Source organism: Corvus hawaiiensis, chromosome 13, assembly GCF_020740725.1.
Source record: "Corvus hawaiiensis isolate bCorHaw1 chromosome 13, bCorHaw1.pri.cur, whole genome shotgun sequence".
Lineage (NCBI taxonomy): Eukaryota > Metazoa > Chordata > Aves > Passeriformes > Corvidae > Corvus > Corvus hawaiiensis.
The window spans coordinates 14329355-14453091 of NC_063225.1; the positions used below are offsets into that span (position 1 = coordinate 14329355).

General features: G+C 40.6%; 3 protein-coding genes across 3 annotated transcripts; 2 read left to right on the forward strand and 1 right to left on the reverse strand.

Moving 5' to 3' along the window:
- The first annotated feature begins 543 nt into the window (after positions 1-543).
- CCNB2 (cyclin B2) lies at positions 544-5377 on the forward strand. Its single transcript, XM_048317678.1, has 9 exons — positions 544-672; positions 1510-1638; positions 1719-1844; positions 2255-2425; positions 2494-2652; positions 2933-3169; positions 3982-4122; positions 4684-4794; positions 5113-5377. Exons 1-9 carry the CDS (start codon positions 643-645, stop codon positions 5212-5214), a joined length of 1206 nt encoding a protein of 401 aa, XP_048173635.1. The 5' UTR covers positions 544-642; the 3' UTR covers positions 5215-5377.
- A 1415-nt stretch (positions 5378-6792) lies between these two features.
- MYO1E (myosin IE) lies at positions 6793-84664 on the reverse strand. The gene is given in 29 exon segments (XM_048317670.1): positions 6793-7883; positions 8401-8570; positions 11102-11306; positions 13592-13684; positions 14124-14281; positions 15770-15916; positions 16394-16539; positions 16679-16848; positions 17540-17654; positions 20916-21060; positions 24780-24878; positions 28594-28700; positions 29478-29559; positions 30166-30251; positions 30990-31157; positions 32228-32314; positions 33585-33671; positions 34048-34128; positions 35052-35248; positions 38653-38785; positions 39927-40061; positions 41334-41465; positions 42267-42356; positions 44010-44097; positions 50581-50675; positions 51554-51643; positions 53513-53656; positions 84337-84403; positions 84405-84664. Coding segments are annotated over 29 exon segments (3654 nt in total). The 3' UTR covers positions 6793-7806.
- Positions 84665-90937: 6273 nt separating this feature from the next.
- Positions 90938-107911, forward strand: FAM81A (family with sequence similarity 81 member A). Its single transcript, XM_048317679.1, has 10 exons — positions 90938-91026; positions 93018-93385; positions 94710-94777; positions 96050-96323; positions 97096-97214; positions 102290-102419; positions 103552-103658; positions 104753-104888; positions 105272-105467; positions 105882-107911. The coding sequence occupies exons 3-10, from the start codon at positions 94731-94733 to the stop codon at positions 106019-106021; spliced, it is 1149 nt and encodes a 382-aa protein (XP_048173636.1). The 5' UTR covers positions 90938-91026; positions 93018-93385; positions 94710-94730; the 3' UTR covers positions 106022-107911.
- The last annotated feature ends 15826 nt before the right edge of the window (positions 107912-123737 follow it).

The window sequence follows — 123737 nt, forward strand, 5'->3', positions numbered from 1 at the left end:
ATCTTGATCTGTAAACATTTTTGTTTACATGTATTAATTACTACAGGTACTGCCTAAGAAAACACTATCTTAGTGAACAATCAGCATTTAGCTGAAGTTAATTATCCTGCTGAACAGAATCGTCTGGAACCTTGGAATTCAGGGCCAATTTTGAGAGACTGGAGAATTGTAAGTAGACTTTTCTGTCAGTTAGGCAACTACGGTAGCGTTGAAGTTCCTGAATCTCGGGGCTCGTTATTAATACTCCTCCGCCCTCATCGCCTGCCTCCCCACAGCTGGGAGCGCCCTTAACTCGCCACCTGTCGTGGCGGGGCGTTCCCGCGGCAGCGGGCGCGGTGCCGGCGGATTTTGGGGTTACACTCCGCGGTCCGTGAGCTCGGGCTCGGCCCCGCCCTCAGGGAGGCGCTGCGCCCCCCGCGCCGGCCGCGGCCACCGGAAGCGGCTCGAGCCGTTTCCTGCTGGGGCGGGGCCTGTGGAGACGGGCCAATCGGACGCGTGCATTGTACGAAGTTGTCCAATAGTAGAGCAGGACAGGGTTTAAAGGGAGCCGCGGCAGCGTGAGGGAGCGGCCGCCGGTTTGGTTCGCGAACGGAGCAGTTGTGTGCGGAGCGGCGGGCAGCAGCTCTCCTCGCATCCGTGCCCATGGCGCTGCCGGTGACGCGCCGCGCCCCTGTGAGTACCGCCACGGGCGGCGGGCGGGCCGGGGGTGGGGGCGAGAGAGGGGGCGCCGAGGGGCCCCGCCGCTCTTCGCCCTCAGGCGGCACGGGGTGGTGGGGGGGGGGGGCGGCTCTCAGACCGGACGGGACCTCCCCGTACTTGGGCGGGTGAGGCGGCGGCCGGGCCGAGCTGTGGCCCAGCGGTGGGAGGGGGCCCCGTTAAGGGCAGCGCGTGCGCTGCTCCCGCCTCGGCCTGGCCTTGGCCGCCGCGCCTCCCCCACTGAACGCGGGGGGGATGTGGGAGTGGGAAAACTAAAGCTGCTTTAGGGGTAGGTGTAGGAAGGGACTCCGGGAGCCTCTCTTCTGTGGTGATTGTCTAGTGGTTTAAGCTGAACTCCACGAAAAACCTGAAGCCTGGTGGTTTCATTGCTGAGCATAACAAAGAATATTAATTTTTGCGTGTGTAGTATAGCTTTTTGATTTTATGTGGCATATATGTAACAAGGAATTTGCTTTATGCAGCCTCTAGGGGGCGCTGCTACAGTTACAAAGTGTGTGAGTATAATAGTTAAATAGCAGGTGAGCACTCTGACCTTAAAAAGTTACAAAGTATGAGATAGGATGCATTGCTTAATTTTACAACACCCTTCAGAGAGTACAGTGCTCTGAATCTAGAGGAGACCTCTTCATCTGAACATATGTGACCGGCTAGGAAAGAAAAGCTGGTTGAGTAATGCGTAGCAGGCACAGAGGTACACAGGTACAGTGGAGTGGTGGTAAGCGTATAATGGAGTCAGGCATTGGAAAGTTGTTGGTCTCTGACTCTTCAGCTTTTGCAATTTTATCATTTTAGATCACTAGAGGGATGGAGAATGCTGTGTCTGACCTTAAAAGTAAAGCGAAACCTCATGTGACTGGCAAAAGGGCTGCTTTAGAAGAAATAGGAAATAAAGTTGCAACAAGAGGAACGCACATATCTAAGGTAAAGGAACATTTGAAATCTATATAGAGGGAGAAGTTAGATTGCTAGCTCTCTACTAATAATAATTGTTTTTACTACAGAAAACAGAATGCCCCAAAGCATCCATAAAGCCTGTGAAAGTACCTAGTAAGATGACAAATGGAATTGCACTGCCTAAAGCTCCACCTGCTGTGAATCAAGCAAACAAAGAAACTGATGTTCCAAAGGTAGAAAGCGATGATACTGTTCTGATTTTTAATTTGCTTTGCAGCTTAGAGCTCTACCTTCACAAGAGTTTATCTGTGGCTGTATCTCATTCCTCTGCTGAAAAAGCAAAGCCTCTGTACTGAGGTTTTGGTTTAATGCAGGTTGTACTTAAAGGCTGACATTCAAGTGACAGAACAAACTGTTGAAGTGCTGGATGAAGTTTCTGCTTTAGCTGGCAATTACTAGAAGATGTTGGGATTCTATGTTTGCAGTATCTCAATGAAAACTTGCTGCACTGGAGCCCAAGCTTGGTTTCAACTTCCGTCTAAAGAAGTTGTATTAGTGACTGGTGAAACATGGAAACAAAGGAACATTGAAATGTAAACAGTAGATACATAAGATGCGTTAACAGATATGATCTATTCCTTAGGTTCTGTCTCCTGTCCCTATGGATGTATCAATGCAAGAGGAGGATTTGTGCCAAGCCTTCTCTGATGTGTTGCTCAACAACGTAGAAGACATTGATGCTGAGGACTGGGAGAACCCCCAGCTGTGCAGTGACTATGTCAAAGACATCTACCTGTACCTGAGGGAGCTCGAGGTAGGATGCCCCACGGCCGCCCCCGTGTCTCTGGGGTTACCTGGTTGCTCACACCGCTCTCCCCACAGCTGCAGCAATCGGTCCGGCCACACTACCTGGACGGGAGGACGATCAATGGGCGCATGCGTGCAATTCTGGTGGACTGGCTTGTCCAGGTGCACTCGAGATTCCACCTCCTGCAGGAAACACTGTACATGTGTGTGGCGATCATGGATCGCTTCTTACAGGTGAGGGATTCTTCAAGTCATGCTCAGTAATTATTCGATTACTATGTTTGTAAAGGAGTTCAGGATTTAACTTTTCTTTAGAAATCTAACAATCTACAAAATCTGCTCTGTGTATAAGAGCTGTTACAGTACAGCATCTTAACTGAGGTTGTTCCCTTCTTTGAGCACCTTTGACTAGAGTGAAAAACATCATTTATAAGAATGAGCACTGTCATGCTGGTATCGTAAACTGATAATCTGTTTACCTAGAGTTAGGCATTTTAAATTTCCTGTGTTGCAGAGTCATCCAGTACCTCGCAAGAAGCTTCAGCTGGTGGGCGTAACAGCGCTGCTTGTAGCTTCAAAATATGAAGAGATATTGTCTCCTGATGTAGCAGACTTCGTTTACATTACCGACAATGCCTACACCAGTAATGAAATTAGAGAAATGGAGATGATTATTCTTAAAGAATTAAATTTTGATCTGGGACGACCTCTTCCAATTCACTTCTTAAGAAGAGCATCAAAAGCTGGGGAGGTGGGTACTTGTCCTCATTATCTAGCACTTTCCTTTATTGGTAAAGTCTATGGGGATTGCTTCTGGCATTTTTATCATGTGATCTTACCCTCCTCCTGCTTAAATGCTGGATGAAGAAATGCTCAGCTCTGAAACTCCACCGTGTGGAGTAACATGACAATGTCACTGTGGTAGCCAGTAGTATTTCACATTTGTATCTACTGCGGCCTATGTTCAGCCTTAGAGGCAGTAATTTTACTGTTCAGCTAAGAACCCTTGCTTTTAATCTTTTTAATCCTGGTGATCAGGGTACTTATTAGTAAAACATTAGCCGTGTTGCAGTTCTTTGTAATTTCTGCTTGCAAATACTGTGATATTTAAGAATCAAAAGATAAGCTTTCTCTTTGACACGACCCTTTCTTTCTCCACCTCAGTAGTTACATTCAAGTGAACTGTCCACTCTTTGAGGTGGGCTTCGATTGCCTCAGCAGACCACTAACTCAAATAAGTAATTTTACATCTCTCCTTCCTTTAGTTTGCATTACAGAAGGAGCACTTGTATCCCCAGTTGGGCACAGCAGTACCTGATACTGCAGTTTTCTGTTAAAAATCCCTCACTTGACTTTGTGTCCAAATTCCAAAGGGCTGCTAGTCTAGACTGATGTGGTCACTGGTCTTGATTTTGAGAGGAATGTCTGTTAGAAAGGATGGTCCCTAAACTGTAGTAAAGATTTTGCTATTTTTGTTTTGTTCTTGAACACAATAAGCAATTCTGAGTGATTGTGCTGAAGTGAAGTGAAATTTTGTGGATTAACAAGCTCTCAACCTGCTAGGCCGATGCTAAGCAACACACTCTAGCAAAATACCTGATGGAGCTGACACTGATAGACTATGACATGGTTCACCATCGTCCTTCAGAGATTGCAGCTGCTGCATTGTGCCTGTCTCAGAAGATTCTGGGACATAACAAATGGGTGAGTATTTTAATCAAACTTGTTGTTAGGAGTTTTTTCTTCGGTCAGTGGAATTGAACCAATAAAAAAGCACTTAAGAAAATTGTGTTTAGGTTAGTAACAATGCTGGTGCTGGAATGACAGTTGGACAGCCTGATGCATAAGGGCAGGTAGAAAAAGGAATGTGCCAGTAAAAACTCACAATCCTTTTCTGTGTGAATAGTGTGGTACAAAAGGATTTTTCTGTTGGAATTGAGTTACAGAAGGCTACACTGTAAGTAAAAATAGATTTTCATAATTCTTGAAGTACACGTAGCATAATGAAGTTGTGGACCATGAGTAGTGAGTTGTAGTTCAGCTGGTTGTTTTTTTATTCTCTGTTCAGTCCAGAATCATGGTCCCTGATGTGTCCAGACTTCTGCACATCAGGTTACTCTGGATCTGTCATTTGAACTGACAGCTACAGCTTCCAGCACTTGAGTCTTAGCCATGAAGCTTAGGGTGTTTGCTGCCTGACGTGATTGTGCCTTCAGCAGCAATTCCCCCATCATAAATCTCAAGTTTGTTACTGTTCTGCTGCAGGGTACAAAGCAGCAGTACTACACTGGCTATGCAGAGGACAGTCTTGTGATGACCATGAAACATATGGCCAAGAATGTGGTCAAAGTAAATGAGAAGTTAACAAAATACATTGTAAGTATAACTACTTAAATCCTCTCTATAATGTTTTAAAAATAGCTTGCTGCATATTGTGGCTCCTTAGGTAAAGACTCCATATGTTATCTCAAAGCCTATGCTCTTCTGACAAGCCTATGAGAGGCTGTTGCATTAATGTTAACATCAAAACCTTTTTAACAAGTTGTGCTCTTGTTACTTTGCAAACTGGTTCACTGCCAGCCTTGTTTGTTTGCTTGTTTTCCAAGCAGGCAAGCTAACTGACCAAAAAATCATCCGCCTGAGCATAAATACTGTATGTGTAAAACTTCTGTATCTCTGTTCTCTATTCTGCAGGCTATCAAGAATAAGTATGCAAGCAGCAAACTACTGACCATCAGCACCATCCCTCAGCTGAACAGCGAGATCATTAGGGATCTGGCTGCATCACTCTTGTGAAGCCCTGGGCAGCAGGGCCTGATGGGGTGTGCACTTTGTCTACTGCTTTTGTACATAGCATTCCAGCCTCCCGCAGACAGTTCCGACTCACGCAGAAGGTGACATTTTAAATTTGCTTTGTAACACAGCTTTCTATCTAAAAATAAAACTCCTTTCTTTTAAATATTGTGAGTGTGACTCTTTAAGGTACAACCTATGTATTTGCAATCTAATGTCCAAGCAGAACATTTAAATAGGTGATTGTTACAACTTGCAGTTAAATGGGCTTGATTATTCTCTGTGGTTGCTTCCAAAGAGAATCTCCAAGCTTTATATATTGCATTGTATTTATTATTTTCACTCTTAACATAAAGAACAGGCAGACAGTGCATCTTTTCTGTTGTACCTTAAAGAACACTAAATATGTACTTTATTTCAGTGCCTTATTCCAAGAAAGTGTACTGGAATTTTTTTTTTTTGGTAGGTTGTTGCCTTCAAGCTTGGGGAAAGTAGGCTAGCTTTAATGGGTATTAACCTTGTAAATCTGTGTGTTTCTCTGTGTGCTTAAAGGGAGCTAAGGTAGAAAAACTAGAAGTCTCCTGTAATGCTAACACCTAGGCAGGGAATACAGGTGTGGAACTGTGGGGAGGAGACCTTCTGAAAGCAGCTCAGCTCTTGAAACCTTCACTTCCTGAAAAGGACCCCCTTAGTTTTTTCATTACCTGTTCACTTGCCCACATCTTCTCTCCCCCCCCCCCTTCTCCAATAAACCTCTGTACCTGGGATTACAGAGTCAAACCCCCCATAAGGCAGTTCTTCTTTGCCCCTTCCTTGACATTTTGCTTGCTTTTGTCTTTGTTTCTGCTCTGTCAGTATCTGTATGCTCAGGGAATACAAGCCTGTAATTAATGCAACTTTTCTACCTCAATACCTCATGTAGGTCTTTTTGTTAAATTAATCCTGTATCAGTAATGTTTAATTACAGACCTTTTGGGTAGTCTCCAGGTTATACTGAACTCATTACCTCCCTTCCACGCTGAGCTATTCTATGACTGTTCCAGCATCTCTTCTTAACAAGCATGCTGGCTCTGATGTAAAAGGCAAGAACCTCATGCTACAGAACTGACCTAGACCCCAGTGCTCCTGTGTGGGAAGGATGTTGAACTTACTGGGTTTTATCTCCTCAAGCAGATTTTTCTCTCCCCTGTGCTAAGTAAACCTAGCACTTGCTGCAAATGATCTTCTGAAAAATGTGCTTCATTCCTTGTGTGGATGTAATTCCTCCCTTGGAGCGAGGTCCTCATTCCTGTCTCCCAGAAACAGTTTCTACAGCAGATGGTTTGTGTACCTAAGTTAGACTTAGGCAACGGTTTAGGAGGGATTCAAGATTTTTAGCTGTATCTTAAAGCTTATGCAACTTTTTAATACCAACATATCCAGGGCTTTTTAACTGTTCTTAACAGGAGAGAACAGCACTTCAGCTGGGCATAGGGAAAAATAATTGGGAGTGAAGAAAAGGGTTTTTTCTTTAGAAGTCAGTGCAGTAAAATCCTGAAGACATTGTATATGTGAGAACAAACTGCACAGAGAACAAATAAGACGTGTTGATCTTCCTGTGTTTTATTTTACGGAGGTTCAAAAGGCAAAGCAGGAATTCTCAGAACAGCAGGGCAAGCACCAGCCACTCTGCTGGGGGAGGCAATCAGACTTGGGCAGTAACACCCGTGCTTTTGCTATTTAAAAGGAGAAGGAGTAGTGCATATCTGTAAGTACCTGGCATAAAAATTCTAGCAGTACTACTTCATAAGAACAGTGGACTACTACATTATACATTTTTACATGTTTCTATCATAACCAGTTTTTATATACAGTATATAACTATTTCTGTAAATGTACAGCTCTGCATAAAGACACTTCCTATAACAGGTAGAGTATTAAACATAAATCCAACATGGGCCAGCCATATTATAATATAAATCTTGAAGAAGGCAACATTGTTTAGCATACAGTACAATGTGGTTCTCTGTTTTAAATTCTTACAGTGCCTGTTGGGAGTCCCTAAACACACCTGCAAACACAAACCAGTTCCATTACATCTCTGTACAGAATTACTTAAATAGACCATCACAGTAGTTTTTTAGATGGTAATATCCCAAATGAGCCTCTATCTTTTTGACATGTAGCAGCATACTTATTAACATGTTCCCCAGAGTGATCTGCATTAGATGAAATGTGCATTTAACATTATCTTCAGTAGATAATTTAAAAGATTACTGATACTCAGCTGAAGGCACTTATTAAATACACCCCTTTCGAAGTTCCTGGTCCCAGACTGTAAAGCACCTGTTTCAGGAAGATGGTAGGTTTGAGCATTCTTCACTTACCAGGTGTTTAAACCAGGTTTTAAATATAATAAATAATTGGTCAGTTCATTGCTGTATGGTGCTGAGACAAAGATCAAAGTCTGTACTGTGGGTAACTTCCTGCTCATACACAATTTACTGGTGAAAATACTGCTGAGAACAGCAGATCTTGGAAGAACAATGTCCTGAAGGCAAGGGAAAACATCATCAACCACTGGTACCTCTACGTCAATTATTCTCTGACAGTCTTTTAAATCTTGGTGACGTAATTGTTGGGAAACAGACCTTGTTTCCCTCGTAGTCTTCCCGTCCACCAGCCAGAAGGATCTGCAACAAGGATAGCAAGGATAAGGAGTGAGCTCTGGGAAACGTTTCTGCGTACTTGGTGCAACCTGTGGCAAAGCTGTACCACTCAGTGAGAGCCTTCTTGGGAAGGAATGAGGGGATAGGATGTGGAGTGTTCATCTTTTGGCCACATCATTTTGCCTTGGGGAGGGTGCTTTGGAGACCCAGAGTTGGAATTGGTTAACTACTTTTTGCTTCTTGTGCTACAGCTGTGGTTTAGGGCTAATTTTCCTCTAGAGGCAGTGACCGAATTACTGTCTCACTAAATGTACAGCTCTGCAGTACCCAGTGACACAGGTCTGTGGTCTGTCTCTGACATGCTCTTGAGTGAAGAGGTTGGACTGGGGTGGAGGCTTCTGTGCCCCCTGAGCCATCATGGAAATTTGCAAGCCTAACAAGAGAAGAGGAACTGGGGTGGCTTGGGAAGTCCTGTCCTAACTCCTTGTGACAATGTACCTTCAAGACCAGCACTGAAATTCCAGCCCCTGTGTGTCCATACCTTCCTTGATGATGTCAATGATATCGTTGGCGTTGAAGCTGAGCTCGTCGGTGTCCTGCGCGTCGTAGGCGTAGAGCGCCCGGCACTGCGGCACCTGCGGCTTGGGCTTGGGCTGCGGCTTGGGCCTTCCTCCGGCCGGCGGTGGGCGGCTCGACGTCTGCCTGCGGACACTGACCGACAGCAAGGGCGCGTGGGCTTTGGGGCTTGTGACTCAAACCTGAGCTTTAGCAAACCCCTCTGTCTTAATGAATTCATTTTGAAGAACATCACAGAACAAGGGAAAAAAGATTTTCTTGAATGTCACAACACTTAAAAATAGCAGTGTGAGACTTCCCTGGGAAAGGGACAGAGTTGCCATTTCTTTCCTATGGAAATGGATGAGTAAGGACTTCCCAGCAGTTCAAATGAAGATATTTAGTGCCCAGGCTGAAATGGAAGCAAATGTGCACATGCGGTTCATGCATATCTTGGTATCTGCACAGCTTAGGCTGTGTCTCTCCCCTTTCCCCAATGTCAACAGGGATTTAGTTTTTAGTATCAAAAACAAATTTCCAGCTCACAGGCTTGCTACTTTACCATTCTTGTGACTAAGCTGCAACAGAGACTTGCATATCTTTTAAGTTGCCTCAGATTCCAGGGCCATCTATGGACTTGTTCTGTTATAGCCAACTCTGAAGCAGCAGGGGAGATGCTGCACAAACTGTTACAGCTGTGACCACTCCAAAGATTAGGAAGGGGAAAGAGGGAAGAAATGCATTTTGCCAGCTCATCAGCTAATAAAGGCTGGAAGAGAGAACAGGTATTAGACTCAGTATGTCAGTTTAAAATTAATAATCTATGTGCTGAATGACAAAAACTGTAATGATGTGGAGGAGAATGAATTGTGATCATGTAATGTAATGCCACGGTAACATTACACAGCTTTTGCAGAACAGGGTTACAGTTACTTACACAAAGTCCTAGGCTTAATTTTGTCAATAAACCTGTCTAATTCTAACTTTGTAGTGAACTGCACCAGAAAATAAGATTTGAAGTATGGTGTTCAGTTCTCAATGTATCTATGAGGGGAGAGATTTTCTCCCATTCTTCAGCATCTACTGCCTTTGCTCAGGGTAGGAGATGTTGTGAAACCTAGACCTACATATGGAAACTAAAGAATTCAGCACAAGTCTTGGAAAATAGCTCAGCTTTTGTGCAGCCATGGTAGAACTAGGGTATCTTAAATGAGATGTTTTGCTGTTGCAAGGGAGCCTGGTGATTTTCATCTTGGTCTTGTACTGGATTGTTAGTACCAGTGTATCCTTCTTGGCAGCTTTGCTAAAAATGAACCTAATTCTAATCCTTAAAAATTATATCTACTTATATATGGCTATTAACACCTCTTCTAGCGTGCAGCTTCCTTTTGAAAAGGAACAGGCAGAGAAATGCTCATCTGAAATCCACGGCTGAATACAGTTATGTTGTTTGTTTTCAGTGCATTAATAAAGGAGCTCGTAATGCTCAGGAAGACAGCCATGGGAATGTCACTTTTGTTAAGAGTACTTCCTTTGGTTACTGCTGCAGAACAGCTGAGATGTTTGGGTTTGGCTTTATCCTATGGCTTATGTGTTTTTGTTGTTGTATGAACTGTAGTCTCAAGACAAAATCTAATATTAGTAAAAGAGTTTAACAGAAGAAGCTGACACGTGACAAGAACATCTCACCACCTAAAGACTCTATGTCTTATTGTTACTACAAGATGGAACGTGCCTGAAAGTGTTAGGATGTGCCGATGGGTTTGAAAGTGGTAAAATAAGTAGCAGCGACCACTTCTTTGTGATTTTTCTTATTTGAAGATTAATCTTAAACAGGAAAATGCTCTAAATATGCCTGAAATACCTTACGGGTGACACTGGGCACAGTGGGGTAAAATGACTGCCATTAGTACAACTGAAAAGACCTCTGTACCTGCCTAACCTTGCTTGAGGGCTCTGTGTTCAGGAACTAGAAAGCCCCTCCTAAGGAACCCTGTGCACTTTCATTTCTCAAAATCTATCAATTGTGCACATTTATGGTATTACTTGATTTCTGTGAGGTGTCTAATGCTCACTAACATTGTAACTAATATATCAAATCAGCAAAAGAATGCTTAGGCCAACAGGGTAATTCAGTGCAGAACACTTGCTAAGGAGCTTGTCTGCTGACTGACAGCTGAGACAGGGCTGTTTGTACAAAAAGGTGCTCTTGATACGGTTAAAAATAAATATACTTTTTCTGCCTCCAAGAATCCCCATTCATGCAGATCATGGGAGTTATCAGCAAACTGCTGCTTCTTTCTTTTTTTTTCATAGCACTGCTGAGTAGGAAGCAGTCTTTGACAATTAAGTGACACTCAAGATTCCCACTATAGTGAAGCTCCACTAATGTTCTACAAGAGTGGAATAAGGGAAACTTCTGGGTCACTGAAAAACCTTAAAATTTTTTAAGGCCATCAACATTCAAATTTAAGATACTGAACTAGTACTGCTTCACCTTTATTCCTACAGCTCTAGGATAGCATATGTGTTTTGGAATCTGATGGAATTGATGATACCTTAGAGTACAGCTCAATAGCACAACCTGGTGATTGACATACAGAGTATATCAGTTATGAACAGTTTGAGTGTGTGAAACAATTGGCAAAAATGGGCATCTTTTTCTCAGATTCAATGTAAAATCTTACCCAGCTGCTCCTTGGTCAGGTACTTTCAAGAAATCCAAGCTTTCTGGTTGCTGTGAAATCTTGCCTGATCCTCCCGACATTTGCCGTGGTAAAGCTGGTCGTGTCATACTTGTGTACAGGTTCTTCTGATTGGCCCATTGATTTCCTGGGAACTGGGGATGGGCTGCAGACTGGGGGGAATTTATTACTCCATTTTGGTGCTGACCTAGAAGTAAATAAAGCGTGAATGCATGCATTCCAAACTCCAGGCTCAGTAAAGGTAACCTTTTCCTTGTGCTGATTGAAGGCTTAACTGTCAGACACAGCTGTCAGAGAGCCCCACCTATCAAGGAACCTGAAAACCAAATCATGTTGAAATGTTGATTTATACTCGGTTTCCGGTCTGCTGACAATCTGTTTTGGGTTCACAACTGCATGGACTTGTGCTCAGGTTTAAGATGTGTGCCCTGAGTGTTCCAAGTGAGCACAAGGATTAGCTCTCTGCCGAGTTCCAGTTTAGCTAACATGGTACCACCACACCTCTAAAACATTGCCAAATATTTTATCCAGATAAGGGTTAATCCAAAGCTAGCCAGAATTGTTTCTTTTTCTTTTGAAGTTCAAACTCAGTCTACCACATATTCAAGGAATTAGACTGTTTCTATTAAGTCGCTATAAATACTGGTCTGTTTTAACAAGCATGGGGTGGGGGGGAGTGTTTGGGCTTTTTTATTGTTCTGTTAAAAAAAATATACCTTGATGCTATTTTGATAGGTGAAAAGGAGTCTGAATTTTCTAGAAGTGACATGGGTTTATGCCTTTAAATAAATAATTATGCCTCTAACTTGAATTTAAAGCAAACCCACCCATGTCTGAGCTACTTGAGGTATCAGGGCCTGAAGAGCACAAGTCAGCATGCTTTACATTCCTAAAACCCCTACGGAGCAAAGCAGGAGCTATGCTTCCATTAAAATTCCATTTCCTTAATGACAGGGGTAACCCTCTCCTTTGCCATTGTGATTATGCCTGCTAAACATTAGCAGAGAACAGCTGTGCAAAGAGGAGAATTCGTAATCATGGCACCTGGGAAAACCCTACTGAATTCAACAGCTGTTCTGTGCTTCTGATATTCTCTGGATACTGTGGCAGAACTTCAGGGTCATAAACGCCTACATAAACCCCACTTCGCAATCCAAGCCAGCATGGCACATACTTTAAGATGATATAAATAAAGGTTTGGGTTATTCTGAACATGTACAGAACACTCTGTTCAGCTGCTGCACCACTGATTTCAAACCAAGATGTGAAAATACCAGAACCCAGATAGTTGTTTGGGACTTTCAAGGAGGAATGTGCCCAAATCATGACAAGGCTTCAAACTCCTTGAAAGTCTGGACAGTGTAACTGGAACTCTTTTGTAACACGTCTGCAATTTTATTTTTCCAGCTACATGTGGCTACTTTACTTAACATACAAAAAACAACCAAATAAACCAAAATCCATGTTACTAGAACCTACAGAGGTCTGTAAGAAAACCTTCTAGTCACCTTTAAAATGTACCCCAATGCCTGAGGGTCAACACAGCACTTAACTTCAGCAATGACACTTCTCCTAGCTATAAAATTGCTGAAACAGTTTTTGAAAGTATAAACCAGACTCTGTCCTTGCTTTAACTGATGTACAAATACTCACTATATGTCTGCCAACAGGTCAGTTCCTTACAGTAATTTCCCACTTCACAACCAGTTCTGGCACATCACACAGTCCTTAGTTTGACTCAATACAGCTGTGAGGATTTGGAATTGTCTATTTAATTTGGTGACCAAGACTGTCACACCCCCAACTTCCACCATTAGCACTGTGCTTCTCAATAAACAGCAGCTGACTGAAAGAGGACTCTTTGTTAAAAAGAAACTACTCTGGGAGTGTAAGTAAAAAAAAACCTCTTGGGAAATGCCGGGTCAATGGAATATTGTTCTCCCCTCTGAGTTCACAAGCAAAATTAATCATATCTGCCCAGGGCAGAAGTGGAACACCCTAATTACATCAGTCCCCCGCAGAAAGGGCTGTTCACTGGCACAGTTGCTGTGTCCCAGCACTCAGGCACACAGGAGTTGTAACATGTCTGACAGGGCAGGACAATGAGACACAAATTGCATTCTGTGCTGTGGCTGGCACTGAAAGCAGTTCCACTGCAAAGCATTGTCTATGGCTTGATAAGCACAGAGCTTGTACTCTTCACAATGGAGACAGCTACAGGCTCAGGTTTACATTCAGTGACTTTTACCAAGTGTCTGAACAAGTCACCATCCACAACAAGCTGGACATCTCTGCGGGAATATCCAGCAAGACACTTCATAAAATGCCTACAAACATGCTTTCCAGGCAGGATTTTGTAAGAGAAATTTAAACTGTCACCATGATTTTTTTACTGGCTAAAAATTACCAGATGACAAGAGAAAAACAAAAGTTGCCATTTGGAACTCTTTTTCCCAGGCTAAGAGGACTTACCCGGAGGAGGTGGTGCAGCTCTCATAGGATAAGCCTGATTTTGAGACCTGCTGGAATACCCTCTGCCTTGGGTAAGGTTCCGTCTAGTAGGACCTAGAAGAAACCAGCAACATTCTGTTACCCCTTCAAAATTACATTAATTAGGTAAATCCTGCTGGCTGCCAGACCCCCTGTTCTGTCATCAGAAAGAGCTGATCTTCAGGAATAAGGAATCTGACTGCTGCAGGGTTGGCCAGGCTGTTACAAAGCATTAGGTGCAAAAAGGATGACTTTGGGATATTCTCCCTTTTGTGATCCAGTTCAACCTGAGGATATAAAGCAAAGCCTTCTTGCCACTACAATAAACAAGGCCCAGAACACTGACAGCTGTAGAGCAGCAAGGAATTCTGCTGTATCCTTAGGATCTTTGTGTAAGTGTTACAGAGAAATTAATAAAGAACACAGTGAGGCTAGAGCCAGGACGGATAGAAAAGTCCACCATTCTCTGAATTTATAAACCTTTCCCTAATTTCTAGAGGAAATTCATACTTACGGGAATTCTTTGGTAGCCCTGGTCCAATGCTGATCTGCAGCACTTTATTACTTGGTTTGAGAATGGCTACATCTCCTTGGCCTTGCATAAACTGCACTTGTCGAGAACCAGCACTGCTCCAGGGCCCCCAGCTCTCCTTCTTCAGCTTCACTTCAAGTCTGACAGAAGCATGTGAACACATGAATGAAAAAAACCCAGAATTCCTACATCAAATCAAGACAGTACTACTTGGCAGCAGATAACTTAGAAATACAAAATTAAAAGCTTACACTGAGAATCTGCATTCCATGAGTGACTCAGCTGACATAACCACCTAATTAAATCTTTTTTCCATGCTTTTTTTTTTTTTTTAATGTTCTTCTTAATTGACACTTTAACTTTCCTGGTACAGCTTCTCAAAGGAAGTTTTAAGATGCCCTGGAGAGGACAGTGAGCTTTGAAGAAAGATGTGTGAGCCCTCAGCCACCAGTGCCTCTGGCACTGCCTCTGCTGGTGCTGCTCGAGGCTGTGTTTGGGGACATTGCCCTGTACACACTGTCAGAGGTGCACGCACACTGGAGGTGTGGGTGGCTGTACACTGCCCTGCGTGGGCTTTGGGGCAGGCCCTATGCTGTGCTGCAGGTGAACAGTTCTGCATACAAACACCTCACCCTTTCATTTTACAGTCCTTCCCATGCAGACACACATACACACGCACATTCTTTCCCAGCACTGCCACACTATCCATCTGCTCTGAACTGTACCCAGATACGGTTTTGGGCAAGACCCCAGAAGCGTAATATATGACATTTACTCCTGGTACTGGCTTTGCATTCCCAGTGCACAGGAGTGTATGCTACAATAATGTTCCATACTTCCACACTCAATGCTCCTTCTACACCCTTTACAAACAAAAATAGTGATCTACTGCTGCCTTTCATAATTCCTCCACCTTTTTGAAGGCAATAAAATAAACATACAAATCCAAGGCCTGCTGTTGCTGATCTCCTTAATGGGTGGAAGTATTAACAAAAGCACGTTTGCTGGGATTGTTTCCAGGATGTCCTCACAGCCAAAATGCTCATCAGACATGCTCTAGGTTTTCAGGCTTGTTTCTAAAAAATGTTCCCAATATCATTTACTTAAGTGAGGCCTCTTTAGAATTATTCTTTTACCCTGCAGTCCCCTGCACCCACAAACTTCAGCATTTCAGACTGTTATATTACGTGCCAAGAATTCTTTCAAACTCTTCATTGAGATGTCTGCACTCCTAGGTGAAGGTGAAGAAGCAGGAAGGGGATGCTCCCTGCTCCTGTCAGGAGCCAAGCAGCAGCTGTGCAGTGGCTGTGCAGGGCCCTGCCCTGGGCTCTGCTGGCACAGCTGCTCCGTGGCAGAGCTTCAGAGGCCTGGGCCCAGTGCCACAGGCAGGAGAAAGAAGGCAGCTCTCCATGCACACACAGTGGGAAGGGACAACTGGCCCTGGTAAATCCTAACCTGTTACTCCAACAAGGCAAGCACAAAGTCTGGTCTCCTTGCACATACGGGGTTTTACACTGTGCTACCTCCTGTTACTGTAAATAAAGTACAGCTTGCACTCACTCATTTGCCCTGACAGCAAGAACAAAACATTTATCCCTAAAAGCCCATTGAAAAAGGCCATAACTCACGTATTGCTAAATTTCAGAGGTAGTTTTCTTTGTGTTTTCTCTTCGTATCGTTTAGATAAGAGGCTTAAAAACTCCGTTTTGAAGACTGATTCAAGCAAACTATCGTATTCCTGTTCATGTAGAATGAAAATGTCATCCTGCATGGTGCTGCAAGGAAATCAGAGCATATACCATCCAGTTTAAAATGTCATCAGCAAATACAGCCAGCATTATAATGATATTTGCAGAGTACTCATGGTTAATTTTTAAAAACATACGAAGTCCAAGCAGCATTAATTACAGAACCTTGCTTTCTGAGAACAGGTTTGTTTTTTTTCAGGAGTTGGTAATGGAATATCTGAAATAATCCCTTTTGAGAGACAGGAATACTACTTAGTCATTTTATAGTAATTACTGTTAGCAAAAAATCATGTGCTAATAAAGTTACAATTATAATTCTTCTCTTCAATAACGGCAGATTTTGTGATTAGAGATAAATTGGAAATTTGAAGGTTACTGAAGCAAGTCGGAAACCCAAAGCAAGCAAATTCAGAAAGAAAGCTTTCAATTCCCACTTCATCAACTTATTTTTCCCATCCTACGCAAATTGCTCTGTCAGTGGAAAAATATATTCCAGGTACTGACCTTAAAGAAACAGAAAGAATTCTCTCCACTTCCATCCTTCGCTTCAAGACTTCCTTTACCTGGCCTTTCTCTGGGCCCTGCTTTATCTTTTCACGCCCAATCAGGTAAATGCACTTGGGAGTCAGGATGAGATCTCGCTTCACGCTCTGAAACACAACATTAAAAATACACAGCTGTGTCCTGCATGGTGTGACCCTGACCTGGGCAGTTTCTGTGACAGGATGGTGAAGACAACTCTGACTCCCAGCAAAACTCATCTTTAGGGGATGTTGCTGTTCCACCCACCTTAAACCGTCTGTCGTATTTAATTACAGTGTCTGCAAAATCGATCTTCTCCCGTTTGCCCACAAACTGCCGTAGCTCAGGATGGTCCTCCAAGCCTATGTAATCTCCCACAAAATTCCTGTTAATGCTGTTCCGTCTTCTCTCTTTCTTGTTCAGCAAGAGATCTGATGCTTAAACGCCAAAGATAAACACTGATTAATAGCATCTACTAAATTTCCTAAACTCATGCTCTCAAAGAGCCAACTGTTTCACACGGAATTTCTTGGGAAGTGATAACCAAATTGTTTCTAATATGGAAAAAAGTGAAGTACTGCTACTGATCCTTTAGATAAGGATGTATGTGATCATTAAATCAATTCCTAATGAAATACACTGATGGCAAGCTCAGTAGTTCTGGTTAATTGGGAGCACTTCTGGAACTCGGAAATTTCTCACTCACTGCTGGAAATTAAAGATTAACCCTTCTAAACCGAGTGTGTTCATTCACACAGCTCAGGTCACACACAACTAAGTCCCAGTAGAGTCCCTGGATTGATTTTATCACCTACAGATTATTCAGATTTTGCGTAACTGTGGGAAGTTTTCTTTTCTGCCTCCCCTGCAGCATCTTTTGCTGTCTGTCCTACTCAGTCTGGTTTTGATTTGAGAGCAAAACACTGGGCAGTCCAAGAGGTCTGTGCATGCAGAGCAGTCAACCTCATTAGTGGTACCTTAGTGGTCCAACAAGGTCATCATTCCGAGACAGTCACCTGTAATGCAACTTTTGCCTAGAGAGGGAGAGATTTCCTTCCTTTTCGTGTCCCTCCTGCTCTTCCTGGAACCGTGTGTGTGAAGTGCCTGCCAGCAGAAGTTACGACCTACCTTCTTCTCTCATCTGCACATATTTTTTTCTGGCTGTGTACTTCCTCCAGGCCTTCTGAATGGCCCTGGCATACCCATCATACTTCCTCTCTCTCATCTCTTCTAACAGGAACAGCTGTACAAAGAGACAATGCAGTGGGTCAAACATTTTACATGCAAAGTTCAAGAAAAAGCTGCATTTTACTTTCAACAACTCTCCAGTACATTTCACTCTAGATCCAAGCTGGTGCCTCTTCCACAACTGTGGGATGTGAGATTGGAATGTTAAGGTAACCTTTTCTGGAAGAAATCTCCGATGCTTGAGTGGCTGTGGCTCTTACCAGTCTACCCATTAAGTTCCATACCCCACGATGAAGGAAGAGGAACATGGATTCTCCCTGAGATATGCTACTGGTGCAACTCAAGGTTCTCCACTGGCCATTTCTTCAGCCTCCATCCACACATTCTCCAAAATTCCTACTTCTCTAGTCAGAATGTTACCATGTCTGTGGGGATCTGTGCAATGTGTAACATAACGCACTGCTCACAAGCAACTTTCTTCCCTGGCTGAATTTCATACCCTTGTGTCCCCTGGCTCCATTCTCTCTCACCCCCAAAGGTTGTCAGCTGGATGCAGGACTTGCAACTATGACCTTATAATTCAGAAGTATGTCATAGTAAGATTTTTGGGTCTAAAATGTCATAAATCAAGAGAAAATACTGTTTTATTAAAACAGGAATGGAAGGTGCATCCCCTTTTTTGAGAATTTCCCAGGTCCTACTAAATATATGTAAATTTAATGCATTAGAACAACTTTTTTTTTTTTTGCAGGATGCAGCATATTCACTATAGCCTTTTACATACTTTAGTTAAATGGGGTTTTTGTCTTATCAGGAGCATAAGCATTTGGCTAAATTGCAGCACTCAATCAATTCACTGACATGACTGTTGCTTATTATTTCCCTCCATTGTGTGTAAGTTTTCTCCTAGCTTTCAAGAGATAAAATTAATAAAAACAGGTATATGGAGAAGCAAACCTGGGCTTTAGGATTTTTTTTTTTTTTTTACTTTGCTGCTAACCCATGCAAATCTAGAAAAATATTGTTGTTCATATTGATCTTAAAAAGGAAACTCGATCTGGTGCAAACCATTTCCACAGAACCTCACTTGCTCCCATACAGAGTTATTTATTCAGGTGTGTGATAGAAATGTAAATAACGAAGCCTTCTTTCTGCCACCCATAAAACCTTATTTCACAGTTGGCAATTCTCCATCTACAGCAAACTTATTTTAAAAAATATTTAAAATCTCTTCCCGAACACAAGGACTCGCTGGGGTTTCAGCACAGGCACGAGAGCTCCTGGTGCAAAAACATCCTCAGCTGCAGCAGGGATATGACCAACCCCTCCTGCAATTCAGGTTACAGTGACAATATTGATGCTGTCCTCTCCTGAGCACTCCCCATTTACTTCTCTAACAATAATGCTAATTGCAAAATAATCTATCATCTGCAGCTGAAGGTCACCGTTAAGGAAGTTCAACTAAATCACTGAGCTAAAATACAGTTCTTAACCTATAGAAATAAAGATACTGCACAAGCCCTTTCCTAAAATATGTATTGTAAAGCCTCCCCTTACACTCGCAAGCAAATAAAATATTTTTATCTGATTAACCACAACAGGTGCTCTTTTTGGTGGAAGAAAGAAAAAATTTCATTTACCATCTAAAAGATTATTTTTCTCAAAAGCAATACAACCCTAGCCAGTACCTTAGTAATATAAGATGAAAGATGATTATCTTTCTTAATAAAATCTATAAATCAAGCTTTAAAATATTCAGTTCACAAAATCATTTTCTACTTAAAATAAAAAAAGCCAAACTCTTTTTGGTACTTATTTAAAAATAGATTTCACGGCATTAAAAAAATTAAAGAAAACACATACAGTAATTGAAAGCATTATTTTAAATTAAAATCAAAACACAACCCTCCAAAAATTTCCAGTCAACTTCATGTTGTCCTAAGCTGCAGAACTGCCCTTCAGTAAAACTCACAGATACACCATTAAATGGCATATCCATGCAAGCAGGACTTAGCATCACAAAAATGCATCAGGATGGGAAGATGCTTTCACTGGACTACGTCTTCCTCTGAAAAGAACTTGTAGCACATGATGTTGGGGTATAGATTATTAATTGACTGAAGGGGAACTGGATCCATCAACCCCATGGCAGCACTTGCCACTTGGCTACTAAACAGAAGACAGACACCAGGAAATTGCACTGACTTCATAAGACAAAACTCCCAATTACCTCCAGAAAGAAATCACAACTGTGCTCCAGAGGAAGCAGGTAAGGCTCAAATCACAGCTGTGCTCCAGAGAAGCAGGTAAAGCTCAAACTCCCTCAGAATTAGCTGGGTGTTGTTGTAATGACCAAGTAGGATCAATCCCACATTAGTTTCCTGCTCTGCCAATATGCACCTGAAGTATTGTAATAACCAACATCTTGAGCACTCTATGCTGTAGTGTATAAACATGTCTCTCAGATGTGGGCAGGAATGTAAATCCCATTATTCCTGAACAGTATCTTACCCTATTTATGCTAAAAACAACAAAATTTCTGTTGTGACTTGGAGAAGCATTCTTTTGTCCTTTAACAAATATCTTCCTATGTGATTGGACACAGCAGTGTCATTGCCTGAGTTACTACCGTTCTACAGAGAAAAATGTTCTTGGAACAGCAAATGGTAGCCATGCAAGTGTTCAGCTTTTGTTCTAGCATGTAACTTCAGATTAAGCACCAAGAAATCAATGCTCAACTGCACGACGTGCTACACAAACTAAGCCCCATTGTTTCTGATGTATCAGGAATACGTGAGGGTGAGGAGAGCACAGATTTTCCTTAACAACTTTCCTGAATAGCAAAGTAAGAAAACTTCTTTCCAACAGATTTTGCATGGTTTAGTAGCTACAGGATAAAACCAGCCTTGTGATGCCTCCTTAATATTCTCTTTGCAATTTCAAGTTGCAGTCATTCTGGAATGTTGATTTACTCCATGCTGTGTAACATATCCCTACCATCCCTGGGGACTATTCTACCTTCATCAGTAGCATTTGTTATGAGAAGAGGACCAATGTTCTTGATACCAAAGCATCTTCATAACCCATTTTTCCTCTTCTTGATGCATTTAATTCTCTTTGTATTAAGTGCCAAAACCCTGCAGTGGCCTTATATAGTGTGCCTTTTACACAGCCTCTATGACAGATGTGCCCAGCCTGTCTTAGATTTTTACACTTCCCCCACCTTAGCAGGTGTCATGCTCAGCTTCTGAGTGGGCAGGACATTCATTTCAGCAAACAGTTGCATATTTAAAGAATTGTGTTCTGGCACACTTACAGACTCTGGAGCTTTGATGAAGACTTTGGACTTCCCAAGCTGGTACTGGTCAGGATCCATGTTGACTGACTGAAGCAGGTGGAGGACTCCTTGTTTCTCTTCTCCTTTCCAGGAGGGCCAGGTTGCTTTGGTCAGAATGGCATACCTTAACCACCAAGGAGAAGAGATTAAAACCTGGGGTCAAACAGCAGCAGCAGAACACCACTGACTCTTGGCCAGCATTACCCTGGCAGAGGTTGGCAATGGCAGCAGGACTCAGAGCTTGGTGTGTGTGAAGATGCACGGTATTAGGATGTTTCCTGTTTAGTGAGACCAAACAACTGAGAAGGACAACAGTGCCCCCAAGTCTCCCATTTCCAGATGCTAAGTTACTACCTGGTAAGCAGCAGTTAATTGCAGAAAGTTCTGCTGGAATCTGCTGAAGTCCAGGGGGAGGTTATTCACCAGCAATGACCTGTGGTCCAGATTTGAGTACCTAAATCCTTGGTATTCTAAACTGATTCCCAAGCACACATCCAATTTCTCACTCAAGCCTTCTCAGTCTGTCTTATTCTTACAAACATCTTTTCTGTTTCTGAGCAAGTGACAGTTTGTGCTCAAACCCACCTGTTCAACAGCTGGGCTGCATTTAGCAAGAAGCCAATTCCTGGCTCTATCCCAGGAAGCCTCTGGCTTGGCCTCTGGTGCAAGAAGGAAGCAACAGTGATGTTGGTGCTACCTTGAGGGCACGCTGGGAACTGACCCCACAAAGGGCCCGGAAGGAGCAGGGAAGTGGCTCTAACAGCATGTCTTTGACAGAAAGAAACACCTCGCCTTCTCTCTCATGGTGTCCTCTGTAAGCATTGAGAATTAAGTGGATGCCAGGGTTGCAGCCCCTTTTAAACTGTCCACTGTTCCAGGCCTCACTTAGGCTCTTGGAACTGCCAGGCTGGAGTTACAAAGATGCCTTGTTCAACTGCCCACCAAAGGAGCACTGCTGGGCTTTAGCTGCCCCAGCATATCTATGGGTAAGCAACTTCTCTGGCAGCAGCTGTTTAGGCTTCTTTGACAAGACTAGAGAACAGCTAAATACGTTGAGACAAATTTCTCCCCAAAATCTTATGTTCTTTACTCTTGACAATTTCCTTTTAATGCCTTAGGCATACTTAAGTTATGTAAACTATATCACACTTATTAGTAAAAGTATTCAACACATGAAAAAAGTGATCAAGTATGAAGGTCAGTTTGTGGTAATTCCCAAGTTGTTAAGATGATTTAGGCAACTCCTAATAAAATGTTCTCAAAAATCACACAAGGAATTGGTGGAAAATACATTAAAGGAATGTTGATTACCCATTATCATAATATCTAAAATGTTATCCAGCCAAGAAGCAGAAACAGTGTCATGCAATTTAACAATGCCACACAAACAGAAATAGCAAACACTTAAAAAGAAATATATCACAAAACCCAAACACCTTTGAATAGAAGGTGCATCGAGAGAAAGTAACTTCTGAATAATTCAGTAGGATTCAAACCACTGATGTTCTCATGTTCAAATCTCTCAGTTAACAAATGCTCAGGTACTCTGCTGTATGGTGTAATGAAGTAGCTCTTACACCACCTTAAATATAGCAGCATATTATACACAATCTATGTTTAGACAGAATGTGTACACTTACATATTTATGTGATGTATCAGTATTATGGGATAAACAGATGCAACGCAGTAAGGAGTTGTAAGTTAAAGTAACTCCCAGCTCATTTATTTACCAGCCTCTTTTGCAGGCTCATCATGTACTGCCAACAGTGCAGCTGTACAGGTAGGTCTAACCAAGTCTGAAGGTAAAGGAGCCGAGGTGAATAAAGGTGTTTGAAACTGCTGCCTTCCACACAAGAGACTGTGACATGACATTTCAGCATGCTACAAATTCTCTCCTACATCTCCCGAGCTGTAAAGGAAGGCACAGGGAAAAACGTGATTCAAGCCCTTTTAATACAAGTAAATCTCTTGGGTACAAAGTAAGAATAGATTTGAAATTCTCCTTTTTCATCAAATTAACTTCATACATTTTACTGGTGTGACAAGTCTACAGGGCAGAAAAAACATTATTCTATGGCATGCACTATTTAAGCATTTCAGTTTGATAACGTGATAACTCCTACTGTTCACTGCTGTTTAGCAATGGCACTTCAGTGTCCTCGTGCATGCTTCCATGAAACCAGCCATGTCACTATCCATGAATCCAGGTTTGTCAAGCTTGTGTAATTTGATCTTGCAGATTATTTCAGCACAAGTACTAAATGTGTTCTTAACATGCTTCTGAAACAATTTCAAATCATGACTGCCCCCAGTTATGTATTACAATAAGTAAGCAGTTAGGTCTGATGGCTAAATAGGGAGTGGGAGCTCAGCTTTCAGATTGGTTATGCTTGGGAACACACAGGCCTTTTCAGTGGCTGTGGCTTTTTGCATGCAAATGTAAATTTTGTACATAAAAGTCTATTCAGCCCAGCAATCTCCAATTGCATGGAGCTGCCAAGGAACGCCCAATGAAAACAAGTGTACAAGCATGCATTTCCTGTCCATCCCATGCCTCAGCCCGCTTTTACTCACACTGACTCAGGGGGTCAGAACAGAGCTTGTTCTGGATGCTAGGAACTGTGAATGGAAAGGGTGCAGGAAGAGTTTTACTCATAACAAAATGTTAAATTTAACAAAGCTAATTAATCTGAAACAAAAGGATGAATTCCCTAAAGAAGAGTTTCAGTTGCCTGTGGATCCAGAAGTATCACGTAACTTTCCTTTGGGCAGAGCTCTCACAGTCTGTGCTCAGGCTACATTTAACACACAGTATAAATCTGTTATTTGTCTAAGCAACAGTCTGTGTTAAGTAACATAGCTTGTAGCATGTTCATGTTTATATGTCTGGGCTTGAAGATCATGAAGAAAAAGGAATTTTAAATTGTTTTATAATGAAAATTAAGTCCATACTTTCAGAGATTTTAGGTCTGACAGTTACTACATTATCAGAATATTCTTGGTATTATCATGAAGTATTACTAATGGCTTTGTTCTGTGCTGTCTGATTAATTATACTCCACTCCTTTCAAAAACTGATTGGGTTTTTATTTTATACTCTCAAATTCAATGCAACGACTTCCAACAAAAGCTGATTTATGACATAAAGCCTTTTTTGGGCACTTATTAGCTGTATGTCTCCAGCTTCTGAAAAACAGAAGCTGAATGTTGTATAAATCTTGAAACTGCTCTTATTTAAGAGGATTTCATTAGCTAGTGGAGGTAGTTAATCATGTTAACAGCTGGTCCTAAGACACTGAGAACAGGACTGACCTTACAGAGCTCTGACTTGCTTTCATTCATTCAGTGAGCAGCTGCAGAGGTTTGAGCTGCACCCATTCCCAGCTGGTGGAACCCTGGTGGAAGGATAACGAGCACTGTACGCTAAGGTTACTCTTTACACTGCAATGGCTGAATGGCAGGCATGGATTTCTTTACGTGTCTTCTGTCTGCCGTGGAGCAGTAACATTTTAGACAAGGGCTTGCAGCTGGACACTCAGATTTCAGCACTGCAGTGGTTCCTTTAACTCTTTGTAACTTTGAGGAAGCCTCTCATAGCACTACAAATACTGAGGCCTTAGGCAAGTTTACAGAAAAAATGAAGTACTTTCAACAACACAAAGCCAGGCTTTAAAGCACTTCAAAATCTCTGTGTAATCTGGATCACTGTGCAAGGCACATGTGGAGAAAAGGGTAGGGGGCAATGAGAAGGTTTCAAAACTTGCAGCCTCTTAGTTCCCTCCTCATCATGTAAACAAATGTGCTGTTGTTTACAGCAATGCTTCTGAACGAGTGTTACCTACCTCTGCAGAAACTTCTTGAAAACCCGTCTGTAGGCGTAGCCAGCTCTTCTTACTCGAATATTTTCTTTCAGACCCAAGTATTCCACTTGATGTTTTACCCTGGGGACAAAAACAATGCAGGGCTTAAAATCCATTTTATTTCAGCATACTTGTGGATTGAGGTATTCTTAAACATATGAATCATGTTTAACTACTGATTGCTAAAATTCATGCACAGGTAAATGAATCTATTTTTGCACATGACACTGCCCACTGCATGGTAGGAAAGACATTCCAGGTAGACTGGAGCACAGAAATATAAGTAACAAGTTTACCTTAGCATTTTTTCCTAGTTTAACTTCCCATCTCCAAAGTAATTTATGTATAAATTTCTTAGGTAATAATAAAACCCATAAAAGGCCAAGTAAATATTACCAATACTGTTACACAGCTGGTATCCAAGGGGCTGGGAAATTGTTTTGTGTTCTCTTACTGTACGTTTTTCCTATGCTTTACATAGCTCAAACAGCAACACAGTAACATTTTCTTTTTCTTGTTGTTATGGAGAAAAGACCAAATCTGATGGCTGGAAAAAGCCCCAGATGCCAAACTTTCACTACACAAAGAATCAGAAAGAAGAAAGCCAGGTCAGCATACTGATGAAAAGCTAGAATTCCTCCTAATTTTACCATGCTGCAAAAGAAGGATTCAAGCATAAGCACAAGACTGGCTGAAGCCAGTAATGGATGACTCATCCATAGCACGTTTTAAATGACAAACAAAAGCTGAGCTGGTACCAGTCCCACAGAAAGTGTTAATGGCTGTGGAGGAACTCTGCTGCACATGGGAACTGAAGCAGCATCATCCCAACACCATCAGAGTTGCCTCACACCAAACACTTCCAATTAGGTTCTAACCAGGGAACAAGTATGTGCCCATGAAATGCAAAGCAGAAAACCAGCAAAACAAAAAAGCTTTTGCACTTTTCCCTCCTTCTAAACCCGTGGCACATTTATGGTTTTATGCTTCTTCTTACATATCCTGCTAGTCTACTACTTAATGCTTGGTAATTTGATTTGAAGAATTTCAGTTACTGACGTCCTTTGCCTTTCCTTAATTTTCTAATCTAAGTCATGTGCTGAAAGAAGCAATGTCAGTTTTTCACTCTGTTGCTGTTCTGTTGGGGCAAAGTATAAAAGCTTTAGCTTTCAGTCTGAAATGTAAGAGTTGTTAAGATTTTAGTCCTGCAAGTTTAACAAACAGTATATAAAAGAGCATCTATTTACATATAATTTTTTAAAAGTGAGCATGTAAGAAGCCATTTAAATTTTTTTTGCTTACTATTTCTCTGATTTTACAAAAGATTTTTCAAATCCTGAAACACTCTCAGTTAATTCTCTAGCTATTTTGAAAAGTCAAATTCGAATATAAAATGTACTGCCCATTGATTTTTTTGTCCAGACTTTTTTTTCAATGACTCATAGTATGAAGGGAAAAATCTTTTGAAATCTCTTGCTACAAATGACAAAATCTCTTCAGTTATTTTTCTTTTTAAAGACCACTTTTGAGAGGTGTTTTACTAAATGATGAGTGATACTGCTCTTTTAGCTTACAATAAAGAATACTACAGATTCTAATCTTGCTGTGTTCAAGGAATAAAGTATATTTTGTACCCACTCCAAGAATTCTGGTACAGTACAAAGTTGGTGGACAAAAATACATTTTCCTGTTTATAGCTTTCTCTCCTGTTCACATCTGGAATAATGCACTGGAGCAACAGTACTACTCCCATTTTCTTACTGTCCTGCCAGTATCACTGTCCAGCACCAGAGAATTTGAGACATTTTTCTGTTTTTTTCCTTTCCTTTCTGAGAAAAGGCACACTGAAAATCTCCCTCCAGGCAGCAACCTCAAGCAGGTCAGGGTCTGGGAATTCAGCTAATGCAGCAGTTTTGAATACAAGTCGCAGTGGCTGTGCCAGGACCTGAACAAAAACACATTTCAAGAACACCCCAATTTCTGGAATAACTAAGGTATTATACAAGGTTTAGATATTACACAAGGCCTATGTTTCACTGCTAAATATTCTGGAGTTATTCAACAGCAGCAGAAAGGTGGAGTTCCTTGAGCATGAAGTAAGACAGGCTTTGTGAAAGAGTTTTTTCCTTTTTCAGTTACATTTTCACGGTCTAGTAACCTGCTACTAATAAGCAAATTGCTACTCCCATCACACTAAGGCAGCCTATGTATGATGCAGCATTATGTTGACCACACAAGAAAACAATGCAAGACAAAAAAATTTAAAAATCAACCAATCAGCAAAATATTACATAAACTCAATTATGTTTTTTATTTCCCTCAAATCTTTTTCACAGTAAAACTGAGAAACAACAATATTAAGCTTAACTTTGAATTGTCACATGCATATAAATTTCTTTTCCCTACACCTGTCACTAAGTGCCACAATGAAGTCCTAGATGGGCAATCACAGATTGAAATGGGAGAATGGTGGGATTTTTAAACAGGGATGAAGGATTACCATTATAAACAGCACTTCCATTTCTGTCTGAGGTTGATAGTATACAATCCTTTGTATTTCACTTGGCAAATAGAGCAGCTACTGATAACACAACATCCTCATTACAGGAAAACAAGAAAAAATCTTGCCTGTTTTTGCTCCTAAAGGTCCTGAAAGCTGTCCTTTTCTCAGGACTAGGATTGTATTTATTTCACTGGTTTCCTAGCAACACCTTCCACAATAACAGGCCTGTTTCCCAATATGCAAATGATAGATTTTAAAAGCCCCTCAATTTTTAACTAAGTTTTATAAATACTTTTCCCAGGACCACTTAGTTTCCTCTTTTGGTCCCCAGTGTCAGTGGAAAATTAAGTGCTGCACAGTAGGATTTTCAGGGTGGAAAAGCTAAAGAGGGTCTGCATTTACTGCCAAACCCTCACTGAGACTTTGAAGTGCAATCCCAATGGCTTCTGTAATTGCTCTCCATCTGCATATGACTGTGCTGATCTGCTAGAAAGGCAGGAAGGGAATTCTGCTGGGGTTGTCCAAGAATGCTTTTTATCAGACTTTGCAAGTTGTTTCATCGTGATAAAAATAACCACTTGCTTTATCAGCAATTTTACCTGGTATATAGTAATAAATGCTACCTACATTAGGCCGCCACATAGTTTACACACCCTACTGAGCATGTACCCCAGTGCAAAAAGAGCAGCACCTTTTCCAGAGAAGAGGAAGATGCTATAAGCACCATGTAGTTAAAGATGCCTTAAAACAGATGTGATAAGCCAAACTGATCATTTAGACATCTATTTAATGTCTATATAATCACCTGATGTGACAGTCCAGTCAATTCTTTTTAAGGAGTTGGCCAATTAAACTCAAGAAGTAAAACAGGAACCTTCTCCATCGTTGGTGGAGTTTTTGGCAAGTTTGATACATAAAAACAGATACCTTACTGGTTTTTTAGCTTCTTAATAGAAGTTGTTTTCAAAGCATAAAGTTAGAAGTGATCACAATACATTTGGTGTGCAAATTCTACATGGAAAACTGCGTATGTACTGGTTGTGTTACTCATGCAAATGTTGATTATCATAACTGGCAGAAGGAAAGCCAAGAGCTGCATACACTAAGTGCTGATTTAGACCAAGTGACCACCACTTATCTTCAAAGTTTAGGAGACGTCATGCCAGGTTTCATTTCTGATGGTTTAAGAGAATGTAGTTCTCTTTGTAGGCTGTACAATTACAAATTACGACTTTTTGTGGCTTCTTTTGACCATTAGCACTGTTTCTCCTCACACGCTCTGCTTATCCATACCTGCTCTCCTCCCAGTCTCGAGACTTCTTTGTTTCATTGGGTTTGATGCAGCGGATGTAGTGGGGTGTACACTTCATCAGAGTGCCAACAAGGTCATTGGCTTGTTTCTGTAAAACAAAGGAAAACCATTGCATCTGAGCTGAACAGCGTAAATCCTGAGGGAATTCTACAGTTATCAACCTTCTGCTGATGATTCCATTGGCTAGATCCAGTTGCGTTTGGTCTTTCTCCAACAATCAACGTGCCTTGGGATAATATGCACCTCATTAAAAACTTATCAGTAAATAGAAGGTGCCAGCTACATAATACATTTGAGCTTCTATATGAAAATATGGAGCGAATGCATCAAGTGAACCTGTCAGGGTGAAATGTGAGAAAAGAGGTTGGTAAAATACTGATTTGCAAAATCATGTGTAATCTAAGTGTGTATTCTGCTATCGGTCTCCAAACAGACCCTGGCCTTGTGGCACCTGCTGCCTTAGGCAAGGCACTCTGTGGTCAGTAGAGAGACTTCTGTTGACTGGGTGGGTGTTGGATCAGGCATTTCTGCACTGTAGAGAGACCAGTTACTTGCAGTTAACTAGGACATCAAGAGGCTGAGTGAGGTGGCTCATTCATTATGCACATGAAAGTACTATCAATTGCTGGTTTGGAAAATTCACTGCTATAGGATGCAGCTGAATACAACATTTAATGAACACTGATGCTGGGCAGAACAATTCTAACAATGCTGAAACAATGCATCGCTCTGCCATGAAGATACTCCTACTATCTTTTAAAAAGTCTAGACAGCAAAAAAAAGTAAATACTTTTATTTATTTAGCTATTCATACACAAACACACAACCACATATACACACACCAACACCGCAAAATGAGACATACTTTGATTTTGCTGCCTGCAGTAGTAGGACGGCCCTTCTTGTCCACTTGAAGATTTTCAGGAAACAGAGCCTTTATAAAAGGCCTAGGAAAAAATTCATAAAATAGGGTTGGCACAGAAAGACAATTCAATGCAGGCATGTCAAGGAATATGCTGTAGAAGTTGATAGTTGAGCAGAATATAAATAGCCATTTCTATTAATCTTGAGTTATATCAAATCTATTTTAAGATTAGTACTTTCCATGAGCCTCATTCCTCACAGAGACCCCTTGCTATTCTAGTGAGCATTGAAAGACATGACACCAGACTTCTAGAAGACTTGAAGAAATGCACTTAAAATATCTTCTAAAATATGCATCAATTAATTAAAATACATCAGAAAAAAATGTTACTTTGTTTGTCAAAACAGTGCCTTTTCTGAGAAGATGCCAGAGCACTGATGGCCTTGCTTGAGGCCAAAACAAAGGCTGCCATTACAGTATTTGATTCTGACACTGCAGTGCCTCCCTTAGTCCAATTTGTAGAAAATGAAGGTCAGGATAATTAAGTGATGCTGCTCTACTGCAGCCATGGGTTATTTGCACTGTTACACAAAGGAGGTCACCAGGTGCAAAGCAGAGAAGTCGGGCCCTCTGCATCCCTCCGAACCACCACGGCATTCCTAGCTTGAAGCAAGTTTTGCTTACGTACAAATCACTGCTCTGCATGAGTTCAATCAAGTCCATGAAAAGAACATCCCGATTTCTCTCGCAGAATCCATCCATATCATAAGATACCTGGGCCAAGGTGGAAATTGATTGTTTGTGGTAAGTTGAGAACCCAATAATTAAAGAAAATTTAAATTCTGTCTTCATCAGTTGCTGTTCTGTACTTTTTGGTTAGTCTGGTAAAACTTAGATACTACAATGAGCACTAAATCCTGGCATGTATTATTAAACTTCTTCACAGCAAACAAAGGAGTGTCATCCTTATGTATAAATTCAGTTTAAATTCAAATTTTAAAAAGTATGGAATTAGTGAATGGAATATGACAAGTGAATTTAATACCAAATTTTACTAAGAAAAATTTTTGCATAGTAAGGATTTACTGTTATTAACTGCAGAAGACCATGAATACTGAGAAATAAACCCAAACAAGATAGAACTGTACATTATATTCCCAGTTTTATTGGTGTATCATCACCTAAACAATTTTTATATCTGAATTCTTTAAATTTACTGCTACTGTAATAAACAAATGAGATCACAATTAATAAAAGTCATGGGGCACTCATTCATTACACTTAATTTGTGGCTCTGAGAGCAGCAAGGCCCAGACTCGTCTCTCCAGCAAGGGCCATTTGTTATGGCATTTTTGTCCTAAGCTCCCTGCACTAAGGGACACTGTCTCCTGAGATAATCTGGCTGTGTAAAACTAAGCCAGCCCTCTGGCAGGGCTTCCCCCTTCCTCTCATTACTATTCTCTTTCTTCATAAATACATTACAGAGAATTCAGTGAAGACTTCCCATGTTACCTTTCCAGCATAATGATGGATGATAAACCCCTGGTTCCAGCTGTTGAAATGTTCATGAGTCCCAATCTGCATCTGGAGTTTCTGAAGCAGTGTCTGGTCAGCTCCTTCTCCCACTGCGTGCATTGTGGCACACACATCATCTAAAATGCTCATAATCCCTGGGGGATTCTAACATGTTGGGGAACAAGAACAGCAGCACAAGTGAGGAAGAAAAGAATTATGATGCCAGTTTTTTCCCCCCAAACAGAAAATCGTCTTTGCTACAAAAACGCTAGAGCACAGTCAGGAAGGATTTCCCTCCAATCAACTGAGATTAACTTTTACAGCAATATGCAAATAGTTTAAGGAGAGATGACATTTCATGGGATGATAGTGACAGTGGGGGAAACCGTGATTACTGCTGGAAAAAAAAAAACAAAAACATTAACAAAACCACCAAAATACTCAACATTTGTTTAAAGTTTCTTTCCTCATTACCAAAAAGTAAACCCATGTCTGAGGAAAGTATTTAAATGCACATGCTGCAGTTTGACGAACTTAGAGCTAAATATCTGAGATTGGGAGGGAAATCTTATTCTCTTCCTAGTTATCCTCATATAGACAGGAAATGGGCAAAATGTGATGTGCATTTAAGCACAAGTCACTACCATCTTTGAACTACTGTTCTGGCCTACATGAAGAACTATCTGAAAAACACCCTACTTCTGACCTAAAGGACAACTCGACGTTGTTGTCACCCCAAAACAGAACATAAAGACTTGAAAATGCAGAACAGTCTGTGGAGCAAAACCACAAAATTTTTTTTATCGACAATACCGTCTCTTCACTTGTTTCTGCTTAATTTGCAACAGCACCTCAAAGGAAAGGTGGTGCTGCTGTAGCTTCCCCAAACTGAATTACATCTCCAGGGACACAAAGAACATTATCAGATGTACAGTATGTCAGTAAGGTCATCATAAATTTAGGCAGATACAATTTTTTTTCCATTATTGTTTTCTTCAGTCACATGGCAATCATGCTATGGTATAGCTCTCTTTTTGGATGGTATCTCACATGACATATCTTAGAGCTCCTATAAGACATCTTATGTAAGATCTATATATAGACTTAGTATGACTCAGTAACTGAACAACAGTATTTGCATTTTCCTATGAACCTTCTTTACAGAAAAAGCAGTTGCCCAAATATTTAAGAGAAAAAAATCTTGTTTCCTCCACCTGTTTGTTCTAAACACTTACCACTTTGTTCTCTATAAGGTCGCATACTATTTTGTTGTTAAAGTATTCTATTGGTGTCCATCTAATTCCTTCTTGCACATATTCCTCCTGTTAAGTAAAAAGATGCAAACATTTCTTGCACTGTAGATGTAGCACTAGATTTACAACACGCTCCACAGACACAAACTCTGCACTACTCATGTTCAGGAAGACTTGCCAAATGTATGACTGGGTGGAGGTGGGAGAAATGACCCTACTGATAGTTAAATCCAGCTCTCTGCTGCCTAAAAGATGAATTGGAATCCTACTCTGTCTCCCCACACATTCCTTTGTCATTCACAGCCCTTCCGTGGCTACTGACAACAGCAGGAAGATTTCAACAGTGTATTTATTGTCAAAGCGCTTTACAAATAGTAACAAAATCACTTTTACAGTATCTTGACAGTGCACCTAAGCATCCATACCCTGATCTATTTTAAAAATTAAGATTGTAACATGCACATTGAGGATCAGATCCCCAAGATAACACATATGGAAATGCACATGAAATGAAGGCACAGCTTTTTATTTCTGTATGCAATTATTGTATCCATAAAGACACCTAGAGAATGACTGGGGAAAAATCCATATTAAAATTTTATTAAATTGACCCAGTCAGTTGCACATATAAGGGCTCAGTAGACACTTTGCAGGTCACTTGTGCACTCAGTGCCATGACTGGTTACTTTCCCACAAAGGCAATTGTGTCTGGGAATTCCTGAAAACACTGTCCCAAAGCTGGTGCCAGCCCTGAGCTCACGCTGCACACAGGGCTCCTGTCTCAGCTGCATCCTGTCTGCCCTCCCATGCAGAAATAAAAAGAAGTGAGATTTGGCAGTAAGACTGTGAGCAGAGAACTGCAAATACTTTCACAAGTATTTTTGCATTTCTCTGGTTGATTTCATTTTTACATATACACACATACACATATATAAATATATATATTTAAAAAACAAAAAAGGTGTGGTGGAAATTAAGGAAAGTATCCCCAGTGAAATGTGTGTCATGCTCAAGGGAAGCCCAGGGATGGAGCCAGGCTGCAGCTTTCCATCCCTGCCCATGAGTCAGACTCTGCAGCAAGCCTGGGCACAGTCATAGGACTGCATTAGCACACCGTGGGGTGGACTGGCTTCTGCACCACTCCATCAGAGAACAAATGCCTGCAGCTGATGTCATTTATAGTTTTAGGGTCAGCCAACAACAAAGGTTGTTTTTTTTCACTCTGTCTTACTTAACAAAGTAGATTTTACTGTTAACAGATGATGAAACCTCAATTTTTCCACCAGCTGAAAAAGGAACAGCTCATTTGTGAGCTCCAAAGTAATAAATGTCTGGTTACCTGCTCTGCCTTCAGTGTCAGTTCAATAAAAATCTGCTGCAGCTTTTCATTTACAAAGTTGATGCAGAACTGTTCAAAACCATTTTTCTGTAAAAAAAGGAAACAATTTAAAAATTAGTCTCCTGCCTTACATACAATAATTTTTAGTTCTTATGCTGGCAATAAGCTTCAAAGAAACACTGTCAGTGATAGATGAGTTGCTGACTTTATAGACATTTTGTGGAATGTCAGATCTTTCTTTTAAGATCAATGATTTTGTTTGAAGTTTCTTCAATACCTCATGTTTATTAAGTGAGACATTACCAGTCAGATCACAATGTCCAGGAAGCTGGGCTGGGATTTTTTTGCTTTTATTCTGGCTACAGGATCTGTGATTTTTCTTCTGGTTTAATTTTTTTCTAAATTACAAAAAAACTCTCCTAGGTCAGATCTGCTCAAACCCCGAGTATTTGCATTGCCGTACCTGAAATATTTCAAAGCCGTAAATATCAAGGACTCCAATGTTATATTCTTCATGGTCCTTCTCCATAGCCTTATTAATAGACTAACAAAACAGAAACAAAACATAAAACGACGTGTAGTTTATACATTTAAAATATATCAATATTCTTAAATATTTATATTTAAATTATTTAAAAAATATATATTTGAATTGAATACAAATATCCATAATAGGTTATTTTGCTTTCACTTTTTAATAAAGTTTTACTAACAGTTAGGAAATGAGCAGTACGTTATCCTGTTTTCCAGGTCAGTGAGCCTTTGGCTCTACTGTCTATAAAAATCTTTCCCCTTCAATGTAATTGGCTCAGTTAAATAAAAGGAGCCAACAGAAAAAGAACAGCTTTAAGTCTGACATTCGATGAATTTTGCAGAGGGTGCACTGAATCTTTTCACCTCACTCTGCATTCCCCTCCTCTGCAGCGTCAGTGCTGGTACACGCACAGGGTGGGATGACAGGGCTGGCCTGAGGAGGGAAGCTCTGGGTCACTGCAGTGCCCCCCCCCGGAGGAGATCCCTGCTGCATCAGGAGCATCTGGGGCTCCCAGCCCAGTCCAGGGTCTCATCCTGAACAAGAGAGCACTTTGGCATGGAAAATGGAATTTGGCCACTGGCTCCACCACCAAATCCAGGTGCTGAAGGGGCTCTTTGCAGGGAAGTGGGATCAGAGAGCAGGGGACCATAACCAAGTAATTCTGCTCAGCTACAAAGGAGGAAGTCAGAGAAGTATGGCTGCTGCCAGGAAGGAGAAAATCAGGATCCCATACAGGACAGTTATGGCAGGAGCCTGAAAGCACAGCTCATGTCAGAGTCAGTGCCCTGTGTTTGGTATCCGTGGTCACACTCCCACTGCACTGTGCAGGCTTGGGCAAAGCACCTACAGGCAAGAAAAGGCCTGCAAGGAACATTCCTAGTGCACTTGAACTTGTTTTGATACTTCAGTAGAATCAAGCAAATCCAACTTACATCCACCAAGTAATCAAAAACACGGGAATGAAGGGCCTTGGCCAGTGCATCCCTGGTGTAGCAGGCTTGTTCCACATTTAGTGTGACGTTAATGGACTCAGATTTGCCTCCCCACTTGCTGTCCATCTGTCTGCTGGTCAGTTTTTCCTTTAGGCGGTCCTGGTTAATTCCCAGGAGAAAAGCAGGGAAAGCTAAAACTGCAAGAAAGATCAGGCTTGTTGGATTATGACTTACAGCTAATTTTTATTTTGTTCTGCATTTAGTCTGTATCTCAAATAACAATAAAACTCATGGGGTGTGCAGCTTAAAAAGGAAAAGAGGAACAATTTATGTCTTCAAAATTTCCCTATGCTCCTCAAGGACATTTTCAACTCTTTACTTACATGGATTTCAATTAAGATAAACCATCGTGAAGTAAAATAGTCAGCTATTTCTGTACCTTCAGTCCTTCAAACATGTAAGCTGCCACAGGACATAGTTTTGAACTGTGGTTCAAACAAATCACTCTTGGATGAGACTGAAAATATAGAGCTCACACACAAAATAAAATTGACACAATTGAAAATTCTTTGTAAAAAACATTAAATGTTTAAAATATAATAAAAAATAGGCTATCTGCTTCCTAATATCCTTTCCCTTCCTTCTTATAAGTTAGGACATGGCAAAAAGTTTTCAATTACCTTGCCTTTTATTTTTTAATCCCTTAATCTATAAGTACTTTGCCAATTCTGTTTCCCCTCATTTAAAACAAAAGCACAAAAATACATCTGTGCAATAAGCAGCCCCAGGTTTTGTATTCTCTGAACTCTCACCACACGTGCAGATGTTACTGCAGGTGTCGCACACCTTAAAGAGTGGAAAAACAGAAGTGTCTTGAAAGCAGATGGAAACAGCTCCCGAGAAAAACTCTTGGAGTTGGTACTGCACCTCCATTAAACCACATAATCCTCTAACAGTGTTTCCTCCATGTTCCATTGGTTTCAGATCTACTTTACTGGTGTGAGGAGGATGTAAAATAATCATTAAGGCAGCAGCCACTTGCACTTTACACATGTGTAATGTCACAGCATGACTTCACTGAACTGTTTAGTCCATTATTCCTAAAGTATTTTTAAAATTGAAAATAACCACCAGCTTTCTGAAATATGATTTACTGCCATCAGCAAACTGATTAAATTTACTCTGGGGTACCAGGAATCACACCATCAAAGTTAAGTCACTGGCAACATCTCTGGTAATTCAGAGAACTCAGATTGAAGAGCACATGAAAAAGTCCATCATTATATGCTTCAAAATGGGAAAGAATGTAGGCAATTACAGATCAAATATGCTCACATATACTGTAAGATACCAGGAAAAATGCTTAACCAATACTACCGGTAAGAATTTATGAAGACAGTTTAATGGCAAGAACCACCACGCAGAGCTCAGAAACTCTCCCTTCCCAGTGCTAATGATTTACTGTAAGGGAAGAGTAGCTGGCCAGCACTTGATACAACTTCACATTCTTAAGATGCCTGACTGTTTTCCCTAGTTAGCAACCATAAAGCTACAGTCTGGAAATTATTATAAAGCAGGATATGCATGTAATTGAAAAAAATTATCCTCAAAGAGTCATCAGTAGCATTCAGTGGAATAGTTTTAAATACACTCTGAAGGAAAGCTGAAAAGACTGGGCTCACTTCATGGGCTTCCAGGAAGTGAAAAACAACCCTTTCAATACAATGCAAGTGTAAAAAGGGATGATTTAAATTCTTTTCTACTTCCAAGAGAGAAGTACTAGTATTTGCCATGATTTGTAACATGGAAGATGTCCACTAAATAAGAATTTTTTTCATCTATTAATATAATCAAAACTAGAGCAGATAGCAATCACTGGCAGTTTTAAAGATATATTTGTCTAAAGGTCTCTCAAGAATGGTCTGTGTAGATTTGATTCTGACTCAGAGCAAGAGAGTAGAGTTTTTGGTGTCCCAAAGAATGGCCTTTGCATGTTTTTCTGCAATTGGCTGTATAACAACAAGAACACTATTAACCAAATTCTTAAACTTTTTATTATTTCAGGCTTATGCAACACAGGACTGACCACTGGTCATTCCTTGTGCTTTATCTTTCGTGGCTATGCAGGCTATAAATGCTTTACTATTCAGTTGGCTAGGACAAACAGTAAACTGGGGGGAGGACTAATGCAAAAAACAAATGAGCCCAACTTTCACCTTCATGATGCAGAAACTGTACTAGACATGGCTATTTCTTCTCTGGCTTCTTTAAAATCAGCGTATTTATGTGTAATTTTGATATTCATTCTATCTTCTAATTTCTTTCCATGTATTATTCATACACAATTTCTATATTTGTATCCCACTGAGCAGGAGAAACAGTGGACATGGCTCATCATAGAAACACATTCACTTTTAATGATTTGTTTTCAATTCATGCCTTTACCATTTGTTATTTTGATGCAACTCACTCTGTATCCATCTTGTATGGCTTTTAAATGCCTTGATTTCATTGAAAGATTTAGCACTGTGATTTAAATCGAAGCACAGTAACTCATTTGGAATCAAAAGGCATATAAATACAATGCCACAAAATGTTTTTCTTTGGGCTTACTTAATTTCTTGATTTGAGAGACTAGTAAGGTTAAAAATTCATATTTTCTATTTCCCAACTTCTTAAAACAAAAAGCAGGACGGTACTAATACAGCTGAGTGTGAAGTTGGCTGCATAAGATAGGTTAGTTATGAATAAAGTATCTAAAGCTAAACAAATGCAATTTTCCTAAACATAAGACCCATTCTGAACTAAGAGTTAAGAGAACACATGGGTATGTATAAGGTCCTACTATATATGTTCTGCTTATCCATTCTGTCTTTAAACTATCAAAGTAGCACCTTGCATTAGATGCAAGGTATAAATCACAACAAAAACATTTAAAACTCAAGGTCCATTAACATTCCAACACCTTGCTGCTGTGGGCCTAGCTGCTACAGAACAGCAGCACGGGCTGAGGGATGCAAGGAAGGGGCACTGTGGAAAACAGAATTGTGAAGAAATAGTTACTCAGTAGCAGTACCTAACAGTGAGGTATCAGTTGAGCAATTTGAGACAGGAAACATTAACTGTAGAATGTAAATTCTGCCTTTCAGTTCAGCTCTGGACCTCTGTTCACAAGGCACACGTACACACCTGTATGGATGCCTGGGCATCAGCTATGTCCTGAGCCCAGGGACACCCACAGTTGGGAGCTGCTTTCACAGGACAGTGAGGCCACACAAACCACATAACAAACAGGGGTTTCTATGAATATGTGCTGATACACTGAAAGAAGTAGAGTCCTTCTTACAGTGTCTATTATTTCACATTCAAAGGTTGGAACAGGATTTCTAAATTCAAAATCACACTCCTGTTAAGTCAGTGGCCTCTTACAAGACAAAAGAGGGGCCTCAGCACCTGGTTTTGGCAGAGACTCTCAACTGGCAGCCTCACACTCTATGAAACGATGCTCTGTTTGGGTAAGCAGCTCTAAACTGCAGTTCACCTTCTGCCATCTGGGCTGCAGCCCACTGCTGCTCCTGTAACACTTTCCAGAGGTACTTACACTCCTCACTCTCCACTCCTGCATAGTTGCCAACTTCTTTGAAGCTGATGTTTCCCAAATGCAATATTCCTGCCACTATCTGCAGTACCAATGCCTGCTCCTCTGCAAAGATCCCAATCACACTCATTGCATGCTGGGAAGAAAAACAAACAAACAAACTTGCATCAGTCAATAACTCTTGTCTTAGAAGTCCTTTTAAAATTCTGATGTCAAAAAGTAGAGTTATTCAAAGCAGTTCAGATTCCTAAGGAAACCAAATCATTAGAGCTGCAATGAAGTTCAAAGGGTACCAGATGTCCTACTAAAGCATTTCTGTATTTTTTTTAATTAAATACAGAAGCATATACACTATTTAGTAGATGTATTAACAAAATGAATTCTGAAAAAAATAAACTTACTGAAAAACAAACACCTGCTTTTAAGTGCCACACTAAAAATAAATAGTTTCATTGCAAACTGAGAAATAATGAACCTAAGAAACAATGATTTCATTCCTTCTACACAGACAGTTTATCCACCAAGACCAAGAATTTTGAAGCTGTATTGAATAACACTAAAAAGCAGCCCAGTGTCTGGCTTAGGCTGTGAATTTCATCCACTTACTACAAAATAATCCACAGCACCCCTGGGTTTTGGAGTTCAGAGTACATGATAACGTACAGAATGTCTTCTCAACTGTCTTTCTAAAATACCAAATAAACTCCAATACAAATGTAACAATTATTTTGTTAGGCCTTTAAATGTGCTACATACGTAAATGTGTTAATACACCTACTTTAAATAGTAAATTACTAAGAACAGGACACCAGCAGTTGGCAGGTCACAAAATGAACTGGCAACAGAACTGGATAAAGATCCCTGATCTGTGCTCACTCCCTTTCTCCAGCTTTTCAGCTGTACTGTTTCAAATAAGCATGGAATGTCAGCCAACACTGGGAATTCAGCTAAAGCAGAGCACTCTTTTATATTTTCTTCTAATGCAAGTTCCTCACTGTGTTCGCATTTTCACACTTTTCATACTACAGATCATCTGCACAAATTAAATTTCATTAAATTTGCACTCTTCTGAAAAAGAACAAACTGAAAAACAAAACACCTTTCTACAAAAACCATCTTCAGGATAACATACCTCCTCCTCAGGGCAAAATACAACTAGAAGTCATATCTACAATAATTATTCATTCCCACATTAACAGACCAGTGTCTTTGCTACAAATGAACGGTGAAATGAACGTACATCCACCACTATGCAAATCATACAGTCAAGAACTCACCAGTGTTTCTTGGAAATCTGATTTGTCATTGATGTCATCGACTTTGTAGGACCCAGAGAGACTCAGATAGTAATAGTAGTCCATGCTGGTAATGCCAAGACTGCTTTTTTGTTCTGAAGAGGCCCCTTCAATTAGCTGCAGAACAAAAACCTCCAAATTAGGTATCATTCAACAATCTTCAGCAGAGTTGAGGCAGGTCAAAAACAGGTGACTGAGCCTGAAATTACTGAGAGAAAGACGGCTGGTGCTGTGCCAAGGATGTATCCTTCCTATCTTCTGGTAACTGCTTAATCCAAAAGACCAGTTTCTCAATCCCATTCCCATGAATGGTTTAGTTCTAACTTCACAACCAATAAATAGCTAAAAATGTGACTGATTTGAATGCCTTCCATTATCTTTACCTCATAAAGAAAAGGCAAAGTGGGTTTTTCAATCCGCAACGTATTCCCTGAATCCTCAGGAGCAACGTTTTCCACACCCAGTGCAAGGCAGGCAGAGCTGAAAGCACATTCAGAAAGCATCATCTGTGACTCTCACTGTGAGGACAAGCACCCTTCATGCTCCTCAAACCTATGCAACGGCCACGCAGTCATGCACAGACATGGCTGCAACAGGGAGGAACAAACTAACCTCAAAATAGAGTTGTCAAAATCCCAATGTCTCTTAACTCTCGCGTCAAAAACCCTCTAAAGGCCACAGAAAAATCAGCAGGACAGAGCAAATCGTACATATTCCTCAGAAGAGGAGAATACACCTCCTGGAGCAAGTCCAGCTCCAACTCAGCTTTCCATCCTGGCAATGGCACCTCAACTTTATGTGAAGCTGGCTACAGACACTTGCAGTGCCCTGTCTTGTCCCTAGCTCTGTAGAGCTTGGTCAGCAGCACTCCAGCAAGTGAGGACCATGCACATCAAGGACCAGTGAAGGCCAGCAAAGTCTTTCCAAACACAAAAAACAGGGATACTTCAATGATTCAACAAAGAGTATTATCATAAATGTCCCAGAAAAGTTAACTATGAATCAATTCTCTCTTTCACAGGAAATATATACATATATGTGTGTGTGTATATATATATAAACTGGCCTCTCTCTCTTTATATATAGGCCAGTTCAGAAAGAAGTCTGCTGAAAAGTTCTCATTTCCTATTGTATTCTCCTGGACTTTTTCATATGGGAGTTCACAACGAATTTCCAAGCAAGGCTTTGAAATACTGCAGTATTTTGTTCTGGAGCTGAAAGACAGCCAGGTAGGTCTATGGCAGATGGTGTCTCACCATGCTGTCGAGCTCCCCAGCAGAGGCCAGGTTACCTTTGCAGTGTGCACTCAAATCTCACTGCTTTGAGAATGACTTTTCAATCAAAAGCAAAAACAGTACATAACTCAAAAAGGACTTAGACGCTTCTGACCTGGTAAAAAATGTGAAAACTCCTCTCTCCAGGATTCCTCATTACAACTCGAGATTTTTCCAGTAAGAAGTTGGAGATTTTCCCTCCATCTGGTTCTCCACCTGGGCTAAACTGTATTTCAAAGTATTTCCCCTGCAATAAATAATTCAAGCTGTTAAATGATTAGTAAATGCAAATTCAAAATCATGCACTTGTACTGTATTCCAAGCAAGGCTATGAGGATATTTCATCTTTATGGATGCAGAGAACAAAGCTGCCTCAAGGTACAACCTAAACTCTTGAAGCATCACACGTCGTTTTTTCTGCATTTATACAGCTCGACATTAACACATCACATGTTAATGCAAACGTAGAGAGACCAGTGGCTTCTCTTCACTGCTGAGACTCTTGCTTAGTATAAAGGAAACCACGAGGTTCACCTACACAGCAAGTCAGTTCAACAGATTTACAACCAACAGCAAACCATTCTGCTTGGAAGCAAAGCAAAGCCATGACTTCTTGCTTTCAGGGAGACACTATTTGCATTAACCCTCATGTTACTAAGGAACACATCTCAAATTTTAAACCACATGTGTAACTTTTTAAAATAACTTTTTTAAACTGCAGTGAGCAGTCATTTCAGGAGATTATCTTGACCCTTCTGGAATGACAGACTGAAGGCAATTCCTGCCTACTGCCTGTATATATTAGTAAAGGCTGCAGAGCCCTGATACTTCAAAAACTGTAACCAGTACATATAGAGAAAGAAATGCACAATCCATACGGCATGAAACAGAAGCCTCTGACATATACCATGTTGGTTTTAAAACACACTTTGTATCTTATTCAGATTTACCTCACCTGCAGTAAATTTATATTATACCCCTAAATACTGTCTCTGTAACAGCACAGAAGTTGGAAGAGTAAAGTCAGCTCTAAGGTAGAGGGACTTACAAATCTGCTGGAGTTGTTGTTCCGTACAGTTTTTGCATTCCCAAAGGCCTCCAGTAAAGGGTTGGACTGTAGAATAATATCTTTAACATGCTAAAATTTTAGGAAACAAAAGAAATACAAATTTAGAAACAGGCATTTTTAAAGTTCTTACAGATTTTCTAAAAAAAACCCCACGACATATAAATCATATAGTAAAAAAGCATGAAATCTTGCATCTGTAAAAAATTCTCTTGATCAGATAAGGAATAGAATCCAACCTTTTTTTTTTTTTGAGGGCTTTTAGTTCCTATTCTTCGAGGAAAATCCTACAGAATTAAACAAAATGCCTGAGGCTAAAACCTGGTTCTTCTGTTCATTGTTCTGCCAAGCAACACAGCCGATAAACTGATCTGGTTTTTCCATCATCTTCAATTTAAACCACGCTTACACATGAGCACTTAAATCTTTTGGGGGGGTCTGGAACCACAAATAATGAAGTCAGAGCAGCATGAAATTTAGGAATCTGCAAGTGCTTGAGCAATCTGTTTTGGGATCGTGGATAATGCTATCCACTTATCTTAGAAAGCAATGTAACATATTACTGTTGTCTCTTTATCTGATCCTGGGAGCTGGAAACAGGAAGAAGACATCAGCTTTGGGAAAAACCCAGTGCATGCTGGGTTGTGAAAAGAAGATGGAATTTTATTCCAAAATAAATGCTCAAGGCAACTTACTAACCTCATCAACTCCAACTCTATAAGTACTAAGAGTAATTTTTAATTTTGTACAAAAAGCTGAAATCTTTTAAACAAAACAAAATATTTACTTATAAAGTACGGTTACATTTATTGCAAAAATAACACAATGCCTTCTCTCTGGTTATGAATCATTCTCTTGGTTACTGAGTTATTCCCTGCAACGTTGCCGGTATCACTGCTGTGCAAAACTATGCAGAAAGAACACACTCAATATCAGAGACTGCAATAAAGCAAAAATTACAGTAAGCACTCAAGAGGAGTGGACTGGTAAAAGCAGCCACTACCTACCACTGCCTCTCAGTGGAGGAATGACACTGTAATGTCATTAAGGGAATTTTTATGGCTATTTAACTCAATTACCTTCAGTTCATAGGTAGAGCAGACATCAACAATATAATTATTAATAAAAGCAACTATTTGTTCTTTCAGGCAGATTTCACACACCCTAATTTTGCCTAGATAAGGTCATAAAACAAAATTATGTTCTTGCAGTGCCTCTTTGATGTATACACACAAATTAGAAATTTAAAGGAAGCAACAGAAACCCAAAATGCCAGTTCAGTTTTCAATAAAATGCCAACACAGGAGGAAAAAAATCACACACCCACTAAATTGATTGTTGTTCTTAATCTGGTTTAGAACAATTAAAGTACCTCTTACCACTTAACTGAAAAAAAAAAAAACCAACAAAACCCCAAACCAAAAAACCCCCTAGCTTGTAGATGCAATTCAGCGTAAGGGCTATAGCACCTGGAGCAGAGCTGATTCCGGCCCTGCAGCTGTCCCTGCCATGGCTCCCATCCAGCATCCTGCAGGTGAGGAAAGCTGCCCAGCCCAGAGCTCTCTGCTTTGGGGCCCACACGTTTCTGGCTGCTCACCCATAAGTTAGCCAGGTCAAAAGTGCCTCTCACCTGCCAGTGTCTGCCACAACAGCCTTTGCCATTCCACCTCTGAAGTGAATCTTTAGTCTAAGCTTATGCTTCAGTGTTACTCTATATCAACTCACCTGTACTTTAGGGCCACCTCCTGAAATTTTGGAGATATAACTCATGATATATTTAGCAGCTACAGTCTTTCCAGCACCACTTTCCCCACTATAAAAAAGAAACACAAAAATGTACATGTTAGTTTTTAAGTAACTCTACAATGGGGTAATTTGAAGCTCATCTCATCCAACCAAGGCGAGGTACCTTAATTATATACACCACATTCACACTGGGGTAACCAGGTAATACAGACTGACATGGTGTGGTAGCATTGTGCTTGGATGTGTTTGTGAATACAGAACTCTGAATACACCATCTTGCATGGACACCAGAACCTCTGCAAGACTCAAAGGTCAAAAAAGTACATACATTGAGAAACCTCTACTTAAACCAAGATGCTTGAAACAGAATATGTGTGTTAAAAACTCAATTCCCATCTAAATTTAGGGGGATTTCAGGTCTTGACACAAAAACTAATTTGAAAATCTGAGCTGTGCATGCCATGCCAGATACCTACTTAATTTTAGTAGTTTTTTGTTTTAGGTGTTCCTGAATAAAATAATGAGGCATTATTAATCACATCCTGAATGACGGAAGAACTACCTTCCTGTTCCTATGCCTCTTGACACAGGGTACAAGGAGTCTTAATATCCCATACTAGCTCTCACAATTCCTTCCTTCCTTTATATTTCACTTCAACGGTGAATGGTGTTTACAACATCAGCAGCTTTGCCTTCTTGCAATCAGTAAGTTTCTCAAGAAGGAAAGAAGACCGGCATGCCAGACAAACCAATCTCCCTTCACTTCATCCCTTAAAGCTAACTTCATTTCAACAGAATTCCTCCAGACTTAGTAAACTTTGGTGCAAGTCAGCTCTGACCTTAATGCATGTCCCATGACCTGGACAACTACACCAAAGCAAGAAGACCAACGCACAGATGTTGGTTCAATGTCACAAAAAAGAGCTAAATTAGTCTTCTCTTTTGTGAAAATCTGTGCTATCTTTAAACTTCTGAATAATTTCAGTGAATGTTGTTGACTCTTCTATCCTGTGCCCACTTGTTCCTGGATATGGATCAAATGCACATCTTTTCCTGCACAAATTTTAGCTACCTCTGCCAAAGAAACATCAGCATGTCCTGCACAGGAAGGGACTCACTGAGAATGAACAACTCAGAGCTCCCTATCAGCATGACTAATAGAGACATTTTTAAAGGTTTCATTCTGAAAAAACTCCCCAAACTGCCAAGCTGCAAATGTAATTTTACATCTTTAAAGCTTCCAAACACTACAGAAATACTGAAAGGCTTTTATAAATTATTTTCTGAGAAATGTTTTTGTGCTTTTGTCTTCTCCTGACTACAGTTTTACAGATCAAACTGAAAACTTGAAAAGGTGAAAAAGTACTTATTGAGCATCCATTTGTGGAGCACAGACCACTTTTATTATTATTCTTCTGAATCACCTTTTCCAAACAACCAAGAAAGCCTGTATTATGGATATCTACCACATTTACAGGGACAGACTTTGATGAATGGCAAACTGCTTTTAGAAGTTCAAACCATGAATAGTTCAATAATTAAAATAACATTTCTTCAAAATCTGCTGGCAGTAAATTTGTTCTTCCTGTTGTACAACCAGACAAATTGAAACTGAATCATACTCTGAGCTTACAAATTGCAATTTTCAAATGAGTACAGGGGAGGATCCAGGGCCAAACACAACACCTGAATTTGATCAGGTATTATTTAGCACACAGTAAAAATATAACACATTTCTGTTAAGATTTTCTTCAATGCATCCATTATCCTTCTCCTCCTTGCTCAAATTAAGTGTGGCTTGTATTTCTTACTCCATAGTGTCTGCCACAGAACTGACCTGGAGCAATAAGGCTCCGTTTTATTGTTAGTCACTGTTTCAATGTAAGTGGTCCTTCCTAGTAAATTAATTTGGCTGAAAGATTGCCTTCCAGAGTTTACTTTAAATTTATGCATGCATACACTGGTTTTCAGTTTTATGTTTTTATTGATCAAAGACCAGCAAATTGCTCCAATTAAGCTAGAATTAAACAAGAAGATGCATTATTTATGAACCAAAGCAGCTTTATCTGATGGGATGGTATCCTGCCCCCAGTAAAGCTCAGGTATTCAAATGGAACAGGGAAATTGTGGCATTCCTGCCAAATGATATTCATACAGCTTCTTTGTATAAATCTGACTGCTCTGCTGTTATTAAAACTATTTTAAGAAGATGTAAGAATCATCTAACTTGGTAGTTTGAAGTATGTTGGAAGTATGGAGGTTTTGAAAGCTTGAAAAAAATTCTTAAAATGGCTTAAAGTGGATTGTGGTATTGACAATTTTCTCAGAGACTTTTCTTGCTAAAAGTAAAACCATCACATAGTCTCAAACACTAACAAAATTTACAATGTTTTGAAAGATGTATTGTTTCTTCTAGCACTATCTGCCACTTCAGAAAAATGACATTTTCTTCCACCAAGTCAATTAATGCTTAGCTGAAATCAGAATAAGACTACAAATGCAGAAGGAAATTGTTTTGCTCCTTGCTTCCTTCCCAGAGGAAGGAATCAGTGATTACAGAAGCAAGATCTGATACACAGTGTCATCCTTCTCTCTAAAATGAATTTTCTGAGTGACATTTGATATGGTATCCATGGCTGTAGAACAATACAAGTGATGCTTATCTACATTGCCAGGACAATGTAGAAATTTTAATACCAAGTATTTATAAAGAACTCTTCAATCTGCCAGTAAAGAACACTGTATATGTAAAATACTCTGATGTGTTTGGATAAGCTTTATAGCTTGTTTACACAGAAAATTTACCTTCTGCAATTATGTTCAGAGAAATGTCAGTAGCACTACTTCAGTGAAATATTTTTCCCTTCTGAATCAGAGAACCTAACTTTTCTTACTGTGTTAGATTTTTGTTTCTACCACTTCCTCATTAAAATTCAACCATACTTCCAGTCAGGTTCTCTACAGACATTTTAGAATGATCAGTCATCTGAGTCTTCTGGAAAGCTGAGATACAGAAGCTGACTAGAAATCTCTTATTAAATTTTCAACTTAATAGATTTAAGATAGACATGAGCTGTTCACTAAAAGCTGTTGGGGTAAATGATCTTTTCATTAACACATATTTATAGTATATTAGATGCACTGACTTTTTAGATATCATACACTGCTTTCCTGGACTCAAATGTCACCACACAAATGCCAAATGTAAACTGAAACTACAAACAAGAAAAACTGCTTTAAAGCAACAGCAACATCTCCTGACAGGGATCACAGAATCAAAGTGAAATTAAAGTCCTCAGCTTTATAGAAAGGTAAAACCTTAACAACACTCTGAAGAAATGCATTTATTGCTACATAATAGAAAAATATTAATCATAACCTCCACTCTCTTAATTAAAGGACAGCGATAGCTCAAAAGGAATTAAAAGACACGAGACAATCCTTCATAATTAAAATCTTGACTGCACAACTTGTTCATAGTCCGGAAGGGCTGCCATGTCACATGGGGGAGAAATGCCAACAGTCTGTTTTAACTGCCACCGATGAGCTTAGCTCAAGAAAGTTCTAAATTAAATATCATGCCTCAGTAAAACATAAGCTTAATAAGAAATAAAGTCCAGCTTAGCTGTGTTAAGTCTGTGAGTGAACTTCTGCCCATGCACGCGGCCAGGGAAGACCTGGGGGCACTACTCCCTCTTCCCACCTAAGCACACCCTGCTCCTGGATTCAGCCCAGCTCGGAGGCAGCCCATGAATAACCTCATTGTTTATTTACTCTGCAGCAGCCATGCAAAGCAGCTCAGCTATGATTAGACATGTGCACATGTAATTTTCTTAACACGTATGCAAATATGCTGAAATTACTCAGCTAATGAAAATGCCTTCCCTGGCCTTGGAAAGGTTGTTTGGTAACAATTTTTCTTTTAAAATTAGTATTATCATATGAAAAGAGATTATTTTTGGTTGCCACCTATCCAGCCTTTCCAAGAATTGCATTTTCTTTTGGATCTGCTTTCCCAGTTCATTCACTAACTTTTGAAGAAGATGAGTTTTTCTAACAGTGTCTAAATACATTTGGAATTAATGTCCAGGCAAAAGGTGCTCTGCCCACATTAGGGACCCTGCTTCACCTGCCTGGAAACACACATCTAGTCTGTGGGAATGAATTTTTCCTCCCAGGTTTGGAGGCAGATGCCACAGGTGCCCAAAGCATACAGAGGGAGGACACAGCAGGTGTGCATCAGCCCCTTCCCCACCATCCTTGTGTCTCCATTCCAGAGGCTCCATATGCAACAGAAGCCAGACTTAGCCTTTGTGATCTGTGAATAGGTCCAGTCTATACCTTATTTCTTACCTTCTCTCTTTGCAAACCTTTCTTTAGTGGGCAATCTGCCATCTTGAAGAGGAAAAAGAAGGAAAAACCTGGGTATTAGCTGGTTCTGCTCCACCAGGGATTTTCAGTGGAGTCACTCCAAATTTAGACTAGTTACGAAGAAGAGAAGCAAGCAGCACCTCACTATAACATACTGTTATCATCGCTCATCTTCCGCAGGACAGATTTTTACAACAAAAGTGATGTTTCACTGAACACAAAGGTTCATTTGGAGCTGTTTATGCTCAGCAGCTTCTGTGGTACTGACAACAGACAGAGCTGTGTCTCAATTTTTTGAGAATCACCAGTTTAGGGGCAGAAACAGTAAAGCCCTTGGCAGCTATCAAGTGAAACTGATGGAGTGGTAGCAGACACTAAGTTAGGCAGAACATTCATTTCACTCAAGAGCAGCATCCTGGGAGCTGCCAGTCTGCAGCAATTTCAGTGCCTTCTGGTCCCCACAATAAAACATAAAGCAAGCAAACTCCAAGAAATTTCTTTCTAAAGCCAGCCCTGGTTGTTGGAAATAGTGATGACATTAAATCAGAAAATATAAGATGTATCTAAACAGCTTAAATCAAATGTGGTCCAAAGGATTAAAATATCAACCAAACAATATATATTTAATGAGCAGCTGAGTTGATTTATTATTTATAAATGTAATTTCTAGGTGTCCTAAAAAACCAAAAACCGTGAGGAAAACTACTTTTAAGTCTACTCTGCAGTTTCTACAGTGTCTGTAACAAGAATATCAAAGGAAAAATAAATGTGTATAAAGGAAAAAAGTCTCTGAAATGTCCCTTGTAAATATGATCCTTCTTGTTTCAGTTTTGCAGTAGATTTCAATTAACTCCTGCAGTCTATGACTAGGCCCTGCACACACTGAGGGAAGTTTCACTTTGCACATACAAAATGCACATTCCAAAGAGCATTCAAGTACATCATCCAGCATTCAAGTACAAGAATTGTCACGTAAAATTAAAACTCTAAGTCTGTATCTCAGATCTGTTATCTCTGCTCTCTCACAATGTGACACTCTGCATGCACTGCACTGTGGGGCACAGCACAGGATCAAAAAGTAGGGTTTTTAATCACAATCCACAACAGCTCAAAGATTTTCACTGTAAATTCAGCTTCATGTGAAACATCCCACTCTCTGGGATGTTACTTTGTGACAAAAGCAAAATAAATCCCAATTTTACCTGTTCCTAACAGGTCTCAATTTGACTACATGTGCCTAGTAAACTTCAGCACAGCAACAGGCATCAGTTTTCCAAAGAGAAAGACTGAGCTCAGGGAACAATTCAGCCATCCCAGTGACAGGCAGGAGAGCTCTGAGCTTTTTGTTTCCTATGGCACCAGGCTGTCCCAGGGACCCAGGAACAGAGAGGCCCTCCTTGGACACAGCAAACTGTTACCACCTGTTTTGGTCTTCCCACGTGTAAAATCCCTGCACAGCCCCTGGGAGGCCCCACCCTGCTCTGGATAAAGGGCAGCTCCATGCGTTCTGCACTCAACCTCCCCAGCAGCCCTGCAAGAAGGGAACTCAGAAGGGGCAGAGGGTACCAGCTGCAGGATCCTGCAGTTCTTGCTCTCCACACGTTTTCTTTTATCATACACCACCTATAAAACCCTCGATGAGAACAAAGCATAAAGTCTACTCCCAAAATTCACTCTGTCACTTAAATAATGCCTGTCATTAAAAAAGTTGAGTAATAATTCTACAGTGAATTTCATCACTTAATAATTAAAATAGACTAACAGTGAAGATGAAATTAATTTCCCAGTATCCCTCTCCTCCTTTTGTCTCTGAGTGAATGCAAGTAAAACTCCAAAAGGAACAAAAGACCATGATAAATGCAGTCCATGTGGGATTGCTGAATTTAACAGTATCTGTGGTTGTACAGCTGTAAATCCAGCCCCCTCATGCAGTCATTCGAGCTGTTATAATTTTGGTTTTGGACAAGAAGCTGGCTGTGTAAGAGAGTTCTCTTGGTTAAGCTATCATCAGGATTTTACTGGAAAACAAAAAGGAGGGTCAGAAAATACTTAGCTATCCTAGAAAATCCCAAAATGTGAACATGGATAGAAGATTTTTAATGATATAATAAACTTTTTTGCTTCTTCAAGTTAAAACACCGTAAGAAAACAAATTGTTTTTTACAGATCTTTTTCTTACCTAATAATGACACACTGATTTTCTCTGTCAATAATCATGTTTCTGTACATGCTGTCTGCAAGAGCATAAATATGTGGTGGATTTTCATACTGTGCCTAGGAGGGGAAATAAAGATTAATTTTTCAAGACAACATTAAAAAATGCAGAAAGAGCAAAATAAATACGTATCTAAATTGGAAGGGTTATTTTCCTGGGAAGAAAAAATTCTGAATAGCACTTTATAGTTAATTTTCCCCAAGAATTTTTTGGTACATTTAATAAAAACAAACCAAAGTCTCTGGACTTTGTTAGTGGTCTTTCTCTCATCCACAATTTTCTCCTAAACTATTGCAAACACCCTGTTCTAAAAATGGCCTCTGCATGAAATGTATTACTTGTCCAAAGGAAACTCACATAATTTAAGCCTATCTCACCAGTGATCAATGTGCTAACAAGCCAGCACTCAGAGCCTGGTGCCTCGGGTCCCATTCTCATCCAGTGGGCCATTCAAACCCAAGTTTCCCTGAGTGGACACACCCAACTTGAGCAGGAAATTGAATTTTAAGTCCCTAATGTTCTTGTGCTGACTCGCTCTTCAAGCTGTATTTTCAAAAGTGGCATCTAATTTTGGCACCTCCATTTTTTTTACTGTTCTTGTCCAGTTAGAGAGTTCTGAAATCACAGTCTCCAAATCCACTAATGGCCATTTTGTGCATATGACAGCTTAAAAACCGCCTTTGCAGGAGCAGGGACACGTCAAGGAGAGAAACCTGATATGGATTAGAGCTAATCAGTACAAGTATTTTCTTGAAATACTGATCTTATATTCCAAGGAGGTCAATTTGAAGACTAGGTCTATGGTAATGGCTATCTGCCAAGTTCTCCCAGGCAAACACAATGCTAGCAGAAACAAATGGTTCCAAGTGTTAAACTGTGTAGAATAATATTTCCAAGCCCCTGAATACTGCACTATATTTTAGACTGCTTTACTTACTGCTCCTTGGTACATTTCAATTTCCTTTTCCCCAAAATATGGCATTTGCTTGAAAGGATTCACAGAGATTAATACGGAGCCAATGTACGTCTGCATTCAGAAGAAGTTAAGGTAACTACAGTTTCATAAAGTATTATCTTACTACTAGTGACAACTTTTCCACCTACTACATAATACTTCAAATAACAGTAAAACATCCAACAGCTTACAACAATTGTTAATAAAAATTAAATTAGCAGGCTTACAAGAATATAAACATATCATTCAATTGGAATATTTTCATATTATCTTATTTTAAGGCAAGCTAAGTACAGAAACGTATTAAAGGCCAAATCATGACACATCTTGAATAAAAATACAGAAAAGAAATGGCATATTTGAACTGGTTTTAGTCCTTCGTAACTGAGGAGACTGTATTGTCAGTATTAGAAAATATTGGTTTGACCTTTGCAGAATACAATGCAGTGACACATTCTGATCTCACAGGACAGTGCTGAGCAAGCAGAGCCGGATGGAAATGGCCACTGCCAAGCTAAATTAGACAATTACTCAGTTGCATGCACTGGGGGGGGGTACTGGGGGAATTGGGTAATTCAGGCTGTGGTGTTATTTTATGAGTGAAACTATTAACAGTCCCTCAGAGTCCTCTCCTGCAGGCTGCCCTGTACCAAGACACTCAATTTCAACCATTATTAGAATTTTTGCAAGATTTTTAATATAATATTTCCCTATTCTGCATTCAGCTGCACATGACCTGCATTTCAAATACTTCATAAACCTTTGGAACTACAGCTGCAGTGTACACATAGGAAGCACCTGATAGTAATTCACAGGCATCAGTATCACTTTTCATTGAGCTGGGAGTTAGCAATAAGCCCACACCTGTGGGTCCAAAATGTTGTACTGCAGTTTCATTAACAACCTGGAATTGTTCACAGGCAAGCTTGCTAGCTAAGCTTTCTGTACAAAGTAGGAAAATTAACCTATTCAGCTGGATTGTCCTATGTAGGAATCTACTACTGTGGTGCCATGGCACAAAAGGTAATGTATTAGAGAAGAACTGCAACTCAATGAACATAACTTCTGTAATATTAATTTGAAATGCTTTCTTAATAAATTTTTAATTTAATTCAAGAAGAGTGACAACATCTGGGTCTTGAATATAATAAATCAATTACTCATTGTGTCAGTATAAACACTTGAAGCATCAGTTTTCTGTTGGTAAACAATACCAGCATTTTCTGGGATGATTCCGTCATCTCTGTACAATGTAGCATTGAGAAATGTTCATTCATGGGTGGACACACAAACAATTCAAATATTCAAGAGGTGATCTTCATCTTTGAATGAAAAGCCTTCACAGAACTGCAAAAGGAGTCCTCCCTACATGAGGGAAGACTGATCCCTCAATGCGACCCTTGGAAAACACCCTTATGCCTGCTTCAGCAGAAAGATCACGTTAACTTCGCTATTTTTACAAGAAAGAAAAACCATCATCCCATGATTCACAGTATTAGCAGTTCCAGAATAAGTTGTAAATGGGGTTATGTCACAGAAGAAATGCTATTTTGAAAGCATTCGAATTTTGGAGGTATAGAAGAACACATCAATAAATGTACACACATCTAAAACCTATTAATTCTTGCTCTCAGAAGTAGCATTACTTCAGGAGGCTTCAGGGGCCACGTGAATGTATAACTATATGGAGGTACAATCTTCAACACTGGCAAGAACAATTCCAAATATTAAAAAGAGTATCTTAAAATAATTTTTGCTATCTTAATTTCAACCCTCATAATTAGCTGAGTTTTCAAAGCATTTTGTGTTCTCTCAGGAGAAGTGTCACACGAAATGTTCAGCATCTTTGAGTAATCTGCCTAAAGAGAATACATACATATGTAATTAGTGTCACGTTGGCTCAGCAAGGCCACAGGGCCCCACAAAACCAACAAAGGATACAAAAATATAGTCATCCATGTATCGTTTCTTTAGGTTCTCCACTATGGAATCCTCAGTGATTTTGGAAAGCAGGACCATATCATCCACTCCACTGTGCTTGACATTGTGGCTCTGCCAGTGGTATCTGTAGTGTCCTTTGCTGCCCTGCAGGAAAGCACAATGAACATCACAAAGGTTACTGCATTTCTCATCAGCATTAAGTAACTGAAAACCATTATTCAAATTCCAGCTTCCCAAATATTTTTTTCCATTGAATTCTATTCCTTGATCCAGGCATTCTATAAAGGTATACATAAATGGTGTCAGCTGACTTGCCTCCGCACTGTTAAAGAATTGCACTGCCCCCCAAAACTAGAAGGTAATTCAATAGGGTTTTGTGACCACCTACACACAGAATGGATTTCAGATGGCAGACATTTTTAAATCTAATAGAAAAAAAACCCCAATTATTCCAACTGAGATGCAGCTATTGGAAGCTAAGGATGCAAAAATTACACTCCTACAGTGCAACTATTACCAGTGAGGATAATTACCATCACCACAGTGAATTCTTCATCCTTTACAGTCTTTTAAGTCAAAGCTGCACATATGCTGTTACTGGGAGGGAAGCTGTGAGCCTGCTGCAGTTAAGTATTCAGGGATGTTCTGCAAATTATGTACCCCAGCTTGTCGGCTGCGTGTCTTCACAGTCCCTTTTGATCTGTTAGTCACCATGCTTAACTGACATCTAAATAGATAGTCTCTCCCCACACACAGAGACTACTATTTCAGAATGCTACTAAAACACGTGACATTTCATGCTGTACCACTTGAAATCAAAATCTGTTTTTCTTCCAGCTGATTTGAACTGTAGTTTGGTTCCATGGATACACCCACAAACAGATTTAAATCCAGTCAACATCAAGGCTATTAATTCAGCTATAAATCTGCTCTCCAAACCCAAACCTATTTTCTGTAGACTGGCAGACAATGCTGATGGAGTTCTGATCTCTTGCCTTTTTCTACCTAATTTTTGCTTACACAATACTGAAATTAGTGATGCTGGAATTAGCACATTTAACACTGAGAAGTGATCAAGTATGCTGTCAAGGAAGATGTGGCCAACAAAATGCCAATTCTGCAAATTCCCCTCATTCTTTAATACTACAGTTTGTAACAACGTGATTTAACTACACTGCTCTGGTGTACATCATACAGGATCAAGTCACATTCACCAGAATACAAGCAATTTATTATAAAGTATGTGCATTATTTTATTCTGCAAAAATTTTACAGGCTAACTAAAAAAATTTAGGTACTCTGAACACTTCAGCTGCATTGGTATTTTGAAATGGGACATCAGCAACTTACAGAGGGGCAACTTTTGTGTGTACACAGTTCTGCAGGAGCAAATGACCCACACGACTGTACTAACACCAAGTGCTACAGCAGGCCTACAGCCTGGCTTCGTCTCGCCTTGACTGACACAAAAACCAAAGACCAACCAGATTTTTACTACAAGTTAAATTAACTTGCACTAAACCCTGCTACTGAAGACAGCACAGAAGCTGTAGGCTTTATGTGTCTTTTCTCTTACGTCTCCAGCCATTGCTAGCCTGATGCAGATCCACCACTGCCAACACCAATGGAGAACAGTTGCAAACTTAAATCAAAAAAATGCTTTCAAATATAGTACAGCAGAGGTAAATAAGTCTGAAAACAATCTCAGCAATTTGCTTGAATATCCACAAGTGTACATGAGCTTCAATAAAATAGTAACTTCAAACTAGTTTAGTTTGTGCGAACCTTGTCACTTTTCTATCTGTACAATGAAAGCAGTGATCTGGAAGCACTGAAAAAACAAAGTTGGGGGTTTTTTTGGTTTTTTTTTTTTTTTTTTTAATTGTCATAAAACTTGTGACTGAATATTATTTGAAGCTTGGGGTATTGGAGAAAACAGAAGTCCAATGGAGAAGCATAATTTCCTTCTGTGCACTCATCAGCTATTTGTGGTATTACACTTGGAAAAGGGAACTGCCAGGATGGACAAAAAGGTACAAGTATCAAAATAAATACAGATAATTAGATTGTTCACAAAGCTATACAGAATGTAGTTTAGTATCATATAACAGAGTAAGCTACAGAAAACGTATAAGAAATGAGACTGGGAAAACAATCAAATGTCCCTTTGGAAGCCATGGCATCAGACCCAGTGAGCTCAATGAGCACAAAGCTTGCAAAGCCACGGGATACATGGAAAATGTGCACACTGCCTGCAAAACAGCAGCTTTATGCAAGTCAGTGACTGTTGCTGACTGTGATTAAGCCACACACAGGACCAAGCCAAAGGGTTCTTCCCCAAAAGCACTGGGAGCCAGCAGGGAAGAAAGGGGGGCTGTGCCAGGGTGGCCCAACTCCCCTGAGAGCAGCTCTGCCCTGAGCTCCCGCCCACCTCTAATCACAGCAGCAATCAAATCTGAGAGCCTCAGGACCACAGACACACTGCAAACCGTGCAGAGGTCTAAGAAAAAGGCAGCAACCTAAATACCCAATAAAGCAATGGCATAGAAGACAGCTGAGAGTCATGGCACTAAGTAGTTCCCAATAATATTGTAACTCAATTTAAATGGCAGTTTCATAGTAGTTTGGAATTATCCTTTTCCCTTCAAAACATGGCCTTAAATGCAAATGTGCAGAGAACCAGCAAAGCACCATCAGATTATTGTCAGACTTTTCCCTGGGATCTAGAAATAAGCCCAAGCTTTAGTAGTGCCTGAACAGCCATGGTTAAGTTTTGCTCTCACTCTTCCTTCTCCAGGAAGGTAACACCAGTGGGATGGCCAGGCACAGTGGCTACCACATCCTTGTCTGGGCAACAAAATAGGAAGTGTTTTGTCTAGAGTACACCACCCACTACCACGTTCTTGCCCTTCCAAGCATGAGCAATGACTATAGAGTCTAACCTGACTTTAGCAACTTCAGTCACTTCCAACTGGTACCACAACCACATCCAGCTAACAACTAACTGGTTTTTATAGAGTTTTGAAATGAAAACCAAAAATTCATAAAATCTTCCTATCATCAATCATCTGAAAAAACTCCACATCATAGCAATTATAAAAGCAACTTTTCATCTTTCTCCAGGCTCCATATTTTCCTATAGTCAAGGCTATATGCTTAAAAATCACACTAATGATTTGTTCTTATTGCATATTTCTTGAGAATTTAAGCTTTTTTTTTAAAGAGAGCTTTCCATCCTCCAGATAAAAATGCAGCAGTCTAATATGGAGACAATTGACACCTGAGCTAGCGACCTGGTGTCCACTTGAACCTGCTTTGCAGAGTGTACTACAGCTAATTCACTCAGCTGCTAATTGCCCTCTGCTGTCCAGCACACAACACACTTCTCCCTCTACCCCTCTCCAGAGGGATCCTCCAGACACAGGCCAGGTCTCCTGGCCTGCTTGTGTCCTTCTTTCCCAGAAGGTTCTTCAGAGCCAGCAGCACAAGGCTGGCAGAGCTGCCCCACACCCAATGTCACAGCCAGGACCTGTTAACTCCGACAGAGCTCCCCTGGGGCACGGTCAGACATGGCCAACACAGCCCGAAGTCCAGCCCTGGGCCAAGCCATGCAGGTCAGATGTCAGCAAGCAGCTACTTGGCTTCTCTTAGGTTTTCTCAGTGAAAGATGTGATCTAACTGTACAGTAAGTAAGCAAATAAAAGTCTTTGTGTCAGCACTAACAATGCTGAGCAGCTGGAAAAAGATGAGCTTGGCAGATTAGGAAAAATACAAAACACCAACCCCAAAACAAAAACACATCTCAACAGGCTGCTAAAAGCCACAGAAGTGGAAACACCAGTGTAGAACAACCTGGCTGCCAGGCCTCCCCCAGGCTCTTCCCGAGCTTCCAACCCCAGCACCTGACGTTGCGCAGGGAGTGGAGGCTGGACTGGCAAGGCTGCTGTTAAAGGCGTGTACCACACTGCTGTCAGCTGTTATTATTCATTTGGTTGCTGTTTTAGGCTCAAAATCAGATCTGCTCTGCACTGACAAGAATAATATTTACGAGTCACAAGATGACCCCGTGAGCTCAGGGCCTGCTGCTCCCAAGCCACAGCCTGAGGAGCACGGGCACAGCTCCCCCCGGACTGCAGGGCCCCCTCAGCAACTCTGGGATCTCCAGCATCCGAACAGCCAGCACCCAGGAACCTGCAAAATTCATTCTGCTCTCACTCTGTGCATGTCCCTTAACACCCACTCATTAGAGATTAACACAACTGCTACATTAATACCAAGGAGGGGGATGCAAAATATATTCTATGTACTAAATACTGTCTGTGCTTTCTGTGCTACTTCTGGTACTGGCAGTACAATATGGTTAAAGCAGATCATTGTTTTGTTTGGAACTAATAATGAGTATGGATAAGGCATTTATTTACAGAATTTCTTTTTGCTGCCCTCCACCTTGTGTTACAGTAGCAACTGCTGGTTTCTTATTTTTACCTTTATTATTTTTTGTATATTTTTACATTATCCTAAGCAACATGTATTTGATGTATCTATAAAAAGATTGAGTCATGCTATGTCACATGGGTTTTCTTTTAACTGGAAAAAAAGCAAATATTTTTGTATTTCAAGCTGTTTAAAAATAGTACATCTAAAAATAAAGCACTAAAAACAAGGGATCTGAAGAGATTGTATATTCTGCCCCTTGTTGCTCTTTGTCCATCAGAACTCTAGCTAAACTACAACCACCTACATGCCATCAAATAAACATTCTTCATTCCCACAAAGGGAAAAATTGCCATGCTGAATCTCTGACAGCTTTTTTCAGTAACCAACATCAATGTCCCATCACAATGCAGTACGAGTGTCAACTGATCACAAGCATGACCTTTTCTTCCCCTTTTCAACTAACACAGTACTACTGCACAAATTCCTTGTAGTTATGGAACATGTGCCTACCTCCTCAGCTCAGTTTTATGAGCACAATAGAAAATGACATACACACACACACATTAGCCAAAGATGTCCTAAAACTGACAAAGCTGCACACCATTAACTTTAGACCTGACATCAATGCTTCTACAAATGGAGGCCTATCACCAGTCCCATACATACATAATTTGTATCAGTTTTTCCAGCTAACAGGAAAATAAACCCACGGCTTTCTGCAATGACATAATCTGTCAAAATTAGCAAACTTTTATAATCCACTTAAAGGAATCTTTCATGTATTTCTAAAAACTGAAAGGGTCTGCTGTTCTCAGAGAATATTGCAAAAATACTTAATGTGAATTTTGGTCCTTTACTGGGATAATCAAAACAGAGAAGCTATAGTGAACAAATGTGCTCCAAAATAGCTCTTGTATATCTTATGTTAGAAAAAATACGTATCAGCTGCAATGATGTGACCATATTTCAGAAAGGAAATTAAAGAAAGACAGCAGAAGTAGCAAGATGGACAAAGATAAAGGGCCACTTATTTAAATTTAACATGAGGGAAATATTAAGGGAGACGAAAAGCAATGCTTAAAGATTTGAGGAAATAGCAAAGCAAAAATACTGAGCATCTAAGCAGCAGAACAGACATCCCATACAGAGAACTAAAAATACCAAAACTTTATTAAGGAATGGAAACTACTAGCAGGTTAATATCCAAAAAAACCAAAACCACAGCTAGGGAAATAAAATACTGAGGAAAAAAAATCCTGGGGGGAAAAGTCATCAGTTCTCATTGTTTGCTCTCAGACAGGGGTGGATTCAGCCCAACATGACCTGAAGGACTGACTCCAGAGCTGGTTACAGGCTGCAGGAGATTCCAGTGGTCAAACACCTGCTCCCATCAGCTCCTGTGCAGGTGCTGCTGCCTCAGCAGGACCTGGCCCCAGGGCAGCTCCTCACCACCACCTCCTACTCTGGGCTCTGGAGCCAGGGCCAGGATGAGGAGAAGAGACAGCAACCAGAGCCTGCTCACCCAGACAGCAAATGTATGCTCTAACAGAAGATGAGTTATGAGAACATGAGAGTCTACAGGATTTACACATCATGCTCATTTTCACAAGTCAGAAATGACACTGGCATTCTTCTAAGATAAGCAACAGGACATTACCAAAATAGAAGCTACTTCAGTATTTGACCACAAGGCTCATCTGTTGCATCAGTATCACAAAAAGGACCACTAAAAGTTTTGAAAGATTATTTTTAAAAAGGCACAGACACACGACAGACCGAAATAAGGACAGGAATGAGCTCAAGAGCAGATCATGCAAACGTGCCTAAGATTTTGAAATAAGTTACAGAGACCCTGGGCAGATACTGGAAAGCAGTTAATGAACTGTAAACTCCTACTTGCTTATCCCACAGCTTGTTGGGTGGCTTTGTCCTGATGTTCCAGGAAATAATCTTCCTAAGGAAACGCGATAGTGTTAAGGTTGACTTGCTCTTAGACATTTGCTGTCTTACTTTACTTATTGAACAGTCTCCAGAGCTGTTCTAAGTCTGACTTGTTCCTTGTGGCACAAGCGGCAAGATTTCCTGGGACTGGTGGATCAGTATAGGCCTGGCTGCCTTGCAACAGCAACTTTTAGCCAATGTATGCGTGTGTATATACACCACCATCCCCCCCGTATGGCAATCACTGCACTGAGCAGCATTCATGCACACTAACTCTTCGTCTGTGAATTGTATATGCAGTTTACATCTGTATATACCTACCATGCAATTTAAGAGATGTAAGAGGAAAAATTAGAACAAACATTTTCATCTTGGCTGTGTCAATCCTGAAAGTGTAATAAAGACTTCATGTGTGTCACTCTTCTCCATTAAAAGCAGGTTTCAAAATTAAAAGAGGTTTCTCCATTAAAAGGGGTTTAAGCAATCATACACCTTACACATAGTAGTATTATGGTCTTTAATCGAAAAAAATAGTTTGAAAACTCCCTAAGTAGATTCAGACAACATGCCACTGCCTTTGCTATAGCAGAGGACTGAGAATATTTTTCCTTGATCATCCTGAAAGTAAATAATAAACTGAAGTCCACTGGGAGCTTACCATGTGCTCTCCTGAGGGAAGAATCTCAGAGCAGTGTGACTCAAAGGCTGCACATGTGGGACCAGCACCTCAGCACGCGCTGGAGCAGGGAGAATGTGGATGCTGGGGTTCCTGCCACTGTGCTGGTGCCAGTGGAAAATTTCAGAGAAGGTAAAACCCCTGCCACATTACAAAAATACCATCCCAGCCATGTCCTGTTCTAGCTGATGTCAACACTCACTGCCCTGCCCCATCTCCCAGCTTTTGGAATCTCAGGCTTTAGCACCAAGCTGTAGACCATCAGGCCACAATCATCGCAGTGAATTCCTTTCTGCTCCGTCACTGCCCTCTTTGTATGGCTGCAGCTGTTCCTTTTCCCCTTCTCCTGACCCTTTCGTTCACGGTAAATGAAGACATTTGTTTCCTTATCAGACTGATACTTCGAGACATTACCCTGAGAGTTTAAGGTGAAAGTCTGCCCCCGGCAGTATCTCCAGCTGACAATCCTGTGACTGAGGGTTTTACTGGGAAACGCCTGGTTACTCCTGGAGCCTCCAGTGACAATTCTGGGACGGCTGTTCCCATCAGCAGGCTAAACGCCGTCGATTCTGCAGTTCCCCGAGGTATCTGGCAACAGCAGTTTAGTGGCTGCTCAGCCCAGACTCCCCACGCATCCCTTCCCTGTACCACAATGCTCTGTTTCCACAAAATAGAGTGGGGCAATACAATATCAAGGAAAGAAAAATAATTATTTTAGCCTTATTCTTTAGCTGCAGGTTTTGCTTTTTTTAAAATCTACGCAGGATACAAAATTAAGAGTACGGCAATATTTCTGAATTATTCAGCATTTAAATTGTTAACTCAACAAGCCAACACTGAAGGATGAAAGGATAAATACATTTTTGCAAGTATTAAAAGGTGGAGAAATCACTTTAGAATTTGTAATATTTCCACGGAATAAAATAGCTCCTTTAAAAACACCATTGTAGCTGAAGAGTACTAGTTACATCATTTACACTGTCTGCATCTACCAAATCCACTTCCGTTAATGTCACAGCACCTTCAAACGACTGAAAAATCTCATTCCCATTAACAAACGTTTACATAATCAATTCAATGCTTAACTATAAGCAGGAAGATACTGTAACTCCAAAAGAAACACTTTGTTGTATTTTTAGTTACACTTCTCAACAAAATTACTGAACATCTCCATTTTGTTGGGTATATTTGTTCTCACCAATTATTAATGGATTGTAAGAATACAACAGGTTGGGTAGATCACAGACCTTATTTTAATACTGCTTTTAACCAAGAATATCAAGCAAGATGTTTTTATGCCAAGAGTTTGATCTACTTGAATAACAGTATGTAGCAATTCCACAAAAATTGAGACTAATTTCTAAAATAAGCATTAGCTAAATCATCTCCCTGAATTACAACTAAATTTAAAATAATTTCAAAAAATTTCCACTGAGTCTCTTCCAATTTGGTTTTTTTTTTATTTTTTTCCATTTAAAGACAGCCATTCTATGAACTTATTTACAAATCAGAGGGAATATAGATCTTTTTTTCCAAGCAGAGACTGTCATGTAGTCACATGCCTGTGGCAGTTCAGGCTAAAGAAAAACGCTCTTTATTGCAACAGGCATGATGAAACTACAAAAGCTGCAACACAGCAGAAAACTGTGGCCAAGACTGGTTTTTCAATAGCATATACCAAAAAGCACCTTTGTGCTGACATCACAAAACTCTATTAGTGCAACACGCTGCTCAGAGTTATAACATTTAACTGTTCTGATACCAAAAAAAGATATACAGTCAACTGCTCATTTCTTAACCTGGGCATTAGTGGTCATTGGTTTCAAGTTCACCCATTTTTGAGGTATTTGCTTTGATCTTCCCTCCTGTATGCATAGTTCCAGTTGGGGTAAGTGGGGCAGTACAAGACAATCACTGCTCTTCGTACCAGGGTGGAGCCTGTGATAAAGAGCTTATCTGCCGCAGAGCTGCTTGCAGAATTCCAATGTATTCTGTTAGGTTTACAAGGGATTTTCCCACGTAGATGGCTTCATGAATGTCTAGTTTCATGTTTGATTAGAGCTGGGTAATCTTTCTTGGACTGTGCTCAGATGTAGGGCTCATGGGAGTATGTTTCTGTACAGGTCACTGTACTGGTGGGGGGTCTACCTGGACAAGGAGAGCTCCAGGAAGCACAGTCCAGTGGCGCCGGACAGCTGTGGCACTGGGAGGTGGGATGTGCACGGATGAGCTGAAAGGGCTTTTCCTGCTCTCTCAGGAGTCTTCCCCACAGACCAATACCCCATTGCAGAGGAGCTGTTAACTCCTCTCACTGGCGACAGTGGCTGGAGGAGTGTGTTCAGGGGGTCAGGAGGAACTCCACACTGGGGGAGGTTCTGATGCAAAAATTGCTTTCTGTGTTTATTTTAATTTCACAGAGTGCTAAGTAAAGGGAGAAAAAGCTCCAGGACTGCAGCAGCTTCCTGTTTCCCTCTGGCAGCACTGACTGGGAGCAGCAGGGAAAGGCTCAGGGAGTGGTGCTCACTCACCTACAGCAGAGCCCACACCTGGGTGGTAACACGCGTGTGGCTCAACACGAGTCCTTTTTATGAGCTGTCATGTTTTGATACTTGTGCAAAATTCAGATTTTACTTCAGACACTGTGGGAAATAAGACTATTTGATATGTTGACTAAACCTTTAACTCTTTAAAAGAATCCAACTTTAATATTTATTTCAGTGTATTCAGATAGAAACATTTCTTTGGTTAATTATTACATAAATACAAACAAGAATTTGTTTGAGCATTCAATCTCAGGAATAAGTTACACATCTTTCCTATGGACCAAATTTACAAGTTCACTTCAACTCCCAAAAAGTTAATCAAAAACCAACAGGAAGCAAAAATCTTGGGACAAGCAGTAAACACCAGACCCAACAAATCTCACGCACTGTGCAGAAGACTCAAGCAGATACTAATCCACGTTCTCAGCTGCACATTCATGTCGGGGTCCCTCCCCCGCCATGCGGCGCTGGCAGAGGGGCCCTGAGGGCACAGACACGGGGTTTCCCTGCCCCTGCTCAGCCTCGTTCCCATTGGTTGGTTTGTGTTCCCTGCGCGGGCAGAAGGACCCTTGGTCCCGTGACTGGAACAGTTCCTCGGCAGAGCTCCGGCCATGCGGCTGGAGAAATAAACATCTCTGAAACATCTAGCAAGAATCCGTCCATATATATTTTTTCCACGGGCCTCGTTGTCTGATACACGTGTTGCAGTATCACCACTGTAACACATTCACCTCTGTCAGGAGGCAACCTCATGCACAGCTTCATTCATCCTTTGTCAGGGCTTTGTTTTTACTTAACTAATAATTACATTATGCCAGGGCAAGCAGGTCCCACTGAGTGTCTAATGTCCATAACAGATTCTCAAAACCAGATTATCTTCCACATGCACATTATTCATAAAGCTAATATTTGTCATTTCACTTGTTTTCTAAAGCAGCTTTGACTATCCAGTCCAGGGCAGCTTTAAGAAGAAATACATTAAAAACCCAGCATGCAGTTATTCTATACAACACTCCAGTTGTATAGAGTAACTGGCTTATTGTCATTTAGTGAATATGCTAGTTTACATCACTTGCTTTTATTACAGTAACTTTCAAGTCCTTATGACAAGAATGCTGTTCTTTGAATGTTTTTTTGATTAACCCAGCCCGCTTAAGATTTCATACAGTTGTCTAATCTTCCTCTAAAATCCCATGCTTCAAATTATTTACTCTAATTTGTATTAAGCTTGTATCCTGGCTCTGTAGATTTTCCTATTTCCATAATAATTCACAAGTCACCCAAGAAAATTAAACTAAAAATTAATATACATGATCTCCTCTAGCTCACTGCATTCTGTCTGTGAAGCTGATCTCTCAGAAAAGTGGAAGCATAGATACACATTGGAAATATGAAGCGTTCATTCCACTTTAGTGAACATCATGGTTATTAATGGAAATATATAAAAAGTGTCTGGCCCAGCATTTTTTAATAGAAACATCAACAGCTAGGAAACCAGGCCTTCACGGTTATTATCTGCACTGTGTATTACCAATGCATGTGTATGATCTCTGCATGCCCAGGATTCTTCTTTTCTTAACTCTGGGCAGAAGTTCACTTAATAGCTACAGTGATAATTCCTATTAGTCTATGAAAGGGGTTTTAACACAGAAACAGGTATTTCCCATCAATTTTTTTAAAGTATGTGAGACTGTTTAATGTAAATATTTAGAATTCAAATTATTACTGAACCAAGAAAGCTAACTGAAAATTAATTTGGACATCTAGCTATTTTCATAACTCTAGGCTTTTACCAGATGTGTGAACAAACACACTATTTGCAAGCTACCCTTCTTCCTCGGTTTGCTATGAGAAACGGATGCTACCAGGACATGCATCAGATTCAGTCTCAAAGATGTTGTATAGGCATAATTACACCCTGAGCACAGATGCCAGCCAAAGAAACTGTTTCACAAAACCTGTAACTTTATCACCGACTTGGCAGTATTATGCAAAAGACCAAATTTAAATGTCTTTTAGACCTTGCAACTCAGCATCAGCATCATAAATATACATAAGATTCCAACTATTTCTGTTAAAGGGGAAACCAAGTAAAAAGCCAAGTGTCAGCTTTGAGGAGAAACTGCTTCAGACCACCACAGATTAATACCCTAGTTTTATTTAAAAGAACCTCTGTACTGGTGCAGTGTGATGCTGCATTTTCTTTTCCCTTTAATTTCCCATTTCTATGTCTTTAGCAAAATGCTATACTTCATAATGAAAACCCAGAACAGGTGAAATTCAAGCTAAATCACAAGGTTTCAAAACTGGGGTAATTGAGAAAAACAATTTAAGTCTCAGGTGCTGAACTGTGGCTGAAGACTTTGGCTTGCAGCGCTTTGACACGAACCCACATTAAACTTAAATGCTTGTGATATACTTTGCTTTCAACTTCTGGACTCATTCAATTTCAGACCTCTGATTCAAACCCACATGAACTGAAATAATAATGAATTAAAATATAAACTAAAATCAGCTGAACTACTTTTTCATCTAAGCATAATATTCTGATTCAGACAAGACAACCATTAAGTGAATACTGTCTCATTCCCTCCACCCCAAACAACCTGGACATGAACAGATGCTCAGATTATCAAAATCCTTTAACTTTTGGCGGCTGCAATTCAGACTGGTGAAGCCTATAGAGCAGCTTTATCTTTTTCTACATTCCATGTTACATGCAAGGTTTGTGTTTCTTTAAAAATAAAGTTCTGGCTTACAAATTTGCACTCAAGTAGCTTTTTCTAAGCTTACATGACAACTTGATAAACAACATAGTCTTTTTGACCCCATCAGGACCACAGGAGCAGCTCAAAGTCTTTCTACCATACTATAAATGCTGCCTTTGGCTCCATCTTGCCTAACAGAAATACAATTTAAAGTGAAGTGCTAAAAATGCAACTCAAATGCAATACCTGTAGCTGTGCCTTTAGGCTGTACCAGGTAAGGGTGCAATATTGCCACACAGCCCTAGCTGAGCACCATGGCTGTGAGCGAGGCACACAGGTGGACACACATATTCCATTAACAGGTACCCACTGCAGTTCAACTTCACCTCATTTCTAATTACTCTGCAGTGGATTCTCGTTAGCTTTGACAAATCCCTCCAATACAGCTTCTTTCCAAACTAGTTCCTTTGCTTTCCTCACATCTGACCCAGAAACACTGAGGCACCCCTAAGTTAGAATGAGAACCAAAAGGAAAAAAAAGTGTTGGGAGCATTCCAAGAGCAATACCAAAACCAACTTCTTAAAAAATACTGACACTTTTCTACAGGCTTCCCCAATGCTGACTAAGGGCTCAACATGCTGTATTAGCATTTGGATAATCCCAAACCTGCAGACACACTTCCAGGGTTTTTACTGTAGTTGCAGAAAGGGACCAAGAGTTTCATTCAGTTTTCAAGTTGTCCGAGATCAATCTCTTTTTGTGCTACTACACAGGTGCCTGGGTTTGTCCCTTTTACCTGTGAGCACTGTTCATTCCTGTCTCAGCTGGCCTTTGGTTTCTGAAGCAGTGGGAATGCAGGGCTCAGGGGTTCCCAAACATGACCCACAAAAGGCAGCTCCCTGACTTGGATTCAGGCATCCCTCACAAAGCAGCACTGAGGCTCAGCAGAGTACCAGTCTTTACATAAACATAGCTAAGATTTTGCCAAATGTAAATTAACCAGAGGATAATTCTGAATAAAGGAATGTGGTAAAGTCTTTTTTTAAAAAATTGCTTGAGGTTCTTTGGGACATAAACAGTGTAAAAACAAAGTTCATCAGTAATTATTCAACACCTAAAATACTGAAACTCATTGAGGCTTTCAAAACCAAAATTTTTCTAATTATGAACACACAATTAAAAAAGAACAAAGGATCACAAAATATCCATGTATCTGTAATAACTTGCTGTTTTTATTTACACCTAGTAAGGTTTTGTTGAAAAGAAAACCATTTGCTTCTGCAAAAAGTATTTAGGCCAACTATGAGAGTTTGTCCCTGCAGGACTGCATGGAAAGACAATTTTGAGGCAGTCTGTTTTTAAAGATAGTGTCCTATTTTAAAAATAAATTTAAAAAAAAAAAAAGGATACAATCCATATATCTTAAGTTTTCCTCCTTGTCTGGACATTTCAGATGACTAAGAAACCCTACATTACAGATTCTATCTAATCTGTCCCACCGAAATGAAGGACAATTTGTCCCACTCCTTATAGAGCTGGATCTTCAAATATCCTCCAAGGTAACTTTGCACAAACACAGACAAAAGAGTATCAACAAAACTAAGTCAAATAAGACCAAATCCAACAAGACCAGAGTAACTCATTACACAGACTTTTTTTTTTTTTAAACAAGCAAGGTATGAAGGCTGCTAGCAACTAAACCAATCTGCAAACCTTTGCTATGTTGCCATTGAGAACACAATTTTTAGTATTTCAAATTCACTCCTCGTTATTACACCCAAACTAATGAAAGCTATCAGAATCACCTATGTTAAGGAAAACCTCCGGGTTTTCTCTTCACATTTTTTCAAAATAAAAAAGAACACAGCAGCAGGAACTGTTCTTTAGTAAAATTTCTAAATTGTTTAAAAGCAATACAAAATGCCCCTACTGTAGGTCCTGCTGCATTTAAATGTAGAAACGTAACCCAAAGCCTGCCTGCACAGGAATGCCTCGTCTAGTTTGACTTTTCAATAGGTAGATGAATAACCCCATTTCATAGTTTCCTACTAAGTTTTTATATGCAGTACTGTAAGACCTTATTCTGATATTTCAGATGGCTACTGATTTCATTTCAATTACTGCTTACTGAAAGACTGGTTTTAAAACACAGTATTTTCTCACATCAGTGAAGCATTCAGAAGCAGCTGCAGACCAAGAGTGAAGTTAGGCAAAAGCTCACGGTTCACAGCCACGTCATCTCCTACTACTTCAATCCTGCCAAGTGTAGCACTACTGCTGGTAAGTAGGGCCCACCCATCCACCCCACCAAGGTCACCTGAGGACACCAGGCCCTATAGGACTTCAAGCATATGCTGGAAAAGGGAGTAAAGGCACAAGGCATGGAATGCTTTAGCCCTTTCAGCAAATCAGGTGGGATTTGAAGCTCTGAGGCTGGTCATTTAGCAACACAGGTTTGGGAGTCTCACTCCCATTCTCTAAACCTCTGCTAAAGCCATAGAATCATAGACTATCCTGAGTTAGAAGGGATCCACAAACGTCCAACTCCTGGCCCTGTAGAGGACATCCTCAAGAGTCCCACCATGTGCCTGAGTGTTGACCAAACTCTTCTGGAACTCTGTCAGGCTGGTGCTGTGACTACTGCCCTGGGGAGCCTGTTCCAGTGCCCAACCACCCTCTGGGTGAAGAACCTTTCCCTAGTGTCCAAACTAGGCCACCCCTGACCCATCTTCAGGGCATTCCCTCAAGCCCTGTCACTGGTCACAACAGCAAAGAGATCAGCATCTGCCCCTCCTCTTCCCCTCACGAGGAAGCTGTACCTGCAATGAGGTCTCCCCTCAGCCTCTTCCAGCTTGAACAGACCAAGTGCCCTCAGCCGCTCCTCACACGGCTTCCCCTCACCCTCTTCATGCCCTCCTTTGGAGGCTCTCTAACGGCTCAGTATTGTGGTGCCCAGAACTGCCCCCAGCAATCAAGGTAAGGCAGCCCCAATGCAGAGCAGAGCAGGAAAATCGCTGCACTGCCCAGCTGGCAACGCTGTGCCTGATGCCCCCCAGGACACACCTGGCCCTTGTAGCTGCCAGGCACTGCTGACTCATGTTCAACTCGCCATCAACCAGGACCCCAGGTCTCTTTTTCCATGGTGCTGCTCTCCAGCCTCTCATTCTCCAGTTTGTACATACAACCAGGGTAATTACTACACTTCAAATGAACCTGAGCACGTAAGCGAGAAAAGCTTGTTTGCTACAAAACACGCACAGTTCTATGTATCATATAGTGAAAAAATACATCACACATTGGGCATAGGATCTTCAACCATCCCAGCCGTCTGCCTGTGCCTTTTTCTTTCCTCTACAAAACGTTAATTTGAACAACTATGTTATGCAGCTCCGCATGTCTCATCCAGTTAATGAAAGCATCTCTTAAAAATCTGTAGATTAAAGAATCAGACTATTAGATATGCATACTCCTTGTGCAATGTCTGACTGCCAGAATCATTTTGTTTCTGCTGAAACACAGTAAGAGGAACAGGAGGCAGCCTGCAGCTATCTTGATTTGCAGTTTGCTCCTGTCAAATCTCAGTGTTAAGCAAGGGTTGATTTGCATAGCACTTGCATGGGAGAGCATCAGGTAAAGCTCAGATTTCTAGACAACAGTAGTAATTTAGCCATGGATAAGTCAGTAATTGCCAGTTTAGCAGAAGTGCTACCAAAAGGGACAAAACCCTGCAAATAAAGTGTCAGAAGTTTTGGTTATTTGTGGTGGAAAAAGGTGCCATGGAATATTTAGCAAGTAAAAGTTGAGTCCAGATGTAAAGCAGCTGTATTGCTTCTAGACAGTGTTGACAGCAGGTTCAAAAATGCTCTGCATTTAAAATCATTTGGCAACAGCTAGCATGACAGAAAGGCTTTCCTGTAGCTTCTAACACACACTTGTGCTCTGTGGTATACAGGCAATACCTAACACCAGCTATTCCATGGATTCCTACTAGAGATTTATCCTCAGGGATGTTCTGCCTATTTAGTGCTAATGCAGCAATTATTTATATATCTTATTGCACTTTGAAAAATTCTCCAATACTCCACAGCAGTAGCTGTAAGGACTACTACAAAGATAAAAAATTATTTGTAATCTACTGCTAATATCACATGTTTCATATACAGACATTTAAGCAGTAACAGGACTTATTCACATAACCAGGTTCATGAATTACAAATGTCCATCTGTACATTTTCATCTCCATGACCTTATTTCGAAGTACAAAACAGAACTTCTTTGCCTTTATACAACACGTTTCATTGCAAGTTTCCCTATAGTACATACTGCCATGGAAATCTGCACTTTAAAAAGGACCAGAAAAATGATCCAATGTTTACATACACCATTGCCTGAGCAAGCCTAAATCTGTTCAGAACTACTAGTAAAAGCATAACTTAGACATCACATTATTATAGATAACATTTAAGGGATAAACCCCCAAAATCATCCCAAAAGCCTGTAATGAAGTGGAGCATGTCCTTTGGCATTTGCAGCTGAAGACAAAAGACGACTGCAAAGGCTTGCTGGGAGTTAAAGATGTAGAAGGGAAGGCATGAGGAAGGCAACTGTAGAAGGTGAGAGCTAAGACCAAAGTCTGGCCAAGTATTTCAAAGCCACATGATCTGTGCCAAGGAGGACAAAGACACATTTCCTATACAAGGTTAGAATCAGAGAAGGTGTCAGACTTAACCAATTCCATCAGCAATATTAAAGGCTTATAAACAGATGGAAAGAGCACTATTAAGGTAGAGCTGAAGGAGCAGAACTTCACATGGAAATTGGAAGCAGCTTGCCTGGACTAGACTAGGCTCCCACCATCTTGCCAGCCCAGACCATTCCACCATTCCCTTTTAGATTTATTTCCCTTATTCTCTTTCCTGTTTGAGAAAGTCCTGTCACTCAGCCTACTGTGGACCAAGTCACATTTCCCTCACAGAGGGCACAATGTAGTTTGCATGTATCATCTGTCAAAACCAGCAGAGCATTCCAGCCCTCTCTCACACTAGAGATAATTTAGGCTCCTAGGAGAGCTCCACAATACAGTCCATGGCAGCTGTTAGGACATGCCTCAGATATATTCCCCACTCCGTCCTTAATAAAATGGCACCAGAACAAAACATCCAGAGAGTGATCACAAAGGCTCTGCACAGCTTTGGTACTTCGGGAGGTTCTCCCACACTGTCACACTAGAGACTGGAAGACAGAACAGGAGTAAGGGGGCAAAATTGTATGTTTTACTACAGCTATAGTAGCAAATGAACAGAACAACAACAAAGTACTCTCCCCACCTGCCAGTTCTAATACTTAAAATGTCCTGACCTGCCCTGACTTAAAACACCACTTTAAAAAAAGCTAGTTAGTTTTAGTTCTTAAATATATTCCGAAGTCTTCAAAAATACTACGAAAGAAAAGTAAGAGCCTAGGCATCTCATTGAGGTGTCATGCAAAAAAAAAGTAGGTTGTTCATTTAAATGAGGTTGACTTCTACGCCCCTGAAGAGTTTCAATTGGTCAAGTACAATTGCAAAACAAGCCCTAAAAGGACATAATTAGCTACAGAATGTAGTTTCATTGTTCACGGTATCCTGTTACCAGCTTGAACGTAATTTTAGCTACTAAATTTGAGCATCTTTGTTTTAGTAATCAGATGATATTAATTTCCCCTTTGTTTTTTTCTTTTCCTGTTTGTACACCTGCACTCTCAACGAGCAAACAGCAACAGGATTAGTATTTTATAGCTGGCCTACTACTCCACACCTGTAAAGAGAAGGATGATAAAATATTTTCAAAGGCTTGGAGGAAAAAAAACCAATCCAAAACAAACACCATAACCTTGACTTCTAACTTTAAGGTCTAAGTGTAGTCACCAGGTAAAAACAACCTTGAAATAAAAATGTACATTCTTCCAATATACTGTCTGCTTCAGATGTAAAATTAACAACCATAGCTACCTCACCACAGGTAGTTAACATCACAATTACTGACTCTCCACCTACATATTTTTAAGTACAGACTAGGAAGAACTCCCCAGCATCTTAAGTGTTTCTAGAACAGTAGAAGTTAATACTGGTATTTTTGATTGAAGTCTCCCTCCCATACTAAGTTAAGAGCTATTTAACCATTTTTGAGTATCAGAGACCCAGTACAAATCACAATAGGTGGGTTACGGTCAAACTGACAGGACAAGTTTTTCTTGCTTTGTCCCTCCCAGCCCCAGGCTGGACTCCAGCCACACTCAGAAAAGCTCCCTCCCCCAGAGGTGCAGGGTAAAGCCTGTTGACTGTTTCATTTTAAATGTATTCCAGTCTAAGAACAGACCCACAGATGGGACAAGTCAAGTGAAAAAGTCACCTAATGGCCTCAGGTGCAAAAGCACCTCAGCCTGCTGTATCATTAAGAAATTATCTGAACAAAAGAAAACCTGATTTCAGTAGGTAAACACTCTCGAGGTGTGTCAGACTAAATAGCTCTTCATGACTAATTCATTAATCGTGGTAACAACATGCTTCTTCATTACATTCAAACTACCACCTTCAGACATCCATCAGAACATCCTCAGTGATGTATGAAGTACCTGCCTATACTCTAAGGGTACAGGCTGTGCTGTCAGTACAGCCCAAACAGACTTGCTTCAGCACTTGTCAGCTTTCACACCGTTAAGCCTTGTTTCAGAATAAACAGGTCTTAAATTCCTCTACCCAAAAGAGACACTCAGGTCTGGGGAAAAAAAAAAATTAATTGTTCAAGTCTATAAACTTATCCAATGACACTGAAACAGGGATTTAAAACTCTGTATAGTGTTCCGCCTTTCTGGATGGATTTCAGACATTCCTTTCTTATTCAGAACTGGAAGTTTTTAGTTCTGTCAATACTGTATCCATAAAGGATTAATTTTAGGCATTCTGACACATGCAGCTGAACTTACTTACTCTCAGTTTAAGTAGAGATTTCAATAATTAATAACAAGAAAAGGTCAATCTCAGGACTACTAAAATAATGATTAATTTCTGCAGTCCTTAGTTTGTCTTTTTACAGGTGAATTGCATGACAGCAGGTAAGATAGCCTGCTATTCCAGCAGGAAGTAGTGCCTACATTGTCAGTGATTACAGTGCTTTTCTGAAATATATTGTATTTGCTTCTTTCCCAATACGGCTTTAATAGAGACCATTTAAGAAAGCAGATTTAGGGCTTGGGGTTCCCTCTTCACCCCTAAATCTGTAGAGAAGACATAAGCCCTTCCCAGTAAAGGTCTCAGGAAAAATACCAAGAAGAAAGTTAGGAGATGCAAGTGAGTTGATGTTCTAAATATTGTTTCCTTTTCCACAGTTAGACTTGAGTGTTCATTTCACTAAATGTACTTAGTAACACTAATTCCACCTCTTTATAAGACAAAATACACCACTACTAACGTGTAGACCAATGGAAGCTCCACTGGAGATCAAGGATTTGTAACCACGTAAATACAAGCTCTTAGTATTCTGAAGAGTCAGAGTCAGGCCCACTTATCTTAAGGGACCCCACCAGTGACACCAACCATCACTGTAACTCCAGACAGAAAACTCCAATGTGTACACCTGCAAAGGAAATGGACCCCTGTGACTCTGCCAAGATTAAGCCATGGTCGGAGGCAGGTTAAATTGTCCAGGAACACTGTATCACCCCTTTCTTTTAGTGAGGGATGTCCATTCTGTCTAGAACAATACCAAATATGGGAATAAGTAGCCACTGTCCTGCTTCCTCTCAAGCACTCCTAGAATGTACCAAGAATAAAAACACAAAGTAAACTACAGGAAGAAACCACTGCTGGTCATGAACTTATTCTGCATATTGAGATCAGGTCTCTGTGGACTGGGTGTGCTGGTATTTCAGGCATTAAGAACCTTGGAACCAGAATTCCTATTACCACTAGAAAAGCTTTAACAAACAGTACTCATGGGAACAGCATTAAGACTCCTGGAGCAGTCAGCTGGGTAGCTAACACTGGAACTGGCAAACCAGGTACTCCTTTCAATATTAAAACTGCCAGTTACCAACAGTCCTATCTATGTGAAATAATTAATCCGTTCTCTCTGTGCTACTGAAGTGCAACCACTTTATAGCCTCATAAGAGGCTCACACACTTCATTACATATTCCTGAGACTGAGGTCAAAGTCACCAGAGGCTGTAGTAAGCCCTGCAGAGAACACATATTCTGAGTGTTTGAAGGCAGCTTCAAGCTAGAACAGATTAACCTCCTTTATTGTATATTCTTTTTTTTAACCACAACAGAAGACATTTCAGTTTTATCAAATATAAGTTTTGCTGACCACATACCAGAAGATATGCTGATTTTTTATTTAAAGCAAGTATCAAACTGGGCAAATCCTTATTTTCTCCAATACACTGAATCTAGTCCTTTATTGCCATTCAGATATAGATCACAGAATGCAGAGAGACAAGACTGACAGTTATATACAAATATCTAAGCTGCTTAAGAAACCAGGCTCAGTTGTTAGAAACAGTACTCAGCATTATCTCGAGTTTCACATACTGGACACTCAGGTATTGTCAAGTCCTCTTTCACTTGTAGGTACACTTCTGACCTGGCTTGCTCTGCTGAAGACCTATCCCTGCTTTCCTTCTCATCTGAAAATGGTTCATGCTCCAAACTCTGTGGTTGCAACTGAATGCTGAGACAAGAAACAACTAAAGCACAGCAAAACAGCAAATGCAGTGGCCTCTCCTACAATGAAGTCATTCTCCCCACTCCCAACTCTGCTTCAAATGGAGCTCAAGTTTTCGCTCATTAAAGGCCAGACCTCAGCTCAGACCTCCACAGGCATACACACAGCCATAACTGGATCTCCATTTGTTATAAAACATTCCAGTTCATTTTTTCCCCATGTCAAGTCTAATTCTTAAAAAAACATAACAAATAGCACAGTTTGTAGAAGTTACTCCAACTTCTATTTGCTGGCAGTCTCTTCCTATAACCGGAATCACCAACATGGGCCCTGGGTTCTGACAGGGCTCTGAACCACTGTTCCTGCCAGGACTTTGCCCTCAGCCATTGGCAAGTACTGGCCACCAAACATGCCCTTAAGGGTTGCTGAGTCCCATCCTTAGCTGGGAGAGCCCACAGCAGCACTGTGTGCCAATGCCACCCCTTGCCTGTGCACCCACCAAAGGTGGCAGCAGACAGCTGTGATTCTGAACTCCCAGCTACCCAGGAAAACACAGGAAGAGAAGCTTTGCAAAACCAACAGCAGAGCAAATAATGGCCAACAGTCTGGGTACAGCTCAGGACAGAATTATGCATTTTTAGCTCCTTTGCAATAGATTTCTCAGCAGATTTATGCTGCTCCTCTATAGCAGGAGGCTGATGCTACCCCCTCCACCAGGGCCAATCAATTCCAAAAAGGCAACTTACTTCAGTCTACTCAAGTCCTGCAGGATACACAAAAAACAGCCAGGATCCCCTCAAAAACTGAACACATCCAAATTGCCCTACTCTGAGAAGCTATTTTTGAAAGACCAGAAGGTTTTTGTAGGAATCTTTGGTTTGCTGAATCTAGCAATTACTAACCAATATAGCAGATGCCAGTGCATACTTAAATTTGAGGGGAGGCACTGAAAAAGGCTTTGGAGACTACCAACAACACTGCATTGAGTCGTGGAAACATGACTGTGAGGCACAGTTTTTAAGCAGAGAAAATAAATCTAGCTGAAGTAATTCTGCTCTTAGTGGATGCACTATATTTTAATTGGCAAAGTCAAATATTTGTTTTCTTGGATTCAGGCAATTCAGAATTCAGGAACTAATCAAGTTTACATGGGAAGTGGGATATTTCATGGTACAGAAGCCATATGTAAAAAAATCACGCATAGTAATATATCAGTTTTCATAGTATCCAAATTTTTAATTCAAATTATTGTAGGAAAGATATCCAAAGTTTAAGGAGTAGTGTATGAACTTAACTTGCTCTCATACAAACTGCACTATCAAGAATCAACAAAAAATATAAAATTAAGTATGATACAAGGGTCTAATGTAACTGTGGATTCCCATGACTAATTATTTTTTCCGATATTAGACGATTGCATCCTATCACTGACTCCTTCAAAAACATGATCTACATTTAGCTAGACAGCAGAAATAATTACGCAAAAATCCTTGTTTCATTTGCCTTACCAGAAGATACCACAGAATTATCTACTAATTCAGACTATGTAGACAGCCTGTACCTCTGTGCTCTGAAAGCAAGAACGGGTGGGTTTGTAGCTTTACATCCTTTCTGGAATGAATCTAATCACATTTTTAATTCTCCATTTAATCTAAGTATATCTGTAGTATAAGTATGACTGTTTTCAATTACTGTTATAAATACTTATGCACATTTCTCTTTCTTTAGGTATGTACTGAATACAGGCAGGGATTAGTACAGGAGAACAAATTCTTTCACAATTAATTAAGAGACAAATCAAATGCTTCTCAAATACTGAAAGAAAAAACAAATACTTAAACTTAGAAGTATGCACTTGCTTTTGAGTCCCATGAAATGGCCTTTAAGATTAGGTTTAGCGAAAGTTCTCTTTCAATATGCCTCAAGAACACTGCTTCCATTTAGCAAAGGAAGTATTTTCCAGTTCAAATATCAAAATACCTGCAACAAGCTAGTCCAAAATCCAAGTGATCAGGTGGTGACCATGCTAGTGTGTGCCAGAAGCACAACAGCTCAAAGATGTTTAGAATACCTAGGTAAACTTTCGTCCTCAGAATGTTCCTACTACAGAGCAATAGTACTTCCACAGCAGATGAGCTATCAAAGAGTCCAGGGCTCACAACCCTAGGGACTCCAAATGTGTTGGCAGCATTAAACACACTTTGCATCTGTGCACTTCATTACAAAGTTGGGAAGAACATAGGGTTGCAAGTTATTGCAAAAGCAAATTTGGAAGCACTTAAGCATTTGTGCAGACTTGTATCCTTCAAGGCAGGAAAAGAAACCAAAACAAAACAAGATGAGACAAGTTCTTGACTACCACTTGGCACTGCAAATATATTACTAACAAGAAGTTCCAACTTCCATCTTTCTGTATTTCTGCTATTAGCAATATCCAACACAAAGCATAAGAAAAGACATCAATCACTGCAAAAGATAACAGTGCGCATTGGTAAGCTGCATAGAATTTAAAGCCTCACAAATATTGTGGAATGTCAAACTGAAAACAGAAGACTGTCCTAGGGTGCAAGATCAAACATCAGGCAGCATATTTTATAAGACACAAGCAGGAAAGACTTTAAAGCTGTTGAAAACATTTTCCTTGTTTTATAGAGGGTATCAGGCTGCATTGTTCAGACTTGAATATGACTTCAACACTTAAATTAGACAAGGCTGACCAAGAAGTGGTTACAGACTCAGGCTCAGCTGATGACAGTGATTCAGTGAGTGGTTCTGAGCTGGCAAGGAAAAAAAAAACCCACACTTCCTGTACAGGGACAAGTGCAGCAAGTCACTGCGAGACTGCTAATCCTGCTTGAAGGATGCCAACAAAAACCTCTCATTTAGACTTCAGATTGCCGAAAAAAGGCAAGAAAATAGCTTCTAGAAGCACATGCTTTTGCCTATTTACATTCCCTTTTTTTGAAGGAGTCTAAAGAAAAACATCTATCATCACTCCATCCCAAAGCCACTGCACTGTTCCCCGACGGCCAGAAGTGGCTTTCACCAGACACTTCTGGCAGCTGAAAAAATCAGACATGACAGGATAGCAGAGCACCAGACCTATTTTATAATCCTTTGGACACTTCCAGGACAGTGTCGATCATGAAGCATGCTCAAGATCTGCTAACATCCGGCTTTAACTTTCAAGTTCACATTTAGGAAGTTATGTTAATAGGTAAGTCTTCGTGCTTTAAAAGCACCCTGTAAGTAGGCTTCCCAATAAGCATCACTTCTGATAGCTCTGACTCACACTCCAATTGCCAACACTGCTTTCCTTGTCAGTTCTCACATTTGTTTTGTTTAAAAAAGTATTTTCACTTTCAACTAAAAAAAATTAAATTCAGAATTTGATAAAAACACACTTCATAATTTATGAACCCAATCCACAAATGGTTTTAGTATCAACCAAATGCTGCTGTGTCTTTGGAAAAAAAAACCCTTACCCATACCCTTCTTCCTAGGCTGTTTACATTAAATTATCTTGGGTTTAGATGTATTGCTTGTGTAGAAGACATCATCAAACCCCAAAGCCATTTACACATTCATATGAAGTATATTTAACAGAAGAGGTAGAAAGGTGAGGTTCAGTGTGGGGAAAAGCTGTAGACTAAGATACCTTTTCCTATCACAGCAGTGACTTAGTCAAGCAGACAGAATGGATCCCATGCACTGCTAGGACTTGACTGCACACCTGGTGTCCCCAGGGGGTATTCACAGTTTTAAAGATGTGAGGGAGGAAAGCAGTAGGTGGAGGATGGGAAAGCTAGAAGATGAGTATGAGTCAGGAGAGGAATGACAACCGTACTTCCTGGGCAGGACAGTAATTGGCATCTCAGGAACGTGGGGAAGGCAGCAGGAGATGGGAAAGACTGAACCGAGCCCAGGAAGGTCTGACCAAAATAAGCTCCTCACACCCAAGCTGTCACAGGAGCACCACGGGAGGCTGAGATTGAGGTGAATGCCTAAACAAGTCCTCAGAGACACCTCTCAGTTCTCATCTTAACAAAGGGAGAAAATTCTTGTTTACTTCCTGCCATATTTCTCTGATATTTACAAATACTTTTACAGCCATAGTAGAAATAATAAAAGCCAAATAACACACTACAGCTACCTAGAGTTCTTTGACTACAGCAGTTCCAAAGGTTAGCAGGCACCCCATACACCTGGACTACTTCCCCATACACATGCAGTACAAAAACCCACTTCCAGCAGAGTCGATAAGAATGCTGGTCATTTGCTAGTGACCAGCATCAACCAGAAAAGCTCCTTGGCAGACCACAGCTAGTGAGGAAGTAAATGGCCTCCAACAGACGAGAAAATGTATGAGAGAACCCTTACACGATTTTCCCTAAAACGTTTAGCCTTTTACGCTGGGGTAAACCTTTGCTGCTCATATCCATGGTAAGAGTTTAGATAGTACAACGCGGCTTAATTCAAAGAGCTAACAGTAACGCTAGCCAACCCTTTCTTACCAAAGCCTACGCCCGGATTTCTGTGCTTGCAGAGGAACTGAAATATTTTCCAAATCCTTATTTTTGTAGCACACACATATACACACACACTCCTCCCAGTTCCAAAAGCTTCAATTTTACTGCTTCTAGTTTTGCACAGTTAATTCCCAGAACAAAACCCTTGTTAATTAGGTGCAAAATCCCTTTCTAATACAGTTCTTAATGCCTTTCAGTAGCCACACACCACCTAGATCTGGAATGCAGCTTCCTAAAAAAAGCAGACTGAGGTGTTGCATTATAAGAGTGTTTTAGGAAACTGAAAAGGAAAGCACGTGAATTTGTCGTTTATAAGCCATTTATTGTGGCAATAACGAGAAACAAAGGGTAAGCAAAAATCTGACAACTTGCACGCCAATCCCAGGCTGGTCTCCATCAGCAGAACTACAATGATCTGCGTCAGAACTCTTCAGGTAACTACAGGAAACTCACTCCCAGGGTTAGCCTGGTAAAGTAAGAGCAAGAAGCCAAGGTGGAAAGACCACCTCTTATCTTTTTGCTCCCTTCCTCATCACATGCAGCAACTAAGTTAGGCTTTTTTAATATTAAGGATTCTTCTGTAACTCTGAAGATGTTTATTTACATGTTCTATACATTAGTATCATTAATGGATACATGCATACTATATTAGAATACAAATCCAAACATGCAGGTATTTAATATTCCTTATGCTGAAATAACCAAAACCTTTATTCTTTACGATATACCTTGGATAGAGCAGTGCATGACCATTTAAATCAATGACACTTTTAGACTTAACTCCTACAACTGAAAAGAGAATATACTGGTATTTATGAAGTCAATTTTATATTACAAAAGGTGATAATAACAGTTCTCTAAAGAGATGTACAACTTTTTAAGCAAGGTAACATACTTTCCATGTTAAGATGGGAACATTACTAAGATTTTACTGAAAACTCATAAAAGCTTAACATTCCATGTGCTAACTATGACAAAACTCATTTTAACTTCACCCATGCCACATATGCAGCAATGCTTTAAGAATAAGGCACGGAGACTGGTGAATGTTATTCCTTTAAGGTAAGAAAAAGTGGTTGCAAATAGTTTAGTTAAACTACTAATAGCGTTGCTACCCCATCTTTCACAATAAATTAGTTATGTATGTAGAACATATCTGGAAGGCAAAAGAGGTGATGAGAAAAATGCTTAAGATATAAGAAATACACAATCACATGTTCAGTTTTCAGCTGCAAAAGTTGCACTTGGGTAACATTCTGCATATATTAGTGTCTTCTAAAAAAGTGCTCTAACAAACACAATATATCCATAAATCATTCTAGAGACCTAAACAAAGACAAGCATGCACACAATGCAAGCCTAAAAAAACACATCAAGTATGAATCACTAGCTTTACTACTTAACATGCTGCTGTGTTTTAGTATATTTTATACATCAGCCAGAAAGAAACATCAGATAGCTGGAAGATTTTTCCATTAATGCACCTCTAGACATAACGTAAAGCACATGCTGTTACCCTCCCTAGTATTCCACATTTGGCAGAGAGCAAGGTTTGAGCTTAGGCTACTGTCTGCAACACCAGACAGAAAAGCACCCTTCAAATACAGAAGCATCACTGTCTTGCTTGTGACTTCCCTGCAGAAAAAAAAGACTTAATATAAGCTCCCAGGTTCCATCTCACATTCACTATTTCAGGACCAAATCCTAAAGGCCAGCAAGTCCCCTCAGGCTAATCCAGTCTTTCATTTCTGCAGATTTTCATAGGCACTACATGGAATCAAGACATCTCAGCTTCTTTGGACTGGGCTATAAATATCTGCCCTCTTCTGATGTCAAATTGCTATAAAAAAGTTCCTCTTTAAAAGTCAGCCTTCCGTCTTTGCTGAAGAGGTGGAAACAAGAAGACAGCAAGTATGCCCAGATAAAATGCACAAACTGAATGCAGTGTTACAGAAAATTGCTCAGCATTGAAATACTGGTTAAAGGTAACAGAGAAACACACTGGGTTTTTTAACATAAGCGTATTAGACAATCCTGCCTTGCTCGACAATTTGTGAGCTAATCTAGATACTGCTGATCTTGTCTTCTCTTGGGAGCTTTCCCTTCTCACTCTGCCCAACAAATTGGTACAAAACTTCAGTAAAAGTACTCTGGAACAGAGATTATGCAAAATCAGTCAAAGTTGGTCACTACTGGGTTGTTGTTGGGGGGAGCATTTATTTGATTTTGTGGTTGGCTTTTTTCCTAAATATAGTAGCAGCTTATGCCTTAGAAAATATTTGCTGACTGACATTCAAAGTTTTATCCTTAGAAGAGTCAAAGCCAGCTGACAGTACTCAGAGGAACAATCTTTCCCTGAAGACTAAAGAGCTACTTTAAACTAAAGGTCCAAGATAATTTTTGTAATGTGGTACAGATTCTCTATCCAATTCAAGATCCTCCAATGCATCTCCATGAACTACCCCATGACATGAAGGTTCAAACGCACAGTATAACAGCATAAAGTTCAGCTGACCATATGCTTCCCTTTCAAGCAAGTTCCAGCTTAGTTTCATCATGAGGTTTCCTGCACATTATGGATAGAGTCCTTCACTGGAGTGGGACTACTTGGCACTGATATAATACCCAGTTTTTGAAGGCTTACAAACTGCAGCTAAGATGTTAGAGGCTTTAAGGATTTTTTAATTTTGAATTTAAAACATTGAAATACAAAGTTAACAAAATGGATGCATTTCAAGAGAAAAATTTCAAGTTGCCAGATGTTCCTTAGACTTGTTAGCTTTACTACAGTTTTGCCCTGCTGTTGCTTATTCCCACCTTGTACTGCCACGTACAGCCATGAAACAGCTCACCCATTCCATGCTAGCAGATCTCCTCCTGAAACCACACTGTTAACTTGACATAGATATTGATCTGGATTAAAAATAAACCAGCAAAAAGGAACAGACATATTGCTAAGTGCACAGAGCTTTGCAGGGTGAGCTGGGCGGGGCAGTGCACCACGGCAGGGACTGGAGAAGGCACCAGTGACAGACCAGTGGCACCGGTATCTGTTCTGCTGTATCAGATGGCCCAAGAAGCACCAACAGCACCTGATGTCAGTGGCAACTCAGCACCCTGCACTGGGGACCCTGTCAGAACAGGAAAGGGTCACTCTGAGGTTTACAGTGAAGAAGAAACGGCAGAAAAGACTCAATTTAGAAAACACAAAACACTTCCAACATTCATCTTCTTTCACTCTCCAGACATCAAAACTGTTAAGACAAAAATAAGGAGAATACTGCGAGGTTTTTATACAGCACAGAGAAGGAGTATAAAGTTTCAGGATATTAGTAGCATGATTCATGTTCATCAGCAGTCATTTTAAGTACTGCCAGGCAATCCTTCTGCCAACTAAGTTACAAAATACTACCTTCTAATGACTATCAAACAATTGTTTAGGCATAATTATTTGAAAAAGCAGCACTTTCAAAAACATTCTTTTCTGGTTTTATTGTAGTAATTACTTACCAATAATCTAAAAATATTAAATAATTCATAACCTAATTCATATTAGTTTGAGCTATCACAGTGAAAAACTACTTCAATATCAAATTAAAAGCTGGAGGATAATTGTCTGAATACATCCCTAAAAAGTGTATCTTGTGGAAGAAAGTAATTCTCTTATTTTGATAAAGTAAATCTCACAGAGTATATTGCCAGTTAGTTATATGTATTTACAAAAAGTACTTTGATTAAAACCTTTCATTAAAAAGGAATTAATGGAGGCCACAGCAGAGCAACTAACAGACTAATCTCAAAGTATTACTGGTAACAGGCAGACATCTCTGAAGCACCTGCACCAAAGACTTCCAATCCCATTTAACACGTCAGCAGTCTAAGCAATGACCCAGCCAAGGAGCCCATATGTGCCACAGGTGTCTGTGACATAGCAGGTACTTGAGGGGCAAAGGTTAAGGCTAACGAGTTGATCTGAATCACCTGGTGAAACAATCAGCCCCCAGGGAACATAAGTACCTATCTTATTCAAAGCTCCTTACCAAAAACAGGTTTATGAGAGCTAGTTGATACTATCATGCCTGACTTCAAGAAAAGTTTTAGCTTCCTAACTTCTGCGATGCTTTATTTAAAGCAAAGACTTGTGCTCCACATAGATGTAACGAGGTGCAACTGTACTTGACTCAGGAAGTCAAAGCAGAGGCAATGACAGTAAGAAAGGCATCCTTGAAAAGGTATTGGGAGTTAAGTTCTGAATACACAAGAACTAGGCTGGTCAGTCTTTAAAATCCAACCTTAGTTAAGCTTTAGCAGAAATACTGCAAAAGTTTTTCAAGTATCTTAACACTCAGATCTTCAGTACTCTACTTTAAAACAGTTTTAAATAAATTACTTGTTTAAAAGTTACGGATTTTAGCCTAGTTTATTACCCCACAGGATTTTTCACAACTTGTTCTCAGTTCCTGTGTAACAGGTAGACATAATCGTTACTTGGATTACTTCAGGATGAAAGCTATTATCAATCATCAGGAGGCATTACTAAAGACAAACCAGGTTCACCCGCCGAACCTCAATCTTCCCTCAGTCTAGCACTGAGGTGTTTTCCTGACATCGCGTCCCCTCATCACACCAGCAGGGCACAGCCCCAGCAGTGGCGGTGCCCGAGCTCCCGGGTTCGGGAGCCGCCTCTGCGGCACACCTGAGTGCTCCCGCCGCCGGGGAAGGGACCGGAGTGACACCGGCACTCGGCTCGGCGGGAGCACCGGGCACCGTGAGGCGGGGGTGCGGCTCTACCCGCCGAGACCCCTCCCGCCAGCGCCCTCTGACCCAGAGAGGCGTCACCTGTTGTTCAACCACGCCGTGGCGTTTCCCGGCCACAGGACTGTTCCCACCCGAGGACACCAACATCCGAAACCTCTTCAGATCCCAAGCGGCGGGAGAGAGCGGGAGACGCGGCTCGTGCTCCACAGGCGGCGCCGGCTCTGCCCGCGCCCCGCGATGGGACGGGCGGGCTCGGGACACGACTAAGGGAACCGACTCCGGTCTGCAGGGCCGGCAGCCGCTGGCCCCCGGCAAGTGCCTGGCACGGCCCGGCTTCCCACAGGCCGGCGCTGTTACACAACCGCTCCCCGGCTGGGAGCGGGACACGGAGCGATGCCACGGCCCCTTCCCGGCACTGCGCGAGGAGACGCGACAGCCGCACTCCCGCCGCCGCCCCGCGGGCCCCGGCCCCGGCCCCGCCACAGCTGCCCCGGCCCCGCTCGGCCCCTTGCCGAGCTCCCCGCTCACCATCGCTGCTCCTCGGCGCTGCGCTGCCCGACGGCTCTGCCCAGACACGCCGGCGCCCCGGGACGGAGGGACGGGCGGGCGGAGGAGAGGGGAGGGGGCAGCGGCTCCGCCCTCCCCGCGCGCGCAGCTCCCGGCCGGGCGGGGCCGGGGCGGGGCCGGAGACGGCGAACGGTGTGGGGCAGGGGCCGGAGCCGAACGGCGCGGGAGGGGGACCGGAGGGGACCAGCGCCGCGGGGCTCGGGCTTGGGCTGCCCCGCGCGGGCGATGTGTCCATAAATGGAGAACTCGCCGTAGCGCAGCCAATGGCCGCGCTCCGCCGGGACGTCATTCCCTGAGGGAATCCCGGCGCGCGCGGCCCGCGAGCTCCGGCCTAGAGCGCGGGCGGCCGCTGCTCCTGGCGCACCCCGCGATAAGCACCCGCCGCACAGCGCTGACAGCCCTTAAGCCAACGGGGGCGGCCGTGCCCCCGCAAGCGTGCTGCGTGTGCTGCCCTCCTCCCGCGTACCCACAGAACTAAAGTGCTGCTAATCCCTGGAAACACTGGAAAGTACGACGCATCTTGTCACCAGGTGGATGCTGAAACAAGTCCTACAGGCATCTCACAGATGCGAAACAACCCAGGTGCCTGCAGGGAACCGGCATCTGCTCCACGTTGCTCAGCTCGTTCTGACCAGAACACAACCAGTACAACTTCCAGGGACTGCGCTTTCTACGCGATCAAATCGGTAAACCCGCCTGAAGCTGACTACTGCAGTCCTGTTAACAAACGTTTCACCTCAGGCTTGAAGCCGTAGTGTTGGCTCTAATGGATGTCTAACTCCAGAGTTCTAAGCCAGAATATAAATAAAATGGAAACAACATCATGTAACAATCATAACAACAGCCAGACCCCGAGTCATATGTTGATACTGCTTCCAAACCACTTTGAAAACCACTCCCAGTGGGTACAGATCCTGATTTTCATCAATAGTTTGTACTGGGATTTCGTTTATTTCTGATTAAAAAGAAGTGCAATTATTGGAAAAAATAGGGAGCAGTTTGTACATATATATGTATTCGATTTTAATTGTTTTTATGAACAAAATGAAGACTCGTATCCACACTGATTTAGAGATTAGGCATAAGCAGATTCTCTTCTGGCTTTTTGGAGGAGAGCACTGCTCTGGCTGCTCTGAGCCAGGTGCTGGTTCTGCAGCCAGATCTGCCAGTGCAGAAGGACAGTGCTGTTCAGCATGTGGCTTTGTCCTTATGGATCTGGCTGCAGGACAGGTGTGATGGGGTGCAGAATTAAACACATGGCTGATCAAGTGTTACAAACTCAAACCACCCTGACGTGCACAATACAGAAATGGGACAAAACTTCAACTCTTTATCTGCCGCCTCTCATGTCCCACAGACGGTGGTGCTTTGGGCATGTTTCATCCTTGGTTTTGAAGAATAAACAAAACACTTCTCAGCTCAGCTGGGCTTACACTGTATAATTACTGATGATGTGAAGCTTGGGATTTCCATAGTGGATTGCTTGGATGTTGGCTGACATTAATATGAGAAGTAGGGAGTATTTTAATTGAGAAAATAGCTGGGTGGCAAATATGAGCTGCAACAGCTATTAAAGCAAAAATATATCTGATAGTGCTAATAGGGCACAGAACTTCATAGGAGATGAGTTACACACTTTGATTCTCTACAGAAGGTGAGTACAGCAGTTTTATGGAAATAGGACAAAAATAATTTACCTAGTATTTAATTTGAACATGGAAATGTTACATAAAATTATGAGACTGTGATAAAAAGCAGTGAAAACAGTCCTGCAAGAATGCAGAGAGCGTATGTATATTGGGCCAACAGAAGACAGAAAATCAATATAGGTTTTGTAGGTTTTTCCATTTGCTTTGGATGTGGGTCTATTTAACGTAGAGGTTAATGTTCTTAAGACATGTATATTTGTATGTATGTGTGTTTACATACATAGAAACATCCTTATAACAAGTTATGAATAATGAGGAAGAAGGTTGTGGAAGAATAGTTAAAAAGTGCATCCACACTGGCCAGCTAATCAAGAGACTGGTCCTGAGTTCACTGAAGTGAATGTATGCTACTGGGTCCATCTACTCTACATGGACTACAAGATGACTTTCAACAAAATTTCTGGAGTGGAAAGAACTGGTGCTGTGCATCTGCATGAACCTTTGCTAAGCACTGGGTGGACCAAGTAGAGTTTAATTCACAATAAACTCTTTTCATGCTTTTAAACATTCTGCTTATTTTAATGATAAACATCTAATTCCCAAGCTGACTATATTACGTGAATGACACGTATTCAACATCCTTGCTCAGATGCCGGGGAAAGCATTTCCCCCTGAATGTTAGTGGTGGTGTGCCTGAATGGTCTGCATGCCTGGGCTGCTCCAGCCAAGAGTGTACAAATCATCTCTGAGAAAGGCAGAACCCACATTTTCATATTGAGGAGTTCTAGCAGAGTAAAGAACAACCTCTGTACTTTTAAATGATCCACAAAACTTAGAAGTGCAGACATTTCTATCAAAATTCATATGGACAGGATGCCTTTCAGAGACCTAACTTGAAAAGATTTAAGAAAAATTCCCTGCATCAAGAACTTCCATCATTTTTTTTAGCGCGTGTATTGTCTGACAGTCTGGTTAGTAACACCTACAGCTCATGCACAGAAGTGCTAACATCAAGAATTATTTTGAGGATATTTTCTAGCTGCAAACAGTTGCACTGCTTGATTCTCCTGATATTGATCACTAGTGCTAAGCTTTGGGAAAATATTTAAGGACAAGCTTCACTTCAGTGCCTAAGGAGGTTTATTAGCTTAGCATTTGGGACCTGCAGGGGTTGGTCCAGGCTCAGCACTCGCAGAAGTGACTACATGGTGCAGCTGGCAACTCACACGTGCCTTTCCACCTACCACTGCCTGAGTGACACTGTGTGCCAGCACCAAACAGAGATCAGCCTGGTGCTAAAGTGTGTGAAGACTAAACTGACTGAAAAAAGAACAAGGTCTTTATCTCTGGAAAAGCCACAGAATAAAGCTTTCCCTTGCTCTCCATTCTAAAAACATTACTGTGGCTTCAGAAAGAAATAACTCTTAAGAGAAGTCAGTAAATTTGCAAAAGACTAGAAATTTTAATTAAATAAGCACTGCTCTGACTGCTTTCTAACTGGCTAAAAATGACAGCAAAGGAAAAAAAAGGCATTAGTGCTTTTCTCTTACTTAAAGACTATAATTAAAATAAGTTTTGTAAGTCACATATTTGTCTTCTGTTGACCAGAATAATTTAATAAATAATTTAATTAATGCTTGAAAGCCATTAGAATAAGGCTTAATACCTTAACAAGACATCATTCTTTCAGTTAGAAAACCACATAATCTGGTACTTCTTACAAAGATGAAGGACTTTTGTAATAGAAGAACAATTATATTAGATTAAGAAAACTTTAAAAATTCAGTGTAGTTTTTTTTCCTGTATCTGCCTTCCAAAGAATAAACAGACACTTCTGAATTGTAACATTTTCTTCTAAACTGCAGATGGTTACACTCTGCCTTCAATTACACTTGGAGCATGTAGAATTCCACATAAAGGAAATAAAAAATGGATTCAGCAACTTCTTTTTGTGAAATATAGGGAGGGAGAAACAAAATGGCATGTATAAAACAAAGGCAGAATTTTATTACTTAAAATGTGATGAAATCACTTCAGTGATTAGGACAGGTTGGAAAACAGTATAATCATTGTACTTTTTCTAACTCTCTGTGCCTAATAAAATTTCTTCTTTCCTCCCTATAGTTGGCCTCAAATGAGAGCAGCATCTCTGCTCAGAAAACATGCCCTTAACGTGTTCAACGTGTCCATTTAAAGTACTACTGGAGTAAAAAGTACAGTAACAAAGTCAACAGCCCTTTTACATCCACTGCTTGGTTTGAGGCTTTTTGAGGAAAAATAGCATGTGGCTCTTTCACTCTGGATCTGATTAAGAGAAGGCTTAGATGTAAAAGATACTTAGAATTCATGGAGTTGAATTTTTCTCCAACTGCAAACCAAAACGTATGAATAATGCTGTTATTTGCAAGGCTGGTATAAACCTGGAAGAAGTCCACAAGGACTTGGTAACCGAGGAGTTCTGCCTCCTGTGTTCCTGTGACTGAATTCAGTTAAGCTACGTATATTCCCAACAACAAAATTACAGGGATTATAATTTTTTTCCCTCAGAGGGAGATTTTTTGAAACATTACACAAGATTTTACAATGAAAACTTTATGCTATGATGGGCAACCTGATCTAACATCAAAATTAGCATTGCTTGCAGCAGGGAGTTGGACCATATTCCCTCTGAGGTCCCTTCCAGTCTAAATTGCTCTGTTTTGTAATTCTGTGATTATTTAAGTGGGGCTCAATTAATGAGTGAGATAGTTGAAGACTCCAGAATAAATTAATTTTATTGTTGATGTTGTGCCTTGATAAAAAGATTGTGATATGAATTTGCCTTTAAGAAAAGAAATCTACATGTTCAGTATGAATTGCACTGAAGATGTAATGATACAAAATACAACAGTTTAGCACTCCTTTAGTTAGAAACATCAAGAAAGTGACACAAGTACAAAAAATAATGATCTCTGATAACACAAGATGTAAAAAGCATCTGTATGGGTCAAACCAAAGACCATTCGCCTCAAATCCTGGTGGTGTGGATGCCTTGAAAAGAGTGTAAGAACAAGAATTCACATGTCCCCTCCCTATCTCTTGACCTCCACTGTTGTCAGAGAAGGGCTAGAGGGAAAAAGCAGGCTGAGAGCCGAGCATGGAGGTACGTTTTAGTATTATTTTCAAGACTGCAGTAGGAGGTACAAATGTTATGTTTTTAAATTAAAATAACTTCAGTTGATCTGCTTTAACTAACCATTTGCTTTCAAGCCCCACTCTGCAGACATACGTACTCAAGAAAACACTGGGTATCCAAGCAGTCCTTTAGCAAGAAAAAACACTTAGGTGAACCAAAACTACACAGGGGCATAAAGTTAGTCCAGATATTTGCCAGGTCAGGGAATACAGCCATGTACATCAGTAAACTAGAGCAAGTTCAGCAGAGGCCGGTGAGATGGTTGGGAGCTGGATCCTGAGGAAGCAGGGCTTGCTCAGCCTGATGAAAACAGACTTTGGGGGACCTGACAGGGCCCTCCAGTATCTATGATGAAGTCATCAAGATGGCAAATTTGGACTCTTCATAGTGGCACATGGTGAAGACAACAATATAAATGCAAACAAGAGAGGTTCAGACCAGATACACAGATAATGTTCTCTCTTCAGCAGCCAAACAAGCATGGGAACAGGCTGTCCACCGAAGTTGGACAGTCTCCATCCTTGGAGGTTTTCAAGAGTAGGCTGGGTAAAACCCTGAACGACTGTATTTGGCCTCATCAATCACCTCGCTTGCAGCAGAGGTTGGACAAGTGTTCTCCTAAGGTTCATTCCAAGCTGAATTATCCTACAATCTTACTACTCTCAGTTCATATTTTTCGAAGCACCTATGGCATGTTTTCTTTCTGGCCTGATCCTTTCATGTGGGAATTACTTTAAAATAAATAGGTCAATCAGAGTGTAGATTCAGACTCCACCTTGCTTTTTACAATAGACTGTGCATGGTATAACCCTTTTATCCTTCACATCTACCTAGTTCCCAAATCCTGCAATGGTTTGCCTATACAGCAGTATGGGATGTGGCATGGATTTTAACTAAAATCAGAGACAATCTGCTATTTCAGAGCGAACTGGTGCAGTAAGTTCTTCTCAGATTTCACTTACACTTTATTTACCCATGTTGGTTGTATCAAAGTCCAAGGAATGACACAAGCAGGAAACAGAAGTGAAGGCAGACACACCCTCTGTGGACTTTGTTTTTCCAGTAATACTTTCTCTTAGCTGACACACCTCTGCTGGGCAAGCAGATGGATCTTATTTGCTGTGATATATGAAATTTTACTGAAGCTGCATGTTAGATCTTGTTTGAAAATGTAACATGGAAATTTTATAAACAAGACTAATATTTGCCATTGATTTTAATAATCTTGTATTCTGACAGGATTTGATATATGCTCTGGAAAAACCCGTGCTTTCAGTCATACTCTCGGCTCCTTTGCACCACTAGAAACTCAAGAGTCACTGCTGTTTTTCACCACCGAACTTTCTGTCTGGAGGCCGGCGTTTGCTGGCGCGGGAGGCGCAGGCACGGCCCCCGCTCCGTTCGCACCGCTCGCCCCCCGTGCCGCAGGGAGCGCCGCTGTTTGCGGGGCCCTTCCCGTCCCTCCGTGCTTCCCCAGGATCGGGCACTGCCGTGAAATAGCTGCGAGGAGGGGGCGATGCGAAGGGCTCCCCCTACCCTGGGCGGCAGCGCGTTCCCATGGTGACGGCGTCCTGGCAACCGCTCCCGCTCCCGCAGCCCGGCCTGCGGCGGCCGCCCCACTCCCAGCCGCTCCCATCCCATCCGCTCCGCTCCGCGCAGCCGGCCGGGAGGGCGGGCGGACCGAGCCCCGGCCGCGCACCGGCGGTCACGGCGCTTGGGAACGGCCGCTCCCGCGGCGGCAGCGCGCCCGGAGCGGAGCGGGGCTCGGCCGGCGGCGGGGATGCGCGGGAGCGGCGGGCAGCCCTGCCCTGCCCTGAGCCGTCACCGGTGAGTGAGCGCAGAGGCTGTCCCGGCTCTGTCCCCCCGCGTTGCATGGCCATAGTGTGGTGTTTGCACCGCGGTGTCCTGTCGGCTGTCGTACACCCCGTGTCCCTGCAACCTTCGTCGCACCCACCGGTGACCCCCGCACCGCGCGGCCGGGACCGCCGGCGGGCCGAGCCGCGGGCAGGGCGGGCAGGGCAGGGCAGGGCAGGGCAGGGCAGGGCGCTCAGCCTGGTGCAGGCGGGGCTCCGGCACGATCCCCCCCCGCTCACGCCGCTCACGGCGGCTCAGCACGGGCCGGCACCGGGGCCGATCGCACCTATTTTTCCAGAGGGCCCTTGGCCTGGCTCGGAGCCCCCCTGGCTTGGCTCGGAGCCCCGGGCACGGTCACCGCGCTGCCGGGGGAGTCCCTCCGGCACCCATCGCACAGCGCGTGTTCACAAGTGTCACAGCCGCGCACAGGGGTTCGGCACGGGTCCGGTTCTCCCTGACGCTGCCGAGGTCTGACCCATCTCTTTGCTGAGCTGCAGCACAGGGACTTTTTCGCCTACTCCTAAGCGTTGCCCCAAAGCACTTCAGAGTAACACCGGGAAGGATCTGGCGGCTGCCGGGGTGGTGCCGTCACACGCTCCCTGTGCAGCGACAAAAGCGGTTTCTATTTTAAGAAGAAAAGAGTGATTAAAGTGTTTGCCTAGGCAGGTATTTCAGTCTGCTTTGATTCCCGTGTGACTTGTGGCAAGTCACATAGCCTGCCCCGTGCTTCACTTCCCTACCAGCAACAGAAGGAAATTACATTTTCAGGGATAATAATGCTTCCTACCCCACAGGCATATTGTGAGAATGAATGTGAAAAACACTCCGAAGTGCGCAGACATTACGGCATTAGATGTAGGTTATCATGGAAAATGGGGAACTGAATGCTACAAATGTGATTATTCTTCAAAACACGAGAAATGGAGATCCCGCAGAAAATAAACACGCAAGGCAGTCTGAGAAGTGGGGAAGGGATGCCACAGCACAAATAGCAAGGAGTGAACTGTGCATTGCTAGAAGTGTCTCTTCATCATGTCCCATGGATGATTTTTTTTTTTCAAGCTTTACACGTCTGATGTCAGTGGCTTAAAGAAAAGATAAGGAAGCACTCCACATTTGTAAGGAAAACCTGCCTTAAGTATCCAAGTAAACTGTTATTTTTGGTAATCAGGCATACAGTTTACAAACAGGAAAAAACTTTTATCTTGTCCATGTGACAAGTGTATTTGGAATATTCAGTAACTTAAATCAGTCAATCCAAATTTACTGGGTTAATATATCATGACTTTAATTGCTATAGCAGTATCAAGCAGGAAACATCATTAAAAAAAAAAATTAAGCGCCTATAACCAGTATTTAAACTGGTATCTAACTTGACCCCAATTTACTGCCATTAAAAGAGCCCTGTGAAATTACACTCCTTTGAATCTAAGCATCAGAACATCTTATGTTTTCTATTTACTAGTCTAAGTTGGTGTTACACTCATAGAGGAGAAATCTGTCATTAGTTCTGACACCTGTTTATTGCAAATATCTCCAAACTGCAGGAAAGTTTTCTACAACTGCCAAACAAGGTCTTAAATCCTTTCTGGCTGTTGGATCAGATCAAGAAATCTGATATCTGATGATGAGATACTTCACTGTGTACTGAGCAAAGTGCTTAAGCTAGCAATAAGAAATGAATGAGAAGTTCATCTGTGTAACTTCTGTTTCATAGCCACACTTTCTCCAGATATTTGCATTTAGCTGCATTTCTTATGGTAGTCTGGCAGAAAAAGTTAAGACGTCAAGCAAACGTATGCTTAGTTTGCTGCAAACATTATTTTTCAAATGATAATAAATGGGTACTGAAGGCCGTGAGACTAAAGCACTGTTTGGCTGGTTTTTATAAGGTGTATTTCACTAAATTTCACTAAGATGCTGCTAGATGTACAGACTTTAATATTTGTTCTTTGTTTTTCTAGGTAGCATCCAGTGCTTTGCTGCTGTGGTACACATAGCTCTTCTTAAATCAGTGGGATAATTCCTGTGTTTCCAGCTAAATTGTGCTTAAAGATCATTACATGTATCAAGATCATTAAAATGTGTCACTGAGAACTGGGTGCCTGCTGGTGTCACCTGGTGCAGTCTGGTGGTGTGACCAGGAGGGACCCCTCGCAGAGTGCTGCCATTGCTTAAAAATCCAACTGAGAAATGACAAGTGTGAGGAACAGACTGCAGAACTGGATATTCAGTGTCTGTGCAGCACTTTGAATGCAGAAGTCACCACAATGATCCCCAGCTCTTATACTGTGCTTTTTACTTATAGCCATGTAAGAACCTAAACAAGGAGGTAGGTATGGTTATCTCCCTTATATACAGAGAAACCGAGTCATTATGCATGGAAATAACTTGTCCGAAGTCAACAGGATCAGAGACTGAGCAAGGAATTCAGCTCAGACCTTCTGAATTCCTGTCTGGTGTCACTGCTGCTCAGCAACCCAGCTTCTCTTAAAACTGCTTTTTTTTTTTAATTTGTAGTTTCCGAAGCACCGTGCTATAAATAGAACACACACACTGTGACAATGTTTGCTCTCTGCTTTCAGGCAGTGCTTTCATACATTTCTAAAGCACAAACATGCTTTGCATTTCAAGATCTCAAAGGGTAGCCCTATTGCTTCTTCACTATCAGTATTAGACTATTGTGTTTCCATAAGCCCATCTTTCCCGGATTGCACAGAATTTCATCAGCAACTGTAAAATTCTTTTCATACATCAGCCTTTATTTTGCAGTGAGGATTTTAGGTTCCCAAGGAGATCAGGCTCAGGCCATACTCATTCTCTTTATACTTAAAAATGTTTATTTGTTTTATGTAGGGGAGATTAGTTGGATTTGATTGAGGCTAATATCTTCTTCATTCATTTCTGTCAGTGGACAAAGCTGCTGAGCCAGGTACTGGTCTCACAGTAAGACACTAAAATATCTTTCTGAAGCTATTTAATAGACCTACTCTGCTGCAATGTCTGTCACAGTCTGGCTGGCTGTGTCTAAAAATTAAAACCAGAATTTATATACTTACCACAGAAGAATCTACTTACAACATAAAGTGTGGTAATTTAGATTTGAAGCCAAAAAATAAAAGACTCAATTTCGATAAACTGTGCTGATGTCACATATTTTATTTAGGTTTCTGACTGCCAATGCTTTTACCTGAAAAACACCTTATCCCTAATAATCTGCTGTGATGAAACACTTGTATTTGATTCTCCTCTCAATATTTTCTTAAGTTTTATGACCATCCTGTAGATCTCACTTTGTTATTCATTGACTAATGATGTCAGAGACCAGTAGAAGACTGGGGACAAGAACTTTGTTTACCTCTGCCCTGCCAAACCAGTTCTGTGGGTCAACAGCAGATTTCAGTTTCAAGGCTGTCAACCTTGCCTTTTCAAAAGTATTGTTTTCACTATAAAAAGCTTTTTAGCAGTGTTTAGTCTTCATTCTTTTGTATCAATTTTAATTTGCATTTAATGCATTAGCAATATTTGAATGCCAAGATCACAGATGTCAGCATAATATTGCACTTTACTTAAAGGTGCACTTAAAGCAAAAGCATTAGGTCATTTCAGTACCAGATATAAACTATTCAATAATTCAATTTTTACTTTTTCAACAGACATAAATTATTGACCAGAGAATGGCCCACCGAAGCCCAATCTTCCCAACCCTTGCCCCTTCTGAAAGGTACAGTCTGGAATATAAAAATTAAAGTCTTCATATTGCAGAGTATTACGTGTCTCTTAATTCCCTATATATAGTAATGCTGTGACTTGGGACTTTGGCAGTAGTGTGCAAAGCAAAGTGAAATACCGTAGACATTCAAATCATGGCCCAAATCACAAGTCCTTACTCAGCTTTTACTTAGCCATTTCCCAAAAAAATTAAATAGCTTAAAGTCTCACTGACTAGAAGTCCAAGAATACTTTAGCTAGTGTTCTAATAGCATGGAATGAGCTGTGAAAACAGAGAGCCAAAAGTGACCTTTGTTGGAAACCTCATACATCTCTATCAATATCATCATGGTCAAACTGAGCTGCTAATTTGGCTCATTAAACAGGAAACATGAGAACACACAGTAAATAACAGGGTTCCAAACAAAAGATCTCCTCTTCCAAAGTGGGGTCGAACTTATAAGCAGGTATCCTCTGCTTATACTTCTGAAAATTTTGTTATTCTTTACAGAACACAGTGGCAGGAAAAGGTTGTATGCATTAGCAGCTTTTGTTTTTCACTTTCAGCACCCATGAGCTCTACTGCTTTCCATGGGAGCTATGAAAAGCAGAGCACTCTTCAAAAATCTAGACAATTATTCAAGGTACCCAAATGTAAGCTATTTTGGAGGGAAATTTAACTTCTAAGACTATGAGAAGCTTGTCATAATTTCGGTCTCACCTCAGTTTCTATGCCCACATACTGTCCTGTCCAGTTCACGGGGGAACAAGCTTCTGTATGGTATTACAGGGTAGCTATAGAGACAGAAAAGGGATTGGTACAAGATACTCCTTTTTAATCCTGATCTGTTTTCATTTAATTTACAATACCTTCCTTCAACAACAGCTGTAACCAAAGTTACAGCTTTGATTAAGCCTGAAAACTGTAAAGACAAATAACATTACTTTTGAAACTCAGTAAAAGGGTTTGAATTTGGATTCTTAATCAAATTATAGTTCTGATTTGTAACTGCTTTTATTCTGCTAATGTCCTTTCCTTAATATCCTATGCTTTTGTAAGCTTCCTAAAGACTATGAAAAAGAGCCTGACCTGCCTTTGTACAAGACCCACGGTAGCCAACACAGCACCCACTTATTTGTAGCAGTGGGTGCTCTCTCCATGAGTATTTTGGGGCTTCTCCCTGGCACTGCCAGTACTCAGATAGTGTCACGCTGTCTCCAGTGCAAAGGCATTGCAGAGCTTTGTGTGAGAAGTTAACAATATGTGGTTATTCTTCTCCCCTAGACGGGTTCGAAACATCCCACTGCACAGCCAGGCACTGACAGCGGTCCCGCTGGCATCCGCCAGCCTGGTGGATCAGCTGGAGGACAGAATCCTGAGCCATGAGAAAACAACAGCGGCTCTTGTGGAACACGCATTTCGCATTAAGGAGGACATTGTTTCCACGCTGCACAGAATGCAGAACAAAGGGGGGGGTGACCGGTTGGCAAGGCAACTCCTGGAAGAACACATCCGAAACATAACGGCGATAGTGAGGCAGCTCAACCGGGACATTGAGGTACGGCAAGAACGTTGCACAGCACTAATGCCACCTCAGTTACTTATTCCTTCTAATTTCCTAACAAAGTTTACCATAGGATAAGTAAAGGTCAGACGAGGTCTGAAGATCCTGTAAGCTCATAAATTGTTTTTACAACTCGAAAAAGTGTTTGCAAATTACATAATTCTTTTGGTGGCTATGAAAATAGCACAGGATATTAGCATATAAACACAGGAGCCTTTGTGGTTCTAATAAGCTTGCTTTCAAAAGCTGCACTGGAAAATCTTGAAAAAATGAATTAATGCGACGCTAATACCCAGCTCAACTTCAGTCCAAAGGCTGTGCTGTATAAACACTAGGAAATGCCTTAGCTCTATAATAAACTTTCTTTCCCTTCCGACTCACTGATGACACAAAGTAACAAAACCCAACTGCTCATTTTTATGACCCAAGGGTAGGCAGACACATGACTTCATGTCTGACCTCTGCTGCAGTGAGCAACAGGGGTGTGGTGGGGAAAAAGAACGGAGAAAAAAAAAATTAAGTCTCCATTTCACTGTCAAGTTATACATTATATATATTATGGTATTTGCGTGCAGATTGGACACTAATAATAAGAAATAATAAAATACCTAAAAGGTATCTGTTTTAGTATATTACAAAGCTTTTAATAAAGTAATAATAAAATGGTATCTGAGGATACTGAACTGCTGAAAAATAATGAGTGACATTTTAAGTGTACATTAAATGTGAGATACTGAGTTTTTATTTGCATATGAATGCTCTGTAGATGCTGCAGGAACAGATACGTGTCAGAGACAATCTCAGCTATGGAACAAATTCTACCCTGAAGAGTCTTGAAATGCGGCAGCTTTCTGGCCTAGGAGATCTTCGGGGAAGAGTTGCAAGGTAAAAGTCGCCATGGAACTGTGTTTTGGGGGCTAGCTAATCTTGTTTTAATCCTGAAGTATTAATGATGATGGGTTGAATTCAACTTTGGCAAAATTCCAAGGATAATTTTGCTCTGTGTTTTCAAGAAAATGAATAATAAACATTTGCATTCCAGTGTTACATATTAAACTTGACAGTATCACCCTTAATTCCTAAGATTCCTGAAATTAATTCTAAATAAATTACTTCAAATTCCCTAAGAATTTGGATTTGGTTCAGCTTTTAAAAAGTACTGTGGTTAGACTCGTGTCTTTGAAACACGTTAATTAGCACAATTATAAAGGCAGCATGGAACAATCTGCACTTGCGAAGAACAAAATAGTTGCACATTTTTGCATATATTTTAGAAGTAAAAATCTGCACATTCAGTTAGTGGTTAGCCATATTAAATCCCACATGGGCTACGTGACACATAAGGAACAGAAAACTATACAATAACAGAGGTTTTACAGGCTGCCCGAAGCTCGAGGTTACAATCGTGCAGCCACACAGACTTCAGTTGTGCCATCAATGACACATTTACAAACCCCAGCACAACAACATTTGCTTAAGTGCCTGTAAAGTTGAACACGAAAGACGGAGGATATGTACAGCTACAGGAAAAGGATGTAACCTGGCCTATGGTTGCTTGGCTAATAACTTTGGTGGAGTTATACTTGTCCTGAATTTGTCCTGTTGTTTATCTTGTACTGGTAATTTTGCTTTCTTTTCTGCATGTCACCTGATTTTGTTATAACCTTCAGCAGCATACAGAAGTGGATATTCAGAGGGGATAATCAGAGAGGGATTTTCATTGAACTAAGGTTTTCTCATAAATTACACAATTGTCTGACACTTCCACTGTTACTTTCATAGCCCAGTTCGTAAAAAATCTTTTAGAGAGGTTTCAAAAAGAATTAAACATTTAGTAAGTTACGCACTATCCTTTAGCAACCACAGAGGAACTAGTTTATTCTGTCAAATTAGAAAATTGATTGAAAAACCTATAGGGAGATACATATATCTATCCAGCTGAGAAATCCCCCCAAAATGTACATGCTCAGATCTTCCTGCATCTTTACATAAAAATACTTTGAGATCATACTACATCCTGAGAGGGTTCTGTGTGGAGCAACACTGTTACTGACACCTTGGGAAGCAAAATGTGGTGCCTTTGCCCACAGTCAGGGAAGTCAAGAGAAGAAACTCGTGCTGGCGTGGGCTCCACAGTGGAGCCCTGTCCTGCCCCGAGTACTCGCTGCGGGAGGGTGGGGACGGGCACAGGCTGTGCCAGGGCTTCTTCCTTTATTTCCTTAGGGCACCACCCTTGTACTGTGCCTGGGTTGCAATTTATCTGCAAATTGTATGAGATTATACCCATGTGCCTTGTGTCAGACTGTGTGACGAATGCAGGTTATTTGTATTCATTCCTGTAAGAGAATCAGTTTATTGCCTTTTAACTGCTACCTTCTATTCTGCATTCTATGCTTCTATTCAGCATGCTCTTTACAAAAAAAAAAAAAAAAATCCTGAATGAGGAAAAAAAAAATCTTCCCTTAATCAGAAAGCAATTTAAAGCAGTGTTCCATGACAGAAGGCTATTTGCCTTTATTTACAAACATATTCTACTTTGCAATTCGTGTTCCAGTGAATAATGATTATAGCACTAGCTGGAGATTATGGTCAAGACAGTGGTTTTTTGTGCCTTTGGCACATTGCAGAAACTTTCCCTGAGATAAACACCTTCTGATTACTCTAGCCAATGTTCCTTATATAAAATACACTTTACGCACCTAATGTACTTTTACCTCTAGTCCTGTTAGCTTCCAGATGAGTTCAGAGTGAAACATGAGAAACATGATCAAGTTACTGTGGGTTACCAACTTCTTGTGCATCAGCTTTCAGCCACAGCCAAGGTACTATGTGAGGCTCAGGCTGCAGTAGCTCTGAGTGTAGTGTGCAGAAGGACAGTGGGAATCAGTTTAGACAGTGAATCCCAAAGCCTGAGCCCTTTGTCATGTAATAACTTTAGTGTCCACCTTACGATTCTGGCCAAATTTCAGTTCCAGTAATTTCATGCATACTAAATATCCTATTCAAGTTCAGTATTGGAGAGAGGGGTGTTTATTTCCTAACAGCATCTGTTCTGTAACATGTCAGTATATCATCAAACAATTGCCTCATTATTTCTTGAGGCCTGGTGCTTTTAATGATGGAAACAAGGGATCTCTACATGCACATGCAGTCCTGAAGCACAGCTCCTAAACCACACTCCCCACAGCCCTGCAAGAGTGAGATTCCAACATACCTCGCTCACATCACAGAATCTAGATTGCAATCTTCTGATAGCAATCTAATATTGCTATCAGAAAATGACAGAACACACATTACAGCTCATGTCTCTGGATCCTTTCTCAATAAGCACAGTTTATTGATGAACTTGTAAAGTGTTATCACAGCCCTGAATTATTGCTAAAAATCAGCATTATTATTAACTTTAAGAAAAAAATATGACATCTATAAAATTCAGCAACACATTTAGCAGAAAATTAGATAGATGCCAGTAGATCCATTTCTCCAGCCTCCTGTCCCTTTTGTTGTCAATTTTATATAATACAGATTTACCAGTTCTTTTTCTAGTGATAATAGATCATAAAATTCATTAGTGCCTTATCATTTATTTAGAGAATTACTTGGGGATAATGAGCATTTGTCTGGAAAGTTTAAATCCAGCAGCCTGGTTGGAATGGTAGCAGTAGCTCTTCATAAAAGCTTCCTGAGAGCTGAAACATCCAGAGACGTGGCAACTATGTGTGTTCAAATTGGGCCTACTTTGCATATATAGATGATTTTTTTATCTACATTATAGAACTGATTCATTTCAGACAACCTGGACTCATTACACATAGGCAGATTTTCCTGCTGCACAGATTATGAGTCTGATGCATCTGGGCTGCACCACATTGATGAACTCCCCAAGAACAATAAATGTGCTGCTCTCTGGCCCTTGCTGTGTGGGAGGTGGCACCACGAGGGCGGCTCTGGGCTCCCTGCCCCAGGCCAGCACAATCCACCAGCTCTGATGCTCTTGCCCAGTGTACCCACTGGGCACTTCAACTTGCTTTTCATTACCTGTTCTCCAGCTACTTGTTTTTCACTGAAACACTGGCATTTTAATTGAAACATCTCCTGTTATAATAAACCAGGAACATTAAAAGCTCTCTCGATACTATCACAGCATGTACATATAGCAGCCAGCTGCAGAGTACTGGCACAGTTCTCAGCTTTATCTATGCCCTCTTGATACTGAACGGAGCAACTACTTGTCTTTTGATTTCTTTATGCTGAACACTAATACTTTCTTCCAGGCTGAAACTAATCATGTGTTTGAGAGTCTGTACAACAGATATAGAATATAAACCAAAATAATCTGATCTATGCATACCAGGCGGACATTAAATTCACAGAGTCAGAATCTGATTGTTTCAGTTACCATGGAACTACATGAACCCTTTGACCACATAACTGAATTCCATGAAGAAGAGAGATGCTCTGTGATTAAACCCAAACCACTAATTTACTTTAAAAACAATTACAGGTGCTTGCTGTTTACATTTGCTTCAGTAGTTTCAAAGCTGTTGCTTTTTATATTTTCCGCCATGCCTCAGAGAAACAAAACTAACAATTTTTTGGAGCCCACATTTTTTGGTGACCAGATGCAAGATGATTTCATTCTTCTGATTCTCTCTGATTGTAACAACATGGAGAGATTTGGCTTCTCTTGTCCTTCTAAAGAAACGGCCTGACTGTGAGCCCTATAAATTGTTCACTGCTATGTAAACCCTAGCCAGGCTTCCTGCAGATATTACTGACGGGTCTCACAATGCCGAACTGCTCCACTAGAAATTAATTTCCACAAGTTTTATAATGCCTATGTGCTATTTTACATTACTGATTATTTCCATATTGGAACTGTACCATAATAATAAGCAGATGCTCCATTTGTCATTTTAGCTGTGGCTTTCCCTTCACGTTTAATGATCATGGCAGTTCCTGTAACCGAGGTGATGAAAATGCATGTTGAAATGAAAGCCTTCAAACTGAAATGTGACTAAAAAGATGACAAAGTGTGTCATTGGTTTAGGTAATGACTTAACATGCCCCAGCTTGTTCCATTTGACTGCCTTTTCTCCCTCAAATTATAACTGCTGTCCATTCCTCATCAGTTTCCTAGATCAAATTTGGTAACATTGATGATTACATAGTTCCCTTAGCAAAAAAAATATATATGAGTCATACTTCACAGAGGTCTTACTCCTGAAATCACAGTACTCATATTTTTACAGCTCAGTTAATGCTCTTACTGCATTACTGTAGATGAAATCCACCTGATCAAATTATTTTTGAAACCTGGTAGAAAACACACATGTTCTATAGCATATTTATCCTGAAAATGTTACAGCATCAAGAAATGCTCAAATGTGAAGAAAGGAAACAATAATTAATATGTTCCAGGACTTCATTTTATAGCCTTTTCTGAGACAAAATTGCCATTGCTTTCAGTGACTATTTATTTACCTAAATAAAGACTAAGAACCATAAAATTTGTCCTACATTGTTAACTACCCATATTAGCTGCATACTGTTCCACAAAAAAAAGCGAAGCTACAATAATGAAAAACTGGTCCTCAGTTATTTAGGCTCCTAATCGTGTAGGTGAAATCACACACAGTTTATCAAATATCTTCTGGAGTATGAAAAAAAGACACGGAAATGAAATTCTGCATCTTTGCATTTCTGATTTCCCTGAGTGATAATTCAGCCTACCCACATCATGTCAGTGCCAAGAATCAGACTACGTGACCTCGAGGCCTATTTGGGAGCACTTTGCTGAGTACTATGAGATGTATTACCATTCATACAGTCTCATATGACATTGCTTTCCTAGCCAGCCAGGAATTTCACAGAAATGGCCAGTATGAAATTGATAATTTAAGAAGCCTGGACCTTACATTCTATTTGGCTGGTGCTTTGTTTTTTATCTATTCAAACAGGTGTGATGCTGGGTTAGCCAGGCTGTCTGCAGAGCATAAAATTACGTATGAAAGACTTCAGAGCCTAAGTAAAGACCAACACACCTCCAAGCTGATCTTAGAATCTAAAATCAAAGAGGCAGAAATACAGGTATGGTATTTAGACCAAGGCAATCCCTGTACAGGTAAGAGTTCTAGTCTAATTCATACAGACTCTATTACTGTTAATTATTATCCTGGGAGGTCACAAATTTACAAATGGAGAGGTGTATCAGCTCCCAGTCCTTATTGCAATGACTGTTGGTACCTAGCTGCATTACAGTACTGCTCTAACTGGAAAAGGTCCTTGATTTCTGCCTTCAGCATGCTGTGTACAAGGGATTAGTATGCAAAGGCACATGCTCAACAAAACTACAACAATGCAAGCCTCTGTGTCTTTCAGTGTATGTTTTTGGCCTTCCCAGGATGATTCTATATGTATTTAAACACAATTTTTGAAGGTCTGCAAAAAAAACCTGGCTTTGGGTTCTGTGAATCCATTAATCTGTCTGTCAGGTTTCTCTTCCATTGGGTTTGAGAATGGAAGTGAGCACTAGATACAAGCAGAGACTTGGAGATATGAAGAATCCTTTCCCTTAATGTCATATCTCAAGGCCTTCCCATTTTCTTGGTCAACAAAAGTATTTTACATCTTCATTTTGTGGTAGGTAAATGGTTAAAATCCACTTTGCCTTTCTCAAAAGCCGCAGTGTAGTATATTAGCATGCCATGAGCATGTTTGCATGCATCTTGTAATGAGCCAGAACAGTATGCTTTGAGAAAGTGGGATGATTGTTTTGAAACAAATATTTTCTTCTAGTAAGGTACCCCAGTTAAACCCAGCACTTCTATCACTGCAGTGGTCATTATACACAAAGTGATGGAGCATATCCCTCAATATTGGTGGAGCACCTTGGCACTTGTTTATTCTGATTATGTGGCAACTTGGAGATGTATGGATCATGCAAATTCAGCTGACGCAAGGGGGGAGCAGGCAGAGGTTTTCAAGGCAAAACTATTCATATTATTTAAGGCAAAAAAATTACAGTTTTCAAAATGTGGGTACTTTCATACTGAGAGATAGTATATTTTCATGATAAAGTAAAATATGCAAATTCAGTAATTTTTTAAATGATAGCAAAAGTGAGCTCTCTGTAAGATCTCCTCTACTGTTATGAAAATGTCCCAAATGAAACTGTGATGAAATGCTGTTGAAAAATAGTAAATCCTGAATTTTGTTTCAGATTTCTCACCTGCTGAGCAGAGTAGAGCAATCAATAATGCAACAAGAAGCAAAGCTGAAGATTGCCTACAAAGAGAGCAACCAACAGCTGCAAGTCCTGGACACAAAGTAAGTGCCTGGGAAGCCTTGCTGCTGCTGAGCACCTTGGGAGCATCAGTTTTCCCAGTTTGGCCTCATTTTTCCCAGTCTGACTGTTGTAATCTTCAGGCCTATAAAAGCAGGAACCTCTTTGAATACGTGTGTTTGCTCCACAGGTATTACAAAGCACAGTGGTCTGTCAAGAGGGACTTGCTTTCACCAAGAATTCTGTCCCAATGTAGTTAGGTAAATATGAAAAGTTCAGTAAGTCCTTAGTTAAGTATTCAGGCAGTACTTCTATTAAAGGACACAACTAAGGGTTTTTGTCAGAGCAGCCTGGTGCCTTTCTGCAAGAACTGTACGAAGCAATGAATGCTGGAGATGGCTGTCCAGAGTAGGGGAAAAAGTTCAACTGAAGTTAGCAGGAAGCAAGGCACAGCACTCACAGAGTGTTATTGCTTTAAATTGGCTTCAAATACGAATATAACTGAAATACCTAAATTATTAATGATAAGATACTCTGTACTAACCAGACATTACATGGGGTCATTATATTCAATTCAGATGTTAACTCCTCTCCAGGCATTTCACTCAGTAGCAGTCCTGGTATAAGCCATCCACATCCTTATTTTTACTGCTTATTGCCATCCTCATGCAATCCGTGTTTCATGTGTTCACTAGAGAAAAGAAACAGTTTCACTGGCACAATTGGTTGGTGTAAAACTGAGGTAGGTACAGGCAATGTAAGTGGGGCTACAGGAACCAGCATGGTCACCAAAATAAGTGGCCACCAAATCTTTGTTCAGATTTAAGACATATAGACATAAAGTTTATAATCTGAATGGATGACCATATTCTGTTTTCAATGTCACAATTAATTTTCTTCTATGATTCAAATTTGGTGAAGTTTCATATAAATTTGCTGTGCCCTTTCGCCTTTATTTTCAAAACCAGTGTTACCTTATGCAGTTTAATAGCCTTAAAATTCAAAGGCTCACCTTAATGTGGTGAGAACAATGTATTAAATTGCCATTTTATGTTTTTATGAAAACATTCATTAAAAAGTCACTGTGGAATGACGAGTTCTTCTCCTTTGTATCTGCTAATTTCTATTGTGCTCCTAGATTAAAAAATGCTGTTGAGGAGCTCAGCAGTCAGATTTTGTCTGCACGGAGCTGGTTGGAACAGGAACACGGAAGGACTGAGAAAGAGCTTGTGCAAAAAATTGACCAACTCTCACTGACTTTTAAGGAAAGCACTGTAAGTTTCACTCAAAAGTCCTACAATACTTCTCAGAAAGCATTCAAAAGCATTATTAATAACTAAGATGATGTAATTGAGATAGATATTATTTGAGTGAGATTTTCAGACAGCCTCAGAATTTGCCTAAGTCTCTTCATCGATATCAAGTGTAACACCCACAACCTGAGAATCTTTAAATGAATCTGGTCACTGCTAAATAGATCAGTATTTTAACCTACACTAATCAAGTAATTTGAAATGATTTTATGAAAAATGATAATTCCTTACATTTTTGAATTCCAGATAAAAGATGATTAATCAGTATCTATTTAATATTTTTAAAAGGCCACTGTTACTTCATATGCAGAGTAAATCATTCAAATTCTTTTTTCTGGCTCCAGGAAATGAGTGAGAGAGGTATTGAGATGAAATTCAACCAAATGGCAGAGAAAATTGAGAGAATAGAAGAAATGCAGAAGATAACCATGGAAGCACATGACGCAAAACAGACTGAAGAAAAAATAAATATTCGCATTGTCAAACTTCAAAATGAGATAAATGAAGATATAAAAGAAATGAAAGCGGAAGTTAATGCTGGTAGGATCATAGTTATCAAGTTCTTTATTCTGTCTGAATTGTGGTAACAGTGATTGACTCATACTAATATATAAAATGTCTTTGCTTGTATCAAAGTAGTTTAAATACTTTGGGGGCAGATGTAATGGCTACACCTGTGGCATTAAGAAGGATTTTCACTAAGTGTGAAAAGCACAGCAATAAGGGGTGACATCTTAACCAGCTTAGAAGTGCTTGCCCCAGAGCAGGTACAGCCATAGCTTGGCTGCCATTGGGGCATTTCTGCCACCAGCACACAATGACATCCCATTTTCCTTCAGAACCTTTGCTGTGTTCCTAGTGCAAAGCACAGTGTTATGGAAGTGCATTCTAACAGCAATGATGTGATACTCTTGTTCTTCATGATGAACTAATGTAATTCTCACCTGCAATTAGGGTTTGCAGCTATCTATGAGAGCATTGGCTCTCTACGGCAAGTTCTAGAAGCAAAAATGAAGCTGGACAGAGATGAACTACAGAAGCAGATCCACCAAATGAAGCAGGAGGTTCCAAGATGGGGAGAGGCTGGACCATGACTGCAAGATTTTGTCTGAGAGATTAGTGTTTACCTGGCTAATTAGGTAGACTGTAGTGTTGTTCCAGTCTGTAATGCCAATTACCTGCATGTACCAAATGACATGCTGCTGCTGCTGCTGCTGCCACTGCTGCTGCTGCTGCTGCTGCTGCACAGGTGTTTGCTCACAGCAGTAAATGCAAGCTCTTCATGGATAACTGGCAATGAACCTTCAGAGCTGAGGTGCTGATTTGCCACTGCACTACTCCAGTTGCTGTCAGGAAATTAAGCACTGTGTAAAACTGGAGTAATACATTGGTGAAGCTGGCACCTAGTTTGCTAAAGGTGTTCCAGTTTTGCAGGCTTGATCAGGCAGCTACACGCTTTTATATATAAGCACCTGCACCAGACCCTCTTAAAAAAAAAAAAAATAAAGTCAAGTTGCTATCATTTCCTTCCTATGAATTTGGCAAGGTTCTCCACCTTGATACAAATTACTTAGTTGAGATCAATGGACATTTTTACAGTGACCTTCTCTACTACTGACTTCCTGGGAAGACAATTCACACTAAACAGACCAACCTTCAAAATCTAGATACCATCAGAAAATCCTTGTTTAGGTTTGCAAATATCCTCTGTGTGCGAGAACTAAGTAGTGTTACATTAATATAGTTGTAGACTAAGATGATTCATAAACAACATAAGGAACTTAACTTACATGGTCTTAAGTATTATAATCTTTTAAAATTAATAACCAGGGGGAGTTGACACAAGACAAAAGATGTATATAGAGTGTTTTTTACTGGGCATGTGTCCTGTGACTTGCTTCATTATATTCATAAAAACTTAGAAAGGTTTGAAAACTGAAGAGAAGGTGATTAAACTAGTCTGGAGATTGTAATGTAAAATAAAATGCAGTTTATGATCTCTTTAGAAATTTTCATTAAAGTAAAAAACTGATTAATCATATTTAAGTAGACTTTAATAATTTAGCAGACTCAAACTGCTAATTGCATTCACATTATTTCCAGATAATAATTTCCATTCCCAGATGAGATTACATAATGAAAATCAGCACCCATGTGGCATATTATCTAGATAGAAAAAAATATATATGTTGTTTCTACGTGTTCATTTAGAGCATGATATATTGTTCCTCATGTTTGTAAGCCATGAAGGATTAAACCCTTATGAACAATAGAAGACTTTAACCAGCATCCTATTAATTCATACTAATAACAGTAATTAAGAGACAAAAATAATATTAATTAACAGAATTTACATTACTGTTAACCTAAATAAACTAATACAATGTCTCTACACTGTACTTAATGGACCTTTCATTCAGCTAGTATTGGAAAAATACATGTTTAGTTGGAAAATCAGTGGCAAATATCACTTCATGAAAGACAGTTTGGCCCACAGAAAATAATAAAAAAAAACTGCTTCAAAAACTTACAGTCATTAACTTCAGTAAGTCAGTGTAGCATGTAAAAATCAAGAAAATGCATACATCTTTACAGGATTAACACCTAAGCTTATATTCATTTCCTATATAGTTGAAAGTCACTGAAGTCTCAAAGACACATGAAGATTTTGCAGCTCTGGCTTCCAATGCTCTCTGATGAAAACCAGGAATATCAGAGGCAGTTTGTTATCATCCATGTCCTGTGAAATATATTTACAATGGCAGCTAAGGGGAAAGCCCAGTTCCCTAAAGAGAGACAATTAAACACTTGTAGATATTTCTCAAGAACTGTCTTCAAAATTAAATCTTACTTCATGTATGTATTCTTATCTATTCTTAAATATTTAGCCATGTGCAGTGGAAAAGCTATCACTGGTGTTTCATTAAAAAAAAAAAAAAAAAAAAAAGAAGAAGAAAATAACAAAGTGTCCAGTAGAAAAGGGAGAAAATCCAAAATTCCAGGGAAGGAAAAATTCAACTCTCAGTCTCTCTCCGGAGAACAAAGCAGCTGAACCACTGGCCAAAAAACTGTCCTGGGAGCAGCCAGCCGGGTGCTTCCTCCCTCCCCTGCCACAGCTGGAAACAAATTGCTATCTGTGTGTGACCTTGAACAAGCTGCAAACTGCTTTGAAAAAGTTTTGCTCAGTTTTTTCCTTCCCCCTCTCAGGCTCAGTTTAGAGGCATAGAAAGGCACAGGAATTAATTTCTGGGCATAGGCAGTGATATGGGATACACATCATAAGGTCACCCCAAGACACAAAGAAAGAAACAAAAAGAGACAGACCAAAACCAGAATCATGTTTTAGTTCTGTAATTGGAAGTCTGTACCTGAGGGAATCTGGTATGAAATTAAAAGCATACAAGGAATCAGAGAAACAATTTATATAGGAGTTTAATAAATTGTTTCTCTTGTAAAAATCTTGTGTGATTGATCCAAATATAAAACAATACATGAAACCCTATATCATTTTACTTTTTCTGTTTTAAAAATGTTTTTTTCCTAAATCTCAGCTAAAGCCAATAACTAAAAGTCTAAATAAAATAATACACAACCTACTGCCAAGCAGTGTCTTCAAACTCTAAAGTGCTAAGTGGAAGAAGGCCCAGATCAAGCATGTCTTGTCTGCATAGTCTGCCAGGGAGTGCTTGTATGTGATAAGTGAGTCCTTCAAGGGAGAATTTAGAGTCCCTTCTGAGGACTGGAGTATCTTCTGATCATCTTAACCTGTTAAGCAAAATCCTCTCCTCAGACACAGCATCCCCTCCAGGGAACAACTATGAAGCCAGGAGGGCAGTGCTACAGACACTGGGCTATGGGAACTTGATTTTGCCAAATGGAAACTGATTCTGAATACTGACCTGCAGAGATCCTGTAAAGCCAAATAGAAGGAAACAGCAGTGCCTGAAAGCAGAGCTGTCCCTTTTTTTTTTCCCTTCCACGCTGGTGTCCAGTGGGTTTCCTGTGTTCCAGTCCTTCAGGGACACCAAGGGCTTTTGATGGTGGAAATAATGTGCTTTCTTGTTCAGCACAAGTACTCATGCTATAAGTCTGTTTTGTGCACCAAGTGCAAGTCTGCCAAACCCACAAAAGGAAAAAGGTAGTGAGGCAGTGTTTGTGTGGATGGCACTCGAGCAAACAGAAGGAGACTTGGGAAAGTATAATACTAGAGGGGCACAAAATATTATTTAAATCACAAAGTTCACTGACACATAAACCATAAACTCACTGAAGGAAGGACTGGGAGGAGCCTTAGGAAGTCATCTGCTCCATCTCTCCACTTTGAAATAGATCCAACTCTACCTAAATTATTTGCCGTAGACACTTGTGTAACTTGCTTATAACAATCTTTCAAGAATGAACCATTGACTAATGCAATCTATTCCACTGCTTAAAGAGGATTGCCTTGCCACCCAAATACCTAAACTAAACAGACTCCTGATAGGACAAGACATAATGGCCTTAAATTCCAAGCACAGAGGATCAAAACCTAATTTATTACATTCTTTCCTGTGTGTTCATTAGTTTTTTAAGGCAATCTACGTATAACAGAAGATTCTGAATGGAAATGAAGTTTCACAGGGATATTTGCCAAATATTTCTTAATTTTTTTTTCTTCCTACATCCATAAAACCCCCACCAAACCAGCAACACAACCCAAAGAAACCACCAGCACAAAACCCCCCAAAAGCCAAAAGCAGACCACTTGCTCTCATGAAGTTTTAAAATCTTTCTTTTGTCAGCTATTTCACATGCATGAGGCTTAAACCACTTGCAGTGTGCAGACCATAGTATTCAGTCAGCTATGTAGCACATACTGAGTGTCAAAACTCATTGGAAAACGTTTAACTGGAGTACATGGCTTTTACACTAGCATGTGGTAACAGTAGAACCATAGTACTGTGCAGTGAGGGACTCAACTGGAATCAGAATTATGTCAGTAATTACAGAGCAACTGTACTGTTTATACTCACTAAACAAACCAAAGGAATGGTGCAAGCAAGAAGTTAAAAGGATGACCCTAACGTCAACATGTTTATGTAGTACAGTTTCGTGTTGTGGATACCTTTATATTGTGGATATCTTTGTCATTACAGTCTGATATAGTTCAATAGACAGTTGCCACGTTACAGAAAAACAGTATGAATGATAATGAAGAGCAGTGTATTCCTGTAACATCAATTTAAACTGAAATGCAAAATTCCCTTCCCCATTTCTGTTTTGTGCTCCACCTTCGCAAGCATCTGGCCGTCTGGGGCAGAGAGTGTTCTCTGTATCTAAGAATTAAAGTGCTCATTATATATGTTTTCCAATAATGGAAACGTCTAATAAGAGACATGACAAACTGATGAAGCCCTCCCATGTGTAGAGGAGGAATTCCTCCTGTGACACTCCCCACAGTGTAAGAAATTCGGAGGCAAATTTGAAAGAAGCCAAGGAAATTGGGCGCACGGCCTCTACTCAATTTGCCACAGGGTGTCACTGTTACTCTTGGCAAGTGAAGAACGAGTCTCAATGTACCTGTGTTATCCGTAGATGCTGCATTACCACTGGGATGGGGCCGGAGTATTTAACAATACCATGCACTTTGACAAAAGAAAAAGAAAAAAATATTCTCAAAGTGTCGCTCTGTAAAATCTCAATAAAGGCAGATGATTAATTAAGTAAAATGTTCTGAGAGTGATTGTGATGCTCCTTCAGGCAATGCATGAAAAATGCCAAGTGGGGACCAAAGCTCTCTGCTGCCTTTTCTGTCAGCAGAACTCTGGTCAACACAAAGCATTAGAAAACTCCAAACAAACTCCCAAACCCAGAGAAAAATCGGGGACAGTTCTAAAGCACTAGATCTTAAATCATGTACAGCTCAAAGAGCAATGTGCCTTCCACACTGATGGTCCCAGGGGCTGCTGCAGACGTGCAGGAGAGGCTCCTCCAGCACTGCCTCCTGCTCTGAGACTGACTGGGGCTGAAAGACCCCAGGATAACCTCAACAGTTACTACAAGATGAAGCTCTGGGCCCAGCACAAAAAGCTGCTCTCAATCCATGCAAGGATTATCTCAATAAATAATACAGCGGAATAGCCTCAAACATTACAAAATACGTGAGAAAGCCATGACTTTTTTGGCACAGATCAGTGAAAAAATGCTTTGAGCTCAGTGATGTACATAGAACCAGCATCAAGTTTAAGAAGAAAACTGAGTAGTAATTGTCATAATACAAAAAACCTGACATGTATGAGAGGGTGAGTAGGAATTGCTGGTGAGAGAGGAGAAAGGAGATTTGCTTCTAGTAGGAAGGAATTAAAATAAAACACCATGCACTGCTGCACATACTCCAAACAGTTCCTCTTATTAAACCTGACTTCAGCTTCTGCTAAGGCTCATTTTCTAATGCCACTGCAGTAAAACAGGCTTCCATTCTATGTGTTTGAAGTTGAAGCAGACTGTAAATGAAGACATATTTCAGTGCCTGTGCTGTCTCATGGTTGTGCTGCCATTTCCTGATGGTATCAGGACTGTGAGGCAGGCACCCACCCTGCCAGGTGGCCTTTGTGATCTTGCCATCTCCACCGAAAATAACTTAAAGTCTCAATAATAGCATATTAGAGTATATATACAGCTGCATATATAACACTGAATTTCCATGTTGTCCATGGTCTTTCATCTTCACTACCTTTGAGAATTGTAATTTCAGTACATTCCAAGTACCCTACCTTATATAAATCATGAAATTCAAGAAAGGTATAATGACTCAAACTAGGGCTTTTAAAATGCAAATAACTGGAAAAAACAGAAGTCAAAACATACTTTATGCTACTGCCATGCTTTGAAAAGATAAATGCCAGCCTGTTTACTACTATAAATAATAAACCTTGTTCACTTTACAAAGATCTTACAGGGATTGATCACTTTGTATCTTACACAAGCTTGAATATGCGAAGTTCTGTGACCCAATTCCACATATGCTTTCCTTGGTGAGATTAATCTTCCTAAAATGAATGTGGCAGCTCACAGTGTAAACTGCTTGCTTACCTCTTTGCATGTATTATGTTTTGTGTTGCAAAACAAAAGGGACTGCTGGTCTCTAGTATGGTCTACTGCTACCTTAGAATCATAGATCATTTAGTTTGGAAAAGATCTTTCATTAATAGCAAAATCTTAACCATTATTTAACATTTTGGGTTTCCAGTTAGTGTAGACTAACAAGACAAAAAATGAGTAGTGTAATACTATCAAGTGTTTATTTTAGTAATGTATCTCCATTATCCAGAGTGAGGGGTGATAAGGAAAATCCAATATTGACATCATGAGACAGAGCACAGTGGTGGGATACTGAATCTCCTGATAGATTTTGGGCTAGTTTGGGCCCATTATCTATAGCTCTGTGCCCTTTATTTCAGTAAACTACCTAGTGGTAAATTGATATTTGCATTTATCAGGTTGCCCAGACTGTAGTAACTTCCACACCATGTTAAATTTAAAAAAATAATGAGGAAAAGGTGACAAAGGAATTGAGTATTGTTCTGTCCCTGAGGCCCCACTGCCACCTGATGTCACTATTCTTGTCAGGCAAAGGCAGGCAGGCAAGAACTGCCTGTCTGCAAGAACTGACAGCTCTGGAAAGGATTTCAGCAGGTAGGAAGCCCTAGGGAAAGTCATACAGATTATTTCACTAAGTCAAAAGATTGTGCCTTATGGACAGCACTTGTTAAGACAAATCCATTAACCAGGGCGAACACAGAGATTCAGTTAAGGGTGAGTCTCCTTGAGGTCTTCTGGGGATAGGCTGGCACTGCCTGGCACAAATGGGCAGGAACTTGATATGATGAACACCACATCAGGGCAAAAATCCTCCTCCCCTTGCATTACTACAGCTTGGTTCCCAGTAAAGCACACTAAAGCAGGAGGAGCTCCATAAGTCAGGCACCTGTCTGACACACAAGATCGAAGCCCAGGCAGAGACCAAAGACCCTCATACATTTAATATCGGCTGTGAAGCTCCTCCTGCCTGTCATTGGCTCTGGAGAGTCCTCACCGAGCTACAGGAGAACAACTGAGAACTCGAGGCAAGATTTAAGCGACAGGGACAGGAATGGAGTCATCTGTATACTGAGATAATCACCCGTGTTTGCATCTGGAAAGTGCAAGGGAATATTATGGCATTAAGGACAGAACAGCAAGACTTTCACTGAGAAGATATTTTAATTGTCATTCAGAAGTAGAAGGATAAATAAGTAAAGCACCCAGCAATGCTCATTTGAGAGCCTTTTGCTTCACGAGCGGGCCGTGGCACAAGGGAGGCCTGAAGGAACATTGGCAGAGGGTCTGTCTCTCTGGTTGTGTAGTGTGACTGTGACTAATTGCAAATGATTAACAACCTCAACTCTTATGTATACTCCAGCTCATAGAAGCATATAGTGGTTAATACTGAAATGTCTACGCATATTTATATGTGGCATCTAAAATACATCTTATATTTTGTATCTAAACAAATTTGCCACTTCGTGCATGATGAACCTGGTTTTCACATGAGTACAAAATATATTTTAAATACTTGGCTCACCTGGGCTGTCAGACACCTTTCTGTAACTCTGTTTTTAATTATACTATTAGCCAACACCCCATAGTCCCAGAACAGGTTGTACTCCTGCTAAAGTTTCTTGTAACAATCAGTCAAATCCCTACCTGTGCACGAGGTGAAAAAAGAAATGATATGAGAGACATTAATGGCCCAGTTTGGTACTGATAAAAAAATATTGCAAAATAGTAAAATAGTATTCCAGACAAGTAATGGTCTTTCCTTCTATTTTTTTTTTTCCTTTACTGATGGCAATTTAATTAATATATTAATGGAGTCTGGTTATCCACTGTCTTTAATTCACCCACTGTGGAATCTGATGGTTTCAAATTCCCAGAAGCTGAAGAACGCTGTAAACATGTTCTTGCTGCACTCTAGTTATGTGTAAGCACGAATACAATTTTGTTGTATGATAAAATAATTATCAGTTTTACAGTATCGCTGTTAGATATGGATTATAACAATTCAGGTTAGGGGAATGGCACACCATTAATTTTAGTCATCTCTCAAGACCACACAGCAGAGCTATGACACAGCAAGCGCAACAGTCATTACCAGTTCCCACGTACCAGTGTTAACCATCCTCAAACACCAAACTTTCAATTAAACCACAGCAGTAAGTAAATGCTATTTTTACACAGCTTGCAGCTTGACTGTTTTATAAATGAGTATGTGGGAAGCAATGTGAAATATCAACTGATAGTTAATATTTAAATCGCTGCTCATTTACACTTAAGGCAAGTTTCATTGCTATTTGCAGAGAGTTTCAAAGTTCAGAACTCCGTGATTCACTTCAAGAACTTTTATAAATAACAGCCTGTTATAAGGGGAAAAATAAAACCAATTTGTGATGAATAAAACTTTCTCCCAGGGGAAAAGAATGTTTTTTAAAGACAGTGATTATTTTTTTTTACTCATAGAAAGAACAGATTCTTTGGTCTGTCTTACAAAAAGCATTCAGGAATGGGAATGCATCTGTCCCAGATGCTTAACCTTACAGAAGTCATCCAGAAAATCAGGAAATTGATTGTACATACAATAATCTGCAGTTAGAAACAGCACTGCCTTTGCAATGTCATCATTCACCCAGAGGGTGTTTGGGCACTGGAACAGGCTCTCCAGGGAAGTGGTCACAGCACCAAGCCTGCCAGAGTTCCAGAAGCATTTGGACAACACTCTCAGACACACAGGAACTCTTGGGGTAGCTCTGTGCAGGGCCAGGAGCTGGACTTGATGATCCTTGTGGGTCCCTCCAGCTCAGGATATTCCATGATTCCATGACCATTTACTAGTGATAGTTTATGCCATACACATAAACATGCCTTGTAATTAAGACTCAATTCCACCAGTAATACAAGCATCAATTTCAACAGTTATACTAATTTTTCCTAATGAATTTTGAATCCATTTCTGTAAGACATTCCAGACAGATAGGGCATGGATGTCTTTAGCACAAAGAGAGGAGAGAGAGGAGCACTTTTAAGTCCTCCATGTATTCCCAGTGTTTCTTCACCACTCTGCCTTGGCTGGCTCTCCACACACATACTGCTCTTCCCAGAGCGTACTCCAAGTTTTCCACATGAACCTACCAGGCACCTTAATGAAACTGGGGAGTTCACAGGTTAGAACCACAGCCTGGAAAGAATCTGGGTTCCTTTTGTTCATTCCTGATCATTAAAGTAATGAAGAGGAGATTGAGAAGGAGAGCTCTGCTAACCTAAATATTTCACCAAACTTCATTTCAATCCTATTTTGTCTCAATTTAATGGAACTTTCCTATAGGAAGACTCCCTAGGATCACGTGGCTCTAGCAAGATGTTCAAAGAGAAAAATTAAAATCTTACCTGGCCATCATCTTCTTCCAACTTGCTTTGTGTCTCAGTCCCATCTTTGACAAGGAGATTCTAATTTTCTTCATGGTCTATGCAGTCACTGTGGAAGAAAATGGATGCATTGAAAATATCTCAATAATCCTCACTGGTTTATGAATTACAGGAGTACATTTCCTAAATTATTAACCTGAATATGTGCTAACACCAACAATAAGATGCTCTATGAATTCTCAGATGTGATTAAAACAAAAAAGATAAAAGAACCCCTAAACCAGCAGTTCTGCAATTACTTACTTTCCTAACAAAGCAAACATTGCTAAGATTTAATCCAAAAATCAGTTAATCCTTTCACTAAAGGTAAGCCATATTAGCTAAGCAGATACCAGATCAACTCAAAAAGGTAAAAGAAAATAAATATATACATATAAAGAGAGCCAACAGTGCAATAAAGCCAATGCTCTCAAGAGAGCACCTCTGTCTCTTCTGTTCCTGTACTTAATCCTAAAACCCAGTCAGTCTCCCTCAGGTGGGAAACCTATCAGAATCCTATCTTTTATCACCTGGGCACTTCCACATTCACACAACAACTCTATTTTCTCCTCCTCCAGAAGGAATCCTGTGACTTCCTCTTCAAAACTAGGAAAAGGCTACAATGAAACTGGAAGAATCTGGCAATATAATGCACCGACCACACAAATGGTACACCAGGATAAAAAGGAGGGAGCAAACCTAGAGCAGCTCAGGACACGGCTGAGGCACAGAAGGATTTCCTGGGGTGACTCAGCTCCAGAGCAGGTCAGCAGAGAGCAGGGACATGTCCCAGCCAGGCTGCTGTGCAGTGAACACCAGGATCACACCGACAGGTCAGTGACCAGGCCTCTGTTACCAGAGAGCCCCGAGCAGCCTGCAGCACCTGTGCCTGGCTCCCACACAGCCTGCTCAGCTGAGCTCACTCTATCAGGGAGAGCTGCAGAAACTGTCCTTTTAACCCACTGAACTGGGCATTTCTGTGCTTGGACATTCACAACTTTCAAAATCAACAGTTTCAATGAGTTTGTTACACAATATTTGAACATTAAAAATTAAAATTAACATCAATGGTAGGGTAAAATTTTCACATACAGTTTGGCAATTTATTATTTATTTTATTGCCAAGAATAAATGCAGCTACCTGCTTTGAAAACCCACTTTTAGGCATTCAAACTTATGGGGTTCCCCTAAGACTGAAGCTCCCAGGTGACCAAAATCTCTTTAAAAAGTATGACACAGACTCTAAATCACTGCAGTGCTTTAAAAAATGTACTAACATTTTCTTAGGATCATCATCATGAAAACATTGACATTTTTGCATTATAAAAATCAGTACCACAGACAATCCATCAACAAACAGATAAATTAAATTATTACTCAAAATATTCAAGCCATCTCAGCTACTTACAGGCTATCTTTGCAGCCTGGCATTAGCAATGTCATTGTTGCCTCTGACCTGCCACATTGCATTATCTTCATAATTAAGCAGGAATCCAGAAGAACAATTTTGACCATGATAAAAAGATAGCCTTGAATTACAGCCATTAAAGAGACACACAGCATTTTTATTTAGACATCCCAAAAGATTTAATAGGAGTAATAGCTTCAATTAAAAATTAAGGTTTACTTATGTAAATTAGCAAAAGCAGGAACACTGTTTTAGGTAAGTAGATGTTCTATGTATAGAGCAAAACCAGAAAAATCTCTTAAAGCTTGGTTTCATTAAAAGATACCTGGGTATCCAAACATCCCTGGTTAAAAATGAACTTGAAATGTGAAAATAGAAAGCTGCTGTAAGCTTCTTTCTTTATTTGCCTGGCTCAGGTAACTGTGATAATTTTTCTCATGCTCTCATATCATAGCAAATGGATCAAACTGAAGACCAATAGAGTTACAAAATTAAGGATTTCACTTCTTGTATCTGCACAAGCAAGATGTGCAGAAAAAGATACTCCTGAAGCTGTGTGAAACAATATTCTCTCTGAACATAAGAGAACATTCCAAATATGTTGGTCTAATTGGCAGGCAGATTTTAAGTCAGATTTTAACTTTATTTTTCTAATATTTTTAAACTTCTAATTAGTCATTAAAGTAATCAGTGGTCTAAAATTTCTCCTGTGAAACAAATGCTTAAGCAAATACCTGAAAGCTTATCCAAGCTTGAAAAATCCTCCTACCTAATTAGAAGCATTGAGAAAACCAGACAGTTGCTTCCTCTCTCTCTGTCCCCATTCTCCCTTTTTTCATCCTCTCTGTGATAATAAAAAGAAGTTTTAGAAAAAAATTGTCCATAATAAATGTATGAACTATCTGTGGTCTTTTAAATCTAGTTCAAGAAAAATACACTGAAAGCAATTTGCATTCACCCATGAGTAACAAAAACCCTTTTGATGTCATTGGAAAAGAGAGAAGTTTTATTGTGAGAGCTAACTATCACCAAAATCAAAGGCAGGTCTGTTGCTGGAAAAGTCTTCCCTCTGTGCATGTGTCTATTGTGATTGCTTCCCCCCAACTGGCTCATGAAATGGTTCCTCAGACATCTGTGCTGGGGCTGTTACTCGGTCGTTTACTCTGTCAGGTTCTCCAGTGCTGAGGAGATGAATCACAGATGACCAAGGGCTGTATTTCCTATCTGCTACTTAAATATGTGATTACAAGACATTCATTCACCCGCCTGCACCAGCCCTGGTCTCTGGCTGATCAGCAAGGGCTTGTGGTAGAGGAGTGCTGGGCACTGGGGGCTTGAGATGTGCTTTCTCACTTCCCTGACAACTCTGCTCCCTGAGCTGTGCTACTGAAACTTGGTACACCCACCTACGCTGACTGGCTTTGCAGCTGATATAATGAGGAGACCGCCTGGGCTTTGAAACCAGGAATGAGTAGGGAGAAGTCCCCCTGACTGTGTCACAAACAATAACATCAGAAGGCCAGCTGGAAGAGGCATCCACTACTCCCACACACTTGGCCATTTCAGCAAGCCTAGGAGCCAGCAGGCACTTTCTGCTGCTTTCATTTGCCATGTTTGGGAAATCAGAGCACGGCTGCTCCATGACGTGCTGCTCATGCGGAAAAACGTGGCCTCTATTCCTGAACATGGCAAACCCACAACCTGTCTTCAGTGCTCCAGAAACACACCAATGAAGTCTGTGTTTCTCTAAGGGATTCAGATAAAATAGATCACATCTAGTATTTTGAATTGCTTGTCGTGAATTTTCCATCAAACCCTATATTTAAAGTAGTTTCAGTTCCTCCTCCAGAGGTCCACAGCTCTTCCTCAGTGAAACAATCTAGCAGCTGCTTTGAGAGTTCCTTTGAGTCCAATAAAGAATTGCGTTTTGAAAATCTGCCGGTCTCTAAAGGATCCACAGCCTCCAAATATGCTGTGTTCTGACAACAAAAATTATTAATTTTTGTTTCCATTCTCTGAATGCTTCCATTTGCAACAGTTTCCATGAAGGACTGTCACCAGCTGGCTGGAGATAAACAGCATTTTTCACTGAGCCATGACTGGCTGCCACTCTCCAGTGCTGAGAGCAATGAATTCCTCCCTGGATTCCTCTCTGAACTCCTCCCTGGTCTCCAGCGACTCACCAGGGCAGTTGCCCTTTGTAGCTCTGCTGCTGCTCTGTGTGCTATGCCAGTATAGAGGGGCAATTATAGAGAAAGGATAAGATCTCATTTAAAATAGAAGATGATACATGATGTTTGTTGTTGCACATGCTTGAAAAACATTAACTTCACCAGTGACTGGTTAAAATAAATCATACAAGGACTGGACTGATGTCCTTAGTAGTGATACTGAGGCTTTCTTTGCAGGAGAAGTTAGGAAGGAATATTAGGAAGTGCTGGTTTTATGCAAGGTAAGAAATACAGTTGTAAATTTGTAATCCATGCATTTCAAGACAAAAAATTAAAAATTCTTTCTCCCCAAAGTCATATTAAAAATGTATGTGCTCGATGAACTGAAACTTAACCATTAAGATTCTAAAGGCCAAAATTCAGTATTCTCTAGCAGATGAGGGCACCCTGACTACTTTTCTTTTTAGAAATCTTGGCTGTAGAAATTTGGATTTGCAAGACTGAACTATAAGGCCAAAGTTCAAATGAATTTGCTCTCAGTTTTGCTACAACATTCTGTCTTACAAAGGGTTTGAGCTTAGCTTTATGGTCAAAGGCCTTATTGGAATGGTCTTTACAGATCGAGTGACCATTTCTGTGGAATTCATGTTAGTTATTTAAATTGCAGCAGATGGTAATTTTTTCAGGAAAGAAAAATTTCTAGTGTGTTGCTTTAGGACAAGATAAATAAGGTTGATCTTCAGATGCTTATAGATGAGGATCTGTTAAAGCTGTAGGCCTAAAATGCAGATTTCCTGTCAACTTTAATTAGCTTCTGTGAACCCTAAATTATGTAGTTGTTTAAAATTAACCAGGGTGAAGAAAAGCAGTTTTGTCAACTTTCTGTTGTTCACACTCATCCAAAAAGATGGCAAAGCGAATCTGTAATGTGAATTGTATGTCATTGAGAAATGAATGCCAAGCCCTGGAATTACAAAATGCATCAGAAGGACCTGACAGAGGCTGAAATGAGAAGAACAGAAATCAAAGTGCAAACGTGCTGAGCATGATGTCAGTGAAAACCTGTGATATTTCTCTGGACAGAGAAAAACACCTTTAGGGCAGATATGCTGAGAAATATCTGTAGTTATAGCATTTGAGATGTTTCATTCACAGTAACACAGTGGTGCTGCCACTGTTGTTCAATATGCTCACACTTCAATGTGAGTGTAGGCTAACAGTAATAAAAGACAAGTATGAGTTCTGAAACATGTTTGCATTACGTAAATGACCACAGGTCTTACTCATTAGTTACACAGTCATTAGGCAAATTTGACAAATCCTTATTCCTCACATCTGAGTACTGTTCAGAAACATTCTCTCTGTAATTACTTTTTACAAAGTGGCAGGGCAGCAGCTTTCTTATTTTTAAACAATAGACTAGTCTGTGCTCTTCTTTATCCTTCCCAACAGAAGATCATTTGGGGAATGGATCATTTTCTGGAAATCACATACTGGTGTAGGAACTAAGAACTGGGGGAAGAGACTGCCTTTGTGAACCTCTGTTCAAGTTAGGGTGTAGAGAATATAAAGTTTAATGACAAAATTAACCGTATTTCAGATGGCTAATTCATCCTTCAATAGAAACTCAGCATCAAAACTACTTGCTACCTCCTGCAAGAAAGAAACCATATAATGTTTCAGGACATTTCACAGAAAAAAATCAAGCTTGTCACATATTCGCTCTCAATCCCTGAGACTATCACTGGGCAAAGTAAACAACAGAGAATAACTAATAACACGAGATGCAGTTACTAGGACTACCTAAGAAAAAGGGAAAAAACCCCAACCAGATAACAAGAGGTAATTTAATTTGAGTAATATTCACAAAAACGTAGGCATCTAACACATGCTATAAGCTATCATTTAAAATCCTAGCCTATTCTACCTTCTTCTCTAAAAAGAAGGAAAAATAAGGAAAAGCAGATTATTTTCTGATATGGGTACCCCAGGTCATTGCAGGTGCACAATAATTAGATCAAACTCAGAAGGTGCTGCAGTCACGGTAGATAGATACAGTACGAGATGGTCACTTCTTCACTATCAGCCTCATCTCAGGGCTGTTTTATCATCTTCCGTCACTTTAGGAAGATGCATGATTTTGTTCATCTGCAAATCTGTTCAAAGAGAAAAAGAGGATATTCCTTGCAATTCTGGGATATTATAAACCCTGGGCAACTGCAACATCTTGTAGTGACTGCACGAGTCATTCTGAATGTTCTTTAGTCCCTGGCTCTTTTCACTGACCAAAGCATGAGATTAGCCTTGTAAACTGAACTAGGAAGATGGTATTTGGGTATAAACAAACATCTTACAGTCATGATGAGAGTCTCTTCTATAGACACATTCAGAATCCTGTAACTGTTTCTGTAGTAACTCTGTGCCTCACTCAGACTCAAAATAGACCTGAAATAGTACTTGAGTGAAGCGTTTTTTACAAGGACGTATTTACTTTTTTGCTTATCAGATAAAGAAGCAATAAACAGCACACCAGTATTACATGCACACTACTACCACACACGTATTTTCTTATGCCTGACCTCAATATATGACATGTGATCTGTGCATAATGTTGTGTCCTTGAGCAATTGGTTATTCATAAACAGACAGACACACAATTGGCCATCTCTAATTATGTCCCATGTAAATGAGACACAGACATTAAGGGCTTGTTTATATTCTGGCAAGCATCCAACTGTGGAAGGTGTGCTGGGAGACCCACAATCGTTTCTACAGCCTGTAACAGGCTGTAATCGTTTTTACAGCCTGTAAAGTGGACTCACATTCATCATTGTGTCTAAGAAGTTATCATCTAGGGAGAGGAAACAACTGCCTCCAAATCATCTGGCCGGATAGCATACAACAGAGAGAAGAATCAAAGCTCAGAGAAGAGTGGGTATTGTCACCGGTGGGCCCTGGAGGCAGAGAAAGAGCCTCTGCTGGCCACAGACTGTATGGCTTGCTTTTGAGTTGTAAACACTAGATTCTACAAAGACAACCAGCGCCATAAATAAAGGCTTTTAGAGGACTTCAGTATGGTGTTTGTTAACCTTTCTTTGCTAGTATCTACACAATATCTATAAATGTTCGTGAAATTAACTTGTATTAACCAGGATGTCTACAGAAAGCAGGTAAGTCCTTTTCTTGCCATTTGTGTGCATTCACAGCAGAATCTCTGACTTGAAAGGTAAAACCTTTAAGAGGAATGCACCTGATTGAGCACAGTTTAATCAAGGAGCTGAGGTGCTGATTGCTATTAAAGAATATCAGATGAATTCCTGAAGTGCCTATAAAATTCAATTTGCTAACATCAGATGAAAACAAGACTGCCACAAATAAAATATAAATCAAGATTTATCAAAGTAATAGTTACAAATTATTATTTCATTGCTTATACTACAGGAGTTTGGGGTTTCAGCACCATCCCCTGCAGGGTTTGCCTTTTGAGCCCTGGAGACCCTGGGCTGTGCGTGGTGGATGCTGACCCTGTGTTCATCATGGGGGAGGGAATAAGGCAACTGTCAACAAAGAAACGTGTAGAGCAAAAAAATGAGCCAACAGTAGAGGTCAGCCATGAACTGTAGATCTCCTCTCCAAATTTCTTGCCTGAACAATTCATGCTGTCTACTGAACACCCAAAAATATCTGGGGCACCTGTCCAAACCAGCAGTGGATAACAGGAGAAGAAGGAAAGAAAATGCGTCTTCTTTCCAAAATGAGACAAGGCAAAAATCCAGATACTAAGAGCACTGCCACGGGAAGGTTGAAGTACAAATGAATAATAACCCTTTTTTTTCTGCAAATAACACAGAGTTCCCCTAGCAACTCGCTTCTGTCTGCTGGATGGTCTAAAAAGGTCAGTATCTCATGGAAAAAAAACCAACCAAAACCCAAAAAACCACCATCTATGACTTGGCTTTTGGAGAGTTAGCTTTACCACTTGCTCGTTTCCGTTACCCCTTGGTGAAGTTGTTTGCTGGCTCATTTGCAAAGCGGAAGGTTTCAGTCCTGCTGTATGTGACAGCTGAAACACATGATGCACCAATGTGGTTAACTATTCAGGTTGCCCCAAGATGAATCTGCTTTTGTGCTCAACATTTAAAAATAATTAAACAGTAGCTACATAAATTAGGTCAGTGCTTAAGCTAAAACAGATAACCTGGATTTTTAAAGCTGAGAATTAACATGGACTAATAAACAGCTGTTTGATGGTCATTTGAAAAACAAGCACTTAGTTACCCCTTGCAAATGATGACACTCTTCAATACCATTCTTTTTTAAGTGCAGTGGCCTAGGACATTCATTAAATGTAGCAACTGGATTTGAAGCTGAAAAAACCCATCCATGATCTCAAAATTGCACTCAGAGTTGCAGATGGGAACCAGACAATCAACAAAATGCACTGAATTTTCTGGGCCTGCTTTCCAACTGTGGCGCATTATACCTGTACCAGGCAGGAGCTCAGCCACCATTTTACTGTCACGTGTTTGTCAAGCACTAAACACAATGCCCCTCGGCCATGGCTTTTTTCCCATATCTAGGCAAAACATCCAGCAACTGAGATGATCAGCCCTGCATGTCTGCTGGACATTTAATAGCCATTTTGGCCATTGCCCTCCTCCTCTAGATGTGACCTAAGCCAAGCTGCTGGCTGATGCCAGCAAGGACTGGCCCTGCCCTGGTCCCTATCCCGGCTGCCTTCCCCGTCCGCTG

Excerpts from the sequence above, each read along its gene's own strand:
- CCNB2 (XM_048317678.1), top strand. The coding sequence starts at position 643 with ATGGCGCTGCCGGTGACGCGCCGCGCCCCT. Across the intron at positions 1,639-1,718 it reads GAGGAACGCACATATCTAAG|AAAACAGAATGCCCCAAAGC; the intron begins GTAAAGGAACAT and ends TTTTTACTACAG. Across the intron at positions 2,426-2,493 it reads TGTACCTGAGGGAGCTCGAG|CTGCAGCAATCGGTCCGGCC; the intron begins GTAGGATGCCCC and ends CTCTCCCCACAG.
- FAM81A (XM_048317679.1), top strand. The coding sequence starts at position 94,731 with ATGGCCCACCGAAGCCCAATCTTCCCAACCCTTGCCCCTTCTGAAAG. Across the intron at positions 102,420-103,551 it reads TCAAAGAGGCAGAAATACAG|ATTTCTCACCTGCTGAGCAG; the intron begins GTATGGTATTTA and ends ATTTTGTTTCAG. Across the intron at positions 103,659-104,752 it reads CTGCAAGTCCTGGACACAAA|ATTAAAAAATGCTGTTGAGG; the intron begins GTAAGTGCCTGG and ends TTGTGCTCCTAG.